The 136,436-nt window shown below is 43.3% G+C and overlaps 3 protein-coding genes across 6 annotated transcripts in view; all 3 read right to left on the reverse strand.

Annotated features, from left to right (window-relative positions):
* Positions 1 to 4,765: 4,765 nt before the first annotated feature.
* LOC110489696 (COP9 signalosome complex subunit 5) lies at positions 4,766 to 10,176 on the reverse strand. Its single transcript, XM_021562464.2, has 8 exons — positions 9,849 to 10,176; positions 9,396 to 9,630; positions 9,088 to 9,216; positions 8,565 to 8,630; positions 8,096 to 8,181; positions 7,553 to 7,664; positions 6,469 to 6,617; positions 4,766 to 5,700 (listed from the first exon to the last, which is right to left on the reverse strand). The coding sequence occupies exons 1-8, from the start codon at positions 9,983 to 9,985 to the stop codon at positions 5,610 to 5,612; spliced, it is 1,005 nt and encodes a 334-aa protein (XP_021418139.1). The 5' UTR covers positions 9,986 to 10,176; the 3' UTR covers positions 4,766 to 5,609.
* A 14,431-nt stretch (positions 10,177 to 24,607) lies between these two features.
* LOC110490929 (brefeldin A-inhibited guanine nucleotide-exchange protein 1) lies at positions 24,608 to 121,654 on the reverse strand. 4 transcript variants are annotated; one of them, XM_036943871.1, is made up of 39 exons: positions 121,292 to 121,654; positions 84,807 to 84,837; positions 80,525 to 80,678; positions 80,170 to 80,316; positions 79,048 to 79,227; positions 78,372 to 78,425; positions 75,356 to 75,770; positions 70,599 to 70,715; positions 69,994 to 70,220; positions 69,317 to 69,450; positions 60,987 to 61,221; positions 60,113 to 60,212; positions 59,872 to 60,011; positions 59,657 to 59,765; positions 57,030 to 57,231; positions 46,470 to 46,581; positions 45,414 to 45,619; positions 44,964 to 45,048; positions 44,602 to 44,767; positions 42,683 to 42,963; positions 42,315 to 42,473; positions 41,859 to 42,003; positions 41,605 to 41,692; positions 41,424 to 41,464; positions 41,125 to 41,294; positions 40,374 to 40,525; positions 39,243 to 39,415; positions 35,698 to 35,858; positions 34,924 to 35,054; positions 34,693 to 34,822; positions 34,354 to 34,489; positions 33,995 to 34,133; positions 33,624 to 33,696; positions 33,341 to 33,494; positions 33,008 to 33,147; positions 32,548 to 32,719; positions 29,549 to 29,687; positions 25,376 to 25,493; positions 24,608 to 25,228 (listed from the first exon to the last, which is right to left on the reverse strand). In XM_036943871.1, exons 1-39 carry the CDS (start codon positions 121,413 to 121,415, stop codon positions 25,016 to 25,018), a joined length of 5,853 nt encoding a protein of 1,950 aa, XP_036799766.1. In that variant the 5' UTR covers positions 121,416 to 121,654; the 3' UTR covers positions 24,608 to 25,015. The 4 variants fall into 4 exon arrangements, with proteins under 4 accessions (XP_036799766.1, XP_036799765.1, XP_036799768.1 ...); XM_036943870.1 differs by having other exon boundaries at positions 41,605 to 41,695; XM_036943873.1 differs by lacking the exon at positions 78,372 to 78,425 and having other exon boundaries at positions 121,292 to 121,652.
* Positions 121,655 to 125,012: 3,358 nt separating this feature from the next.
* LOC110490931 (carboxypeptidase A6-like) overlaps positions 125,013 to 136,436 on the reverse strand; it is a 40,954-nt gene continuing 29,530 nt past the window's right edge. The window contains exons 6-11 of the mRNA XM_036943874.1: positions 136,406 to 136,436; positions 131,653 to 131,763; positions 131,214 to 131,304; positions 127,855 to 128,057; positions 127,666 to 127,750; positions 125,013 to 127,480 (exon numbers count right to left, since the gene is read on the reverse strand). The exon at positions 136,406 to 136,436 is cut by the window's right edge and continues 74 nt beyond it. Coding sequence (XP_036799769.1) covers positions 127,251 to 127,480; positions 127,666 to 127,750; positions 127,855 to 128,057; positions 131,214 to 131,304; positions 131,653 to 131,763; positions 136,406 to 136,436 — 751 coding nt within the window. The 3' untranslated portion in view covers positions 125,013 to 127,250. The remainder of the gene's footprint in view (positions 127,481 to 127,665; positions 127,751 to 127,854; positions 128,058 to 131,213; positions 131,305 to 131,652; positions 131,764 to 136,405) is intronic.

Raw genomic sequence — 136,436 nt, forward strand, 5'->3', positions numbered from 1 at the left:
TAGCTGGCCTATATTCATTTTGGTAACTGTAGTATCGTACTTACAATGTCCACTATGTACTTATTAGAAGTTCAGGTGAGTGAGTTTCTTGAGGTACTGTGGGAGGGAGTAGCTTCTCTTGTCTTTCAAATGGTAGCTGGATTTGGAAATCAGATCCATGGTGAGGCGGACCATGATGGCTCGTCACAGACCCTGCCTCAGAGTGGATGCTTTTCAGCTTCAGCCAAGCGTTCACAGAACAACCACCAGAAATGTCTGAAAAAGGGAAGTTAATAAGCTAGCTGTAAAGAGTAAAGCCAAAGGAAAATAAATGTCATTGGAGTCTTTCCACAAAAAAGTAACTATATGACAGATTCAAAAATATATTACCTCAATGAAATATTTTAGACTTTAAGAGCTCATTAAAGTAAAGAGGGATATAAATAGGCCTAAATGAAACCTATTCCCCAAGCATGCCATCTATTCCCCAAGCATGCCATCTATTCCCCAAGCATGCCACCTATTCCCCAAGCATGCCACCTATTCCCCAAGCATGCCATCTGTTTCCCAAGCATGCCATCTATTCCCCAAGCATGCCACCTATTCCCCAAGCATGCCATCTGTTTCCCAAGCATGCCATCTATTCACCAAGCATGCCATCTATTCCCTAAGCATGCCATCTATTCCCTAAGCATGCCATCTATTCACCAAGCATGCCACCTATTCCCCAAGCATGCCACCTATTCCCCAAGCATGCCACCTATTCCCCAAGCATGCCACCTATTCCCCAAGCATGCCATCTGTTTCCCAAGCATGCCATCTATTCCCCAAGCATGCCATCTATTCCCCAAGCAGGCCATCTATTCCCCAAGCATGCCATCTGTTTCACAAGCATGTCATCTGTTTCCCAAGCATGCCATCTATTCCCCAAGCATGCCACCTGTTTCACAAGCATGCCATCTGTTTCACAAGCATGCCATCTATTCCCCAAGCATGCCATCTGTTTCCCAAGCATGCCATCTATTCCCCAAGCATGCCATCTGTTTCCCAAGCATGCCATCTATTCCCCAAGCATGCCATCTATTCCCCAAGCATGCCATCTATTCCCCAAGCATGCCATCTGTTTCCCAAGCATGCCATCTGTTTCCCAAGCATGCCATCTATTCCCCAAGCAGGCCATATGTTTCCCAAGCAGGCCATCTATTATTAAAGCAGGCCGCCTACTCCACAGGCAGGCCATATATTTCCAATCAAGCCATATATTCCCCAAAAAGGCCACATATCCCCCAAGCAGGCCATATATCCCTTAAGCATGGCGTCTATTCCCCACGCAGGCAATATATTCCCCAAGTAAGCCATCTATTCCCCGAGCAGGCCATCTATTCCCCAAGCAGGCCATCTATTCCCCAAGCAGGCCATCTATACCCCGAGCAGGTCATCTATGCCCGAGCAGGCCATCTATTCCCCGAGCAGGCCATCTATGCACCAATCAGGCCGTCTGTGCCCCAATCAGGCCATCTATTCCCTGCTGACACCCCAGAGGTTTGTTTATTAGCTAGACCCTGACACCAGATCTAAATATGCATGTGATTTTCTCTCTCTCAATGAAGACATCGAGAAGTATAGATGTCCTTCTCTGCTCACCAGTCACTATCCCTCATGAGCAAGGCTTTATTCCTTTTGCACTTCTGCCTCAGTTTCAGTATGCACACACTTCTGTTGAGAGAAAAACACACGCACGCACACACACAGATCAGTGTAACAACAAGTATTTTCTAAACTTGATCTCAGGGCACGAGCCGAGGCAGAGTTGACATGAATGGAGGGCCTTCGATCGATTGAGATCTCCCGTGGGCAGCAACAAGATCAGTGTAGCCCTCGGGACTCGACAGACAGCAGTTAATCATGTGCAAAACTGACACTAGCAGCAGTTAACTTACAGGATAAATTCAAGGCCACATTCATTCACATATTTTCTGTAGCAACTACTAACGTTAGCTAGCAATGCAAGCTAGCTAAACGTTAGGATGTCAACAAAGCTGTCAGCGCTAGCCATCAAAAAAGAAACTTGCAAAGTAAATACAAATCTAGCTATCTCTATAGTATATGTACGTGTCCTCCTCGTAAAATGACGATAAAGAGCCTAAAGACGCGGGGTGAGATGAATTAATTCACACTCGTGTGGTCTGTGGATAGCCTTGTTGGAATGATTGCCATGGGGACAACGCGCCAAAGCTGCGTAAAGTACTTCTTCTTTATGTTTTTATGGCATACCACAACTAATTTGCCGACCAGTGATCAAATATATCCTTTCCTATGCAAGAAAAATATGAAACGGAAATGTTACTTTCCTTCTATTATCTTGAGTAGGCTAATTAACAACCATAGATTTCGTTGTGTTTTTCGGGCACGAGCTGTTTACACTTTATGTCTATGGTTTACACAAGTGTCAATCAAATTGTGTACCGCGTGCAGTTGAAGTCGGAAAGATAAATTGATATTCTGCTCATTACTAATTACAATGGTTGCCTGTATTCATGCATTTCATTCTTGCCAACGCTCTGTTTTATTTAACTACGGGCGGCAGGTTGTAGTGGTAGTGGTTAGAGCGTTGGACTAGTAACCGGAAGGTTGCAAGTTCAAATCCCTGAGCTGACAAGGTACAAATCTGTCGTTCTGCCCCTGAACAGGCAGTTCAGTTCCTAGGCCGTCATTGAAAATAAGAATTTGTTCTTAACTGACTTGCCTAGTTAAATAAAGGTGAAATATATATATATTTCCGACTATGACAGTTGATGTCATAGTCGGACTGTGTACAGGCAATGTAAAAAATATAGTACATTTCAGTTCAATGTGGACCCAAAAGTAAAATGATCTAGAACATACGTAGGAATTCACAAAGGAAGTGGTAGAAAATAATTGGCTGTGCAGCATGCAGGTAAAACAAAACATTTCCTTTACATTGTTACATTTTCTGTGAAACATAATTGAATGTAATGACTGCATCAATAGGTTGAATCAATTATTTAAATGATCACAATCAAATGTTTTTTTGTTAATTTAGGTAAAATCCTCTCAGAATTAATCACAGTTTGAGTATATCGCTGTTTTTGCCATTGGTATCTAGATTTGAATAAATGTGTATATTTGCATCCAAAATATTTGTGAATTGGATCGCTTTTCACACTTTATTGCCTTGTCACATCCTCATGAAAAACATATTTTGGGCCAGACTTTCCTGGCTGAGTAAATTGAAAAATATTGGATAAATATAAAGAAAGCCAGAATGAAACAAGCTAAATTCCTTTCAGCACTTTTCCTTTCTTCAGAAATAGTCTAAAACTTCCATTCCAACACCATGAATCATGTGGTCTTTTATGTACCTTTCTAATGATCAGCTACTTGTGTGGTATTGTAGACCTCTGAAATAAAAACTGTTTTTCCTTTCCGTTGGTGGAATGTAAAATATTTTATGTCCATGATTATTTTCAATGAGGTCAAAGGTTAAATAAAGATCAAATAGTGTGGAACATCTCAGACAGGCACACACACACGCAAACAGTAAACAGATCCTGCAGCTATCCCCGAGGCCTGTAGACTATAGTGCCTGCAGACATGTATATGACGTAACCCGACACCATGTTTATTAGTTTCTCCTCTTCTCTCCAGCCAAGATCACATTGCTTCCAGTAATAATGCGTATAACGCGCCAGGCAGGCTGGGGTCGCAGTGCGATTGGCTCAGCGAGTCTCAGCAGTGACCCATGCATTGTTATATAATGTCAAGGCCCGGGCTTCCTGCAACAGAGTGACTAGCCTCCACTTATGCATGCAGAGCACTTGGCAGGGAGGAAATGTAGCGCTATAGGCCCTTCTTTCCCCCACATAGCTCCACTCTAGGGCAATGAGTGAGTTCCAACCCCCTTCATTATAGCCTACACCATGCTTGTTGAGCATATACTGAGATCCAAAGTAAACAATATCCTTGGACTTCTGCAGGGTAATTTGTTCCGCAGGGCCTATAGGTGCCCAGTAGTAAATAGCTATTCATCATACGCCTTATCAATCCTCTGTTCTCAGAACTTCAGTTAGGCCAATTTTTTTTTAAATCACCCCTGTTTATTATTGTAATGTATTTTCGATGAACTCACCAAATGAGGTGCAATTCCACTGTTTCATAGATAATACAAAACATATTAAGTGTACGCTAATTAAAATAAATGTTAATTCAATAACATATTAGCAAATGCATTGAATGCTTGGTTGTCGGTCGGCCTTCATTGGAATTCACATTTACTTGTTTCCACTGTAAACGAAGCATCTGAATGTTCATCTGGTGACGACCATAAGAATGACATGTACGGAACACTGGTCTTATATTTAAAGGATAATTTACAAATCTTGCATTAGGTAAAACTACTATGACAGCACGTTCCATATACTTGTTGAGCATCTAGCCATAACAGTATAGAGCTATAACAGTTACAGTATACAGTTACAGTACTGCACTTAAAACTACAGAGCATTCCATGTGAGGGTAAAGCCAAATTGTTTCCTGTTGTTAATTCCAAAAACTCAAATTACATTTAACATAATTCAATAAGTTTCCTCTTTCTAAAACACTTTAGGATACACACTTCACCCATTATAATAACATAAAAAGAAAATCATTACAAGAAATGATGCCAAAGCTCATGTACATGAGGAAATGCAGACCCATTCAAAGTGCATCAAATATGGTTCCACGCCTCTGCAATGTTGCATCAAAAATATACATTCCACCATTATAATACTACAAGAAAAAGAATTCTGACATTAAACGGTGCCAGGGCTGCAGTGTGTAAGGAAAAGCAGACTCTGTGTCTGCTTCGATGTAGACGGGTTGGGTGAATAGACTGCAGTGTGCACGGCTCCTGTTTCTGTGCTGCATCATTGCCGCGGCTCGACTTGACGACTTGACAATCCTGAAGGATTGTGTACTACAGAGAGACAACCTGCACCGAAAGCCACTCCGCAGAGACTTCTCGACCATGCCAGCCAGTGTTTACGTTTGAGCCAATGCAGCGGCTTGAGTTTGTTGTTCCATAATGTAATGATATGACTGGCCAGAGTTGAAATGACTGGCTGACTGGTTGTAGGTTTTGTTATGGAGTAATATACCATGGTCTTTGTTAAAGTGTTAAGTCATGCTGTGAGGGTGTGTGTGTGTAGTCTACTCTAGCCAATACCTAACAGCCATGGGACATGGAAATGTCACAGTGCTATGTCATGTTGAACCCAAAGGAGAATACCTTTCAAAAGTCTGCAAGCATTCAAAAATAAGAAAATACATGAACTAAAGTTGGAAGCAATTCAGTCAAAACAATATGGTTCACCAACCTCAGGAATTATTCAATGAAAATGGTGATACTTCAAGTCAAAGAAGGAAAACTAACGTAGATACATTTTAACAACACTATTTATTCATACACTTATGTGGACATAAGTTGAGATCAATCACTCACACTAAAGAATAGCTGAAGATAAAACCAATAAACTTTCCTCAGATAATAATTGAAAGATCATCCTGCTAACCAGAATCTAAATAGTAATACACACACGAGGGGTGACTCCACTTGGACTGTTTCGGGCTTAGATGGCAGACGTGTTGATTTGATTGAAGAGCTTATGCTTGATGACTTGAGACATCAGACCATGGATCGCCTCAATTGTCGTCTTGCAGCTAGAATAGCCAGAAAAAAAAGAGGAAAGTTCAGTTTCGCTCTGGACATGAAGAGGTGATACGGACGTCCTATCCATCAACAGACAGGTCAGATAAACAAACAGATAGGTGTTGCATTCACGGGAGAAAAACTCAATAAACCACAACCATTGTATAAATAATAAGCAGACCTTGAATAGGTAGGTAGGACAACTCTACCTGCTAAAACAAGTAACTAAGTATTCCCATTGCATCTATACACAAATAATATGTGATCAAAATGGTTACAAAACATAGTAACAATACAGATATTCTATAACTTAGAGTAGTACATAGCGTAGGCCTAAGCAGACCAGAGATTTCCATTTTCCATTGATCGTGTTCATCAGAAAGGCAAAAATGTTCCCAGATCACTATTCCTACTCTGAGAAGCTTTGTGAATAAGGACCAATGATTCTATTATGGGGTAGGAATAATTTGTTTCTCTGTGTCAGTTGAATATTTAAATGGTGTGTTTAACAGCGACTCAAATTGGTTTACAGTTGTCAATAATATCAGTAAAAATCTTTATTGTAACAGTACATAGGGCATTATCAACAATCCAATCCAGTCTGTCAATGCTGCAAAACATGAACAAACATACAGTGTGATATTTGGTGCCATGCCAATTTTAGAGATCAATGCATTAAATAATTCACTAAATAAGCTCTAGGCCTGGAAGCCAAATAAATGCAGAATAAACAAGATCTAAATTAGATAGATAACAGGAGTGGAGGAGCGTTGCTGTACCTGTCTCGTGTTGCTTTGGCCAGTTTGTCCTCGGACTTCCTGTCGTGTGTGTCCAGGCCCAGCATGAAGCTTCCTCTTCCAAGCTGAGCCTCTGACTGCTCCAGTTTCTCAGACAAGTCAAACACCTGGCCCGTGGTGTACTCTGAATTCTGGGGAGGACACACGCATGGATTATGTACCAATATGTTATATTGTCATGTACCATGATCAGACGAAAGCATATCCGCGTATTGTGATTAAGTTAATCAAAGTATGTGGAAGCAGTAGCCTATATACCCATGTGTGGGCTTTCTTTCATTCATTCTTTCTTTACACACACACACACACACACACACACAATGTTCATGCACAATTTCACCACCACCCTATTTTCTTCACCACTACTGAGACATTCTATTAAACAGTTACAATATGTTGAACTTGTTAATGGATTAAATGGCTTGTGAAGTCGCGGTGAAAGGGGTTCGGTGAAAAGGTTTGCCTAAGGTGAGGCCTTGTGTTCCATGGAGCAGGTAATTAGGAGACAATGATAGGGAGCCAGACTGTGGTGACAGTGTAGTGACTGACAAAGCCCTTCGCCAATGGACCAGTCAACTCCTGACAACTAGTCAATCCATCTTCATCCAGAATGACCAGAGTCCACTGTTTGGATAGTCTGCTGCCTTTAGAGACTGTTTAGCATCCACAATGGGAATTCACTGGGGGCTTTCAATCTCTAGAAAGTATTGGCAACAAGGGAGATGATCCACGGTGAACCACAGCAGCATCTATATCACCACATCTCCAACACATAGATATTTTGTTTAAAGATTAACATGGTGGCCTCAGTCATATTAATTAACCTATGCTTGTAAATCTGTACAAGTGACCTTTTGGAAAATAGAAGATCCCCCCCGGGCCATATAAAATGATTATAATAATGGTATAAATAAAGAAAGGGATTGTCATTAATATGTAAGAATCACACACCATATATTTTGGCTGCTACTTGACTCGGCATAGTATGGTTACATATCTATTTGTAAACAAAAGGGTTTCACAAATGTAGCATTGCTTGATTTAGAGTTAAATTCAAAACCCTTACCGTCAGAAGACTTGAAGAGCTCAGAGTGTTGACCCAGTATTTATTCCAGAGGAGCTCCAGTAATTTTCGATCCAGGGAAGACTTGAAATAAGTCACCTCCAAGGCATAATACCTAAACAAACAAAACCCCATGGCACTTAGTGAATAAATAAACAATGTAAATTAAATTAAGAAAATACTACATTTTTATTTAATAATGATAATAATCCCCAGTTTACAATTGCGTCATTCATCCCCCTCGTCTCCCCTGTAACTATTCCCCGGGTCGTTGCTGCAAATGAGAATGTGTTCTCAGTCAACTTACTTGGTAAAATATCGGATAAATAAAAAACAAGAATAAATACAATTATTTACCACAGCATTATTAAGGGATTATTACATCATAATGACTTGAATTTGTGTTATAGGCTACATCAACCCTAAAATAAATAAATAAAATATATATATATGAAGTATCTTGTCAAGTTTACTTAGACAATTTGCAAGATGATACTAAATATTATATGTTTGCCTCAAGTATAAACGTCCAAGATGAAAACTCACTGTTTGCAGTGCACGCCGAAGTCTTCGATCTTGTTCAGGGGAATGGTCTGATATTCAGAGGGTCCCTCATCAGGAGGTTTGTAACCCTGAAAAACAACACAAACACACAATTATTAGACTCATGATATCTGAAAATGTATATTTAATGAGAGGAAATGTAGTCTTAAAATATTTGCACAGTTCGATAGTGAGAGACAGCCAACTACTAATTAACTACTAATAAACACATTTTACAAAATGAATAATTAACTAAATGTTGACAATGAATCATAATAGTATTACTTATAGATACAACAAAATCTTTAAAATAAATATTCCAATTGGCATGCTAAATATAGCAAATATATTTATGAGCGATAAATGAGACCAAAATGCTGAATTTGCAGTAATTGTGTTCCTAACTTATCTAATACCACATGTAACACGGATAAACACTGGAATAATGCAAGAAACGCATTTTACTCCTTACCTTGGGGTATGTTCTGAAGGCGCCAAGATTGACTTTCCCTGCAGATATGGTGCGAGTGGGGTCGATCTGGGAGGGAGAGATATACAGTAGAACAGGAAAATGTTTTCAGAGGTCAGACAGTCTCTAGAGACCACTCCAAGCCGGCCACCAGGAGTGATGTTTTCTTCTCAACTACTGCTGCCAGTGTAGTCAAAGAACACACTTAATTATCCTATGCCCTTGGCACTTCAGCCCTGCAAAACCAATCAAGTGTAAATAGCATCTACAGTTACAAAAGCCAAATATGTGCCGTGCTCATGGTGGACTACTACCATACATCATCAACCACTAAAGGGATGCCTAAACCTGATTGCACCCCTCTCAGTTACACATGTATAACCTTGCACCCACAAATTCAAAAGGAAAACCAAAGTACTGTATTTAGGAAGCAGTCTAATAAAAGACAAATGGACATTTTAACATGTGTATTTTGGGGGTATTGCGTTATGAGCTGAAGTTGGGGCAGATCTTTCACTGTACTCACCACCACCGCCACAAAGGGCTCCTGAAACTGCTGGTTGAGCATCTGAGTGCTGACATCTATACCTGACAACCAGCAGCCGTAACCTGGGTGACTGTGGTACCAGCCAATAGCGTTCTCCAGCCGACCAACCTGACAGTTCACAAACGGCAAGGAATCAGTATCAATACAATAAAGAGATAGTGTCCAATATGTAACCATTGTGATAAACCATGACAAGCACAGTTCTCACTAAAATGTCATGTGTTTTGATCCATCCTTTTATGCAACATTAAGGACCAAAATCTCATTCCAAGAGTCAGTCATTTTACCTGTTTGGCATTCTCAATGTAGGCAGCCATGTATTCATAAGCCGCAGCCTGGGCGTTGACCCGCGTCTCTGTGCCCTCCACGGGTAAGGCAAAGCTGTCCATGATGTTCATGGTCTCCCCGTCCACTTTCCCAAGCATCAGACCCATCACCTCGAGGTTGCCCCCGGACCTGGCGTGCATCACCATCTTCAGCAGCGCCAGAGCAGATATCTGGCAGTATTTGAAGTAATGATGACTATAGGACAAAAATAATATTGGTGTGAATTATGTTCAGGGAATTAATATGGCATTCACTAACTAGCTTGCAATGCAGGGAGAATTCCCATTGTTGACATGCTAACTTCAGATAGTAACGTTAGCTAGCTGGTCAAGCCAACACAGCCAAACAAGGAACTAGCAAGCAGTTGCAAATAAAACAAATGACAATCTATAATTTATCAAATATATACTTACTCCTTTGTCCATGGCTTCGCAGCAAGGATTTCCTGTTGTTGTTTTTTGTCATATTTATATATTTCATCTATGCTCTGAACTTCCTGCATACTGTTTTGTAGCTCCCATGTTTTCTGTGCCATGCTACTCCCTGCCATGTTGACAACCTAGTCTCACTACCTCTCTAAAATATAACGTAATACTAGAAAGAAAACTAGTGCGCTATCAAACGTGGAATATTTCAAAAACCTGTAATAATAACATAATCTCAAAGCAGTAGCCCTTGCTCATCCATTCGTTCAGGGAGCCATGACACTGGACTGTACCATGCTATGAGGAAGGGGGACATACACGTTTAAAAAAAATCTAAAATAAAAAGTGACCGTGGGGTTTTTGTTCAGTTAATGAGTATACGCATAAAATCATCGAATTAATTCAGATATGCATGTCCCAAACAAATACACTTATGCTTGTATTCATCAACAGCCACGAAACACCAATTAACGTGATGGTTTAGTCCAAATAACACAGACGATGTGATAGAAATGGTAATACTGACATCTTCTGGGGGAATATGTGAATGCTTTTCACTTATTTCTTATTTTGAAACGAAGTCAGCTAACTTAGCGCTCTGTTACCTGGTAAAATAATGGTAAATAAAATACTATTCCATTTTTTGAAAACTGCTAAATGGCTTGTGATTTAAAGCAGCCACGTTTCTGTTGTCTTCCTCCAGGACAAATGAAGAGATGAGGGAAACAAAGAATACAACCTCTTTCTTAAAGAACAGTCAGGACAACTAAGGAAACCATCTTCAAATGCTTCTCATGTAACAATAGATTATGCATACCTTGGAAATTATGTAGATATTTTTGTGAAAATATCTCTTGACCTATTCAATGTGTGTTTAATGAGTTGAAGATGATTGTCCTGTTCATTGGCTATATTTGACTAAGATCCTACAGCATTTTGCCACATTTTGATAATTTAACACCTCTCTTTCCTAAACTACAGGTGCAGGCCCCAGAGACTGTGAGTCCTGCTGCACTTTATTCCCCCCAGCCATCCCAAAGGCCCAGCATAACATCCAGTTTAACTCCCATCCTGGAGGGATGCTGCCACCCTAACCAACAGGGGGACAGGGACAGAGGGTCAGGCCCCACGAGGGTGGAGGTGCTGGGAGCTCCACAGACTAGAGGAGTCTTTGCAGGGCTGGAAGAGGAGGCCCAGAAGGAGAAGCAGGTGTAGAGAGCAGTACAACTCTGAGGAGGACCTTTCCACAGAGGAGGAGGATGAGGAAGAGGAATTTGAGTTCTTGGAGAGGAGGAGACCCAGAAGACGCCGAGAGCCAGAGTTCACTGGGAGAACACAGAGGATGTTAATCTATCATAGCCCTGACAGGTACTTCTCATGAGAGATTTTCTATCAGCAAATTACCTGCTGCTGTGAAAAATGCATTTAAAAAAAAGGGATGGATTATGCTCATTGTAATCTTCCTGTTTAACATTGTAATTAATTTCTATGGCAGAGCTGTGCAGGAGAGGAGGGAGGTGGAACCCCATGTTGTCCATGAAGAGCACATCAGATCAGAAAGTCCAAGTCGGCAACACCAAAACCCAAAACTGAGCCACTGCAATTAAATGGCCACATTAGCACAGTTGGCCACCACATGTAGAAAACCTCTCTGTATTGATTGTGGAGGGAGACCACAATGGAAAACTGTAATGCACAATATTTGTGTTCAGTCCCTGTCTCGCCGGCTTGTTTATTTATTGCATTACATTGTTGCATTTTATTTTCATACCATGTACAGTACCAGTCAAAAGTTGACACACCTACTCATTCAAGGTTTTTTATTTTTTTACTATTCTACATTGTAGAAGTATAGTGAAGCAATCAAAACTATGAAATAACACATATGGAATAATGTAGTAACCAAAAAAGTGTTAAACAAATTAAAATCTATTTTAGTTTCTTCAAAGCAGCCACCCTTTGCCTTGATGACAGCTTTCCACACTCTTGCCATTCTCTCAACCAGCTTCACCTGGAATGCTTTTCTAACAGTCTTGAAGGAGTTCCCAAATGCTGAGCACTTGTTGGCTGTTTTTCCTTCACTCTGCAGTCCAACTCATCCCAAACCATCTCAATTTGGTTGAGGTTGGTGATTGTGGAGGCCAGGTCATCTGATGCAGCACTCCATCACTCTCCTTGATCAAGGTGTGGAGGTGTGGTGGGTCATTGTTCTGTTGAAAAACAAATGATAGTCCCAATAAGCGCAAACCAGATGGGATGGCGTATTGCTGCAGAATGCTGTGCTAGCCATGCTGGTTAAGTGTGCCTTGAATTCTAAATAAATCACAGACAGTTTCACCAGCAAAGCACCATCACACCTCCTCCATGCTTCACGGTGAGATCCACACATGCGGAGATCATCCATTAACCTACTCTGCGTCTCACAAAGACACAGTGGTTGGAACCACAAATATCAAATTTGGACTCATCAGACCAAAGGACAGATTTCCACCAATTTAATGTCCATTGCTCGTATTTCTTGGCCTAAGTAAGTCTCTTATTTTATTTGGTGTCCTTTGGTAGTGGTTTCTTTGCAGAAATTCGACCATGAAGGCCTGATTCACGCAGTCTCCTCTGAACAGTTGATGTTGAGATGTGTCTGTTACTTTGGCTGCAATTTCTGAGGCTGGCAACTCTAATGAATTTACCATCTGCAGCAGAGGTAACGCTGGGTCTTCCTTTCTTGTGGTGGTCCTCCTGAGAGCCAGTTTCATCATAGCGCTTGATGGTTTTTGCGACTGCACTTGAAGAAACGTTCAAAGTTCTTCAAATTTTCCGCATTGACTGTCCTTCATGTCTTAAAGTAATAATGGACTGTCGTTTGCTTATCGTCTTTGCTTATTTGAGCTGTTCTTGCCATAATATGGATTTCTGTATACCCCCCTAACTTGTCTGTATACCACCCCTACCGAGTGGCGCAGTGGTCTAAGGCACTGCATCTCAATGCATGAGGCGCCACTACAGTCCCTCGTTCTAATCCAGGCTGTATCACATCCGGCCGTGATTAAGAATCCCATAGGGAGGTGCAAAATTGGCCCGGGCATTGTCCAGGTTTGGCCGGGTTAGGCCGTCATTGTAAATAAGAATTTGTTCTTAACTGACTTGCCTAGTTAAATACAGGTTAAATAACATAACTGATTGGCTCAAACGCATTAAGAAAGAAAGAAATTCCACAAATTAACTTTTACAAGGCACACCTGTTAACTGAAATGCATTCCATGTGACTATCTCATGAAGCTGGTTGAGAGAATTCCAAGAGTGTGCAAAGCTGTCATCAAGGCAAAGGGTGGCTACTTTGAAGAATCTAAAAGACAGACACTCACTTCAATTCCATCATTGGAGCTGCATTTATCTGACAGGCAATGTGATGGATCTTTATTCTTTAGTTTCTGGGTCACTGGGTAGAGAGAAGACTGCAGTCAGACACTGGGATCTGTTATGGTAGTGTGTGATGTGAGGTGCTGGTGATGGTGATGGTGCAGGCTAACTTGGATGTAGCTACAAGGAATATTGGTTAAACTGTGTGTTTTATGAGGTGATTCATTGATTAGGTGAACTGAACTGCAGATGTTTACCTAGGTACTGTCTGTCTGTGTAACAGTTCTCCAGTCTTGTGATGCCTGTGGCCATGAAGACCGCCGGGAGATCCAGGTCTGATTCAGCCAACAAGGAAGGACAAGGCCGAGTTTGTACCCGGACTCATCATCAACAATGGGCATCAAGGGGCCCGGTGGGTGTCCTTAGCACAGGACTTGCATATCTTTCCACTTTGTCTAGAGACCTGCACACAAGTTATCCATTCACACCAATTAATCACACAACTCATTGCTAAGTAGCACAGATTTTTTAGTTTTGAGTTGTTTAAAGAACCAGAAGAGGGCACCCTAAGCAAGCATTGAAAGCTGTGTGTAGGCTATACACCGAGCATACCAAACATTAAGAACACCCTCCTAATATTGAGTTGCAACCCCCCTTTGCCCTCAGAACAGCCTGCATCTCAAAGGCACTGTTGTCTTGCCCATTCTCCCTCTGAATGGCACACACACAATCCAGGTCTCAATTGTCTCAAGGCTTAAAAATCCTTCTTTGGATTTAACAAGTGACATCAATAAGGGATCATACAGTGCCTTGCGAAAGTATTCGGCCCCCTTGAACTTTGCGACCTTTTGCCACATTTCAGGCTTCAAACATAAAGATATAAAACTGTATTTTTTTGTGAAGAATCAACAACAAGTGGGACACAATCATGAAGTGGAACGACATTTATTGGATATTTCAAACTTTTTTAACAAATGAAAAACTGAAAAATTGGGAGTGCAAAATTATTCAGCCCCTTTACTTTCAGTGCAGCAAACTCTCTCCAGAAGTTCAGTGAGGATCTCTGAATGATCCAATGTTGACCTAAATGACTAATGATGATAAATACAATCCACCTGTGTGTAATCAAGTCTCCGTATAAATGCACCTGCACTGTGATAGTCTCAGAGGTCCGTTAAAAGCGCAGAGAGCATCATGAAGAACAAGGAACACACCAGGCAGGTCCGAGATACTGTTGTGAAGAAGTTTAAAGCCGGATTTCGATACAAAAAGATTCCCAAGCTTTAAACATCCCAAGGAGCACTGTGCAAGCGATAATATTGAAATGGAAGGAGTATCAGACCACTGCAAATCTACCAAGACTTGGCCGTCCCTCTAAACTTTCAGCTCATACAAGGAGAAGACTGATCAGAGATGCAGCCAAGAGGCCCATGATCACTCTGGATGAACTGCAGAGATCTACAGCTGAGGTGGGAGACTCTGTCTATAGGACAACAATCAGTCGTATATTGCACAAATATGGCCTTTATGGAAGAGTGGCAAGAAGAAAGCCATTTCTTAAAGATATCCATAAAAAGTGTTGTTTAAAGTTTGCCACAAGCCACCTGGGAGACACACCAAACATGTGGAAGAAGGTGCTCTGGTCAGATGAAACCAAAATGGAACTTTTTGGCAACAATGCAAAACGTTATGTTTGGCGTAAAAGCAACACAGCTGAACACACCATCCCCACTGTCAAACATGGTGGTGGCAGCATCATGGTTTGGGCCTGCTTTTCTTCAGCAGGGACAGGGAAGATGGTTAAAATTGATGGGAAGATGGATGGAGCCAAATACAGGACCATTCTGGAAGAAAACCTGATGGAGTCTGCAAAAGACCTGAGACTGGGACGGAGATTTGTCTTCCAACAAGCTAATGATCCAAAACATAAAGCAAAATCTACAATGGAATGGTTCAAAAATAAACATATCCAGGTGTTAGAATGGCCAAGTCAAAGTCCAGACCTGAATCCAATCGAGAATCTGTGGAAAGAACTGAAAACTGCTGTTCACAAATGCTCTCCATCCAACCTCACTGAGCTCGAGCTGTTTTGCAAGGAGGAATGGGAAAACATTTCAGTCTCTCGATGTGCAAAACTGATAGAGACATACCCCAAGCGACTTGCAGCTGTAATCGCAGCAAAAGGTGGCGCTACAAAGTATTAACTTAAGGGGGCTGAATAATTTTGCACGCCCAATTTTTCAGTTTTTGATTTGTTAAAAAAGATTGAAATATCCAATAAATGTCGTTCCACTTCATGATTGTGTCCCACTTGTTGTTGATTCTTCACAAAAAAAATACAGTTTTATATCTTTATGTTTGAAGCCTGAAATGTGGCAAAAGGTCTAAAAGTTCAAGGGGGCCGAATACTTTCGCAAGGCACTGTAGCTGTCACCTGGATTCACCTGGTCAGTCTATGTCATGGAAAGAGCAGGTGTTCTTAATGTTTTGTACTCTGTGTATGTCTCTCACAACTATTGATATTGTGATGATAGGGTTACCCATAATGTTTCATGTCTTTCTTCAGAGGAGCCAATCAGCATGTTGTAGCTCTCCCTGGGGCTGGGCTGGGCTGGGTGTTGGAGCGATAGGACAGAGGCCAACGCAGTCCAAGGAGAGCGTGTTGAACTACCAGGAAGCCCTGAGACAACAGGTAGGCTAGACATTGAAACATGTATTACATTTTTGTTTAAACTAGGAAAACCCCATTGACATAAACAATCTCACAGGACTGTAAATGCTTTCAGGACATTATAATACAATGAGACGTGTATGTGTGAAATACTCAGCTGGTCTCCAGCCAACCACACCTTTTATACACCATAAATCACTCACACCTGTTGGCAGGGAGAGGGACTCATTTTGTCCCCAGCTGTGGAATGGAGGTGGGGTAAGTGTGATAGAGAGATGTGATAGCCGTACTCTCATTAGCGTGATAAAAGTCTGCCCTTCTCTCGTCCTTACCTCAGCTCACTGACTTTCTCGCTATCTCTCCCCCTCCTCTCTCTTAAGAGAGTGAAGGATAAACCATGAAATATTGATTGAATTCCATCTCCAGTTTGTTAGTCATCACAGTATTATGTGTACCAATAACTGCATATTTGGGAAAGAATGCATCAGTTTTCTTCCCCTGTTTCAAACTACTTTGCTTTGTTGTGCACTACTGAACACGCCCCTGGCTCCCAGGCTGTTATCTGAAGAAGGATAAGTTAAGTGTAAGGAGACACATTGAGATGCTAACATTGCTATCTAGCTGTGTTTCTCTCTGCTGATTCCAGAGGAACAGGAAACCAATGACTCAGATTAGTGACAGACTGCAATATTTTGACGGGAAGAGATCAGGCGAGAGCGAAGTCAGCACTTTTCCAAGGTAAAAGGAATAACTGCAGGAATACCACAAGGGCAACATAAAAAGGCCTTTCATGTCATACATACTGTAGAGCTCAGCTTGAATATTTTGCAATAGATTCAAGTTTTCAACCATCCGTTGTTCGAGATGTGAAATAGAGAGGTAGGCGTAACTTTCAGGTCAGAGGATATTTCTAAAGTTAAGCTACAGGAGCTTTGGAAAAGTGAACATTCTTTCAAATAAAATGAGCTTTAATGGTCAGTAGCTAATGGCACCTTTCCATCCCTGGGTGCAGATCCAGAAAAGAAAGGAGTGATAAAGACAGGAGAGGAGGAAGAGGGATTGCTACGATGCCAAGATCGAGGCAGAAATGAAGGCCTATGACCCTTGGGGAAGGGGGAGGAGGGGCCCTTCTCGGAGATGACAGGGGAAACCTCATCAGTACACCATTGTTGATTTACTCCATAGTCATTAGTCCTCTTTAGTTACTCTCTCTGTTCACTTTATAGTGACTGTAAAACCAAAATGATAACTTCTCTGAATTTGACTATGACACCTTTGGTTTCAGTCACTTTGTTAAGTCTAAACCTCCAGGTTATTTCTCTGTCAACATCTCTGGCCCTGGTATGAAGAGGCATTGTAGCTGAATCTGTGAGTCACCACTGCGTTGAAAGTGTCTCTGTAGCTGATGACGATGCCTCCAGGTGATCTGAACAGAATGCACAGGACCAACGAGGAGGAGTACGTGAACCCAGAGTCCAGGGACAGGTGGCAGCCACAGGGCTCTGTAGGCAGGAGTGGAGGACCTAACCCCAGGCAGGAGGACTGGGTACCGCCTACCCAGAGAGTAATAGGTAGCCCAACTCTCACAACCACTCAGTAAAGGTCTGAGTTTTCACTTTACTTTGTGTGTGTGTGCATTGATAAGTCACCCCTCTCATCCGTCCCTGCTGGTTTTTCCTTGGCCCAGCTCTCCCAGTTTGCCCGAGGCAACGTGTTCAGTGATCAGGACACTCCACAGCAGCTCCAGGAGCAGGACACGTTCAGGCAGAGGTGTAACATGTTCACTATACACGGGATACTGTAAAATATGACTTGGTGTTGTATTGAGCCATCTGAATGTAAGTTGGACTCTCTCCTTTATGCAGAGCCAGAAGGATCCTTCCCCTCCTAACCCAGACTTGCAGAAGAGACTGGGCAAGCAGCTCCTCACTCCCAGACCTCTCTCTGCTGTCAGCCAGCTCTCCTCTAGGCCCAGGCACTTGACTGTGTCGAACATCCACAGGCCCAGGCGCTATAGCTTTATTCTGACTCCGCTTTCATCCCTGGAACTATACACTCACTGTCGGTGTACGGTTGTGAACTTAACATGCATATTTTATAGTGGCGACTGTGGCGTGTTTTGAGGTGTTGGATCATGTTCCATACTGTTGTGCTGTGCCCAGGCGTAGAGGGCACCCCTATGGGGACATGTTTGAGATGGCACGCCACCCAACACCGGAGTAGCTGCTGCAGCTGTTCACGTCAACATGCAGAACACCAGGGAGTTCAACCAACTCAAATATAGAGGTATGACAATGACAGTCTTTATGCTATTAAAAACAAGAAACTGTTTTAAGTGAGAAGTAGGCATCAGCCTGAAGGAAATTCACATGAGCATCATAATGCCTATTACACCGATGCTCGACCAAGGTTTTACAGCACACAGCTTTGAGGTCCAGACCCCGGACATTAATAACTGGACATTAATCTTCTCCCTCCATTCTTCTCATTCTCTTATTAATGCCCTCGCCCAGATCAAATATAGAGATGAATTGACACCACCATCCCATGCATTTAAAGGCCTATACCCAATTTATGAGTCCCTCTTTTCATATTTTTCTAGAAGAATAACTATGATCCATTCCTGTTCAGTTTGGCCAGATGTGCAGCCCTCATCAAGCCCCTCTGTCTCCTCTCCTCTTTGCCATGGCATTACTCTGATGAGGTCATGGGGCGACTCATCATTAAAGCCATCCATCAGTAACGGACAGTTTGGCAACGTAAACACAGGGCTGAAACTAAGGAAATTGACTTTGAATGGATTCCCAGTACTGAGTTTATGTTGGGGTCCAGAGAACACTTCCGACACGCAAACATACAAAAACGGGGTTAGAAAAGTGGGAGATATAGAAGCCATATGTACAACAACAGTTGGGTGTGAGTACACTGTAGGGTGAAGACAACACTGTATGCCTGTGTGTTGAGTACACTACAGTGAGCGGACACACATTGCTTTTGCCTGTGAGCAGATCGTCTCTTGCTTCCATTATTATAGCTCACCAGAGGCCTACCTCTTCCTCTCCCTTGCGGAGGATGGGACAAGGCATGAGAAGTCTTGTCCTCTCTGCTTGTCTATGTTCCTCCTAGTCCATCTGTAGCTCAGTGTTTAGACTGCAGAGTAGCTGAGTCACCATGGCACCATGCTCAGTCAGTATGGAGGGGAGGGGTTGACAATAGGATTAGGTCTAGATGCTCTTCACCCCCATATAAGGTCAGTGTCGATTATCAATTTCATCTTGGCCACAGCTGAACTAGTCCTGTAAGTGCACATCACTCCCCCCTGGCTTAGCCTCTCATCATAATGAGCACTGTCCAGAGAGTCCCTCTGATTGGCTGGTGTGGGAGGAAATCCACTATGATAGGCTAATCTGGGCCCATCTGTACCTCTAATGGCAACATTAGAGCTGTATCAGTACACATGACTACCGCAGCACTCACTGCCTGACATCTGTGTCATGGTGAGGATGTGGTAATCCTGGATGCAGGGACTGAGTTGTGTGTTACAGACAGCACATCTCATCTCCCCCCCCTGTGGCAAACACAGTCTGGACATCCAGCAGGCTCTGCTCAGGGAGCAACAACGCAAGATCAGGATCATGAGGAGTCAGGTCAGACACACACTGTCTAACTCATCTAACTTGGTTTTTATAGGTGTCTGACGGTCTGTGTTGATCCTCTCAGAGTGAGAAAACAATCTGAGACCACCAAATAGTCTCTTTATTGGAGTCAGAGAGTGCTGTTATTGGTGAGCCTGCTGGTCAAACAGCCTGCTGGTCAAACAGCCTCAACACGACTTGAGTCAGTGACAGAAAAACTGTCCCCCTGAGGATATGCTTACTGGAAGGAATGAATAGTAATACATTATTACACTGAGGTGAATATGGGACACACACACACACACACACACTAGACTGCAGCCAACTGAGGGGAGGGAGGGCCATTGGGCACCCTCTGGGTGCCTGCCAGTGCCAACATGACATAGGCCAAGCCATGGCGCCCACACAGCTGGTAGCAGTCCTGACAGAGCAGAAAGTCTGTGCCAGCTGCAGGGTGGTAGTAGCATGGCCTTGGTCCGGCTGAAGGGGGAGGGAGGATAGCAGGCAGGGAATGTGTATCTGAGAGTCTACTGCACAATGCAGAAAACACTTTTTAATGATATTACTGAAGAATAACATGAGAAGATTGGATAAAATATAAACATAATATACCTCCAATATTGCTATGCCTTAGTATTTTAGTACGGCGTAGCATTTTTATTAGTTAAGGTTGCCTGTTAGGTGATGTAATGTAAATGTGTTACAGTGTTACGTCCCCAGACGTAAGCAGGGTCCCCGTCCCAAGGGCCAGGGCAGCCCAGGTTGACCTGAGGTCCAGACAGCCCTCAGCCCGGGAGAGGAGAAGGCCTGCCAGAAGGAGAGACTTTGAGGATGAGAAGGGCCTGTTGCTTCAGTTGAGTCATCATCACATAATTACAGTGCCACTTCAACAGTCCATTAATGTCCTCAATCTGAGAAGGGCCTTGGGGAAACCTGTCTGATAATACACAACAGTCCCTCTTTTTTTAGGCATTACAATGTCTTACAGGATTTCTGAAAAACAATGGCCAATACACATTTTCTCTGTAGTCTGTACTAACTCGTTCTGCTGTACTGACAGATGTTTCCATGCTGTGGCCCAGAACATGGTGACTGCTGGTTGTCAGAGGGATGACAAGGGCCAACCGGATGCCCAGTCTCTGTTCTCTGTGACAAGCCTGTACGTGGAGGGGACCGCACGTACAGGCTTGTGATAGAATGACGAGGTTGGATGTAAGGTCTCAAAGCACCACAAACTGCAACTTATTCAATGCTGCAACTCAATATAGGCATTTTGATAGAATGTCATGAGAAATGCAAATGTAGGTATCTAAGTTAGGATTGGGCCATGAGGTGTCTGTCTGTTTGAATGACGTCTCTCTGGTCTCCAGGGGGGCTGTCAGCCGATGAAGGGGATGACCTCTCACTGCGGTCCACCCCGTACTACCCGGTCAGGCGTGTGTCCATGGAGACTGTTGCCACAGAGCGCTGGCTACGGCCCGGCACGTCAGACACGCTGAAATTGTTAACCGGACAGAAACCGGTTACCCACATCCTGGATGGGGAGTGGGATGGGCCCTCCACCTAACATGGAGGACCCCTTTCATCTACACATAGGATCCCATTCCCTTCACAGCTTACTACTTTTGACTAGAGTTTGAGGTCTATGTTTTATATGCAGTCGATCCCCAATACAAATGACAAAATTAACATGGTCTATTTCTGTGTCTGCATCAGGAGAGCAAAAACATCCATATTTGTGTTTTTATGCAGAAAAACATTGAATGTTGCTTATGCATGTGTGAATTGTTTAATCAGCCACCAGGGCAGATGTCAAATGGAGATGAGGTAGTAGCAGAGATATTTCAGTCTCTGTGTACAACAGCTCCATGTAGTGAGTAGGAGCAGGGCAGCGTCAGAGAGCGGGGAAAATCTAGATTGTAGACTTCTTGCGTCCTCTCTGTTTGCCTCCTTCAAAAGAGAAGGTTCGAGGGGCGGGACCTCTGGCTTTCTCATCCAATGGGTTTTGAGAAGGAGACAGGATGTGAGGAGTGTGCAATTGAGATGGTCCAAGTATGATTGGATAAGTGTGCAGCTAGTACACAGTGAAGAATTACTGTCCCTGAGCTGCATCCCTCTCACTGCTGTGTGATATGGCTACAGCTGCAGGACTACGGTATGGAAGAAATATAGGCTCTGGTCTGCTGATGGAAGTAACTATGGTAACCTTTTGACTGGTTTGGTCTGCTGGTGTAAGCAACTATGGTAACCTTTTGAATGTACTTTTGCAGAATTAATATGTATTTAAAACATGTATCTGGTGTTGAAATGTTTGTATGTAGCAAGAACATGTGTGTTAATATACAGTATAGAAAGATTTGGGGTAAAAAATAAATAATGTTTTTATAAACTTGTCTTTGTCCAGACTGGTCCTTGGTACTCAATCCTTTCCTCTTAAGACAGACTCATATTGTCCAATCAAATGGTCAAACAAATCAAGTTCAAAAACTTTATTGACCTATAACCTGATTAGAATGTCGGATGATGACCAGTTTTGTACAGGAAGTTGTACAGAAGTCTTTTTTCAACATAGAAAACTTTACATTTCTGTACCATATACATTTTGTTTTCTACATCCGTGAGCAAGGAATACATCCAATCCACACACCATCCAGAAGTCTTCTTTTAAAGCACAGCTAACATTCTTCATTTACCCTTCACATACAGCATGTCCCCAAACCAAAGAAAATTAAATATATTATGAATTGATTCTAATTTGTACACACTGAAAACTAACTTGAAACATAAACATACCTGTGACTCAGAAGCAGCTCACATCAGGGGCCTATTCAGAAGCATTGCAGATAGAGCAGATAGTTTCTTTCACTACATGGAAGAAAATCATATCTACACAATACATTTCTAGCTGAGCGTTGTGTAAAGTTGCAAACTCCTGAACAGGCCCATAGTTGCTCTTTTTCCTCCCAGTTTTAGGAAGAGCCCAGTTATCGACTATCAGTTAAAAAGCCTCAGAACATATCAATTGAATATTTTAACCCTTCGCGTTCTGTCGTGTCGCCATTCAATTACAAATCTCATATAGGACAATCTGCAGGAGGTTGTCCAGTAAATAAATTATCACAAAAGTCAAAATCTCCAGTGTATTCAATAATGAGATCAGGGCCTAGATTCAATCAGATCAGCATTAACCCGGCAATAGCAGACACCCGCATAGCAGATGTTTGGTGGTGTCTGAGGTGGAACTGCGTTGGAGACCTCAAATCGGTGAGCAGCTGCTCTTACGATCATTGCCACACCCGCCCCACTCGCGTTAGTTAACAACGAGAAAGTGTACGCTAGATAGAAATCATCAAACTAAATCATGAGGATTTCTATCAGCCTAATGGAGGTGTAGATCACATCTCACGTTCCAACTTGTAAACAAGGCTGCATGGCATTTGGGATTTGTGTTAACGCGACTCCGTGCAGCCATCGGCAATGTCCGCATTAGATATAATGCCAGGAGTCACTTATGCAGTTCCACCTCCGACACCGTCAATACAACCGCTATGCGGATGTCAGCTAAAACGGATCTGATTGAATCGAGCCCCAAGTGCAGCAAAATCCTGTGAAAAAAAAATAAACAAAACACAGAAATAAAATCTAGTGTTATCAGATTATATTACAAAGCGGCTTTTCTGTACTTGTTTTTTTCATCCACGAGGTGATTGCCGCTCAGCCATCAGTGGTGCAGCCAGGAAAAGATCAGAATTATCGTTGAGTAACAAATGTCACATTTCATATCACTGAATATTCGTCAGTTGCATTGCATGATGTACGTGTAGCCATTTCATTCTCTAGAATCGCTTTTAAGGATACAGTAATGTCAAGAAGCAAACCCGTTTTAAATATATTTTGACTCTGAGTGATAGTTATTCTGCAGTCGTTAGAGAATCAGATCTTCATGTACAAGGCCAAGCCATTCATCCATGATATGAGGGGCTTCGGGTATAAGTAGCCCATAGGATCTAGGATCAGTTTGACCTCCCAATATTATAACCTTATCCATAAGGGGGAATGCAAAAACTGGCCTTAGAGCAGTATCTAGGGGCAACTTCAACCTCCTCTGATACACTACATGGCCAAAAGTATGTGCATTCGACTATTTCAGCCACAGCTGTTGCTGACAGGTGTATAAAATCAAGCACGCAGCCATGCAATCTCCACAAACAAACATTGGTAGTAGAATGGCCTTACTGAAGAGCTCAGTGACTTTCAACGTGGCACCATCATAGGATGACACCTTTCCAACAAGTCAGTTCGTCAAATTTCTGCCCTGCTAGAGCTGCCCCGGTCAACTGTAAGTGCTGTTATTGTAAAGTGGAAACCTCTAGAAGCAACAATGGAACAGCCGCGAAGTGGTAGGCCACACAAGCTCACAGAACAGGACCGCCGAGTGCTGAAGCGCGCAGAGCATTAAATCGTGTGGCCTCTGTTGCAACACTACCGAGTTCCAAACTGCCTTTGGAAACAACGTCAGCACAAGAACTGTTCATCGGGAGCTTCATGAAATACCTAAGATCACCATGAGCAATGCCAAGTATCAGCTGGAATGGTGTAAAGCTCACCTCCATTGGACTCTGGAGCAGTGGAAACGTGTTCTCTGGAGTGACGAATTACCCTTCATCATCTTGCAGTCCGAAGGAGGAATCTGGGTTTGGTGGATGCCAGGAGAACGCTACCTGTCCCAGAGCAGGGTCTAGGGCTTTTTCATGGTTTGGGCCCCTTAGTTCCAGTGAAGGGAAAATCTTAACGTTACAGCGTACAATGACATTCTAGATGATTCTGTTGCAACAGTTTGGGGAAGGCCCTTTCCTGCTAAAGCATGACAATGCCCCTGTGCACAAAGTGAGGTCCATACAGAAATGGTTTGTCGAGATCGTTGTGGAAGAACTTGACTGGCCTGACCTCAACCCCATCAAACACCTTAAGGATGAATTGGAATGCTGACTGCGAGTCAGGCCTAGTCACCCAATATCAGTGCCCAACCTCACCAATGCTCTTGTGGCTGAATGGAAGCAAGTCTCCACAACAATGTTCCAAAATCTAGTGGAAAGTATTCCCAGAAGAGTGGAGGCTGTTATAGCAGCAAAGGGGGGACCAACTCCATATAAATGCCCATGATTTTGGAATGACATGTTAGACGAGCACTTGTCCACATACTTTTAGCCATGTAGTGTGTATGGGAGTTGGCATTTTCTGTCACATGACAGTCAGGTTCACAGTAGAGACACCTTGGAGTTTCCTGTACCATTAGTTGTGGATTCTGGGTAACTGCCAAATCCAGAAGGGTGAAGTCTGGTCAGATGCACCCTTCATAGTACCCTGGGGGATGGGAGACCATAGTCCTAAAGGGTTGGTAGACAAACCCAAGGCAAGAGGGGAGGAGGACTTCCAGAACTCCAGGCTTCCCTAGTCAGAGGTCTCGCAGCCAGCCCGCTACACGTGCACCATCACTGGGCTTCCTCTCCAGCCACCTCCCCCCTCTCCACCTCAACTTCCAGCTCTGGTTCTGGTTCTGCAGGTGGTCCAGGCAGCTGGGCGATCTGGAACACGATGCCGATGCGTAGGTAGAACTTCCGTAGCACGGTCCGCAGTTCTGGGATTAGATCAACCTGCATGATCTCACACAGCAGAGGGTAGTACCTGGACGCATGGGCCTTGAACTGTGGAAAGAGAGAGAGACATAAAACATCTCCCTACAGATGAATCCCCATTCAAAGACAGGGTTAGGTCTTCTTGAACATATCGCTGACAATGACTTGACCAAATCAGTGGCCTGTCTGAATGTTGTTAATGGTTGACATCCTTACCCTGTCGTCACTGATCTTCAGGACCTTGGTGAGGAAGAGGAGCAGCAGGTTGGTCCAGGCTTCTCTGTGGCTCTCTGATGTTAGAGTCAGGAAGTAGGCTACTGCCTCACTGCACACACTAGAGGGAAAGATCTTGATAGACTCATTGAGCTTATGAAAACTGTTCAGCGACACAGAATTAAGATGTGATTCACAAATTATTTAGCAGCAAGACTAAATTCACAGCCAACATGAAATTATTTGACTCCACACCAGCTACAAGGAGAGGAGCAGCTGTGACCTCTGACCTCTAACCCTCACCCTTTCCTCAAACAGAACCTCCATCTCTCCCTCCCGTCCCATCATCTCCTCCCTTCTTCACAGCCCCCTTACAATCCATGAGCTAATCACCTCCGAAATCTGCTTAGCCCTCGTAAGCACCTTGCTGGGAATCAACTCTGCATGTCGGCTGTCCTCTCTCCTCTACAATGCCATGCTATACTAGTGTGGTGTGTGTGCTGGCCTCCCTCCTCTACCATGCCATGCTATACTAGTGTGGTGTGTGTGCTGTCCTCTCTCCTCAACCATGCCATGCTATACTAGTGTGGTGTGTGTGTGCTGTCCTCTCTCCTCTACAATGCCATGCTATACTAGTGTGGTGTGTGTGCTGTCCTCTCTCCTCTACCATGCCATGCTATACTAGTGTGGTGTGTGTGCTGTCCTCTCTCCTCTACAATGCCATGCTATACTAGTGTGGTGTGTGTGCTGGCCTCCCTCCTCTACCATGCCATGCTATACTAGTGTGGTGTGTGTGCTGTCCTCTCTCCTCAACCATGCCATGCTATACTAGTGTGGTGTGTGTGTGCTGTCCTCTCTCCTCTACAATGCCATGCTATACTAGTGTGGTGTGTGTGCTGTCCTCTCTCCTCTACCATGTCATGCTATACTAGTGTGGTGTGTGTGCTGTCCTCTCTCCTCTACCATGCCATGCTATACTAGTGTGGTGTGTGTGCTGTCCTCTCTCCTCTACCGTGCCATGCTATACTAATGTGGTGTGTGTGCTGTCCTCTCTCCTCTACCGTGCCATGCTATACTAGTGTGGTGTGTGTGTGCTGTCCTCTCTCCTCTACCGTGCCATGCTATACTAGTGTGGTGTGTGCTGTCCTCTCTCCTCTACCATGCCATGCTATACTAGTGTGGTGTGTGTGCTGTCCTCTCTCCTCTACCGTGCCATGCTATACTAGTGTGGTGTGTGTGCTGTCCTCTCTCCTCTACCATGCCATGCTATACTAGTGTGGTGTGTGTGCTGTCCTCTCTCCTCTATCATGCTATACTAGTGTGGTGTGTGTGTGCTGTCCTCTCTCCTCTACCATGCCATGCTATACTAGTGTGGTGTGTGCGCACGCATGTTTGTGATAGTCCAGTCCGTGAGCTCTCACTCTCTCTCTCTTACACATGAACGGACATATCAGACTGACAACCTAAGAGTTTCCTGCTAATACAGATACTGGCTTCAATACAAAGACGAGACGATAGCTACTATGTGATACTGCAATAGAAAGACAAAGCGATGACAACTGACTGAGTAATAACAGCAACACAGAGTCTGTGGATGTACAGACCTACTATACCCAGTATCCAGTGTAGTTGTTTCAGATATGTCACATTTAGACGAGTGCTCTGAATGACTGGAGAGAGTGAGAGTCATCGACGGAAGATACAACGACATCAACACAATCTGAATCAATCATTCTCTCTCAGGACCAATTTCTTTTGATTCCCCTCCTGCTGTGGCGGATATTGATGTTTTGCCTCGGCTACTGTGACTTCTCTATTCCCTAGATGATGTAAACAGAAGTGTGAATGTCTCAGTCCCTCAGACAGCTGCGGTCAGGGTCAGGACAGAGCACAGCTGTCGAGATGTCTCCCCCTCCCCCCAGTCAATCCTGTTTCCCCTGTGATTACATGGACTGATCAATGCCCTCCCTCTCCCAGCAGCCCTTCATAAATAGCAGGCGTCTGACATGGCCTTGATTCCCCCTCTTCATGAAAAATAATGAAAGTTGTTAATGCTGTTAGATGGTGTAGATAGCTGCCTGCCTGGTTCTTAGTAATACTCCAGACATCCAATTTGTAAGATTTAAATAAAAGTCATCATGTTTGCCGGAGTTCTACCCACGATAAAGCAGCAAATTAGTTATTAAATATTTATGTAAATTAAAGCACATTCTGGGCATACTTCAGACATGTGAAAATAATGCCCCCCATATGACTGCCATTACACACAGCCTAATGAAGGAGGTTTACGAATGCGGTGAGAGGATGATTAGAGATGGTGGAGGAACGGTGAAAGGCTCATTAATGAGAGGATGATTAGGGATGGTGGAGGAACAGTGAAAGGCTCATTAATGAGAGGATGATTAGGGATGGTGGAGGAACGGTGAAAGGCTCGTTAGTGAGAGGATGATTAGGGATGGTCGAGGAACGGTGAAAGGCTCGTTAGTGAGAGGATGATTAGGGATGGTGGAGGAACGGTGAAAGGCTCGTTAGTGAGAGGATGATTAGGGATGCTGGATGAATGGTGAAAGGCTCGTTAGTGAGAGGATGATTAGGGATGGTGGAGGAATGGTGAAAGGCTCGTTAGTGAGAGGATGATTAGGGATGGTGGAGGAACAGTGAAAGGCTCGTTAGTGAGAGGATGATTAGGGATGGTCGAGGAACGGTGAAAGGCTCGTTAGTGAGAGGATGATTAGGGATGGTATAGGAACTGTGAAAGGCTCGTTAGTGAGAGGATGATTAGGGATGGTGGATGAATGGTGAAAGGCTCGTTAGTGAGAGGATGATTATGGATGGTGGAGGAATGGTGAAAGGCTCGTTAGTGAGAGGATGATTAGGGATGGTGGAGGAATGGTGAAAGGCTCGTTAGTGAGAGGATGATTAGGGATGGTGGAGGAATGGTGAAAGGCTCGTTAGTGAGAGGATGATTAGGGATGGTGGAGGAACGGTTAAAGGCTCATTAGTGAGAGGATGATTAGGGATGGTCGAGGAATGGTGAAAGGCTCATTAGTGAGAGGATGATTAGGGATGGTGGAGGAACGGTGAAAGGCTCGTTAGTGAGAGGATGATTAGGGATGGTGGAGGAACGGTGAAAGGCTCGTTAGTGAGAGGATGATTAGGGATGGTGGAGGAACGGTGAAAGGCTCGTTAGTGAGAGGATGATTAGGGATGGTCGAGGAATGGGGAAAGGCTCGTTAGTGAGAGGATGATTAGGGATGGTCGAGGAACGGAGAAAGGCTCGTTAGTGAGAGGATGATTAGGGATGGTCGAGGAACGGTGAAAGGCTCGTTAGTAGGGGGAAAAGGAGCAGAACAACAACGGGAAGCAGTAGAACAGAGCTGCACAGCCTCCCGAGTGGTGCAGTGATCTAAGGCACTGCATCGCAGTGCTAGCAGTGCCACTAGAGATCCTGGTTCGAGTCCAGGCTCTGTCAGAGCCGGCCACGACCGGGAGACCCAAGGGGGCGGCACACAATTGGCCAACGTCGTCCGGGTTAGGGGAGGGTTTGGCCTGCAGGGATGTTCTTGTCCCATCACGCTCTAGCGACTCCTGTGGCGGGCCAGACGTATGCACGCTGACACGGTTGCCAGGTGTACGGCGTTTTCTCCGACACATTGGTGCGGCTGGGTTAAGCGGGCATTGTGTCAAGAAGCAATGCGGCTTGGCTGGGTTGTCTTTCGGAGGACGCACGGCTCTCGACCTCTGATCATGTGCAGCGATGAGACAAGACTCTAACTACCAATTGGATACCACAAAATTGGGGAGAAAAAGGGGTAAAAGTTTAAAAAATGTAAATAACAGAGCTGCACATGATCATTAAGGAGATCATGTTACTCTGCTCACTTAAAGAATGTTGTTTTCAGTGAAATTAAGTGTAATCTGAAACTCTAATGACTTTCTATTCCCAGGTTGAGACAAAGGGACACAAAGCCAGGTGGAGATTAGCTGGAGATATCAGTGTTTGGTGTGAGTTAGGAGTTATTGAGGTTTACACTGGCAGTAGTCAAACTAGCTATTCAAAGCAGCAGTGAAGCAATTCCTGAGTTACCTTCAGTAAATCTGGTATATGACCAAGTGTATTGTTTGACAGCCTCCATACAGTGATATAGTAGTGGGGGCGTGGCGGTCCTTCCTTACTTAAGCAGCTGTCTCTGGACTTCCTCCCAGGCAGTCTGACGGCTGTCATCAGAGTACATCCGGAACAGGATCCTTAGGCCACACGCCAGACTGCTGGTCTCCTGCTTCAGCAGATTGGGCTTTGACTTCCCTTTAAAACCTGGAACAGACAGACCGAGAGAGAACGGTTGCTGTCTGTTACAGCCATTGAGGCGCGTCAACACTAGGGACGATAAACAGGGCATTGTTCCAATTGTTCAGAGAGTTGCATTTGGCTCCAGGACAGATATACCGTGCTTCCTGAGGAATCTTAAGATTCAGAAAATCACTCTCCTACTTCATGTAATTCTTGGGAGTTTCCTCGAGTGGTGCACTGCAGGGCCACGTAAAGACTATTCTCAGGTACACTGTACAGTGCATTCAGAAAGAATTCAAACCCCTTTACTTTTTCCACATGGTGATGTTTTTTTTTATTCCTTCATCAATCTACACACAATACCCCATAATAACAAAGTGAAAACAGGTTTTTAGAAATCTTGGCACATTTATTACAAATAAAAAACAGAAGTACCGTATTCACATAAATATTCAGACCCTTTTCTATGAGACTCAAAATTGATCTCAGGTGCATCCTGGGCCAAAAGGCCCTTAACTTCTTTGGGATAGGGGGCAGCATTTTCACTTTTGGATGAATAACGCGCCCAGAGTAAACTGCCTCCTACTCAGTCCCAGATGCTAATATATGCATAGTATTATTAGTATTGGATAGAAAACACTCTGAAGTTTCTAAAACTGTTTGAATGATGTATGTGAGTATAACAGAACTCATATGGCATGCAAAAACCGGAGAAAAAATCCAAACAGAAAGTGGGAAATCTGAGGTTTGTAGTTTTTGAACTCAGCCCCTATCAAATACAGTGAGATATGGGTCATCTTTCACTTCCTAAGGCTTCCACTACATGTCAACAGTCTTTAGAACATTGTTTCAGGCTTCTACTGTGAAGGGGGGCCGAATGAGAGCTGATTGAGTCAGAGGTATGGCAGCAGCCTCAATCTCGGTCATGCGCGTTCACATGAGAGGTATCTCCGGTTCCTTTGATTTTCTACAGACAATGGAATTCTCCGGTTGGAACATTATTGAACATTTATGATAAAAACATCCTAAAGATTGATTCTATACTTAGTTTGACAAGTTTCTACGACCTGTAATATAACTTTTTAAACTTTTCGTTCGAAGTTCGGCTGGACCTGAACTCGCGTTTGGATTTGTTTACCAAACGCCCTAACAAAAGAAGTTATTTGGACATAAATTATGGACATTATCGAGCAAATCAAACATTTGTGGAACTGGGATTCCTGGGAGTGCATTCTAATGAAGATCATCAAAGGTAAGTGAATATTTAGAATGATATTTCTGACTAATGTTGACTGCGCAACATGGCCGATATTTCCTTTGGCTGGTTTGGGCTCTGAGCGCCGTACTCAGAATATGCTTCTTCCGTAAAGTTTTTTTGAAATCTGACACATTGGTTGCATTAAGGAGAAGTGTATCTAAAGTTTCATGCATAACACTTGCATAATATTCATCAACATTTATAATGAGTATTTCTGTGAATTGATGTGGCTCTCTGCAAAATCACAGCATGTTTTTGAACTACTTATAACACACCAATGTAAAATGAGATTTTGGGATATAAATATGCACTTTATCGAACAAAACATACATGTATTGTGTAACACGAAGTCCTATGAGTGTCATCTGATGAAGATCATCAAAGGTTAGTGATTAATTTTTATCTCTATTTGTGCTTTTTGTGACTCCTCTCTTTGGCTCGAAAAATGGCTGGGTTTGTCTGTGACTTGGTGGTGACCTAACATAATCGTTGTGGAGCTTTTGCTGTAAAGCATTTTTTTAAATCAGACACTGTGGCTGGATTAACGAGAATTGTATCTTTAAAATGGTGCCTAATACTTGTATGTTTGAGAAATTAGATTTATGAGATTTCTGTTGATTTGTATTTGGCGCCCTGCAATTTCATTGGCTGTTGGCGAGGGGTTCCACAAGCGGAACGGGGTTCTGCTAGCGGAACCCAAGTCCTAGACAGGGTAAAGAACTCAGATCATGAGAAACAAGATTCTCTGGTTTGATGAAACCAAGATTGAATTTTTTGGCCTGAATGCCAAGCGTCACGTCTGGAGGAAACCTCGCACCATCCCTACGGTGAAGAATGGTGGTGGCAGCATCATGCTGTGGGGATGTTTTTCAGCGGCAGGAACTGGGTGATTAGTCAGGATCTAGGGAAAGATGAATGGAGCGAAGTACAGAAAGATTATTGATGAAAACCTGCTCCAGAGCGTTCAGGACCTCAGACTAGGGTGAGACAACGACCCCAAGCACAAAGCCAAGAAAACAAATGAGTTGCTTCAGGACAAGTATCTGAATGTCCTTGAGTGGGCTAGCTAGAGCCCGGACTTGAACCCGATCGAAGATCTCTGGAGAGACCTGAAAATAGCTGTGCAGCGATGCTCTCCATCCAATCTGACAGTGTTTGAGAGGATATACAGCAATGAATGGGAGAAACTCCAGAAATACAGGTGAGCCAAGCTTATAGAATCATACCCAAGAAGACTCAAGGCTGTAATCGCTGCCAAAGATGCTTCAACAAAGTGCTGAGTAAAGAGTCTGAATACTTATGTAAATGTGATATTTCAGTTTATTTTATTTTTTATACATTTGCAAACATGTCTAATAACCTGTTTTTGCTTTGTCATTATGGGGTATTGTGTGTATATTGATGAAGAAAAAAAGTATTTAATCAATTTTAGAATAAGGCTGAAACATAACAAAATGTGGAAAAGTAAAGGGGTCTGAATACTTTCTGAATGCACTGCATGTTCACTGCATGTTCACTGCATGTGCACTGCCTGTGCTCTGCATGTGTACTGCCTGTACTCTGCATGTGTACTGCCTGTGTACTGCATGTGCACTGCATGTGCTCTGGTGCAGGGCAGTGACCCACCTGCCTTCCATAGAGTGGTCCTCTGCTCGTTGCTAGAGTTGAAGGCCTTGGCGAAGCGGTGGGACTCCAACAGGCAGTCCAGCAACTTAAACAGCTGTTCTGAGGTCAGGTAGCGGTACATTCCTTGGTCCTGAGTCTCGACACGGACGTCTGCCGCGTCCAGAGCATCTCTCTGGACAGGACAAACACAAGCTTCAGAGAACTTTCCCAGAACATTCACACAACCAAACACAAACAGAGCCTTCCCATATCACTGCTATGTATGACAAATACTTCCCTCCTTCCCTGACATTCACTAGAAGAACATACAGTATAGACATTTCACATGTTCAAGGATCAGGACAGTCCATACAGCCAAGCTTTTGAACACACATTTTTTTGCAAGGAATGTGTCCTTCCACCAAGTCCCGAAACAGTGATACCTCTCATCCTCCACGTAGGGGTGGGAGTGAGACGTTACCTGCGCAGCAGCCAGGTTCTCAGCATCCTCCTTCCTGCTGGTTGCAGGGAAGAAGACCATGTTGTCTATGGTCTGGATCAGCTCCAACTGCACTACACACTTAATGAGCAAGCCTGAGAATAACCTCTGCTCCTGGATCTCTGTGGAACACACACACACACACACACACACACACACACACACACACACACACACACACACACACACACACACACACACACACACACACACACACACACACACACACACACACACACACACACACACACACACACACACGATGAGCATAGGGTTGAAAAACACTCCAGTGGTAGGTGAAAAAGAGACACTAACTTGTTGGAGTCCGGGTTCTGGGGCTGTCCTCACACATGCCTGCGCTGTACTGACTCTGCCGCCGGGTCACCATGGCAATCCTCTCCGCACTGTTGATGGAATGCTGGTCCTCGGAACGGGACTGGATGTCCACTGACTTCTGGGAAATTGAATCCTGAGGGCACATGGGGAGAAGTTATTTTGTCTGGATTGTACTGGGTCATGTTGTTGTACAGTCTAATCTGGCATAAGAGATAGACCAGCTACAGACTTAATGAAACCTACAGCTCAGCTTGAAACATACCAGCTGTTTGTCTGATACATCCTGTGGTGTCATGGGATCTCCCTCTGCTCCTGCTAGTCTCCATGTCAACAGTCTGAGAGGGCAGAGAGGAACAATACGGGACAGGACAGTGTTACTCTACTTATACAGTGTCATATTGCAGTACCATACACACAGACAGTCAGGTATCCCACTCTATCAAGTAAACAACGACAAAAGCCAGTAAAAGATCATGTCCATTTAATACCTCTCCTCCATTCCTAGAGGACTTTATACGACTGTCTCAGTGTGCTCCATGTTTACATCACTAAGTTCAGCAATAACAAATCATCACAGACAATATTCCCAGCTGAATCTCAGCGATATGAATAAAGTCTGCATCAGCAGCTTACGCGTGTGGGATGGTGGTCTTGAAGATGTCCAGCATGCAGTTACAGGTCTTGTCCCAGATCTCCGGAGTAAACTTCTCTCCATTCAGGATGACCACGTTCTCCAGACAGTTGGTGCCTGACCGAGCCAACTGCTCATTATCTAGGCCGAGAGAGAGAGAGGAGAAAAGAAGTGAGGGAAAGAGAAAGACAATTCATGTGGAGAGCAGGAGACCGGGAGAAGAGAGAGAAGAAAGAGTGGCATGTGGATTGAAAAGAAGAGGAACTATGCATAAGAAAGAGGGGATGAGCGTGATTGAGGACGGTGTACTCAGTATAAGTCTACGACTGTAGGTGTTTGTAGCGCTGCCCTCGGTCCTCACCTTGCTGAACACACCAGTACAGTTGGGACAGGATGTCATCCAGCAGAACGTCACTGAGAGTCTCAAAGTACTGCGTGAACACGTCAGAGATGGCGTAAAGTGCGTGGTTACAGGTCGTCGTCATCCACTCTGCTTTCTGGAAGACACAAACAACACAGAAGGGTTACCAGGGTTACACCAGTTCAAGTCATTGTAGCAGCCAAGAGGACAATCGTCCAGTTGGTACTGGATACTAGTTGTGGAACCAATGATGTACTGTAACTATGGAAATAGGTGTTGGTTACACTGGAGATAAAGCTGGGTCTTTGGTGAATGGGTATTTGGGATGTGGAGACTTGCCTCAGTTTGCTGCTCAGGCAGCTTCATGTTGTCAAATATCCTGAAGACGATCCTGAACAGATCCTGCCACCAGTGCTTCTCAAAGGTGTGTCCATAGGTCTTCATCACCTCAAACATCACCGTCAGACCCCTGACACACACATACTTCTTATAATACACCCTTACCATCAGTTGACTTCCACCTCTAAAATATTCCCATCTATGATGACACAGGACTGAAACTCTTCTCACCTGGTCCTGACGTCCAGTTTGCACCTGTTGATGATGCAGGACAGCTCAAAGAGGATGGGGAACCACCCCCTCACCCACACCCGGTCCTCTGGGACTACATTCATGTCATCGCTGGTGTAGTCTTTGAATGCCTGCCAGAGAGAAAACAGCATAGTTTACACCATTTCCTGAGAGTTGATACACACACACGGACACGCACACGCAGACATACACACACACACACACAGACACGCACATGTGGACACACACACACACACACACAGACACACACACACACACACACACACACACACACACTAACTCTATAAAGGTCTCTAAGCCGTATTTACTGTTCACTGCAGGCACACACGCGCACACACACACACACACACACACAACTAATCCCCTCCTCTCCTCTTGTCCACCCCCACACAAACAAACAGAAAGCAGGCAGTGTGGCTGGAGAGTGTCTGCATAGAGAAGAGACCTTGGAGAAAAGCACTGGCAGATAGAAAACATCACTGGTGCTAACATGGGACATTTTCATTATATATAAATAAATCATTTGGGATATGCTGTTATCCAGAGCGACTCACATTGTTTATCTGATGATTAACAAGAAAATGATGAAACCTTTAGGTGGGTCACAGTACAAAATGTTTTGGAGACCAGTCATGGTCTACCACGAACAACTATGGGCAATACCATTTGATGTTCAGAAATGACTGATATGGGTTCAGCTCTTATCTATGAGACCTGATAATAAACTAAGTCCAGGAATTGTTTGTAACTGACCTGGGGCCTGTCAGAGACGTATTTGGCGCAGTGGCGAATGAGACGGATGGCCTCCATGCTGGTGTCGGGGAAGGAGGCGTTGCAGGCAAACTCAGACAGACACTTGACTGCATCCTGGAAGGAGTCTATGGTGGCTGGGAAGTGCTTCTCAAATACATTCACTGAGAGAAGAATAGAAGAAGAAGAAGAGGAGGAGAAGAGAAGGAGTGAATAGAAGAGAAGAAGAAGAAGAGGAGAAAAGAGAAGAGAAGTGGATAAGGAGCAAAGAAGCGAAGAAGAAAAGAAGAGAAGGAGAACAGTGAAAAACGATGACAGGAGTTAACTTATCTGTTTATCAGAATAATATTACATGGCCCTGTCATCAAAAACACTAACATACAGTGCCTTGCGAAAGTATTCGGCCCCCTTGAACTTTGCGACCTTTTGCCACATTTCAGGCTTCAAACATAAAGATATAAAACTGTATTTTTTTGTGAAGAATCAACAACAAGTGGGACACAATCATGAAGTGGAACGGCATTTATTGGATATTTCAAACTTTTTTAACAAATCAAAAACTGAAAAATTGGACGTGCAAAATTATTCAGCCCCTTTACTTTCAGTGCAGCAAACTCTCTCCAGAAGTTCAGTGAGGATCTCTGAATGATCCAATGCTGACCTAAATGACTAATGATGATAAATACAATCCACCTGTGTGTAATCAAGTCTCCGTATAAATGCACCTGCACTGTGATAGTCTCAGAGGTCCGTTAAAAGCGCAGAGAGCATCATGAAGAACAAGGAACACACCAGGCAGGTCCGAGATACTGTTGTGAAGAAGTTTAAAGCCGGATTTGGATACAAAAAGATTTCCCAAGCTTTAAACATCCCAAGGAGCACTATGCAAGCGATAATATTGAAATGGAAGGAGTATCAGACCACTGCAAATCTACCAAGACCTGGCCGTCCCTCTAAACTTTCAGCTCATACAAGGAGAAGACTGATCAGAGATGCAGCCAAGAGGCCCATGATCACTCTGGATGAACTGCAGAGATCTACAGCTGATGTGGGAGACTCTGTCCATAGGACAACAATCAGTCATATATTGCACAAATCTGGCCTTTATGGAAGAGTGGCAAGAAGAAAGCCATTTCTTAAAGATATCCATAAAAAGTGTCGTTTAAAGTTTGCCACAAGCCACCTGGGAGACACACCAAACATGTGGAAGAAGGTGCTCTGGTCAGATGAAACCAAAATTGAACTTTTTGGCAACAATGCAAAACGTTATGTTTGGTGTAAAAGCAACACAGCTGAACACACCATCCCCACTGTCAAACATGGTGGTGGCAGCATCATGGTTTGGGCCTGCTTTTCTTCAGCAGGGACAGGGAAGATGGTTAAAATTGATGGGAAGATGGATGGAGCCAAATACAGTACCATTCTGGACGAAAACCTGATGGAGTCTGCAAAAGACCTGAGACTGGGACGGAGATTTGTCTTCCAACAAGACAATGATCCAAAACATAAAGCAAAATCTACAATGGAATGGTTCAAAAATAAACATATCCAGGTGTTAGAATGGCCAAGTCAAAGTCCAGACCTGAATCCAATCGAGAATCTGTGGAAAGAACTGAAAACTGCTGTTCACAAATGCTCTCCATCCAACCTCACTGAGCTCGAGCTGTTTTGCAAGGAGGAATGGGAAAAAAATTCAGTCTCTCGATGTGCAAAACTGATAGAGACATACCCCAAGCGACTTACAGCTGTAATCGCAGCAAAAGGTGGCGCTACAAAGTATTAACTTAAGGGGGCTGAATAATTTTGCACGCCCAATTTTTCAGTTTTTGATTTGTTAAAAAAGTTTGAAATATCCAATAAATGTCGTTCCACTTCATGATTGTGTCCCACTTGTTGTTGATTCATCACAAAAAAATACAGTTTTATATCTTTATGTTGGAAGCCTGAAATGTGGCAAAAGGTCTAAAAGTTCAAGGGGGCCGAATACTTTCGCAAGGCACTGTAAACCTCAAATTGAGGATTACTGAAACAATCATATTGAAATCTAAGCAGTAATATACAGTGCCTTCGGAAAATATTCAGAACCCTTGACTTTTTCACATTTTGTTAAGTTACACATTTATTCTAAAACTGATTAAAATGTTTTTTTTTCCCTCAGAAATCTACACAATCTACATTTTTTTTTACATGTATTAGAAATTAAAAACTGAAATACCTTATTTACTTAAGTATTCAGACCCTTTGCTATGAGAATCGAAATTGATCTCAGGTGCATCCTGTTTCCAATGATCATCCTTGAGATGTTTCTACAACTTGGAGTCCACCAGTGGTAAATTCAATTGATTGGAACATGATATGGAAAGGCACACACCTGTCTATATAAGGTCCCACAGTTGACAGTGCCTATCAGAGTAAAAACCAAGCCATGAGGTCGAAGGAATTGTCCGTAGAGCTCCAAGACATGATTGTGTCGAAGGCACAGATATGGGGAAGGGTACCAAGAAATGTCTGCAGCATTGACGGTCCCCAAGAACACAGTGGCCTCCATCATTCTTAAATGGAAAAAGTTTGGAACCACCAAGACTCTTCCTAGAGCTGGCCGCCCAGCCTAACTGAGCAATCGGGGGAAAAAGCATAAGACAGCCCGCTTGGAGTTTGCCAAAAGGCACCTAAAGAGTCTCAGATCATGAGATACAAGATTCTCTGGTCTGACGAAACCAAGGTTGAACTCTTTGGCCTGAATGCCAAGCGTCACATCTGGAGGAAACCTCGCACCATCCCTACGGTGAAGAATGGTGGTGGCAGCATCATGCTGAGGGGATGTTTTTCATTGGCAGAGGCTGGGAGACCAGTCAGGATCGAGGCAAAGATGAACAGAGCAAAGTACAGAGATATCCTTGATTAAAACGTGCTCCAGAACGCTCAGGACCTCAGACTGCAGCGAAGGTTCACTTTCCAATGGGACAACGACCCTAAGCACACAGCCAAGACAGCACAGGAGTGGCTTAGGGACAAGTCTCTGAATGTCCTTGAGTGGCCCAGCCATAGCCCGGACTTGAACCCGATCTAACATCTCTGGAGAGACCTGAAAATAGCTGTGCAGCGACGCTCTCCATCCAATCTGACAGAGCTTGAGAGGATATACAGCAATGAATGGGAGAAACTCCACAAATACAGGTGAGCCAAGCTTTTAGCATCATACCCAAGAAGACTCGAGGCTGTAATCGCTGCCAAAGATGCTTCAACAAAGTACTGAGTAAAGGGTCTGAATACTTATGTAAATGTAATATTTCAGTTTCTTTATTTGTAATAAATTACCAAAATTAAAAATAAAATAAAAATGTGCTTTGTCATTATGGAGTATTGCTGTAACGTAACAAAATGTGGAAAAAGTATAGAGGTCTGAATACTTTTCGAATTCACTGTATATTAAATATAGGTATAAAAATAAAATCTTAAAAGATAGACAATAATAGAGATCAGATAATGAAGGTCAGTTCTTAGCCCGAAAGATGGTTGTCTCTGAAGCGTGTGTCTCAGTAACTCACTGCTGATGTGGCCCGTCGTCTGGAAGGCTAGCTCTACGATGCTCTCATCCTGGTCCGAGGCAGCCAGGTGGAACACTGAGAAGATGTTCTTCCAGCCCGACCGGATGTTCCCCGCCTGTGAGTTGACCATCTGGGCTATACAGCGCACCACCATGTCCCTGATCGTTGGAGATCTGGAGGAGCAGGAGGAGGACGTTTGGGTTATTCACCTACTGTATGTGAAAGTTGCTTATTGGACTATGAGGAGGATGATCAATAGTGCAGTAGAAATGAAAGTACAAGTACCCCTGCTACAGCCTTTATTTAGGCAGTCTGATTATTCCCTTTCGATTGTTGTGACATGATGGGTTCCAACGGCGACTGTTGTCATAGCAAATCATTTTTTCTGTGCTTTGATTAAGGAGAAAGGACCAGCCTCTGCACAAAAGTACTCTCACACACATATTACACACACACAGGCTGAGTCTAATGAACATACAGCACCGTGGGGGCGTCCATGGCTTTACGTGGCTCCCTGCCATTTCCTCTGAGCTGTAACAGTGGGTGGATTTGGGCCTGGTAGTTCTCCTTCACATCAATGAAAACAGCTTTCAACTGTGAGACTCGGAGCCCTCCAAATTTAAGCAACTGTATCTGTGTCACTACAGAATCTGAGAAAAGATTCACAGCTTCTACTCAGTTGTCTTAGAGTCAGTTGCCAGAGTGCTTTTCTGGTGCACAAGCCAAAACCGAGAAATATTCTATAAAATCCTTATCTTGCTCTCTGGGTTAGTTCTGAGTGTGCCAGTTTTATCCTCCTCAGAGAGCTTGGGTGACTGTGGGAGTTTGACACAGTGCAGTGACTCAGTACAGGGAGACTGGCTGGCTGCAGCGCTAAGAGAGACAGGCACTGGAATGGGAACCACAGAGGTGCAACTCAACACAGACCTTGTAAGGCCAGACTACTATAGCCAAGTGCCTACACAACTAGGGAGTGTGTACATATACCAGCAGACACACGCCTAAGCAAGCAAACACAACCGCAAGCTCATTCAACGCAAGTAGGCAGCACACACAAACAAACAGTCACACGATACAATCAGGAATAACGTTTACAATCAGGAATAACGTTTACCGCAACATCCTATTTACCTGTTCTTTTTCATGATGTGCTCGAAAGGCCTCAGAAAGTCCTTCTGGAATCTGAAGTTTGCCAGCTCTCCCTTCTCCAGAAACTTCATGGACAGCTGCCGGAGAGAATCCACTGCAAAGATAGCTACATCCTCATTGGGGTTACATCCAACCTGAACAGGGAGGCAGACACAGTGTTTTAACATCTCTACCCCACTCTCTAACATTTACCATCCCCTGTAACATGTATAATCTCTGTCCATCTGTAATATTTAGTAGCCAATCTCTACCTCTGTAGCATTTTAACACTTACACCCCCCTCCCCTGCAGCACTCAGGAAGACTAAGGCTAAATAAAGCCCTTAGATATGATTCTTAGGCCCCGTGCTGTCAAAAATGTGATATTCCTGTTTTATATATCTTTTCACACAGAGGTTAGAATAATACTGTGAAATTGTGAACATTCTGATAATGTATTTTTAGTGTAAGAGCTGTGTAATGGAAAACAATCAGAGTAAGGTACTTAATTATCACCCAGAAATTATTTAATATTGAGATAAAAATGGTTGCATTGGACCTTTAAGCCAGGTGTTCCTGAGGGCAGTGTTACAAAGACTAATTAACACCTAGGTAATCAGGTGTGTGGACTCTCTAGCCAACAACAACATGAATCAATCAATTAATGCAAATAAATACAAAATAAAAACAGACGTCCCTGACAACCAGAGTTTCCACAACCCCTGTTAAAGTGAAATAAATCCCAAGATGTCCACCTTGTTGAAGTGGTCTCCAATGACCTCCCAGATCCTGGACCACTGCAGTCTGATACGTCCCATGTTGTAGTAGGAGATCTCCACTATCTTCTGCAGGCTGAACATGCGGGGGTGTGTGGGCGAGGCCAGCTCATCCATAGACACAGCACACAACCAGCGCACAAAGTCCACTGAGAACACAGAGAAACCAGTGTTAGTCAACCATCAGGAGAGCCATGGTACAACGCCAATACATCCACATCAGATAAGCATGTGATCAAATACTGTAATTGAATTCAGTTTGGATTTAGAACACTCACCAATTGCATTACCATCCAGTCTGGTAGAACCTGTGAATATTCTGCAAGAACAAGACCATGGTCACATCTACATGACATATACAGTACATTCATTCACATGATAGAACAGTGGCAGAGCTAAGACCCCAAACCAGTCAGTGGTAATAGAGCAGGATCTATAAGAGACTGCTGCAGTAAATACCTGTCCACAGCCACCACCACACTCTGGGAGCTGGTCTCTCCTATGGACTCCTGGATACTGAGGATCTGCTTCCGGTCTACTGTCCCACCTGCTGTGGACCACAGCACAGTCAGTCACATCTCCAGCATCAAGCATCATACCAAGCATCTCCAGAGTCAAACATGTTGTATAGTCAAGCCCATCACCGGCTTGTTAACGACAGTTTATTTAACCAGTTTATAACCAGAACATGTTTTAAAGGGATAAGCACTGACCCAGGCCCAGGTATTCATCGTTGCTCTGCTCCTTGGTGCTGCTGATGAAGCCCTCTTTCCCCCGAACCGTCCCTGAGATGTACCTGGCCTTCACCCCCGTCCCAATCAGCTGGGCCAGCTCCAACTGACTGATACACTTCATTATCTGTAGGACGGGGGAGGGAGGTGGGAGCATACAGTCATCCATACATTCAATAAGGCTGCATTTACACAGGCGTCAAAAGAGCTGATGTGATTGGTCAAAAGACTGATTGTGTAAAGCCAGCCTTAGTTAGGATTGTTTTTGCACATATCTATTCATTAGTCTTAATTAGTTGAGATAGAAACATATTTTTCACATTGATTGCATCAAAATAAAGAAAAATGGAGACAAAAGGAAGCAATATAGCTTATGACAGCAATACTGATACTATAGTGGCTAACACTGATTACTAGACGTTGGCAGTATGTCCAGACCTCGTGCCAGGAGTTGCCCAGGTAGTTTCCGTCTGTGTGGGCGACGGTGATGAGAGTCTTGATGGTGTCGATATTCTTCTGCTTCATCTCAGTGATGCCAGAGCTGGCTGTGAGCAGGGTGAACCGTGCCAGGGCCTGGATGTACGCATCCCGCTCAAGCTGTGTGTGTGTGTGTGTGTGTGTGTGTGTGTGTGTGAGAGAGAGAGACCATATTCAGTACTGCAGTACTATCTCCATTAAGTTTTGGAGCATGCTATCTTTGGAAAATACACCATTTCACCTTTTGATTCATAGCCCCTCATCCCTTTCATTTAACTCATATTAATCCTCAGTGAACACATGCAGTGTTAGCGTGCTAGATAAACTACCTGTATGGTGAAGATGCAGGCTATCCGGATGGCAAAGCGTATTCCCTCCAGACAGAGAAAAGCCACCTCAGTGTCGTCACAGTCCTGGAGGCCCACACTGAAGGCTGCTAGGAACGGGGTCCAGGCCAGCTTGAACATGGGTCTGACGTGCTCCAGGTGTGTGGCGCTGGTGAAGGGAGCCTGGACGTGACTGACAGCCTCCATCAGGGCCTTGGCTGTCTTAGCCATCTGCTCCATCTCTACGTTATACAGTAGCCGCCGCTGCTTCTCACTGGCCACACCTGATCCAGAAACAGAAGTAAAGTCATAGCATGAACAAACCCACTCTGCTTCTCACTGGCCACACCTGATCCAGAAACAGAAGTAAAGTCATAGCATGAACAAACACACTCTGCTTCTCACTGGCCACACCTGATCCAGAAACAGAAGTAAAGTCATAGCATGAACAAACCCACTCTGCTTCTCACTGGCCACACCTGATCCAGAAACAGAAGTAAAGTCATAGCATGAACAAACCCACTCTGCTTCTCACTGGCCACACCTGATCCAGAAACAGAAGTAAAGTCATAGCATGAACAAACACACTCTGCTTCTCACTGGCCACACCTGATCCAGAAACAGAAGTAAAGTCATAGCATGAACAAACACACTCTGCTTCTCACTGGCCACACCTGATCCAGAAACAGAAGTAAAGTCATAGCATGAACAAACACACTCTGCTTCTCACTGGCCACACCTGATCCAGGATCCGATACAATGCTTCCTACATGTTGTGTTTTCAGACGAGTGCAGATTATAAAGTAGTATACGAGAGGAAGCCACCTGCACAAACACGACAAATATACATCTCCAACTGAAGAAGAACCATTCCCCACTGAACAACAGACACTATATCCAGCTGAAGAAGAACCATTCCCCACTGAACAACAGACACTATATCCAGCTGAAGAAGAACCATTCCCCACTGAACAACAGACACTATCTCCAACTGAAGAAGAACCATTCCCCACTGAACAGACACTATCTCCAACTGAAGAAGAACCATTCCCCACTGAACAACAGACACTATCTCCAACTGAAGAAGAACCATTCCCCACTGAACAGACACTATCTCCAACTGAAGAAGAACCATTCCCCACTGAACAACAGACACTATCTCCAACTGAAGAAGAACCATTCCCCACTGAACAGACACTATCTCCAGCTGAAGAAGAACCATTCCCCACTGAACAACAGACACTATCTCCAGCTGAAGAAGAACCATTCCCCACTGAACAACAGACACTATCTCCAACTGAAGAAGAACCATTCCCCACTGAACAGACACTATCTCCAACTGAAGAAGAACCATTCCCCACTGAACAACAGACACTATCTCCAACTGAAGAAGAACCATTCCCCACTGAACAACAGACACTATCTCCAGCTGAAGAAGAACCATTCCCCACTGAACAACAGACACTATCTCCAACTGAAGAAGAACCATTCCCCACTGAACAACAGACACTATCTCCAACTGAAGAAGAACCATTCCCCACTGAACAACAGACACTATCTCCAACTGAAGAGGAAACTTTCCCCACTGAACAACAGACACTACCTCCAACTGAAGAGGAAACTTTCCCCGTTGAACAACAGACACTATTCTCAAACTTTTCCACTGATCAGTAACTCAATCTAATCAAACTACATCTCAATCCCATTTATATCTCTTTGATTGTGATGAGAATTCTATGATCCCCACAAAGATATCAGATGAAATGACTCGTCAGTTAAATATAAAGCTGATCATTTGCAAAGATTCATTACGCCTCAAAATAGGCGTTTCATGTCTTAAACAAAGTCATCTCTGACACGCTCAATTTCAGTCTGTAATGACATTGTTGTGCTAGCAAACACAGAGGAACTGAGATACTCACTGTGCTTGTTGGATTTCAGAGTCATTTCCTTGGTCCCCTTCATAGCGATCTTCTTCCCTGCGATCTCGTCGTAGATGGCCGACAGATACTCCTCCGGTAGATCCTTGCTGTCGTTGATCCCTCTGTTCATCTTGATGTATTGTTCTTTAGTCATCTTGTTCTTAACCTTTGAAAAGTAAAATATTAGATTTGTTACCCTGTCTGTCTGCCTGCCTACTCTGTCTGTCCACTGTTGTCTGTCTGAAATAGCTAGCATTGACTTTCCCCATGTGCCACTGCTGAAGGTCTTCTGTTGAAGCTAAGTGCAGCTCAGGTGATTGTTTCTCTCAGTTCATCTTTTCAAAAACAGGCTGTTGTCTTACCTGCGGACTATGAAGGTCTGTTGTCAACATAATGATTGAGTAGGCAAGGACGTACGCAGTGTCTGCACTTGCAAACTCAGTTTGCCTGAAGAAAGAGATAGAGAGGAGCGGAGAGAGAAGATAAACATAACAGAGATTAAACAAGTGTATGACCGGTTGTGCTAGACAAGTAGAATTAGACTAGTATTTCTACTCTGAATTGTTCATTTATCCCATCCTGTCATTTCTTGATTTCTTGTTTAGTTTATTTGCCTATTTCTATTTTATTTGCGAGACACCTGCAACTCTATCCAACCAATAAACTTTGATTTGATTAAGATTTAATAAAAGATTCAAAACAGAGAGCAATCTGATTGTTGCCATTCAATGTACTTGACATCACAAATGAAGTCTTCTTCTAAGTCTAAGATTCCACAATGCCCAGGGCAGGCCACACCACTCCACACTCACCCCTGGTTGCATTCTAGATATCTCGCAGCGAATTTCTCCATGAGCCTGTCGATCTTCTGAGCCTCTCCCGGGAGACGGAAGCCCTCGAGGAATGTTCTGAGAGCGTAGACAAAGTCTTTGCCCTGGAAGTCCATCTGGTCCACATAGGCATACATGACCTCTTTATTGAAGCGATCATTGTCCCCCAGGAACTCACCCACCTGAGTCTGAGAGGAAGGAAGAGAGAGAGAGAGAGGAAGAGAGAGGGAGAGTGAGAGAGAGGGATGAAAAGAGAGGGACAGAAGGGGATAGAGATGGGCCGAGAGAGGCAATGATGTTGAATTCAATCAATAGATAATGATTTTTTCCTAATGCATGTGCTTCTCATTGGAAGTCAATTAACACATATTGTCCTGACTATTAACTTCAGAGACACAGCACACGGAGAGGAAAGGACTTTGTTTTCAGTAAACAGGAGTATTGATGTGTTAAATACATGTTTCAGTCAGTCACTCCTCTGTGCTCTATTCTCCCCGCTCTGTCAGACTCTCTGGCTGTCTGTTTGAGGGCCTCTTGTTCCAAAGCAGATGTTATGAACACTCTTTAATGCAGATTACCACCACACCGAGCCCCCCTCGAGGCCAGCCAATCAACCGGGAGAGTGCTTCACTCGTTAAAATAAACATTGAAGTGCGCTCGGGATGTGGGAATTGTATTGGAGTGGGAGGGTAATGTTGGAGGTTCAACATTAGGAGATAAGTGCCTTAATGTTTCTATGGGATGGATATGTTCTCCTTTGGGCCTGCAGCTGTGTGGAGGCCGGGTGAGAGAGCCAAATCCGTGAACCGAGAGTTTAATGAGCTAGAGTGGGTATTTGTGTATTTGCTATTCGGATCTCTATTAGCTGCTCCGATCAACCACTCTACTCTACAATCGACAGGTCAGCAGGTACAAGGTTGACAGAGGGAAGAGCTGAATGAGGTAGAGTGGGTATTTGTTTATTTGGACCTGCATAAGTTCAATGAAATGCAGTTCACTGAAGTAGATTGGGTAAACAGATTTAAGAGGGTTCTGTACCGAGTCCAGCCTCTCCTCCTGGTGCAGGAACTGAGCGAGGTCCTCCGGGGTGGTTCCCAGCATACCTTGCTCCTGGAGGTACTGGATGCCCCTCTTTGGTTTCTTGTTGAACCTGACCACAGAACAGAGAACAGGGTCATGTCTAGGGATACAGATTTTGTCAAATTGACATCAAAAGTTACATTTTCTTTGATTTTCGCTAACCCAAACCTGAACCCTTTTCATAACCTTAACCTAATTATCCTAACCTGCTATGTAAGGTCTCCTAAATATGTTTAGTAAGGTGGAGGAGGAGGTGTCTCTCCAGAGCCAGTGTATAATGTATATTTTGTCCTAATTACAGTAATGAATTCATTAGTAATTGGCTAATTAATCAATGGCATTAATTGATAAATTAAGTGCCAGGGAGGAATGAAAACTATCAGGACAACATCCCTCATTAAAAGGACTGGCATTGTGCAACCCTGGGTGTGAATATATTCAGCTGTCTATACAGTACAAGGTGAATATATTCAGCTGTCTATACAGTACAAGGTGAATATATTCAGCTGTCTATACAGTACAAGGTGAATATATTCAGCTGTCTATACAGTACAAGGTGAATATATTCAGCTGTCTATACAGTACAAGGTGAATATATTCAGGTATTCAGTACAAGGTGAATATATTCAGCTGTCTCTACAGTACAAGGTGAATATATTCAGGTATACAGTACAAGGTGAATATATTCAGCTGTCTATACAGTACAAGGTGAATATATTCAGCTGTCTATACAGTACAAGGTGAATATATTCAGCTGTCTATACAGTACAAGGTGAATATATTCAGCTGTCTATACAGTACAAGGTGAATATATTCAGCTGTCTATACAGTACAAGGTGAATATATTCAGCTGTCTATACAGTACAAGGTGAATATATTCAGCTGTCTATACAGTACAAGGTGAATATATTCAGCTGTCTATACAGTACAAGGTGAATATATTCAGCTGTCTATACAGTACAAGGTGAATATATTCAGCTGTCTATACAGTACAAGGTGAATATATTCAGCTGTCTATACAGTACAAGGTGAATATATTCAGCTGTCTATACAGTACAAGGTGAATATATTCAGCTGTCTATACAGTACAAGGTGAATATATTCAGCTGTCTATACAGTACAAGGTGAATATATTCAGCTGTCTATACAGTACAAGGTGAATATATTCAGCTGTCTATACAGTACAAGGTGAATATATTCAGCTGTCTATACAGTACAAGGTGAATATATTCAGCTGTCTATACAGTACAAGGTGAATATATTCAGCTGTCTATACAGTACAAGGTGAATATATCCAGCTGTCTATACAGTACAAGGTGAATATATTCAGCTGTCTATACAGTACAAGGTGAATATATTCAGCTGTCTATACAGTACAAGGTGAATATATCCAGCTGTCTATACAGTACAAGGTGAATATATTCAGCTGTCTATACAGTACAAGGTGAATATATCCAGCTGTCTATACAGTACAAGGTGAATATATTCAGCTGTCTCTACAGTACAAGGTGAATATATTCAGCTGTCTATACAGTACAAGGTGAATATATCCAGCTGTCTATACAGTACAAGATTAATATATTCAGCTGTCTATACAGTACAAGGTGAATATATTCAGCTGTCTATACAGTACAAGGTGAATATATTCAGGTATTCAGTACAAGGTGAATATATTCAGGTATTCAGTACAAGGTGAATATATTCAGGTATACAGTACCAGGTGAATATATTCAGCTGTCTATACAGTACAAGGTGAATATATTCAGCTGTCTATACAGTACAAGGTGAATATATTCAGGTATTCAGTACAAGGTGAATATATTCAGGTATACAGTACCAGGTGAATATATTCAGCTGTCTATACAGTACAAGGTGAATATATTCAGCTGTCTATACAGTACAAGGTGAATATATCCAGCTGTCTATACAGTACAAGATTAATATATTCAGCTGTCTATACAGTACAAGGTGAATATATTCAGCTGTCTATACAGTACAAGGTGAATATATTCAGGTATTCAGTACAAGGTGAATATATTCAGGTATTCAGTACAAGGTGAATATATTCAGCTGTCTATACAGTACAAGGTGAATATATTCAGGTATTCAGTACAAGGTGAATATATTCAGGTATTCAGTACAAGGTGAATATATTCAGGTATACAGTACCAGGTGAATATATTCAGCTGTCTATACAGTACAAGGTGAATATATTCAGCTGTCTATACAGTACAAGGTGAATATATTCAGCTGTCTATACAGTACAAGGTGAATATATTCAGCTGTCTATACAGTACAAGGTGAATATATTCAGGTATACAGTACAAGGTGAATATATTCAGCTGTCTATACAGTACCAGGTGAATATATTCAGGTATTCAGTTACAAGGTGAATATATTCAGCTGTCTATACAGTACAAGGTGAATATATTCAGGTATTCAGTTACAAGGTGAATATATTCAGCTGTCTATACAGTACAAGGTGAATATATTCAGCTGTCTATACAGTACAAGGTGAATATATTCAGCTGTCTATACAGTACATGGTGAATATATTCAGCTGTCTCTACAGTACAAGGTGAATATATTCAGGTATTCAGTTACAAGGTGAATATATTCAGCTGTATATACAGTACATGGTGAATATATTCAGCTGTTTATACAGTACAAGGTGAATATATTCAGCTGTCTATACAGTACATGGTGAATATATTCAGCTGTCTCTACAGTACAAGGTGAATATATTCAGGTATTCAGTTACAAGGTGAATATATTCAGCTGTATATACAGTACATGGTGAATATATTCAGCTGTTTATACAGTACAAGGTGAATATATTCAGCTGTCTATACAGTACAAGGTGAATATATTCAGCTGTCTATACAGTACAAGGTGAATATATTCAGCTGTCTATACAGTACATGGTGAATATATTCAGCTGTCTCTACAGTACAAGGTGAATATATTCAGGTATTCAGTTACAAGGTGAATATATTCAGCTGTATATACAGTACATGGTGAATATATTCAGCTGTATATACAGTACAAGGTGAATATATTCAGCTGTCTATACAGTACATGGTGAATATATTCAGCTGTCTCTACAGTACAAGGTGAATATATTCAGGTATTCAGTTACAAGGTGAATATATTCAGCTGTCTATACAGTACAAGATTAATATATTCAGCTGTCTCTACAGTACAAGATTAATATATTCAGCTGTCTATACAGTACAAGGTGAATATATTCAGCTGTCTCTACAGTACAAGGTGAATATATTCAGCTGTCTATACAGTACAAGGTGAATATATTCAGCTGTCTATACAGTACAAGGTGAATATATTCAGGTATTCAGTACAAGGTGAATATATTCAGCTGTCTATACAGTACAAGGTGAATATATTCAGGTATACAGTACAAGGTGAATATATTCAGGTATACAGTACAAGGTGAATATATTCAGCTGTATATACAGTACATGGTGAATATATTCAGCTGTCTATACAGTACAAGGTGAATATATTCAGGTATTCAGTTACAAGGTGAATATATTCAGCTGTATATACAGTACATGGTGAATATATTCAGCTGTCTATACAGGATAAGGTGAATATATATTCAGGTATACAGTACAAGGTGAATATATTCAGGTATTCAGTTACAAGGTGAATATATTCAGCTGTATATACAGTACATGGTGAATATATTCAGCTGTTTATACAGGATAAGTTGAATATATATTCAGGTATACAGTACAAGGTGAATATATTCAGGTATTCAGTACAAGGTGAATATATTCAGCTGTCTATACAGTACAAGGTGAATATATTCAGGTATTCAGTACAAGGTGAATATATTCAGCTGTCTATACAGTACAAGGTGAATATATTCAGCTGTCTATACAGTACAAGGTGAATATATTCAGCTGTCTATACAGTACAAGGTGAATATATTCAGCTGTCTATACAGTACAAGGTGAATATATTCAGCTGTCTATACAGTACAAGGTGAATATATTCAGGTATACAGTACAAGGTGAATATATTCAGCTGTATATACAGTACAAGGTGAATATATTCAGCTGTCTATACAGTACAAGGTGAATATATTCAGCTGTCTATACAGTACAAGGTGAATATATTCAGCTGTCTATACAGTACAAGATTAATATATTCAGCTGTCTATACAGTACAAGGTGAATATATTCAGGTATACAGTACAAGGTGAATATATTCAGCTGTATATACAGTACAAGGTGAATATATTCAGCTGTTTATAAAGTACAAGGTGAATATATTCAGCTGTCTATACAGTACAAGGTGAATATATTCAGGTATACAGTACAAGGTGAATATATTCAGCTGTCTATACAGTACAAGGTGAATATATTCAGCTGTCTATACAGTACAAGGTGAATATATTCAGCTGTATATACAGTACCAGGTGAATATATTCAGCTGTCTATACAGTACAAGGTGAATATATTCAGCTGTCTCTACAGTACAAGGTGAATATATTCAGCTGTCTAAACAGTACAAGGTGAATATATTCAGCTGTCTATACAGTACAAGGTGAATATATTCAGCTGTCTATACAGTACAAGATTAATATATTCAGCTGTCTATACAGTACAAGGTGAATATATTCAGGTATACAGTACAAGGTGAATATATTCAGCTGTCTATACAGTACAAGGTGAATATATTCAGCTGTCTATACAGTACAAGGTGAATATATTCAGGTATACAGTACAAGGTGAATATATTCAGGTATACAGTACAAAGTTAATATATTCAGGTATACAGTACAAAGTGAATATATTCAGGTATACAGTACAAGGTGAATATATTCAGGTATTCAGTACAAGATTAATATATTCAGCTGTCTATACAGTACAAGGTGAATATATTCAGGTATTCAGTACAAGGTGAATATATTCAGGTATACAGTACAAGGTGAATATATTCAGCTGTCTTTACAGTACAAGGTGAATATATTCAGCTGTCTATACAGTACAAGGTGAATATATATTCAGCTGTCTATACAGTACAAGGTGAATATATTCAGGTATTCAGTACAAGGTGAATATATTCAGGTATACAGTACAAGGTGAATATATTCAGCTGTCTATACAGTACAAGGTGAATATATTCAGGTATTCAGTACAAGGTGAATATATTCAGGTATACAGTACAAGGTGAATATATTCAGGTATACAGTACATGGTGAATATATTCAGCTGTCTATACAGTACAAGGTGAATATATTCAGGTATACAGTACAAGGTGAATATATTCAGCTGTCTATACAGTACAATATGAATATATTCAGCTGTCTATACAGTACAAGGTGAATATATTCAGGTATTCAGTACAAGGTGAATATATTCAGGTATTCAGTACAAGATTAATATATTCAGCTGTCTATACAGTACAAGGTGAATATATTCAGGTATTCAGTACAAGGTGAATATATTCAGGTATACAGTACAAGGTGAATATATTCAGCTGTCTTTACAGTACAAGGTGAATATATTCAGCTGTCTATACAGTACAAGGTGAATATATATTCAGCTGTCTATACAGTACAAGGTGAATATATTCAGGTATTCAGTACAAGGTGAATATATTCAGGTATACAGTACAAGGTGAATATATCCAGCTGTCTATACAGTACAAGGTGAATATATCCAGCTGTCTATACAGTACAAGGTGAATATATTCAGGTATACAGTACAAGGTGAATATATTCAGGTATACAGTATAAAGTGAATATATTCAGCTGTCTATACAGTACAAGGTGAATATATTCAGCTGTCTATACAGTACAAGGTGAAAATATTCAGGTATACAGTACAAGGTGAATATATTCAGCTGTCTATACAGTACAAGGTGAATATATTCAGCTGTCTATACAGTACAAGGTGAATATATTCAGCTGTCTATACAGTGCAAGGTGAATATATTCAGCTGTCTATACAGTACAAGATTAATATATTCAGCTGTCTATACAGTACAAGGTGAATATATTCAGCTGTCTATACAGTACAAGGTGAATATATTCAGCTGTCTATACAGTACAAGGTGAATATATTCAGGTATACAGTATAAAGTGAATATATTCAGCTGTCTATACAGTACAAGATTAATATATTCAGCTGTCTATACAGTACAAGGTGAATATATTCAGCTGTCTATACAGTACAAGGTGAATATATTCAGCTGTCTATACAGTACAAGGTGAATATATTCAGCTGTCTATACAGTACAAGATTAATATATTCAGCTGTCTATACAGTACAAGGTGAATATATTCAGCTGTCTATACAGTACAAGATTAATATATTCAGCTGTCTATACAGTACAAGGTGAATATATTCAGCTGTCTATACAGTACAAGGTGAATATATTCAGCTGTCTATACAGTACAAGGTGAATATATTCAGCTGTCTATACAGTACAAGGTGAATATATTCAGCTGTCTATACAGTACAAGGTGAATATATTCAGCTGTCTATACAGTACAAGGTGAATATATTCAGCTGTCTATACAGTACAAGGTGAATATATTCAGGTATACAGTACAAGGTGAATATATTCAGCTGTCTCTACAGTACAAGGTGAATATATTCAGCTGTCTCTACAGTACAAGGTGAATATATTCAGCTGTCTATACAGTACAAGGTGAATATATTCAGCTGTCTATACAGTACAAGGTGAATATATTCAGCTGTCTCTACAGTACAAGGTGAATATATTCAGCTGTCTATACAGTACAAGATTAATATATTCAGCTGTCTATACAGTACAAGGTGAATATATTCAGGTATACAGTACAAGGTGAATATATTCAGCTGTTTATAAAGTACAAGGTGAATATATTCAGCTGTCTATACAGTACAAGGTGAATATATTCAGGTATACAGTTACAAGGTGAATATATTCAGCTGTCTATACAGTACAAGGTGAATATATTCAGCTGTCTATACAGTACAAGGTGAATATATTCAGCTGTCTCTACAGTACAAGGTGAATATATTCAGGTATACAGTACAAGGTGAATATATTCAGCTGTCTATACAGTACAAGATTAATATATTCAGCTGTCTATACAGTACAATATGAATATATTCAGCTGTATATACAGTACATGGTGAATATATTCAGCTGTTTATACAGGATAAGTTGAATATATATTCAGGTATACAGTACAAGGTGAATATATTCAGCTGTCTATACAGTACAATATGAATATATTCAGCTGTATATACAGTACATGGTGAATATATTCAGCTGTTTATACAGGATAAGTTGAATATATATTCAGGTATACAGTACAAGGTGAATATATTCAGGTATACAGTACAAGGTGAATATATTCAGGTATACAGTATAAAGTGAATATATTCAGCTGTCTATACAGTACAAGGTGAATATATTCAGCTGTCTATACAGTACAAGGTGAATATATTCAGGTATACAGTACAAGGTGAATATATTCAGCTGTCTATACAGTACAAGGTGAATATATTCAGGTATACAGTACAAGGTGAATATATTCAGCTGTCTATACAGTACAAGGTGAATATATTCAGCTGTCTCTACAGTACAAGGTGAATATATTCAGCTGTCTATACAGTACAAGGTGAATATATTCAGCTGTCTATACAGTACCAGGTGAATATATTCAGCTGTCTATACAGTACAAGATTAATATATTCAGCTGTCTATACAGTACAAGGTGAATATATTCAGCTGTCTATACAGTACAAGGTGAATATATTCAGCTGTCTATACAGTACAAGGTGAATATATTCAGCTGTCTATACAGTACAAGGTGAATATATTCAGCTGTCTATACAGTACAAGGTGAATATATTCAGGTATACAGTATAAAGTGAATATATTCAGCTGTCTATACAGTACAAGGTGAATATATTCAGCTGTCTCTACAGTACAAGGTGAATATATTCAGCTGTCTCTACAGTACAAGGTGAATATATTCAGCTGTCTCTACAGTACAAGGTGAATATATTCAGCTGTCTATACAGTACAAGATTAATATATTCAGCTGTCTATACAGTACAAGGTGAATATATTCAGGTATACAGTTACAAGGTGAATATATTCAGCTGTCTATACAGTACAAGGTGAATATATTCAGCTGTCTATACAGTACAAGATTAATATATTCAGCTGTCTATACAGTACAAGGTGAATATATTCAGGTATACAGTTACAAGGTGAATATATTCAGCTGTCTATACAGTACAAGATTAATATATTCAGCTGTCTATACAGTACAAGGTGAATATATTCAGGTATACAGTACAAAGTGAATATATTCAGGTATACAGTACAAGGTGAATATATTCAGTTATACAGTACAAGGTGAATATATTCAGGTATACCGTACCAGGTGAATATATTCAGGTATACAGTACAAGGTGAATATATTCAGCTGTCTATACAGTACAAGGTGAATATATTCAGGTATACAGTACAAGGTGAATATATTCAGCTGTCTATACAGTACAAGGTGAATATATTCAGGTATTCAGTACAAGGTGAATATATTCAGGTATACAGTACATGGTGAATATATTCAGCTGTCTATACAGTACAAGATTAATATATATATTCAGGTATTCAGTACATGGTGAATATAATCAGCTGTCTATACAGTTTCATATTAATATATATTCAGGTATTCAGTACAAGGTGAATATATTCAGGTATACAGTACAAGGTGAATATATTCAGGTATACAGTACAAGGTGAATACATTCAGGTATACAGTACAAGGTGAATATATTCAGGTATACAGTACAAGGTGAATATACTCAGGTATACAGTACAAAGTGAATATATTCAGGTATACAGTACAAGGTGAATATATTCAGGTATACAGTACAAGGTGAATATATTCAGGTATACAGTACAAAGTTAATATATTCAGGTATACAGTACAAAGTGAATATATTCAGGTATACAGTACCAGGTGAATATATTCAGCTGTCTATACAGGATAAGGTGAATATATTCAGGTATACAGTACAAGGTGCATATATTCAGCTGTCTATACAGTGCAAGATGAATATATATTCAGGTATACAGTACAAGGTGAATATATTCAGGTATACAGTACAAGGTGCATATATTCAGCTGTCTATACAGTGCAAGATGAATATATATTCAGGTATTCAGTACAAGGTGAATATATTCAGGTATACAGTACCAGGTGAATATATTCAGGTATGCAGTACATGGTGAATATATTCAGCTGTCTATACAGTGCAAGATTAATATATATTCAGGTATTCAGTACAAGGTGAATATATTCAGGTATACAGTACAAGGTGAATATATTCAGGTATGCAGTACATGGTGAATATATTCAGCTGTCTATACAGTGCAAGATGAATATATATTCAGGTATTCAGTACAAGGTGAATATATTCAGGTATACAGTACAAGGTGAATATATTCAGGTATACAGTACAAGGTGAATATATTCAGCTGTTTATACAGGATAAGTTGAATATATATTCAGGTATACAGTACAAGGTGAATATATTCAGGTATACAGTACAAGGTGAATATATTCAGGTATACAGTACAAAGTTAATATATTCAGCTGTTTATAAAGTACAAGGTGAATATATTCAGGTATACAGTACAAGGTGAATATATTCAGCTGTTTATAAAGTACAAGGTGAATATATTCAGCTGTCTATACAGTACAAGGTGAATATATTCAGGTATTCAGTACAAGGTGAATATATTCAGGTATACAGTACAAGGTGAATATATTCAGGTATACAGTACATGGTGAATATATTCAGCTGTCTATACAGTACAAGGTGAATATATTCAGCTGTCTATACAGTACAAGGTGAATATATTCAGCTGTCTATACAGTACAAGGTGAATATATTCAGGTATTCAGTACAAGGTGAATATATTCAGGTATACAGTACAAGGTGAATATATTCAGCTGTTTATAAAGTACAAGGTGAATATATTCAGGTATACAGTACAAGGTGAATATATTCAGGTATACAGTACAAGGTGAATATATTCAGCTGTTTATAAAGTACAAGGTGAATATATTCAGCTGTCTATACAGTACAAGGTGAATATATTCAGGTATTCAGTACAAGGTGAATATATTCAGGTATACAGTACAAGGTGAATATATTCAGGTATACAGTACATGGTGAATATATTCAGCTGTCTATACAGTACAATATGAATATATTCAGCTGTATATACAGTACATGGTGAATATATTCAGCTGTCTATACAGGATAAGGTGAATATATATTCAGGTATACAGTACATGGTGAATATATTCAGGTATACAGTACAAGGTGAATATATTCAGCTGTTTATACAGTACAAGATTAATATTTTCAGCTGTCTATACAGTACAAGGTGAATATATTCAGCTGTCTATACAGCACAAGGTGAATATATATTCAGGTATACAGTATAAGCAGCACTAGTCTGGCTTACAGGTCAATGCCCTGCTCGATGATCTCCTTCTGTTGTTTGAGAACCTCAAACTGCTCGGGGTTGTCTGTCCCTGACATCTGTGTACTATAGCTCCCGATGCCAGACGAGGCTGTGGAGTCCAGCGAGTTGATGCTTCCGTATTGGTTGATGGTCTCCGGGGCCTTCGTCTCATTGGTCTCCTGCTCCGAGGGCTTCTCCTGACCTGGGGACGGAGGGAGAAGAACATTGAACAATCAATGGTCTGAGAGAGATTAGCAAACACTGTAGTTGGTGTTAGGATCCCAACGCAATCAGCAATGTCTGAAGGAGACGACACCTGCGAGGGTAAAAAAAAAACACGCCCTGTTAAGAACTCTTTTTATTTTTTTAAATATTTTTTTATATATATATTGACACTAAAAGTTTTATAACATACTGTATATTCAATTTCCTTTTTTAGTCATTATGGGTGTTCAGCCTATAGTTTATAGATCTGGGTCTCTGGGGACTTCGCTAATAGTGGGAGGGACTCTGCACTGCTGAGAGAAAGACAACGTGATGAACCTGAGGCCTTGTCTGGTGGTATATTGTCTGCTGTGGAGAGCCTGACCGTATCATACACACACATTAAAAAGGTTTGTGATTTAATAAACCAGGCAGCAGTTGAAGCAACATGGAGGTAGCGCAGGGTATTGTGTACGGTCTGAGGGGACAGGACAGAGCAGAGCAGCCTAACAGGTCTGATGCTACTGTTGTGTGGGTGAATCAGGTCCATGGTGGTTGCATACCTGGCTGTAACAGACATTGTAAGGGATCTTATTACCCATCGGAAAACTCTGTAAAACATTCAGGACACCATCAGGGTAATGTGAGCTGGCAGTGTGCTTCATTTAATCAACAGCTTCAGAGAGCAGACACAGGGTGGGGGAGGAGGGTGGCACAGCCAGGGTAGGGGGAGGAGGGTGCCACAGCCAGGGTAGGGGGAGGAGGGTGGCACAGTCAGGGTGGGGGGAGGAGGGTGGCACAGCCAGGGTAGGGGGAGGAGGGTGGCACAGCCAGGATAGGGGGAGGAGGGTGGCACAGCCAGGGTAGGGGGAGGAGGGTGGCACAGCCAGGGTAGGTAGCAAAGCTCTCATAGAAACATGTGTGGGAAAAAATGGTTAGAATAACAACTTATTCGAGTCAGATGTAGCTATTTCAAATGTACATAGAGCTGTGCTCCAAATCTATCCAGAATCTACAGTGTTCTAAGGCAAATAACAGAAGACTGCAAATGAAAGGAAGACAAGGTGTCTAACACCCACAGTACTACACACAGTCAGCGTAGCCCCCTCCACCCTCTAGTCTAGGCCCAATGACTCCTACTGTTGCTACAGCAACCAGTCTATCAAACACTCCACAACTTTGTACCGTTACCTGCTCTTCCTGTGATGTCAGATCAGTACAACCAGAGAACAAAGAGATAGACCAGAATTAAGAGAAAGTAGAGAGTAGAGCAGTATTATCTATGTAAGGATGTAAAACATATTTTTAGAACAACAAATGATATGCATTAGCTGAGCTATCTACATGGAAAATAGCATAATGAGGATACACTTTCACGGACTCAGAAAAACACATTTTGTTTGAAGTAACCTAAAAGCGTAACAATACGTTTTTAGCAGCCAATACGTCATCATTTTTAGACTCAAATTTGTCTACTTGTCTTCAGCATCGTCACTAAATGAGTTGGCACTAGCTGTACTTTGGCATAGTGACGTCCCCTCTAGCAGTGGTTGTTTGTGAATTCAGCTGCCTTCCGTGCCTTGGTAGAGTTAGCTCTCTGAGTGCCAGAAGGTAGCCTGAGGCTAGCGCTGTGTATCCTCTCTGAGGGGATATGTGGAGATATCTGGCAATGCTCTCAGAGCCTCAACTTTCCTGCCTTCGTTAAATCCCTCTTTCCTTGCTTCCATTAAAGCCCTCCTTTCCCCCTTGGTTAGCGCCCTCTATTCTCCTTTAACAGGAATGATTCCCCTCACCTCACTCTGAAGAAAGGGGTCTAGTCCAGGAGCCCTGACAGGGGCTCCGTCTGTCGCACCAGGGCTTTTCCTCATCAGCAGGCTCAGGGTATCGAGTTAGCCTCCCCTGCTCTGGTCTATTAGCCTGGGTACATTATTGAATTAGCCTTTCCTTTCAGGGTCTGTATAAGCTGTAGGCTACTGATGAATGCTAATCGCTAATCTCAGGGACTATGCTACAGCTGTACTGATGAATACCACTCTTCCCTCTAACCCCAGTTAACCTGAGGCTGGTTTGACTGAGAATAAAGCCCTGGCATAGCTTGGCCCTTTTGCCCGTAGCCTGAAAGATTCCACTATACATATGTTAAACAAACAGACAAGCGCGTCACCATTTCTGATGTGGAGCATACGATGCCAGAGCGATGTAGATATCTCAACTATACTCCAGGTACTGGGGTACTGGACTCTACACATCCAAACCCTTTCCTCTTTCTGGTGACCACAAAGGAGCAGGCACAACGGTGCACTTGAAGAATTGCTAAACAGTTTTCCTCAGGACCTAAATCAAACACCCAGTGGCACATCAGTCCCCATCAGCCTCAGTGTAACTATGTGACTAAAGTCACTGTAGTTTGGTCAGTATCTTACCAAGGCTGGTCTGGGAGTTGGGGTTGACATACTGGTCCTTACTCCACTCCACCATACACTTCAAAATGGACACCAGACACTCCAGGCCTTTCTTCCTCAGGGTCAACTCCTGGCGGGAATAGAGAAATGTTACCGCAACGTTATGACAACTGTAAAGCAATATACTGTACATTTACCCAATACAGAGAAAGACAGTGGCCATTGGTCAGTCTTACCTGGAGTGGTGTTGTGCCGAGCTCGTGGCCTGCCCGGCCCTGTGCGATCTTCGACAGGTCATTCACCAGCCTCTCAAAGATATTAGCAGCATTCAAGTCACAATCATAATTCACATATATATCCACCACACCCTGGGCATCTGGGGGAGGAGAGAGATGAGGGACAGTTGGTACTTGACTTGTAATAGGGATTGATGCGCTGTGCCACAGATAGCATTTCAAATTCACACCACACACTCACCTGCACATATTCTGGTTAGGGTCTGTATAACCATCCATTTATGGTCGTAGGAGCTTGTTGACGTCTCCAGAATATACAGGAAAATCTCCTTGAAGAACACCTGCACAGTGAAACAAACCATGACAGTTAAAGCTGAGGGAAACAAATAAGGGTAGCAAGAAGAGGTCAAGATGAAAAAATAATTTTGTATCTTCATTAACAGAACTATCCACTGTAACAAATCCATAAACACATACATCTCACTGCAAACTGAAAGCTCAACTATGAAATCATAACATCTCAACGAACAACATCCGTCTTCAGAAAAGACTGTTGGCCACAAACAGTGGCAAGCAGATTAAGTCATCAACTTCAGGATGAGGAAATATTACAGCCAGACCACTGTGGAAGTGGACTATTAATCAGAGGCAACAGCTAACAGGTAATACTGAAACACACTGAGGCAGAACTACATTACTGTGCCATGTAATAAACTTCATCTCCCATGAATTACCTTTGTCAAGAGCCTGCTGTATTGAGAAATGTCAGTAGGTCAATATTTGAGAGGTATGACAGATTTACAACATTGGAAGCGGGAACAGGAGAGATTGGCAAATAGGGGCATGAGCCAGCTATTCAGGAACAGAACAGTGTCTTGACCTGCATATTTCTAGGTTTTCAAGTAGGACAACAGAAGGTGAGGGGGACTAGACGGAGAGAAAGTGTGGAGGAATATGAAGGAATAAAGGGTTTATGTGACTGAGACAGGAAGGGAAATCCTATTTGAAGATAATAGCTTGTCAGGTAGCTTGGTTTGCACAGACACTTTCTGGAACAAAAAACTAAATCAGCAGCTAACCCATTTGCGACAGAGGAACAACCAAAAGTCAGGTACCTCGATCTGCATCTTGAGGTGGGTCTTGAAGTGGGAGAGGAGAGTGAGGAAGATGGAGAGCGAGAGCTCAAAGACTTCAGGGACAGAGGAGACACCGTTCTTAGACAGTGCCACACACAGGTACTGCTTGATGGCGTTGATGAACATCTCGTTGGTCTTGAAGATGGGCCCAGCATTCTGCAGTATGGACAGGAGCAGCTGGAGGGACAGCACCTTGGAGCGCAGCTCGTGGGACCTGGGAGGAAAGAGACAGGGGCGTTGAGTCAAACTTATAACATTCAAGTGCAACAGGAGTTGGATTTCAGTGTTTCCCCTATATTCATAAATCTTTGCTGGCCTTTTTAATTATTTTTTGGAGAGACACACTTTTAAAGGGATAGTGTGAGATTTTGGCAATTAAGCACTTTTTTCTACTTAGCCAGAATAACTCATGGATACCATTTTTATGTCTGAGTACAGTCGTGGCCAAACGTTTTGAGAATGACACAAATATTAATTTTCACAAAGTCTGCTGCCTCAGTTTGTATGATGACAATTTGCATATATTCCAGAATGTTATGAAGAGTGATCAGATGAATTGCAATTAAATTGCAAAGTCCGTCTTTGCCATGCAAATGAACTGAATCCCCCCCCCAAAAAATTCCACTGCATTTCAGCCCTGCCACAAAAGGACCAGCTGACATCATGTCAGTGATTCTCTCGTTAACACAGGTGTGAGTGTTGATGAGGACAAGGCTGGAGATCACTCTGTCATGCTGATTGAGTTTGAATAACAGACTGAAAGCTTCAAAAAGGAGGGTGGTGCTTGGAATCATTGTTTTTCCTCTGTCAACCATGGTTACCTGCAAGGTGACGTGCCGTCATCATTGCTTTGAACAAAAAGGGCTTCACAGGCAAGGATATTTTTTATTTAATTGTACCTTTATTTTAATAGGCAAGTCAGTTAAGAACAAATTCTTATTTTCAATGACGGCCTAGGAACTGCCTGTTCAGGGGCAGAACGACAGATCTGTACCTTGTCAGCTCGGGGATTCAAACTTGCAACCTTTCGGTTACTAGTCCAACGCTCTAACCACTAGGCTACCCTGCCGCCAGTAAAATGTAACCTAAATCAACCATTTATCGGATCATCAAGAACTTCAAGGAGAGCGGTTCAATTATTGTGAAGAAGGCTTCAGGGCACCCAAGAAAGTCCAGCAAGTGCCAGGACCGTCTCCTAAAGTTGATTCAGCTGCGGGATCGGGGCACCACCAGCACAGTTCTTGCTCAGGAATGGCAGTAGGCAGGTGTGAGTGCATCTGCACGCACAGTGAGGCGAAGACTTTTGGAGGATGGCCTGGTGTCAAGAAGGGCAGCAAAGAAGCCACTTCTCTCCAGGAAAAACATCAGGGACAGACTGATATTCTGCTAAAGGTACAGGGGTTGGACTGCTGAGGCCTGGGGAAAAGTTGTTTTCTCTGATGAAGGGAGTGGGCTCACTCACAATTCTGCCTAAGAACACAGCCATGAATAAAGAATAGTCCCAACACATCCTCCGAGAGTAACTTCTCCCAACCATCCGGGAACAGTTTGGTGACAAACAATGCCTTTTACAGCATGATGGAGCATCTTGCCATAAGGCAAAAGTGATAACTAAGTGGCTCAGGGAACAAAACATCGATATTTTGGGTCCATGGCCAGGAAACTCCCCAGACCTTAATCCCATTGAGAACTTGTGTTCAATCTTCTAGAGGCGGGTGGACAAACAAAAACCAACAAATTCTGACAAACTCCAAGCATGGATTATGCAAGAATGGGCTGCCATCAGCCAATAATACTTCCAAAAATAGATCAACACAATTCATACAGAAACTATCTGTTACACTGTAGTTAGATCAATGATCATAATAGAACATTATAGCATTTTGTCCATACGGTCTCAATCTAGTCCGACCCATATTTCTGAACAGCTATATGATGGAGAAGTAGGAACCCAACATATTTTTTTGTCATCTTATTTGCTCTGACTGGCTTCCTCTCTGTAATGTTCCCTAGCCCTCCTCCACAGACAGACTGATATTAAATGTAGCATACAGAAATATGGAACTGCTTCTCTGACTCACAGAAATATGGCCTGATTCTCCCCAGGCGCATGGAGCGCAGAGGAAACCTGACACAACTTTATCATTTCAGCTTGGCCTGGAAAGGGGAAGCGTGTGCAACCAAAATGCAAATTTTCAGTACAATAACAAATCAACAATTTGAACAAAACAATCTAATAACTGAGCCATGAACAACAAGACCGATGACCTAGGGTTTTGAATGTTTGAGGTGTCTTTATGTGCTAACCATAAATCAGGTGTGTGTGTGTGTTGTTCATAGTCAGTGATTGAACTGAGCATGCCATGCAGCCTTGGGGTATGAAACCATTTCACTGTTGACTCACTTTAGGCCATATCCCACTGCATTGTTCTTAGCCCTGGGCAAAGACTGGCCCCGGACAAAGACTGGCCCCGGACAAAGACTGGCCCCGGACAAAGACTGGCCCCGGACAAAGACTGGCCCCGGGCTAAGACTGGCCCCGGGCTAAGACTGGCCCCGGGCTAAGACTGGCCCCGGGCTAAGACTGGCCCCGGGCTAAGACTGGCCCCGGGCTAAGACTGGCCTCGGGCTAAGACTGGCCCCGGGCTAAGACTGGCCCCGGGCTAAGACTGGCCCCGGGCTAAGACTGGCCCCGGGCTAGATTATCCTGCATTCACGCAAGCATGTGTTAACCCTGGGCTAAGCTTTAGCCCTGGGCTGAGGTTTCACACTTGTATTCCAAAGCCTTGGGCTTACGGACAAACACACATGCTACCAGTGGTGCAAAAAGTACTCAACTGTCATACTTGAGTAAAAGTAAAGATACCTTAATAGAAAATATAAATAGTAAAGTACAGAAACTTTTGACATGTGATATCGCCCCTGTACAGCAAATGCTGTGCACTGAAGAGACATCAACCTTTCTGATCCAAAGCAAAGTCATGCAACAATATTATTATCATGGATAGCTATATACAATTATAAACCGGGTGGTTCGAGCCCTGAAAGCTGACTGGCTGAAAGCCGTTGTATATCAGACCGTATACCATGGATATGACCCCAATTTTTTTTTACTAGTCTAATTATGTTGGTAACCAGTTTATAATAGCAACAAGGCCTCTGGGGTGTGTGGTATATGGCCAATATACCATGGCTGAGGGCTGTATCCAGGCACTGTATCCAGGCGTTGCGTCTAGCATAAGAACAGCCCTTAGCCGTGGTATATTTAAGGGATAATCAATGAGGGGCTATGCGTCCTATGGAAAATAATGAACGATGTGGAAGGTGTGTTCTACGACCCGCTAGAGGAGTTCTACTCCACTAGAGCATCCATCTATGGAACACATCTTCCACTCCATAGCAACCAATGTTCTTGCACAGATGAAAGTACTTTGTTTTTTTGTCAGGTTTTGGCCCTCAGATAGGAGGATGAAATAGTATAAATGTACTTATTAAAATACCATACAGAACTCATCACAGGCATCAAAAGCAAATGCAAATTTTGTGAAAGTGCAGCTTTTGTGATTGGACAGAGAAATTCTATGCATTGTTCTGGACCCCATTTCACAATTGCTATTTTGGCACCATGTTTCTGAGGCTAGCCCTGAAAAGTCAGCGCTAACCCTGCTAGCAAGACCAGCTAGCCCTGGGATAAGGTTGGTGCTTGCCCACTTTAGAATACATGAACAATCGCTTAGCCCAGAGCTAAAGAGGGGGCTAAGGTGCAGTGTGACATCGCCTTTGGTCTGCTTCCTTAAAGTGAATTTAAGGTAACAAAAATAGCAAGGCAAATACACAAAACTTGAATCCTTTATTAACTAATTACAACAGCAGGATTCAATACTGATTTAGTCTTTCTAATCAATAATAAGACTGAGTTCAAAGCATCTGTTGTGATATGTACAGCTGATCTCCAGATAAAGCAGGTCTCCTGTGTGTCATCCTCCTGTGTGTCATCCCGGATATCTTTCAAAGAAAGGCTAAATCTGCACCCTAGTAGCTCCGATGCAATAATGAATTTACCAACGTTTAGACAGCAAGCTGTCTTTATCAGGGTTATCACCTGGGCCAGTCATGGAGTAAATCTCTGTGGATGAAAAGGCCTTCTGTCTGACAGACACTTAGCACAGCCCTGCCTGTGATGACACCGCCTTCCTCTCAGTCCCGTCTGACAACAGCCCGTGATCAACAGGGTTCCATTCCACCATTGTCTGGATGGAACGTCTCTCTTGTGCTCTGAGACAGAATCCCGACAACACCATCAGAACAGAGCAGAGTGTTAGTCCACAAAGCTCATGGGAAGAATGATAGAGATGGGAGACTGAAACAGTCAGAATTGAGTTACCATATAGAAACCAGATTCAGGAAATCCTGTTATGTAAACACAGCTATCAGATTCAGCAAATCAAATGCCTCTTTGAATGCAACAAGCTCAGCAAAACATACTGTAGAAAACCCAAATGTGATCTCACTTGTAGGGAGGCAAAATCAGATTACACACACACATATAGTTGAAGTTGGAAGTTTACATACTTTGGTTACATATACTCCAACCAAGTGTATGTTCATCTCTAGGAGACAGAACAAGTCTCCTTCCTGAGCAGTATGCCGGCTGCGTGGTCCCATGGTGTTTATACTTGCGTACTATTGTTTGTACAGATGAACGTGGTACCTTCAGGCATTTGGAAATTGCTCCCAAGTATGAACCAGACTTGTGGAGGTCACAATTTTTTTTCTGAGGGCTTGGCTGATTTCTTTTGATTTTCCCATGATGTCAAGCAAAGAGGCATTATCTACCAAGAGAATTCTCTTCGATTATAATCACAGCCGCATATATTCCCCCCCCAAGCAGACACATCGATGGCCCTGAACAAACTTTATTTGACTCTATGTAAACTGGAAACCACATATCCTGAGGCTGCATTCATTGTAGCTGGGGATTTTATACAAGGCTAATCTGAAAACAAGACTCCCTAAATTCTATCATCATATCGATTGTGCTACCAGGGCTGGTAAAACCCTGGATCATTGTTACTCTAACTACCGTGAAGCATATAAGGCCCTCCCCCGCCCTCCTTTCGGAAAAGCTGACCACGACTCCATTTTGTTGCTCCCTGCTTATAGACAGAGACTAAAACAGGAAGCTCCCGCGCTCAGGTCTGTTCAACGCTGGTACGACCAATCTGATTCTAAGCTTCAAGATTGCTTCGATCACGTGGACTGGGATATGTTCCACATTGCGTCAAACAACAACATTGATGAATACGCTGATTCGGTGAGCGAGTTTATTAGCAAGTGCATCGGCGATGTCGTACCCACAGCAACTATTAAAACATTCCCAAACCAGAAACCGTGGATTGATGGCAGCATTCACGTGAAACTGAAAGCACAAACCACTGCTTTTAACCAGGGCAAGGTGACCAGAAACATGATTGAATACAAGCAGTGTAGCTATTCCCGCCGCAAGGCAATCAAACAAGCTAAGCGGCAGTATAGAGACAAAGTAGAGTCGCAATTCAACGGCTCAGACACAAGAGGTATGTGGCAGGGTCTACAGTCAACCACGGATTACAAAAAGAAAACCAGCCCCATCGCGGACCAGGATGTCTTGCTTCCAGACAGACTAAACAACTTCTTTGCTCTCTTTGAGGACAATACAGTGCCACGGACACGGCCCGCTACCAAAACATGCGGACTCTCCTTCACTGCAGCCGACATGAGTAAAACATTTAAACGTGTTAACCCTCGCAAGGCTGCAGGCCCAGACGGCATCCCCAACCGCGTCCTCAGAGCATGCGCAGACCAGCTGGCTGGTGTGTTTACGGACATATTCAATCAATCCTTATCCCAGTCTGCTGTTCCCACATGCTTCAAGAGGGCCACCATTGTTCCTGTTCCCAAGAAAGCTAAGGTAACGGAGCTAAACGACTACCGCCCCGTAGCACTCACTTCTGTCATCATGAAGTGCTTTGAGAGACTAGTCAAGGACCATATCACCTCCACCCTACCTGACACCCTAGACCCACTCCAATTTGCTTTCCGCCCCAATAGGTCCACAGACGACGCAATCACAACCACACTGCACACTGCCCTAACCCATCTGGACAAGAGGAATACCTATATGAGAATGCTGTTCATCAACTACAGCTCAGCATTTAACACCATAGTACCCTACAAACTCGTCATCAAGTTAGAGACCCTGGGTCTCGACCCCGCCCTGTGCAACTGGGTACTGGACTTCCTAACAGGACACCCCCAGGTGGTGAGGGTAGGTAACAACATCTCCACCCCGCTGATCCTCAACACTGGGGCCCCACAAGGGTGCGTTCTGAGCCCTCTCCTGTACTCCCTGTTCACCCACAACTGCGTGGCCATGCACGCCTCCAACTCAATCATCAAGTTTGCAGACGACACTACAGTGGTAGGCTTGATTACCAACAACGACGAGACGGCCTTCGGAGTGTGGTGTCAGGAAAATAACCTCACACTCAACGTCAAAAAAACAAAGGAGATGATTGTGGACTTCAGGAAACAGCAGAGGGAGCAACCCCTATCCACATTGACGGGACAGTAGTGGGGAGGGTAGTAAGTTTTAAGTTCCTCGGCGTACACATCACGGACAAACTGAATTGGTCCACCCACACAGACAGCGTGGTGAAGAAGGCGCAGCAGCCTCTTCAACCTCAGGAGGCTGAAGAAATTCGGCTTGTCACAATCGAGAGCATCCTGTCGGGCTGTATCACCGCCTGGTACGGCAACTGCACCGCCCACAACCATAAGGTTCTCGAGAGGGTAGTGAGATCTGCACAACGCATCACCGGGGGTAAACTACCTGCCCTCCAGGACACCTACACCACCCAATGTCACAGGAAGGCCATAAAGATCATCAAGGACAACAACCACCCGAGCCACTGCCTGTTCACCCGCTATCATCCAGAATGCGAGGTCAGTACAGGTGCATCAAAGCGGGGACCGAGAGACTGAAAAACAGCTTCTTTCTCAAGGCCATCAGACTGTTAAACAGCCATCACTAACATTGAGTGGCTGCTGCCAACATACTGACTCAACTCCAGCAACTTTAATATTGGAAAGATTGATGTAGAAAATGTATCACTAGCCCCTTTAAACAATGCCAATATAATGTTTACATACCCTTCATTACTCATCTCATATGTATATACTGTACTCGATACCATCTACTGCATCTTGCCACCTTTATGTAATACATGTGTCACTAGCCACTTTAAACAATGCCACTTTTATATGTTTACATACCCTACATTACTCATCTCATATGTATATACTGTACTCGATACCATCTACTGCATCTTGCCTATGCCGTTCTGTACCATCACTCATTCATATATCTATGTACATATTCTTTATCCCTTTACACTTGTGTGTATAAGGTAGTAGTTTTGGAATTGTTAGTTAGATTACACGTTGGTTATTACTACAATGTCGGAACTAAAAGCACAACCATTTCGCTACACTCGCATTAACATCTCCTTAACCATGTGTATGTGACAATTTTTGTTGTTGATTTGATTGATTTTGATTTGATTTGAGGTTGAAGGAAGGCCTTGAAATACATCCACAGGTACCTCCAATTGACTCAAATTATGTCAATTAGCCTATCAGAAGCTTCTAAAGCCATGACATCATTTTCTGAAATTTTCCAAGCTGTTTAAAAGCACAGTCAACTTAGTGTATGTCAACTTCTGACCCACTGAAATTGTGATGCAGTGAATTATAAGTGAAATAATCTGTCTGTAAAACATTGTTGGAAAAATGACTTGTGTCATTGCCAAAGTAGATGTCCTAACCGACTTGCCAAAACTATAGTTTGTTAACAAGAAATTTGTGGAGTGGTTTAAAAACAACTTTTAATGACTCCAACCTAAGTGTATGTAAACCTCCAACTTCAACTGTATATATATATAGATATAGATATATAGATGTAGATATATTATGTTTAGAAGAGGGAGAAGAAACAGGAAGAGGAAGGCTGTTTAACTGCAGGAGCACAAGAAGTGATCCAGAACCAATAAATCAGCTGAGTGATGCTTCATACAAACACACACACAAACCGTCACAACACTCCCCACTAATAATAACTAGGCTACACTCCACGAGGCATGACTCAACTAAGGAACACACTCCAGAAATAAACCTGTAATATGCTACTAAGGCACTATAGCTACTGTTCCTCTATTCAATTATCTTAAACAAAACCATCATAGGCGTTCGGATACAAGAACTCATCTTACTTTGGGTCTGGGGGACCATCTGACAGAGGCTTCATGGACAGCTTGCAGAGCGATCTAAACACTAGGAAGGCATCCTTCTGGAGAATGTGGGAGAACTTAGCACCTGGTACTGGGCCTGTGGTCGCTCCCAACTCCTAATGCAGAAACACAAACAGATGATCAACATCAAAAACTTTTAATCAAGGCTCAAGAGTAAATTATCATTACTTGTGATCAAAAATGTATTTTCCACTTGACACAAAGACTTTGAAATAAAATAGTTCTTATTAGCAGATCTGTTCAACCTTGATCATGTAAGACTGTAATCATAGATAATTACATCCAGTGCTCAGACTTACTTATAATAACCTGAGAAGCTGAAAAGAGAGGAGATGTTAGAGTATCTATTAATCATGTTGGAATCAACCCCGACTGGCAGACAGACACTTTGATCTGCAGTAGCACAGAGATTGAATAGCCCCTCCCCTCATGGACTCACTTTAATTCCTCATGTTACCAATGACTTTCCAATTTCCTTTTTACAAATTGATAAACACCTTAAACGCAATAAAAAAAACGCAATAACAGTTTTATTCTTCTGCTAAAACAGACAGACTGACAGACACCCAGGCTAGCACAAAACTACTTTGTTGAGCGGAGTGTGTAACCAAGGTGACAGTCAGGTCAGTCCCGCTCACCTGTGTATCATTAGAGGAGACAGACAGCCTGTCATCGGGCAGCGACGGAGGGAAGCTGGCAGAGATGGGCGTGCCGGGGATTCCATTGGCGTGGACGTTCTCGCTGTCCCCCTCGTCTTCTACCATCTCTGTGATCGCTGTTGCCTTGGTGATGACCTCATTGATGACCTTAGCAGGTTCCGTGACCTCTGTGGGCAGCTCGGTCTCACCAGCGGACTCCATGGCATCTGAACACATATGACCAGGTTTCAGGCACTGCCCTTTGGAGTGGTTTAGTATGCAGGGGTCAAAATAGCACTGAGACACACAACTCTCGCTCTCTCTAGGTAGGACAAAAAAGCTAACACATAGTAACGTCTAAACTCTAGACTTCAACAAATTTTCATTCGAAAATGATTAGTATCAGAAAAACTCCTCCACCCCTGGGTGCATGTTTTGTTTTTTGCCCTAGAAATACACAGCTGATTCAAATAACAAACTTATCATCACGTTTTGATGATTTGAATCATCTGTGTACTGCAGGGCTCAGGACTGAGTTGGGGAAAACCCTGAGTTAACTGACCGCAGACAGAAATCTTATTTCAGATCCAGAGAGTGACTCTTACCTCCAACAACAGTGTTGACGACCTCTTGTAGGATGCTCTGGACGATCTCCTGGGGTTTCTCCTCATAGTTAGGCTCCTCCCCCTCCTCTACTGCTTCCTGATCATGCTGAGCGGCACCTTGAACACAGGACAAGTACAACTTTAGTCAAAGTACATTCAAAAAGCACCTCAATAAACTTTAAACTGGCAGAATGAGTAACGAACGCGTTTTCTCAGAGAGGCATTACCCTTTGACTTCAAAGTTGACAAGATAAACAGTCGTCACTGGCATCAGCTATCACATCTTCACTGAATGAATTGAGCATGGGTGTGTGTGTGTGTGTGTGTGTGTGTAATTTGCTAACAAAATGATTACTGAATCTTTGGCTGCATCTCCACTCACTGGGTGCCAAACTCTTCTATCCTCTCTCCCATTCAATCACTAATGAAAGGTTTTATGAAGGTTATTTTCTTTAAACTACTTCATTAATGTCTAAAGAGAAAGATGTCTCATCAAATGCTTATTTAACACACACTAAATATTCTACCAATATTGAGTACATGAAAATCTCAAGTTTGAGGCTTTGTTACTGTCTAAAGCAGCCAAGATACCAGTCTAGAACAATACCCTGGATGTGTCTATGATCAATACACTTCCATCCACTATGGTACAAAGTACTGCGTGAGAATGAGAGTCCGTGTGAACTTCAACCTGACTGCCGATATGAGTATGATATGATATGATTGTGTGTGACACACTGTGTCCTTGTCTATCTGTATGTGGTTCACCAAGTACTTCTCAGATAGAGTTGGGTGTGTCAAATCGGAGGGCCTGTTGTCCTGACCTCTGGCAGTCTCTATGGGGGTACCACTGGGTTCAATTCTCGGGCCGACTTATCTCTGTACATATCAATGATGTCGCTCTTGCTGCTGGTGATTCTCTGATCCACCTCTATGCAGACGACACCATTCTGTATACATCTGGCCCTTTGGACACTGTTAACTAACCTCCAAACAAGCTTCAATGCCTTACAACACTTCTTCCGTGGCCTCAAACTGCTCTTAAACGCTAGTAAAACTAAATGCATGCTTTTCGACTGATCACTGCCCGCACCCGCCCGCCCATCCAGCATCACTACTCTGGATGGTTTTGACTTAGAATATGTGGACAACTACAAATACCTAGGTGTCTGGTTAGACTGTAAACTCTCCTTCCAGACTCATATTAAACATCTCCAATCCAAAATTAAATCTAGAATCGGCTTCCTATTTCGCAACAAAGCCTCCTTGACTCATGCTGCCAAACATACCCTCGTAAACCTGACTATCCTACCAATCCTCGACTTCGGCGATGTCATTTAAAAAATAGCCTTCAACACTCTACTCAGCAAACTGGATGCAGTCTATCACAGTGCTATCCGTTTTGTCACCATATACCACCCACCACTGCGACCTGTATGCTCTCGTTGGCTGGCCCCCGCTACATATTAGTCGCCAGACCCACTGGCTAGTCTTTGCTAGGTAAAGCTCTGTCTTATCTCAGCTCACTGGTCACGATAACAACACCCACCGGTAGCACGCGCTCCAGCAGGCATATTTCACTGGTCATCCCCAAAGCTAACAACTCATTTAGCCGCCTTTCTTCTGCCAATGACTGGAACGAATTGCAAAAATCACTGAAGTTGGAGACTTATATCTCCCTCACTAACTTTAAGCATCAGCTATCTGAGCAGCTTACCAATCACTGCAGCTGTACACAGCCCACCTGTAAATAGCCCACCCAATCTACCTAACTCATCCCCATATTGTCTTTATTTACTTTGTTCTTTTGCACACCATTATTTCTACTTGCACATCATCATCTGCACATCTATCACTCCAGTGTTAATTTGCTAAATTGTACTTACTCACTACTATGGTCTATTTATTTCCTTACCTCACGCCATTTGCACACACTATATATAGATTTTTTTTCCTTCTATTGTGTTATTGACTGTACATTTGTTTATTCCATGTGTAACTCTGTGTTGTTGTTTGTGTCGCACTGCTTTGCTTTATCTTGGCCAGGTCGCAGTTGTAAATGAGAACTTGTTCTCAACTGGCCTACCTGGTTTAATAAAGGTGAAATAAAATAAATAAATAAAAAATGTCTGCTCTAAGATGAAGCTCACTCTGTGATGCTGCTCTGGCCTGGCAGGTTGAGGGGAGTAACGGATTACATGTAATCATTTACAAGTAAGGGATTACAAAAACTGGCAATTGTAATCGTTACATAACAAGCTAAAATACTGTATTTAGATTACAGATACTTTTGAAAAACTAGATGATTACTTCGAGGATTACTTTTAAAAAGGATGTTTGCAAAAATAAATGTTTGGCACTTCTCTATTTACTGAATGACATTCAAATCAGCATTGAAAAAAGGCAGAAGTTTAAGTTTGTTCCACCTGAGCGAGTCTGAACACAAGTCAGAGACCACTATGATGATACACCAAATGTGTTTGTTGGATCGAGGGAAAAGAGCAAGAATTTCTTGATGTCTATAGTACTCTCTCTGGTATGCAATCTGGTTTCCACTCAGGTTATGGATATGTCACTGCAACCTTAAAGGTCCTCAATGATGTCACCATTGCCCTTCATTCTAAGCAATGTTGTGCTGCTATTTTTATTGACTTGGCCAAAGCTTTTGATATGGTAGACCATTCCATGCTTGTGGACCAAGTATTGGTGTCTCTGAGGGGTCTTTGGCCTGGTTTGCTAACTACCTCTCTCAAAGAGTGCAGTGTGTAAAGTCAGAAAATCTGCTGTCTCAGCCACTGCCTGTCACCAAGGGAGCACCCCAAGGCTCAATCATAGGCCCCACGCTCTTCTTAATTTACATGAACAACATACATCAACAACATAGCAGTAGGAAGCTCTCTCATCCATTTATATGCAGATGATACTGTCTTATATTCAGCTTGCCCCTCCCCGGAATTTGTGTTAAATGCTCTACAACAAAGCTTTCTTAGTGTCCAACAAGCTTTCTCTGCCCTTAATCTTGTTCTGAACACCTCCAAAACAAAGGCCATGTGGTTTGGTAAGAAGAACGCCCCTCTTCCCACAGGTGTAATGACTACTTCTGAGGGTTTAGAAGTCACCTCTTACAAGTACTTGGGAGTATGGCTAGATTGTACACTGTCCATCGCTTAGCACATATCAAAGCTGCAGGCTAAAGTTAAATCTAGACTTGGATTCCTCTATCATAAATCGCCCCCTCTTTCACCCCAGCTGCCAAACTAACCCTGATTCAGATGACCATCCTACCCATGCTATATTATGGAGACATAATTTATAGATCAGCAGGCAAGGGTGCTCTCGAGCGGCTAGATGTTCTTTACCATTTGGTCATCAGATTTGCCAACAATGCTCCTTACAGGACACATCACTGCACTCTATACTCCTCTGTAAACTGGTCATCTCTGTATACCCGTCTCAAGACCCACGGGTTGATGCTTATTTATAAAACCATCTTAGGCCTCACTTCCCCCTATCTGAGATATCTACTGCAGCCCTCATCATCCACATACAACACCCGTTCTGCCAGTCACATTCTGTTAAAGGTCCCCAAAGCACACACATCCCTGGATCACTCGTCTTTTCAGCTCGCTGCAGCTAGCGACTGGAACGAGCTGCAACAAACACTCAAACTGGACAGTTTTATGTCAATCTCTTCATTCAAAGACTCAATCATGGACACTCTTACAGTTCTCTCTCTGACAGTTGTGGCTGCTTTGCGTGATGCATTGTTGTCTCTACCTTCTTGCCCTTTGTGCTGTTGTCTGTGCCCAATAATTTTTATACCATGTTTTGTGCTGCTACCATGTTGTTGTCATGTTGTGATGCTACCATGCTGTGTTGTCATATGTTGCTGCCTTGTTATGTTGTTGTCTTAGGTCTCTCTTTATGTAGTGTTGTGTTGTCTCTTGTCGTGATGTGTGTTTTGTCCTGTATTTATATGTTATTGATATATTATATATATATATTTTTTTAAACATTTTGCCTTTATGTAGGCCGTCATTGTAAATAATAATTTGTTCTTAACTGACTTGCCTAGTTAAATAAAGGTTAAATAATAAATAAATAAATGTAGCTATTTGTGCTATACGGATTGTGGTTGTTGTGGATGACAGTTCACAAATCTAAATGTGTATTTAAACCCAATAATGGTTGAATTCAAGAAGTTTAAGCTGCCTATCAATCATTGTTTTTGAAACCAGTGGACAGCCAGTGAAAAATGTGCTCTAGCAACAACTGCATAGTGCGGATCCCAGCCTATGGAATAAAAGTAGGGGTTTTATTACTCAATCTAATTCATGCTGATAAAAATATACATCCATGGACCTAATGGACACATGCTCAAACTCACACACTTTTGATTGCCCCTTTAAGTATCTGTAGTTGCTGCATCCATTTGATAAATTCTATATATTAATGTAAAGATATAATTTAAGCATATTATATGTAGTGGAAAGCAATTGGTTAGAAGAAGCCCATACAACCAACCCATAAAGTAAAATTTAACATCTATATATGGCCAGCTATGTAAACTTTAACATTGATTTATCCTGCAATAGATGTTGTTCAATTGGTAACATACTTTCAGATTACTTAAAAATGTTACTTAATATAATCAGATTACGTTACTGAGTTTTGGTAATCCAAAAATGAATGAAACGATTACAATTTCGGACAGGTAACTAGTAACTGTAATGGATTACAATTAGAAAGTAACCTACCCAACCCTGTGGGCTGGTCTGCCTCTGTCTGGTGGTTCTCTGCTGTGCTGAACTCAGAGCCATTCTCTGGGTTCGTGCTCTCATAAACCGCCCCCGGTTCCCCCTGCAATGCCTGCTCCTCCTCTGTGGCCCCCTGGTTCTCCTCCGTGGCCCCCTGGCCCTCTTGGGGGTCCCCTGCCCCAGCCGTGCTGCCCTTAGGGGCCGGGGCAGGTGTAGATGTGGAGGGAGTGGAGGGGGTGGAGGTGGGCGTGGGTGTAGAGGGGGTGGTGGGGCCGTTGGCCTCCCGAGGAAGGCCCTTGGCTGTGGGATAGGTGTGCTGCTGGAGCTGGGGCGAGTCCTGTTCCTGTTCCTGTTGCTGGGTGACTGGGGAGTGCTGCCGGTGCTTCTCCCTCTCCATCTGCTTGGCCTCCTGGAGCTAGGGAGGGGAAGGGGATGGGACACAGACACACATCCAAAGACCAAGACAGAGTATAACCCAGCGTAGCCACATACAACCACACACACACAGACAAAGCCAAATTCACACACACACACAGTCGCACACACAGAGAAATGTGTTAACATAATGTACACAAACTCATTAAATCAAATACAAGCCTGAACAAGTGCTCAAATGTTCCCTAAGGTTGTTCCGACCCCAAAGCCATTGTCAGATCAGGAAGCAACAAATGACAGCTTCGGAATCACAGTTTTCCAGGCGGAGACAGCAGGACACTGAGAATCTGCAAGGCTATTTTAACATCAGGACTGTCGAAAATGTGTTTATGAATGAGCAGTCATACGGTAGGACATGCTGTCAAAACAAGTATGAGCCAAAGCATCCCTTCATGCTTATATAAACTGGGCCATTTCAGTGCAGAGAAGGAGGCAAAGTATTTTTGGTCTAAAATGCATTCATACTGCATGTTCTCCTGGTTGATGTATCACTGATGTTGATGTGTGTGTACGCTCATTTGAACCTATAAATATACACATCATAAACATTTCTGTTATAGTATACAGTGGCACGAGAATACACAATTCTAAGAAAATAATGTATTTCACTGAAAAATCTTAATTCTTTCAACCAAGCTATCAATCAGGCTGCATGTGTAGTAGGGGTGCTGCATGTTTAGTAGGGGTGCTGCATGTGTAGTAGGGGTACTGCATGTGTAGTAGGGGTACTGCATGTGTAGTAGGGGTACTGCATGTGTAGTAGGGGTACTGCATGTGCAGTGGGAATGCTGCATGTGTAGTAGGGGTGCTGCATGTGTAGTAGGGGTACTGCATGTGTAGTAGGGGTGCTGCATGTGTAGTAGGGGTACTGCATGTTTAGTAGGGGTACTGCATGTGTAGTAGGGGTGCTGCATGTGTAGGTGTGGTACGTGTGTAGTAGGCGTGCTGCATGTGTAGTAGGGGTACTGCATGTGTAGTAGGGGTGCTGCATGTGTAGGTGTGGTACGTGTGTAGTAGGTGTGCTGCATGTGTAGTAGGGGTACTGCATGTGTAGTAGGGGTGCTGCATGTGTAGTAGGGTTAATGCATGTGTACTAGGTGTGCTGCATGTGTAGTAGGTGTGCTGCATGTGTAGTAGGGGTGCAGCATTTGTAGTAGGGGTACTGCATGCGTAGTAGGGGTACTGCATGTGTAGTAGGGGTACTGCATGTGTAGTAGGGGTACTGCATGTGTAGTAGGGGTACTGCATGTGTAGTAGGGGTACTGCATGTGTAGTAGGGATACTGCATGTGTAGTAGGGGTACTGCATGTGTAGTAGGGGTACTGCATGTGTAGTAGGGGTACTGCATGTGTAGTAGGGGTACTGCATGTGTAGTAGGGGTACTGCATGTGTAGTAGGTGTGATGCACAAATCATGTTAAAATAACTGAAAAACTAAGCCACCTGATGATGAACACATGATTCAGAGGAAAGACACCGGTTAGGAATGGAAAGCAAATACCCATATGAATGTGAATGATACACCTTCTCTAACACCAGGCTATAGACATTTCCCCTATTCCTATCCAGCCAACATGGGGCATTTTTAGGTTATTAACGTAAGAGAATTTGCTCTCAACCACTTTCCTGGCTAAAGAAAGGTTAAATAAAGAAAGAAAATTAGTAGAGGTTGTGCTGGCATTGACAAACCCAGCCAGCCGTTTTTAGTATGCAGCTCACAGACTCCAGGTGGGAGAGAGACTCCTCATATCAGACATGGCAGAGTCATGTAGCACCATTATCTCTGTGGCAGCTAGACGCTAGACACACACACACACACACACACACACACACAGAGAAATGGAGGTGCCTCTCCATTTGTTTACCTGAAAGGCTGCTCTCAAACTGTCTTGCTCTAAAAGCCATTGTGTCAACACTACTGCTCTCTCTACTATAATGATGACATTACATTTACATTAAATTCTATCAACTCTCAAATTCAATGATACGATGCTCTATTTAAAAGGGATGAATGAAACTATCAACATCGAATTACTAGGATGGTAAAAACCCTAGACAAACGCAGTGAGATGCAGAACCAGGGGAGAGGTAGAGCACATGAAGCTGATTACAGAAATGTCACCTCAGATTCTGCCAGCTATATTAACCCACTGAGCCCTGCAATGAAAACACCACACAATACGCTCCATATCACTTCTGAGGATGGGACGTGTGTGTCTCTATTTCTTAATCAAGAGGGTTAAGCCCAAACACACACAATGCAAACAGAAAACCAGTTGAAAGGCTCTGTCGCCTGGTATGAGCACACACACACACACACACACACACACACACAACTACACAGGCGAGTGAATACAATCTAAAATGGAAATCGGTGCTGAAGAAAAGATAATGATTTGCAGGCAACAGAACTGAAGCCACAGCAAGCACAGCGCAACCACAATGCACATCTGCCCCATAGCTGGAACAGAGGAGGAGAAAGAGATAGATAGATAGATGGATGGATAGATGGACGGAAGGAGCCGAATGAGCACAGTTCAGAGTTCAGATCATGCAAGTCAAGGCAGTCCTGTTGGCTTTACCTGGCGGTCACGTTTTCTGGAAGCCAGAGACCAAGATATCTTGTGATTTGTAAGCTATGTGTCCGTAGGGGGGAGAAGTGTCAATCGGAAAATAAAAAGATGATATTAGAGAAAGATGATTAGAGCAAAGCTTCACACCTTACTTGAACCTCTGGTCAGAAAGTGGATGTTATACTGTCATCAGCATGATGGAAGTTAGAAAAAGTCAGTCAGGTTATATCAACTTAGATTGGTTATGTAGCTGTCAAGCTAGCCATGTTTAGCCTAACTGTAGCCTGACACATAAACCCTTACGCCACCTTATTCATCTTCTATGTCATGATTATGACCGCGTAACCCATGCTTTAGGACGGAATTATTTATATATTTTTCTCTCTGCATTGTTGGGAAGGGCCCGTAAGTAAGCATTTCACTGTTAGTGTTTACCAAGCATATGTGACAAAACATATTTTGATTTGAAGTGCTCAAATAAAGAGTTACCCTCTCTTTCCCTCTGTGTGTGTCTGTCTCTTCCCTTTCCCCTCAGTACAGTATCTCTATCAGTCTGTAGCCCTGTTTCAATATCCACACTAACACACCACTTCAAATGAAGCCATCTATTTGACATCATGCATTCTAAGTGCTTTTGTTAGTGTGGACACTGGGACCTTAGCATGCGTCTCAGAGCGGGACTTACTGCCTGGTTCTCCATGCGGGCGAAGATGACGTTGAGCATCTGAGTGAGTGTGGCCTTGGCTGTGGTCTGGTTGATGAGGTTCTTGCTGGCTAGGTAGATGTTGTAGCAGGTCCTGACCGCCTGCAGCACCGTGCCCTCGTGAATCTCTATGTGCTGTGAGGTCACCGCCGTCAACAGGGCCTGGTGGGGGGTGGGGGGCGGGTGAGAGGGAAAGAAGGGGAGAGGGAGAAAGATTCATTCATTCATAGTTTATCACGGTCTTTCATGGCTACTCATAGCATAAATGATTTGTGTGAAAGGCACGATGAATAGATTACAAACAGAGCTACAGTCCTCTGCATCTCACATCTCTGACCCCCTCCTCCCAGCAGGAACAACACAAACACAGCTATACTGGGCCGAGCTGAGCTGAGCCAAGATGCGCTGAGCTGAGCCAAACTGAGCTGACAGCAGATTAAGGATAGAGGCTGAGATTTGGGCTGGTGTTTCACAGCAAGGAGTACTGTACTAGGAAAGAACACTGCTCCTGCAAGACATCAGGCCCTCTGACTCACAGCACTTACTGTCAGTCATCACTTCTTAGCAGTCTTAATATGACCCTTCTCACAGCAGGAAAGTCATCTTGCAGCAACAGGAAATGTGAATTATTATGTAGACTAAAATGAATGGATATTTGATACATTTTTTGCTAAGGCAAATCAATTTTGAAACTTTAAATTGGAAATTACAAACTTTAGAATACTTGTTAAACCTTGAATACACTACAATTTTCATTTCCTGCTATGCAGGAAATTCTCTGTGACAACATAGTGATCAAATTAAGATAGTAGATCTGTACACCTCCCTCAACCACTGCTAAGTGCACTTCTCGTCATCCATCACTACTTAGTGCATTAACCTCAGTGTACTTCTCTCATCCACTGCTTAGTGCACTTCCCTTAACCACTACCCTTCTGTCTACAGGTGAACGTAACACACAGACAGACTCACTATACAGATATATAACACTATTCATGATTCTAATCCCCATGCAGGAAAGCACAGAAACCAACAATAGCAGGACACAGTATCCAAAACACACCCAGTTCCCAGCAGAGAGACCATAGAACTGCAGTAGCCGACCTTAATGATCTGTAGCTGCACCCCCTCATCTGTCTGTGGTCCCTGGAAGCAGCCGCAGATGGTCTCGATGATCCTGTCAATGAGCTTCTTGCCCGGGGCTGCGCTGTCTGGACCGCTGCCTGTCAGGTGGCCGTACGCTATCAGCTTCTACAAGACACACCCAAAACACACAGAGGAAGACAGTCAGAAAAACACAACTCTTGAATCCTATTCAGAAACACCCCATATACACATGAACTGTACTATGTATGAACGAAGCAATAAAGACATATCATTAATGGAGGAGAACCGCCAATGAATAGAACCTGTAGCATAGACAAACAGGGGTCACGTCCTGACCTCCTCTGCCACTGACCTGTAAACAGTCTAGTGATGTGATGACGATGCGGGGACATTTGGACTGACATGCCAACTCAAACGGCAGGAAGTACTTGTCGGCCTCGACAAAGCTGGTCTTTGATTTGATTGGCGGAAGAGTGCTAGAATCTGATTTGCTGTCTGGAGGAGGACTGGAGAGAAGAGACCAAGGGAAAAGCAAACCAAGATCATACAACCTAGTCTGTCCTCTACTCAAAGCATGATAAAAATATAACCTAGATTTAAACCAACATTTATTCTAGCATGCACAGACTACTAACAGTGTACTGTTTACGTATTTATACATGTGCTGTATGCAGCTCAATTTAATTCACTGTAAGCAGCTAACTTTTACAAAGAAACACAACTGCAAAGTATGAGAGATCCATGGTGTCATACACTTGATAATAATGCTCTCAGCTCCGACTCTGTTGACTGTCTTTATGCTGTCAAAAGCCTTTGTGGACAAAATTGCATCCTTGTGACTGTTGCTAAGGAATAAAACCAAGGAAAAAGCCATATTTGTAAGTGTTGTCTGTCTTTATGGATGCCAGATCTAAACCAGGGGTCCTTGGCTGTGGGCTAAAATATTATACATCTAAACCAGGGGTTCATGGCTATGGGCTAAAATATTATACATCTAAACCAGGGATCCTTGGCTGTGGGCTAAAATATTATACATCTAAACCAGGGATCCTTGGCTGTGGGCTAAAATATTACACATCTAAACCAGGGGTCCTTGGCTGTGGGCTAAAATATTATACATCTAAACCAGGGGTCCTTGGCTGTGGGCTAAAATATTATACATCTAAACCAGGGATCCTTGGCTGTGGGCTAAAATATTACACATCTAAACCAGGGGTCCTTGGCTGTGGGCTAAAATATTATACATCTAAACCAGGGGTCCTTGGCTGTGGGCTAAAATATTACACATCTAAACCAGGGGTCCTTGGCTGTTTATTTATGTTTTAAACTAGGCAAGACCAAACCCTCTCCTAACCCGGACGCCGCTGGGCCAATTGTGCGCCGCCCTATGGGACTCCCGAACACGGCCAGTTGTGATACAGCCCGGGAACGAACCAGGGTCTGTTGTGACGCCTCTAGCATTGAGATGCAGTGCCTTAGACCCCTGCGTCATTCGGGAGGCTGAGGGCTAAAATATTATAGATCTAAACCAGGTGTCCTTGGCTGTGGGCTAAAATATTATTCAGCAGAACAACCACACCCAGACTGCACTGAGCTCTGATCCTAGGATGGAGGACATGAGAGAAGAGAGAGGGGGAGAGAGAGAAGGGAAGGGCTGTGTTTGTCTTGGCAGAGAGAAAGGGATGACTTCAGGTTCTTTAGAGGGATAACCTCGCAGAGTGCAGTGGTACACGAGAGAGAGAGCAGGAGAGAAAGAGTGAGAGAAAGAGTGCGGGAGAGAACGAGAAAGTGAGAGCGAGAGAGTGGGAGAGAGAGAAAGAGGTGGATAAGGAAGAGAAGAGAAAGCATACAGAATTCTGAAAGATGATATGATAAGCATGATTGAGTATTTCAAATATAACAACCAATAAAGCCTCCAGACGTTGTTTTGAATGGTAATGTCCATTCTACTTATGCTAATTCTACGCATGGGTCTGAGTCATGAGTCCCTGAGATCCTCCCTGTTCAGCATGCGTTCTCCCCTCTAATAAGCAACATACAGGATTTACCTGATCATGTTCATAATTTACATAAATGTAGGTTTAGCCAGACGAGAGAAAGCTAACAATATATTTAGCGTACAAAAGATCCTTGGGGATTAGTGATGTTAGGAGTGTTTCTTATTACTTTTCTGAAACCTGGAGGGCAGGGCACCTTAGTGAAAGGTTAGGTGTCTGTATATGGACTCCCTGCATCCCTCCTCCTCCCCCACCAAAAATGAGCCCATTTGGGCAAGTCATCTGTGGGAGAAAGCTTAGATACAGTGTCTGTACGATCCAGTGAATCGGCCCTCCCACCTAACCCACCTCCCTCTTCCCACCCCCTCAGCCCACCTCTCCCTACGCACCCCCTCATCCTCGCTCCTCTAGCCACCCCCTCAGCCCACCTCTCCCTACCAACCCCCCAGCTTAGCTCCTCTAGCCACCCCCTCAGCCCACCTCTCCCTACCCACCCCCCAGCTTAGCTCCTCTACCCACCCCCTCAGCCTAGCTCCTCTAGCCACCCCCTCAGCCCACCTCTCCCTACCCACCCCCTCAGCCTCGCTCCTCTAGCCACCCCCTCAGCCGACCTCTCCCTACCCACCCTCTCAGCCTAGCTCCTCTAGCCACCCCCTCAGCCCACCTCTCCCTACCCACCCCCTCAGCCTAGCTCCTCTACCCACCCCCTCAGCCTAGCTCCTCTACCCACCCCTTCAGCCTAGCTCCTCTAGCCACCCCCTCAGCCCACCTCTCCCTACCCACCCCCCAGCTTAGCTCCTCTACCCACCCCCTCAGCCTAGCTCCTCTAGCCACCCCCTCAGCCCACCTCTCCCTACCCACCCCCCAGCTTAGCTCCTCTACCCACCCCCTCAGCCTAGCTCCTCTAGCCACCCCCTCAGCCCACCTCTCCCTACCCACCCCCTCAGCCTAGCTCCTCTAGCCACCCCCTCAGCCCACCTCTCCCTACCCACCCCCTCAGCCTAGCTCCTCTACCCACCCCCTCAGCCTAGCTCCCCTACCCACCCCCTCAGCCTAGCTCCTCTACCCACCCCCCAGCTTAGCTCCTCTACCCACCCCCCAGCTTAGCTCCTCTACCCACACCCTCAGCTTAGCTCCTCTACCCACACCCTCAGCTTAGCTCCTCTACCCACACCCTCAGCCTAGCTCCTCTAGCCACCCCCTCAGCCCAGCTCCTCTAGCCACCCCCTCAGCCCACCTCTCCCTACCCACCCCCTCAGCCTAGCTCCTCTAGCCACCCCCTCAGCTTAGCTCCTCTAGCCACCCCCTCAGCCTAGCTCCTCTAGACACCCCCTCAGCCTAGCTCCTCTAGACACCCCCTCAGCCTAGCTCCTCTAGACACCCCCTCAGCCTAGCTCCTCTAGACACCCCCTCAGCCTAGCTCCTCTAGACACCCCCTCAGCCTATCTCCTCTACCCACCCCCCAGCTTAGCTCCTCTACCCACCCCCTCAGCCCACCTCTCCTTACCCACCCCCAGCCTAGCTCCCCTAGCCGACCCCAGGGGTCTCATTTTGGCAGAGCTAGCCTAGCTGGAACATTGTGACACCCCCTCAGCCTAGCTCCTCTAGACACCCCCTCAGCCTATCTCCTCTACCCACCCCCCAGCTTAGCTCCTCTAGCCACCCCCTCAGCCCACCTCTCCCTACCCACCCCCTCAGCCTAGCTCCTCTAGCCACCCCCTCAGCCTAGCTCCTCTAGACACCCCCTCAGCCTAGCTCCTCTAGACACCCCCTCAGCCTAGCTCCTCTAGACACCCCCTCAGCCTAGCTCCTGTAGACACCCCCTCAGCCTAGCTCCTCTAGACACCCCCTCAGCCTATCTCCTCTACCCACCCCCCAGCTTAGCTCCTCTACCCACCCCCTCAGCCCACCTCTCCTTACCCACCCCCAGCCTAGCTCCCCTAGCCAACCCCAGGGGTCTCATTTTGGCAGAGCTAGCCTAGCTGGAACATTGTGATCCAGCCCTGATCATCCAGTTCTGTTGTGGGTCTCTCGAGGGGGAGAGATACAGAGATAAGAAGGGAAATGGAGGGAGAGAAAGAGGAGGAGGAAAGGACTGGTACTCATGGTACATTTCATTCCTCAGACCCAGTTACCGGGCAGAAAAGCTCCACAAACACACCCAGGTGAAAGCCAGCTTTTCTTTCTTTCCATTTCTCCCTCTCCCTCTCTAACACACACACACACACACACACACACACACACACACACACACACACACACACACACACACACACACACACACACACACACACACACACACACACACACACACACACACACACACACACACACACACACACACACACACACACACACACACACACAGGTTAGAGCCGGGCACTAGACAGGGGTCCATGAAAAAAGCCATTAATGACAGGGAGAAGGGCTTTTAGAAGTAGACCAGCTGGAGAGACAAATAAACACACTGGAGGACACACACACACACACACACACTTTATACTCAAGGGCACGCTAAGGCGAGGTTTGCTTTCAAAACAAGCGTTCAAATGTACAAGAACTGTACAGGCAGAGACATTCAGTAAATCACGTAAATTAACCTGGATGTTTTCCTGAACAGAATTAAAACAAACGTACCTTAATTTTTCAGAATCTTCCTTTATTTCCTCTGAAACAAGAGATAGAAAGAGAGGGAGGGAGAAACCGTTAGAAACATTGAGGTAACAGTCAAAGGGGAGGGTAAATTCTGCTGTATTTTACTAAACAAATAACATCATTGGGAATAGCAGATAGCAGGCACTGACAGCAGTAATGAATAGTGATGTAGGGAGCCTGCTTATTAATGAATAGTGATGTAGGGAGCCTCCTTATTAATGAATAGTGATGTAGGGAGCCTGCTTATTAATGAATAGTGATGTAGGGAGCCTGCTTATTAATGAATAGTGATGTAGGGAGCCTGCTTATTAATGAATAGTGATGTAGGGAGCCTCCTTATTAATGAATAGTGAGGTAGGGAGCCTGCTTATTAATGAATAGTGATGTAGGGAGCCTGCTTATTAATGAATAGTGATGTAGGGAGCCTGCTTATTAATGAATAGTGATGTAGGGAGCCTCCTTATTAATGAATAGTGAGGTAGGGAGCCTGCTTATTAATGAATAGTGAGGTAGGGAGCCTGCTTATTAATGAATAGTGATGTAGGGAGCCTGCTTATTAATGAATAGTGATGTAGGGAGCCTGCTTATTAATGAATAGTGATGTAGGGAGCCTGCTTATTAATGAATAGTGATGTAGGGAGCCTGCTTATTAATGAATAGTGAGGTAGGGAGCCTGCTTATTAATGAATAGTGAGGTAGGGAGCCTGCTTATTAATGAATAGTGAGGTAGGGAGCCTGCTTATTAATGAATAGTGATGTAGGGAGCCTGCTTATTAATGAATAGTGATGTAGGGAGCCTGCTTATTAATGAATAGTGATGTAGGGAGCCTGCTTATTAATGAATAGTGATGTAGGGAGCCTGCTTATTAATGAATAGTGATGTAGGGAGCCTGCTTATTAATGAATAGTGATGTAGGGAGCCTGCTTATTAATGAATAGTGATGTAGGGAGCCTGCTTATTAATGAATAGTGAGGTAGGGAGCCTGCTTATTAATGAATAGTGAGGTAGGGAGCCTGCTTATTAATGAATAGTGAGGTAGGGAGCCTGCTTATTAATGAATAGTGAGGTAGGGAGCCTGCTTATTAATGAATAGTGATGTAGGGAGCCTGCTTATTAATGAATAGTGATGTAGGGAGCCTGCTTATTAATGAATAGTGAGGTAGGGAGCCTGCTTATTAATGAATAGTGATGTAGGGAGCCTGCGTATTAATGAATAGTGAGGTAGGGAGCCTGCTTATTAATGAATAGTGAGGTAGGGAGCCTGCTTATTAATGAATAGTGATGTAGGGAGCCTGCTTATTAATGAATAGTGATGTAGGGAGCCTGCTTATTAATGAATAGTGATGTAGGGAGCCTGCTTATTAATGAATAGTGAGGTAGGGAGCCTGCTTATTAATGAATAGTGATGTAGGGAGCCTGCGTATTAATGAATAGTGAGGTAGGGAGCCTGCTTATTAATGAATAGTGAGGTAGGGAGCCTGCTTATTAATGAATAGTGATGTAGGGAGCCTGCTTATTAATGAATAGTGATGTAGGGAGCCTGCTTATTAATGAATAGTGAGGTAGGGAGCCTGCTTATTAATGAATAGTGATGTAGGGAGTCTGCGTATTAATGAATAGTGAGGTAGGGAGTCTGCGTATTAATGAATAGTGATGTAGGGAGCCTGCTTATTAATGAATAGTGATGTAGGGAGCCTGCTTATTAATGAACAGTGAGGTAGGGAGCCTGCTTATTAATGAATAGTGATGTAGGGAGCCTCCGTATTAATGAATAGTGAGGTAGGGAGCCTGCTTATTAATGAATAGTGAGGTAGGGAGCCTCCTTATTAATGAATAGTGAGGTAGGGAGCCTGCTTATTAATGAAGTGAGGTAGAGAGCCTGCTTATTAATGAATAGTGAGGTAGAGAGCCTGCTTATTAATGAATAGTGCATTTAGCTGATTATCTAGCTTCTCTCTCGTCCACGGCTCCTTGTAAATGTCTGGGGAGTCACAGTGAAGTGTTGATTAATTCTGTATGTGGGACACACCAGGATGTGGATAAGAACCTCTTAAGACAGCAGGTAGCCTAGCGGTTAAGAGCGTTGGGATACACACACTTGCGTGTGCATGCAAACAAACTCATTAAGAAGTTGGCCTGAAATGAGTATGTGAGTGTGTTTTACAATACACCCTCTTGTGTTTTGGTGTTGGGTAGACATTCCACACTCCAACACACCCAGTCATTGTGACAGTCCTAGACATGCCCTCACCGAGAGGAGACTGGGTGTTGTGCCACTGTGCTGTGGCACAATTCACTCTGCTATGCACTGAGTGAATGTGGATTTTAGCTCTCTCAACACTGACTCAGGGGGAGTCTAGGAAGTGCTTAAAACATACAGTATAGCAACACTCACCAGAGCCCTCCAAAGAAAACTACCCTCTTATTATTAACAAAGGCCACTAAAATAGTGACAGCTCAATTATTGATATTGCTTACGAGGCTAATTTTTGATTCAAAATCTACTTGAGGGTCAAGTTAGTGTGCTACAGTACATGCCATTTAATCAGGTGTGGTTTCAGGGCCACTTTACAGTCTAGTACGAGCAGAATAAAACAAGCCGATTACAAGGGCTTTTTAATCACACGCAGAGTCATTAAATCATTATTCACAGTTATTAAATCATTATTTATATTTCCTTTTAAAATCAACTCTTCTACCCCATTTACATTCGGGAAAGTATTCAGACCCCTTGATTTTCTCTAACTATTGTTACGTTACAGCCATATTGTAAAATGTATTAAATAAACACTGTTTCCTCAGCAATCTACACACCATATCCCATCATGGCAAAGTGAAAACAGATTTCTAAAAATGTTTCCAAAAAATAAAAATAATAAAATACTTAATTTACATAAGTATTCAGACCCTTTGCTATGAGACTCGAAATTGAGCTCAGGTGCATCCTGTTTCCATTGATTATCCTTCAGATGTCTCTACAACTTGAATGGAGTCCACCCGTGATTCAATTGATTGGACATGATTTGGAAAGACACACACCGGTCTATATAAGATCACACAGTTGACAGTGCCTATCAGAGTAAAAACCAAGCCATGAGGTTAAAGGAATTGTCCGTAGAGCTCAGAGACAGGATTGTGTTGAGGCACAGATCTGAGGAAGGGTACCAAAAAATGTCTGCAGCATTGAAGGTCCCCAAGAACACAGTGGCCTCCATTCTTAAATGGAAGAAGTTTGGAACCCTCAAGACTCTTCCTAGAGCTGGCCACCTGACCAAACTGAGCAATCAGGGGAGAAGGGCCTTGGTCAGGGAGGTGACCAAGAACCCAATGGTCACTCTGACAGAACTCCAGAGTTCCTCTGTGGAGATGGGAGAACCTTCCAGAAGGACAACCATCTCTGCAGCACTCCACCAATCAGGTCTTTATGGTAGAGTGGCCAGACAGAAGCCACTCCTCAGTAAAAGGCACATGACAGCCCAATTGGAGTATGCCAAAAAGCACCTAAAGACACAGACCATGGGAAACAAGATTCTCTGGTCTGATGAAACCAAGATTGAACTCTTTGGCCTGAATGCCAAGTGTCACATCTGGAGGAAACCTTACACCATGCCTACGGTGAAGCATGGTAGAGGCAGCATCATGCTGTGGGGCTGTTTATCAGCAGCAGGGACTGGGAGACTTGTCAGGATCGAGCCAAAGATGAACGGAGCAAAGTAAAGAGAGATCCTTGATGAAACCTGCTCTAAAGTTCTCAGGATCTCAGACTGGTGTGATGTTTCACCTTCCAACAGGACAACGACCCTAAGCCCACAGCAAAGACAAGGCAGGAGTGGCTTCGGGACAAGTATCTGAATGTCCTTGACTGGCCCAGCCAGAGCCCGGTATTGAACCCGATCGAACATCTATTGAGAGACCTGAAAATATCTGTGCAGCAATGCTCCCCATCCAACCTGACAGAGCTTGAGAGGATCCCAAATACAGATGTGCCAAGCTTGTAGCGTCATACCCAAGAAGACTCAAGGATGTAATCACTGCCAAAAGTGTTCAACGAGGGACTGAGTAAAGGGTCTGAACACTTATGTAAATGTGATATTTCATTTTTTATTGTTATTTATTTTTGCTAAAATTTCTAAAAACCTGTTTTGTCATTATGGGATATTGTATGTAGATTAATGAGTAACATTTTCTTTAAATCAATTTTAGAATTAGGCTGTAACATAACGTAGAAAAAGTCAAGGGGTCTGAATACTATCCAAAAGGCACTGTATATGAACAAGCATATAGGCTAGAGCATGGCTCTATGAATCTTCTTTGTGTCCCTGTAGAACAGATCTGAAAACACCAGTCTGTCTGTACAGAGGGCTGCTGCCTTGATCTGCACTGATCTGAAGACATGTCAGGTGACACCAGTCTGTCTGTATAGAGGGCTGCTGCCTTGATCTGCACTGATCTGAAGACATGTCAGGTGACACCAGTCTGTCTGTATAGAGGGCTGCTGCCTTGATCTGCACTGATCTGAAGACATGTCAGGTGACACCAGTCTGTCTGTATAGAGGGATCTTGATCTGCTTCATAGGTCTGCTCTCTGTGTTGTTCTTTCTCTCCCACTTCTATCTGTCTCTATGACTGGCTATTCTGTGTGTGTGTACTCACGCATGTGTATGTGCATGTGTCTGCCTATGTGTTTGTGCCTATGTGTGTACGTGCCTGCGTGCACATGTGTGGTTTTAGTCTACAGGGGCTGTAAAGCTCCAGTGAGGCAGTTTTAGTCTACAAGGCTGTAAAGCTCCAGTGAGGCAGTTTTAGTCTACAGGGGCTGTAAATATCCAGTGAGGCAGTTTTAGTCTACGGGGGCTGTAAATATCCAGTGAGGCAGTTTTAGTCTACAGGGGCTGTAAATATCCAGTGAGACAGTTTTAGTCTACGGGGGCTGTAAAGCTCCAGTGAGGCAGTTTTAGTCTACGGGGGCTGTAAATATCCAGTGAGGCAGTTTTAGTCTACGGCGGCTGTAAATATCCAGTGAGGCAGTTTTAGTCTACAGGGGCTGTAAATATCCAGTGAGGCAGTTTTAGTCCACGGGGGCTGTAAATATCCAGTGAGGCAGTTTTAGTCTACGGGGGCTGTAAATATCCAGTGAGGCAGTTTTAGTCTACGGGCGCTGTAAATATCCAGTGAGGCAGTTTTAGTCTACAGGGGCTGTAAATATCCAGTGAGGCAGTTTTAGTCTACAGGGGCTGTAAATATCCAGTGAGGCAGTTTTAGTCTACAGGGGCTGTAAATATCCAGTGAGGCAGTTTTAGTCTACGGGGGCTGTAAATATCCGGTGAGGCAGTTTTAGTCTACGGGGGCTGTAAATATCCAGTGAGGCAGTTTTAGTCTACAGGGGCTGTAAATATCCAGTGAGGCAGTTTTAGTCTACAGGGGCTGTAAATATCCAGTGAGGCAGTTTTAGTCTACAGGGGCTGTAAAGCTCCAGTGAGGCAGTTTTAGTCTACAGGGGCTGTAAATATCCAGTGAGGCAGTTTTAGTCTACAGGGGCTGTAAATATCCAGTGAGGCAGTTTTAGTCTACAGGGGCTGTAAAGCTCCAGTGAGGCAGGTTTAGTCTACAGGGGCTGTAAATATCCAGTGAGGCAGTTTTAGTCTACGGGGCTGTAAAGCTCCAGTGAGGCAGTTTTAGTCTACAGGGGCTGTAAAGCTCCAGTGAGGCACTTTTAGTCTACAGGGGCTGTAAAGCTCCAGTGAGGCAGTTTTAGTCTACGGGGGCTGTGAACATCCAGTGACATACAGTACCAGTCAAAAGTTTGGACACACCTACTCATTCAAGGGTTTTTCTTTATTTTGACTATTTTCTACATTGTAGAATAATAGTGAAGACATCAACACTATGAAATAATACATATGGAATCATGTAGTAACCAAAAAAGTGTTAAACAAATCAAACTATATTTTATATTTGAGATTCTTCAAAGTAGCCACCCTTTGCCTTGATGGCAGCTTTGCACACAAAGCCTTCCCTATCTCATCTTGGAATATCCAAGTCCTGAGGTCATCTGCCTTCGGCCTAAAGAGCAGGAATCGTGACTTCACCAAAGAAATCAGAAATACAGACATTGTCATCCTACAAGAAACATGGTTTAGAAGAGGAGATGGACCCACTGGATATTCTCTAGGTTACAGAGAACTGGTAGTCCCATCCACCAAACTACCAGGTGTGAAACAGGGAAGAGACTCAGGGAGAATTGGTATAGAGTAGACCTAACGCAATCTTTTAAATTAATCAAAAACAGGAACATTTTATATTTGACTAGAAATTCAAAAGGAAATGATCTCAACAGAAAACAACTCAAACGTTATCATGTGTGCTACCTATATCCCCCCACTAGAATCCCCATACTTTAATGAAGATCGATTTCCCCTTCCAGGATGGAGAAGCGAACACTTCCAGGCCCACGAACATGTACTAGTCTGTGGCGACCTAAATGCCAGAACTAGACGAGAACTCCTGCAGCTCTGTCGCACGCTGGGAATGTATATAGTCAATGGTAGGCTTTGAGGGGACTCCTACGGTAGGTACACCTATTGCTCATCTCTTGGCAGTAGTACTGTAGACTACTTTGTCACTGATCTCAACCCAGAGTCTCTCAGAGCGTTCACAGTCAGCCCACTAACACCCCTATTAGATCACAGCAAAATTACAGTCTAACTGAACAGAGCAATACTCAATCATGACGCATCAAAGCCAAAGGAACTGAATAATATTAAGAACTGCTATAGATGGAAGGAAAGTAGTGTGGGAACCTACCAAAAAACTTAGGCAACAACAAAGTCAATCCCTTTTAGACAACTTCCTGTACAAAATCTTTCACTGTAATAGTGAAGGGGTAAACTTGGCAGTAGAAAACCTAAACAGTATATTTGACCTCTCAGCTTTCCTATCAAATTTAAACATTTCAAGCAGACAACCTAAGAAAATTAACAACAATGACAAATATTTTGATGAAGAATGTAAAAACCTAAAAGAAATTGAGAAACTTATAAAAAAAAAAATATAGAGACCCAGAAAACCTGAGCTTACGTCTTCACTATGGTGAATCACAAAAACAATTAGAGGTTGACCGATTAATCGGCATTGCAGATTAATTAGGGCCGATTTCAAGTTTTCATAACAATCTGTAATCTGCATTTTTGGACGCCGATTAAAGACTTTGCACTCCACGAGGAGACTGCATGGCAGGCTGACCACCTGTTATGCGAGTGCAGCAAGGAGCCAAGGTAAGTTGCTAGCTATAAAAAAACAAAACAATCAATCTTAACATAATTACTAGTTAACTACACATGGTTGATGATATTGCTATTATCTAGCTTGTCCTGTGTGGTATATAATCAATGCGGTGCCTGTTAATTTATCATCGAATCACAGCCTACTTCGCCAAACGGGTGATGATTTAACAAGCGCATTCGCGAAAAAAGCACTGTCGCAGCAATGTGTACCTAACCATAAACATCAATGCCTTTCTTAAAATCAATACACAAGTATATTTTTGTAAACCTGCATATTTAGTTAATATTGCCTGCTAACATGAATTTCTTTAAACTAGAAAAATTGTGTCACTTCTCTTGCGTTTTGTGCAACAGAGTCGGGGTATATGCAGCAGTTTGGGCTGCCTGGCTCGTTACGAACATTTCTGTCACAACTTCCGCCGAAGTCAGTCCCTCTCCTTGTTCGGGCGGCGTTCGGCGGTCGACGTCACCGGCGTTCTAGCCATCGCCGATCCACTTTTAATTTTCCATTTGTTTTGTCTTACACACCTGCTTTCAATTCCCCAATGACTTGTTCATTATTTAACCCTCTGTTCCCCACGTTTGTTTGTTAGTAATTGTTTATTGTATTGCGGTCCGTATTTGTGGCCTTGTATTATTACGACGTGTATTGTTATATTATTTGAGTAAAATTGCTTTCATTACATCTGCTGTCCTGCGCCTGACTCATCTCACCAGCTTCACACAGACACATTACAATTTCTTCCTAACAAAGACCGTAATTAATTTGCCAGACTTTTACATAATTATGACATAACATTGAAGGTTGTGCAATGTAACAGCAATATTTAGACTTTTTTAGATTTAGACGGTTCTGTATTTCACTGAAAGAATAAACGTTTTGTTTTCGAAATGGTAGTTTCCTGATTTGACCATATTAATGACCTAAAGCTCGTATTTCTGTGTGTTTATTATATTATAATTAAGTCTATGATTTGATAGCAGTCTGACTGAGCGGTTGTAGGCAGCAGCAGGCTCGTAAGCATTCAATCAAACAGCACTTTCCTGCGTTTGCCAGCAGCTCTTCGCTGTGCTTCAAGCATTGCGCTGTTTATGACTTCAAGCCTATCAACTCCCGAGATAAGGCTGGCAATACTACAGTGCCTATAAGAACTTCCAATAGTCAACGGTATATGAGATACAAATGGTATGGAGATAAATAGTCCTATAACTCCTGTAATAACTACAACCTAAAACTTCTTAACTGGGAATATTAAATACTCATGTTAAAAGGAACCACCAGCTTTCATATGTTCTCATCTTATGAGAAAGGAACTTAAACGTTAGCTTTTTTTACATGGCACATATTGCACTTTTACTTTCTTCTCCAGCACTGTGTTTTTGCATTATTTAAACCAAATCGAACATGTTTCATTATTTATTTGAGACTAAATTGATTTTATTAATGCACAGTTGAAGTTTACATGCACCAGAAGTTTACATACACCGTAGCCAAAAACATTTAAACTTAGTTTTTCACAATTCCTGACATTTAATCCTAGTAAAGAACCCTGTTGTAGGTCAGTCACCACTTTATTTTAAGAATGTGAAATGTCAAAATAATAGTAGAGGGAATGATTTATTTCAGCTTTTATTTCTTTCATCACATTCCCAGTGGGTCAGAAGTTTACATACACTCAATTAGTATTTGGTAGCATTGCCTTTAAATTGTTTAACTTGGGTCAAACGTTTTTGGTAGCCTTCCACAAGCTTCCCACAATAAGTTGGGTGAATTTTGGCCCATTCCTCCTGACAGAGCTGGTGTAACTGAGTCCGGTTTGTAGGCCTCCTTGCTCGCACACGCCTTTTCAGTTCTGCCCATAAATGTTCTACAGGATTGAGGTCAGGGCTTTATGATGGCCACTCCAATACCTTGACGTTGTTGTCCTTAAGCCATTTTGCCACAACTTTGGAAGTATGCTTGGGGTCATTGTCCATTTGGAAGACCCATTTGTGACCAAGCTTTAACTTCCTGACTGATGTCTTGAGATGTTGCTTCAATATATCCACATAATTTTCCTCCCTCATTATGCCATCTGTTTTGTGAAGTGCACCAGTCCCTCTTGCAGCAAAGCACACGCACAACATGATGCTGCCAGCCCCGTGCTTCACGGTTGGGATGGTGTTCTTCAGGCTTGCAAGCCCCGTTTTCCTCCAAATATAATGATGGACATAATGGCCAAACAGTTATTTTTTTGTTTCATCAGACCAGAGGACATTTCTCCAAAAAGTACGATCTTTGTCCGCATGTGCAGTTGCAAACCATAGTTTGGCTTTTTATTGGCGGTTTTGGAGCAGTGGCTTCTTCCGTGCTGAGCGGTCTTTTATGTTGATATAGAACTTGTTTTACTGTGGATATAGATCATTTGTACCTGTTTCCTCCAGCATCTTCACAAGGTCCTTTGCTGTTGTTCTGGGATTGATTTGCACTTTTTGCACCGAAGTACGTTCATCTCTAGGAGACAGAACACGTCTCCTTCCTGAGCGGTATGACGGCTGCGTGGTCCCATGGTGTTTATACTTGCGTACAATTTTTTGTACAGATGAACGTGGTACCTTCAGGCGTTTGGAAATTGCTCCCAAGTATGAACCAGACTTGTGGAGGTCTACAATTTTTGTTCTGGGGTCTTGGCTGATTTCTTTTGATTTTCCCATGATGTCAAGCAAAGAGGCACTGAGTTTGAAGGTAGGCATTGAAATACATCCACAGGTACACCTCCAATTGACTCAGCTTCTAAAGCCATGACATCAATTTCTGGAATTATCCAAGCTGTTTAAAGGCACAGTCAACTTAGTGTATGTAAACTTCTGACCCACTGGAATTGTGATACAGTGAATTATAAGTTAAATAATCTGTCTGTAAACAATTGTTGGATAAATTAGTTATGTTGTGCACAAAGTAGATGTCCTAACCAACTTGCCAAAACTATAGTTTGTTAACAAGAAATTTGTGGAGTGGTTGAAAAATGAGTTTTAATGATTCCAACCTAAGTGTTTGTAAACTTCCAACTTCAACTGTATGTTTATTAATTTTCCCTTTTGTACTTTAACTATATTGCATGTTGGGAAGGGGTGAAGGAGAGCGAGAGACAGAGAGAGAGAGGGAGTGTGAGGGGGGAGAAGGGGTGAAGGAGAGCAAGAGAGGGTGTGAGGGGGAGAAGGGGTGAAGGAGAGCGAGAGAGAGAGTGTGAGAGGGAGAAGGGGTGAAGGAGAGCGAGAGAGAGAGTGTGAGAGGGAGAAGGGGTGAAGGAGAGCGAGAGAGAGAGAGTGTGAGAGGGAGAAGGGGTGAAGGAGAGCGAGAGAGAGAGTGTGAGGGGGGAGAAGGGGTGAAGGAGAGCGAGAGAGAGAGTGTTAGGGGGGAGAAGGGGTGAAGGAGAGCGAGAGAGAGAGTGTGAGGGGGGAGAAGGGGTGAAGGAGAGCGAGAGAGAGAGTGTTAGGGGGGAGAAGGGGTGAAGGAGAGCGAGAGAGAGAGTGTGAGAGGGAGAAGGGGTGAAGGAGAGCGAGAGAGAGAGAAAGAGTTCCATAACGTTCTGTTCAAGAGCAGCTGAACTCGTAACACATTCTTGTGTGGATCAAGACAAGCTGACGTCCATATATCTGACCTCTGCACCTCACTGAATAGCCCATAACCTGCTAGAGCCTGACACATACATATTTCATATGGACAAGCCTACAAATTTGTTCCGCCTCAAAACATATTACCCGCAGCCATCCAATCCCACAAACCTAGATGCATTCTTTCCTTGGCTAGATCCCAAACACAAACAGAGAGCAGGGCAGTATTATTTCAAACCAGTGTTTCTCATTCAAGTGTGCACATTTTGGTTCCAGCCCAGCACTTACACCCCCAGGAATGGATTGCACAGTCACCACCCATAGCAACATCAGAACACAGGTGTCTGCTGAAAGACCTTTGTAATATAGCAGTGTTAACTCAGTCCTGGCTGGGAGAGTTGTGAAGATGAAACCGAGGCTCTGTGCTACTGTGACTGTTCAGACAACATGTCCACTGCATAGCTTTTTACTGTTTCATAAAGTCTGATTCAAATAGAAGAGTGTAAGGAGCCATAAGAACGTAGTGATATTAATTCAATAGGTATACTACAGCCCTGTATTGGCTAATCTCTTGGGCATACTTCGGTCCTGTATTGGCTAATCTCTTGGGCATACTTCGGCACTGTATTGGCTAATCTCTTGGGCATACTTCGGCCCTGTATTGGCTAATCTCTTGGGCATACTTCGGCCCTGTATTGGCTAATCTCTTAGGCATACTTCGGCCCTGTATTGGCTAATCTCTTAGGCATACTTCGGCCTGTATTGGCTAATCTTTTAGGCATACTTCGGCCCTGTATTGGCTAATCTCTTAGGCATACTTCGGCTCTTTATTGGCTAATCTCTTAGGCATATATTGAGTTGTTAAAACCAAGGCACACAGAAAGTGTTAGATTGGAACGTTGGGGTATGTTATTTACACTGTGAGCTACATCAGGTAATTAGTTGAATGTGTAGGTAGTGTTTATGAATAATTGTCACCAGTTGTGTTGAGTGCTGAAACCATGGCAACGCTAAGAGTTAACCAGTGCCCTTAGTGAGACAGATAGACAGAGTAATATCCTGGATGCCCCAGGAAGATTTTAATGATGTGAAACTGGATCCCCAATTTGGTGTCTATCCCTCCCAAATAACACCATTCAACTGAGACACACACACACACACACACACACACACACACACACACACACACACACACACACACACACACACACACACACACACACACACACACACACACACACACACACACACACACGCATCTATTATTCATTTAAATCCCATTTTCACCAAGTGAACCATGATAGCACTTTTGTCTCCCAATGCTGTTAAGAATACAGTCAATGTTATGTGACTAACTTCACCTCTTGTTGCCCGTCTCTCTGCCCTATAATTTACCATCTCTTCCACAAGTCACCGAGTCCCAACATTCACCAAGTAGCACTATAAACAACACATTAGAAGTCAAAATTATCAAATTCATCCTGTACTGTCTGTGTTCTGGTCTGCTGTAGTAGTTCTGCTGAGAGCTGGCCTTGACAGGCCTTGTGTTAAGTGTGTTTGGGTGTTCTGGGTTTGAGTCTAATCAAAGGGCATGAACAACACTGACTAGCATGCTTCCCCACCAGTAGCCTCTCAATCACACATGACAATGCTGATGCCCATCTGAGTGAGTGCTTAATGTAATTGAAGAATCCATAACTCTAGACTCTAACCACTTCTGGGAAAATTAGAACCCACTAAACAAACCACAACACGAAGAGTTATCTATTCAAAACTGAGAATTATGGATAAATCACTTCTCTAATATTTTTTGGTTCTATAACAAAGAACAAACAGCAAAAACATATACATGATCAAATACAAATCTAACAATCAACTATTAAAGACTACCAGAACCCACTGGATTCTCCAATTAAATTGAAAAAAAGGCCTATGGTGCTGATGGTATCCTAAATGAAATTATAAAATATACAGACCACAAATTCCAATTGGCTATACTTAAACTCTTTAACATCATCCTCAGCTCTGGCATCTTCCCCAATATTTAGAACCAAGGACTGATCACCCCAATAACTACCATACGTTATGAGTCAACAGCAACCTTGGGACAATCCTCTGCATTATCATTAACAGCAGACTCGTACATTTCCTCAGTGAAAACAATGTACTGAGCAAATTTCAAATCGGCTTTTTATCAAATTACCGCATATGACAGACCACGTATTCACCCTGCACACCCTAATTGACAAACAAACAAACCAAAACAAAGACAAAGTCTTCTCATGCTTTGTTTATTTAAAAAAAAGTGGTTTGACTCAATTTGGCATGAGGGTCTGCTATACAAATTCAAAAGAGACTAGGTCACATTTAATTTTTTTAAATCCTGTTATTTCCAGATGGGAATAAAAATATAAACGTTATAAACTTTGCACTAGTGTAAACCAATCCCTTTAGTAAACTTTAAAATGTCAGCCCAGGCCCCCAGCCCTGCATCTCTACTCTTTCCATGCTATCTAAGTATGTGTGAGGTTTGGCTGTGTAGCCGCGTTGTCCCCCATGTCCTAGAACAGCCATCCGCATATACAGAATGCCAGTGTGAAGGGGGTTGATAACTCCCTGACCCCCCTGGACTCCAGTCTCACTGCCTAGCTGCACTAGAAGGAAGGTGATTGCATGAGAGAGGGCAATAGGAGATTTATTCATACCAAAAACACAGGAACATACACCCACAATGACAAAATCAGACACAGATACAGACAGACACACAAATACAAGGCTAACAGAAACGCATTCACACACAAGTCATGTACTTCCCATCTGAAAACTGATACTACTCACCTACACAACACCAATGGAGAAACAGAACACTTCCTGAAATTCGTAAACAACATCCAACCCACCAGTCTCCACTGACACATCATATTCTTTAGGTAAAGGTAATGCCCTGGCCAGAGCCCAGCTAACAGCTACTGTGCTACCGGCCAGATCCTCATTCTGCTAAGGATAGTGGATTTGTTTACATTGAATTACGAGTAGGCCAACCAGCAAACCCTCCATTTCTCTCTCTGATCGACCACAACAACACAAACACTGAAACATGGATGAGAAGGTGACAGAGAGGTTGCTCTGCTCAGTAAAGTAACCCTACTTCCCCCGACCTGAAAGTACAACCACTTCATAAACAAACTGTTCCAGACGCTATGTTCATACTGTACCTTCTGTCCTTCTGTTGAAAGAAACGCTGGATCTGAGCCCATGACAGAAGCACCTCAGTACAGACCACTATGATGCAACCCACAGCAATTGGAGTACAGTCAGCACACATCAAGAACACAGAAACGCTGTCAGACAGCTGTGAGACTAACATGACTGTGCGTACGACAGAGACAGACACACAGAGACAGACAGCGAGCGAGAAAAATACATGAAATTAGTTATAGAACCCACTGCCCTTTATGGTTGTGAGGTCTGGGGTCCGCTCACCAACCAAGAATTCACAAAATGGGACAAACACCAAATTGAGACACTGCATGCAGAATTCTGCAAAAATATCCTCTGTTTACAACGTAAAACACCAAATAACGCATTCAGAGAAAGAATTATGCCGATACCCGCTAATTATCATAATCCAGAAAAGAGCCATTAAATTCTACAACCACCTAAAAGGAAGAGATTCCCAAACCTTACATAACAAAGCCAACACCTACAGAGAGATGAACATAGAGAAAAGTCCCCTAAGCACGCTGGTCCTGGGGCTCTGTTCACAAACACAGACTCCACAGAGCCCCAGGACAGCAACACAATTAGACCTAACCAAATCATGAGAAAACAAAAAGATAATTACTTGACACATTGGAAAGAATTAACAAAAAAAACAGAGCAAACTAGAATGCTATTTGGCCCTAAACAGAGAGTATACAGTGGCAGAATACCTGACCACTGTGACTGACTCAAACTTAAGGAAAGCTTTGACTATGTACAGACTCAGTGAGTGTAACAGTATAACTTTAGACCGTCCCCTCGCCCATACCCGGGCGCGAACCAGGGACCCTCTGCACACATCAACAACAGTCACCCACGAAGCATCGTTACCCATCGCTCCACAAAAGCCGCGGCTTTTGCAGAGCAAGGGGAACTACTACTTCAAGGTCTCAGAGCAAGTGACGTCACCGATTGAAACGCTATTTAGCGCGCACCACCGCTAACTAAGCTAGCCGTTTCACATCCGTTACATGAGCATAGCCTTGCTATTGAGAAAGGTTGCCGTAGGCAGACCTGGCTCTCAAGAGAAGACAGGCTATGTGCACACTGCCGACAAAATGAGGTGGAAACTGAGCTGCACTTCCTAACCTCCTGCCAAATGTATGACCATATTAGAGACACATATTTCCCTCAGATTACACAGATCCACAAAGAATTCAAAAACAAACCCAATTTTGATAAACTCCCATATGTACTGGGTGAAATACCACACTGTGCCATCACAGCAGCAAGATACGTGACCTGTTGCCACAAGAAAAGGGCAACTAATGAAGAACAAACACCTTTGTTAATACAACCCATATTTATGTTTATTTATTTTCCATTTTGTACTTTTAACTACTTGCACATCGTTACAACATAATATGACATTTGAAATGTCTTTATTCTTTTGGAACTTCTGTGAGTGAAATGTTTACTGTAAATTTTGTATTGTTTATTTCACATTGGTTTATTATCTATTTCACTTGCTTTGGCAATGTAAACATGTTTCCCATGCCAATAAAGCCCTTGAATTGAAATTGAATTAAGAAGAGAGAGAGAAAGAAAGAGAGGAGAGAGTGAGTGAGTGAGTGAGTGAGTGAGTGAGTGAGTGAGTGAGTGAGTGAGTGAGAGAGTGAGAGAGTGTGAGAGTGTGAGAGTGTGAGAGAGAGAGTGAGAGAGAGAGTGAGAGAGTGAGAGATGTATGCCCAGAGAATCACAACAAGCCTTCCTCAGATGACAGGCTCGTCACTTCACTGAGACTCAGAACTATGGGATGGCTTCTTGATAATACTGGATTGGATGTTTGATACAACAACTGCCCGACAATAGGGGGCTGGCCAGTGGCCACTGAGACAGACTAAGAAACAAAACCTGCTCCAAACTGAAAGCTGCTCCCTTCTAATGATTACCAAAGACTGCTGATTCACAAGAAACTCAGGCAAAAACAAAGACAAAGTCCTCATCAATCCTCCTTTCGTCAATGGGTATTAAATGCCCTTAGTATTGGGAGGTTTATCTGGGAGCAAGCACACACACACTAGGGATGCACAATATAAAATCGGTGAACATATTGGAATCGGAAGATATTAGCTAAAAATGCCAACATCGCCATCGGCCCGATGTCTTGTTTAACGTCGATGTGCAAAACCGATGTCAAAGCTAACATGCATACAGTGGGGCATGAGAGTGTGAGAGTGTGAGAGAGAGAGTGAGAGAGAGAGTGAGAGAGTGAGAGATGTATGCCCAGAGAATCACAACAAGCCTTCCTCAGATGACAGGCTCGTCACTTCACTGAGACTCAGAACTATGGGATGGCTTCTTGATAATACTGGATTGGATGTTTGATACAACAACTGCCCGACAATAGGGGGCTGGCCAGTGGCCACTGAGACAGACTAAGAAACAAAACCTGCTCCAAACTGAAAGCTGCTCCCTTCTAATGATTACCAAAGACTGCTGATTCACAAGAAACTCAGGCAAAAACAAAGACAAAGTCCTCATCAATCCTCCTTTCGTCAATGGGTATTAAATGCCCTTAGTATTGGGAGGTTTATCTGGGAGCAAGCACACACACACTAGGGATGCACAATATAAAATCGGTGAACATATTGGAATCGGAAGATATTAGCTAAAAATGCCAACATCGCCATCGGCCCGATGTCTTGTTTAACGTCGATGTGCAAAACCGATGTCAAAGTTAACATGCATACAGTGGGGCAAAAAAGTATTTAGTCAACCACCAATTGTGTAAGTTCTCCCACTTAAAAAGATGAGAGAGGCCTGTAAATTTCATCATAGGTACACTTCAACTATGACAGATAAAATGAGAAAAGAAATCCAGAAAATCACATTGTAGGATTTTTAATGAATTTATTTGCATATTATGGTGGAAAATAAGTATTTGGTCACTTAGAAACAAGCAAGATTTCTGGCTCTCACAGACCTGTAACTTATTCTTTAAGAGGCTCCTCTGTCCTCCACTCGTTACCTGTATTAATGGAACCTCAAACAGTCACACTCTAAACTCCACTATGGCCAAGACCAAAGAGCTGTCAAAGGACACCAGAAACAAAATTGTAGACCTGCACCAGGCTGGGAAGACTGAATCTGCAATAGGTAAGCAGCTTGGTTTGAAGAAATCAACTGTGGGAGCAATTATTAGGAAATGGAAGATATACAAGACCACTGATAATCTCCCTCGATCTGGGGCTCCACGCAAGATCTCACCCCGTGGGGTCAAAATGATCACAAGAACGGTGAGCAAAAATCCCAGAACCACACGGGGGGACCTAGTGAATGACCTGCAGAGAGCTGGGACCAAAGTAACAAAGCCTACCATCAGTAACACACTACGCCGCCAGGGACTCAAATCCTGCAGTGCCAGACGTGTCCCCCTGCTTAAGCCAGTACATGTCCAGGCCAGTCTGAAGTTTGCTAGAGAGCATTTGGATGATCCAGAAGAAGCTTGGGAGAACATCATTTGGTCAGATGAAACCAAAATATAACTTTTTGGTAAAAACTCAACTCGTTGTGTTTGGAGGACAAAGAATGCTGAGTTGCATCCAAAGAACACCATACCTACTGTGAAGCATGGGGGGTGGAAACATCATGCTTTGGGGCTGTTTTTCTGCAAAGGGACCAGGACGACTGATCCGTGTAAAGGAAAGAATGAATGGGGCCATGTATCGTGAGATTTTGAGTGAAAACCTCCTTCCATCAGCAAGGGCATTGAAGATGAAACGGGGCTGGGTCTTTCAGCATGACAATGATCCCAAACACACCGCCCGGGCAACGAAGGAGTGGCTTCGTAAGAAGCATTTCAAGGTCCTGGAGTGGCCTAGCCAGTCTCCAGATCTCAACCCCATAGAAAATCTTTGGAGGGAGTTGAAAGTCAGTGTTGCCCAGCAACAGCCCCAAAACATCACTGCTCTAGAGGAGATCTGCATGGAGGAATGGGCCAAAATACCAGCACCATTGTGTGAAAACCTTGTGAAGACTTACAAAAAACAGTTGACCTCTGTCATTGCCAACAAAGGGTATATAACAAAGTATTGAGATAAGTATTTGGTCAATAACAAAAGTTTATTTTCCACCATATTTTGCAAATAAATGTATAAAAAATCATATTTTCTGGATTTTTTTTCCTCATTTTGTCTGTCATAGTTGAAGTGTACCTATGATGAAAATTACAGGCCTCTCTCATCTTTTTAAGTGGGAGAACATCCACAATTGGTGGCTGACTAAATATTTTTCTGCCCCACTGTACCTATATAAAAAAAAAAAAAATGTTGATTTTATAAAACAACATTCCAACCTCGTTTAGCATGAGCTATTCAATTAGGGCATAATTCTACTACTTGTATTCATTTGCATCACTGTCAATGACATATTTTATTTTCAAGGCTAACCGCAAAGTCCACTATCGTGGCTAATCCTTATTATGGCTAGCTTCACATAGATGGGTCCGACCACCATTAATCAAATAAGGTTATTTAAGATGATGACACCTAGCTATATAGTTAGCTAGCTAACTATAGCTACTGAAACAGATGTCGTTTTGCTATGTTTTTGGGGAAGAACACTAATAGGATCCGTGAGCTAGTTGGCGAGACAACTTCACCAGCATCATAGCATACGTATCAATGAATCATTGTGACATGAAATACGAGTGATAGTGTACTCCATGTGTAATGACTAGGTAAAAAATGGATGAATGCGTTCAAATATTATGTGACGTGCAGTCATATTCAGCTCCTGATTGGTCAACAAGCTTATTACACACATCAAATAGTGTTATTTGACATGTATCTTTTTTGACACACAAAGTCCCAAACGCCATTCCATAGAAATCCTGGTTGAGAATGAAACGACAGAACAAATGAACAACGAAACAGCACAGCAAGTAAGTGAAAGAAATAGGTTTTGATGACATTTTACTGGTAATGGGGACATACGTAAATGCCAACAAAATAACTTTTTGGTCAGTGTGGTGTGTGTAACCTTTATTTAACTAGGCAATTCTTATTTACAATGACGGCCTAACCCGGCCAAACCCGGCCGACGCTGGGCCAATTGTGCGCCGCCGTATGCGACTCGCAATCACAGCTGGATGTGATACAACCTGGATTCGAACCAGGGACTGTAGTGACACCTCTTGCACTGAGATGCAGTGCCTTAACACACACACACATGGATGCAGCGGTCTAATTATTTCACTGTACTAGAATGCTTAAAAGGTCGCTAAAATCAGTATCACTATTGATTTTTTTTGGCAAGGAAAATATCGGATATCGGTCTCGGACAAAAATGTCATATCGGTGCATCACTAACACGCACACACACACTTTTTACAGATGAGCGGCACAGTTTGATGATGCGTACAGGATGGTAAACAGTGATGCCACGGCTGGAAGGCTGACTACTTCACCTGGACAAAGACTCCTGCTGACTCAAGCGGTTTGATCAATACTACTAATTCAATAAGCACCCCCTGCTCTGGCAGAGATGCACACACACTGCAGAGCGTCGCATTAGGAAGAGAGGAAAGACTAAGAGTACAATAACAATCTCATTCAGCAGCCACTGCTGTGCTATGGCTTCCTCATGGTGAGCGACTAGGAGTACAATAACAATAACAACCTAGCCTCATTCAGCAGCCACCGCCGTGCTCATAGCTTCCTCACGGTGAGCGTACATGATAAGAAGTCACTAGGGGAGTGGGACTGAAAGGTGAGGGGAGTTTTCAGTGCGACATGTTTTACCTTCTCTGTGAGGAGCTGCTCTGCAGAAAGGCCTTGTGTAAGATCAGAGGGAAGAGAGGGGGAAGACGGCAGGAGGAGAGGGGGAAGACGGCAGGAGGAGAGGGGGAAGACGGCAGGAGGAGAGGGGGAAGACGGCAGGAGGAGAGGGGGAAGACGGCAGGAGGAGAGGGGGAAGACGGCAGGAGGAGAGGGGGAAGACGGCAGGAGGAGAGGGGGAAGACGGCAGGAGGAGAGGGGGAAGACGGCAGGAGGAGAGGGGGAAGACGGCAGGAGGGAAGATTGCAGGAGGAGAAGGGGAAGACGGCAGGAGGGAAGACAGCAGGAGGAGAGGGGGAAGACGGCAGGAGGAGAGGGGAAGACGGCAGGAGGAGAGGGGGAAGACGGCAGGAGGAGAAGAGGAAGACGGCAAGAGGAGAAGGGGAAGACGGCAGGAGGAGAAGGGGAAGACGGCAGGAGGAGAGGGGGAAGACGGCAGGAGAAGAGGGGGAAGACGGCAGGAGAAGAGGGGGAAGACGGCAGGAGGGAAGATTGCAGGAGGAGAAGGGGAAGACGACAGGAGGAGAGGGGGAAGATGGCAGGAGGAGAGGGGGAAGATGGCAGGAGGAGAGGGGGAAGACGGCAGGAGGAGAGGGGGAAGGAAGGAAATTGTTCAATGGTCAGACACCATAGACAGATCAGGACACAGAAATACTGCAGACTGTTTTCTCATGCTCTACGTGTCACACACACACACACAGTGTGGGTCAATCTCATTCTCAGGTTCGGTCACCTGAGCTGTGTGGGTCAATCTCATTCTCAGGTTCGGTCACCTGAGCTGTGTGGGTGAGCATCCCGTCTCCTGCCGTCAGTGGCATTTCCACATCAAAGGCATTCCACCCATCTGAATCTAGCATGGATCCAATACCGATTGAAACGCCTTAGACACGGCACCCCTGTGTGTGTGTGTGTGTGTGTGGTTCTGTCTCGGGGGAAGTGTGTGAGATTTGAAATGTTCCTTTCTTTTTAGACACGACATCTCAGCCACAATGTAGCACAACAGCCTTGGGCTGCTGAGACACAGTCAGCCACACGCTTTGTTATCAAGGGAAGATATTACATTTCAAATGCCACCGATTTTCAAGATGAGAGTCCCTTCAATTATCCTGGACTGCCTGTGTGCATCTCTTTCTATGTGGCCTACTTTCTTAAAGAAATCAGAAAGGCAGTGGTGAGGTTATCAACATGCAGACCAGTCTCTCTCAGTTGCTCTCACACCATGAAGATTAACATTAGGACCAGGGTTGATTAATCTGATCCAGGGTATGTGTGTAGGTGGCAACCTCCAATTCAATCTCTCTCCAGAGCATTGGTAAACAGGGGGCAGCTGTTGCTGCCATAGCAAGCCAGGGGAAAATCTGCCCATATGGGATTTCCACTATGCTGGGTGGAAGGAAAGGTTGCACTGCAGTAATTACATTTGGAGAGGAGAGGAGTGGAGAGGAAGAAGGAAACACTGGCTGCCAGAGGTTGTCTGGACAACCTGGTGTGTGTGTGGGCCCATTGGACCGCGGACTCCAGCCTGCCTACTCACCCAGACCTGAAGCCCCTGTCTAATCATGCTGGGAATCACTACACTGACTGAAGCTTGATTTCTGCTCCACCAGGGAATGCTTATTAATCACACAGTTATTGGGGTCTTTCTTTTACAAGAATCCATGTGAAATATTTATGCAATGTAAATACAGATTGGTGAATCTGCAATATTCCCCCCAAATTCAGTGCATTGCAATTTACTCTAGTGGTGTCGATTTATTGTACTGGACTACATATGATATACACGTTTACAGTTGAAGTCGGAGGTTTACATACACTTCGGTTGGAGTCATTAAAATTTGTTTTTCAACCACTCCACAAATTTCTTGTTAACAAACTATAGTTTTGGCAAGTTGGTTAGGACATCTACTTTGTGCACGCCACAAGTCATTTTCCCAACAATTATTTACAGACAGATAATTTCACTTATAATTCACTGTATCACAATTCCAGTGGGTCAGAAGTTTACATACACTAAGTTGACTGTGCCTTTAAACAGCTTGGAAAATTCCAGAAAATGATGTCATGGCTTTAGAAGATTCTGATAGGCTAATTGACATCATTTGAGTCAATTGGAGGTGTACCTGTGGATGTATTTCAAGGCCTACCTTCAACCTCAGTGCCTCTTTGCTTGACATCATGGGAAATGAAAATAAATTAGCCAAGACCTCAGAACAAAAATTGTAGACCTCCACAAGTCTGGTTCATCCTTGGGAGCAATTTCCAAATGCCTGAAGGTACCACGTTCATCTGTACAAACAATAGTATGCAAGTATAAACACCATGGGACCACGCAGCCGTCCAACAGCTCAGGAAGGAGACGCGTTCTGTCTCCTAGAGATGAACGTACTTTGGTTCGAAAAGTGCAAATCAATCCCAGAACAGCAGCAAAGGACCTTGTGAAGATACTGGAGGAAACCGGTACAAAAGTAAAACGAGTCCTATATCGAGATAACTTGAACGGCTGCTCAGCAAGGAAGACGTCACTGTGCCAAAACTGCCATAAAAAAGCCAGACTATGGTTTGCAACTGCACATGGGGACAAAGATCGTACTTTTTGGAGAAATGGTCTCTGGTCTGATGAAACAAAAATAGAACTGTTTGGTCATAATGACCACCGTTATGTTTAGAGGAAAAAGGAGATGCTTGCAAGCCGAAGAATACCATCCCAACCGTGAAGCACGGGGCTGGCAGCATCATGTTGTGGTGGTGCTTCTCCTGCATGAGGGACTGGTGCACTTCACAAAATAGATGGCATCACGAAGGAGGGAAATTACGTGGATATGTTGAAGCAACATCTCAAGACATCAGTCAGGAAGTTAAAGCTTGGTCGCAAATGGGTCTTCCAAATGGACAATGACCCCAAGCATACTTCCAAAGTTGTGGCAAAATAGCTTAAGGACAACAAAGTCAAGGTATTGGAGTGGCCATCACAAAGCCCTGACCTCAATCCTATAGAACATTTGTGGGCAGAACTGAAAAAGCTTGTGCGAGCAAGGAGGCCTACAAACCTGACTCAGTTACACCTGCAACTTCTGACCCACTGGGAACATGATGAAAGAAATAAAAGCTCAAAAAAATCACTCTACTATTATTCTGACATTTCACATTCTTAAAATAAAGTGGTGATCCTAACTGAACTAAGACAATTAATTTTTAAGGGATTAAATGTTAGGAATTGAAAAACTGAGTTTAAATGTATTTGGCTAAGGTGTATGTAAACTTCCGACTTCAACTGTACACTACACATATTATATACAAGTACGTATATGTATATATATATATATGTATATGTATATGTATATGTATATATATATATATATATATATATATATATATATATATATATATATATATATATATATATATATATATATATATATATATATATATACATATACACACACAGACACACACAATATATACAGAGGGGAGAACAAGTATTTGATACACTGCCGATTTTGCAGGTTTTCCCACTTACAAAGCATGTAGAGGTCTGTAATTTTTATCATAGGTACACTTCAACTGTGAGAGGCGGAATCTAAAACAAAAATCCAGAAAATCACATTTGTATGATTTTTAAGTAATTAATTTGCATTTAAATTGCAAGACATAAGTATTTGATCACCTACCAACCAGTAAGAATTCCGGCTCTCACAGACCTGTTAGTTTTTCTTTAAGAAGCTCTCCTGTTCTCCACTCATTACCTGTATTAACTGCACCTGTTTGAACTCGTTACCTGTATAAAAGACACCTGTCCACACACTCAATCAAACAGACTCCAACCTCTCCACAATGGCCAAGACCAGAGAGCTGTGTAAGCACATCAGGGATAAAATTGTAGACCTACACAAGGCTGGGATGGGCTACAGGACAATAGGCAAGCAGCTTGGTGAGAAGGCAACAACTGTTGGCGCAATTATTAGAAAATGGAAGAAGTTCAAGATGACGGTCAATCACCCTCGGTCTGGGGCTCCATGCAAGATCTCACCTCATGGGGCATCAATGATCATGAGGAAGGTGAGGGATCAGCCCAGAACTACACGACAGGACCTGGTCAATGACCTGAAGAGAGCTGGGACCACAGTCTCAAAGAAAACCATTACTAACACACTACGCCGTCATGGATTAAAATCCTGCAGCGCACGCAAGGTCCCCCTGCTCAAGCCGACGCATGTCCAGGCCCATCTGAAGTTTGCCAATGATCATCTGGATGATCCAGAGGAGGAATGGGACAAGGTCATGTGGTCTGATGTGACAAAAATAGAGCTTTTTGGTCTAAACTCCACTCGCCGTGTTTAGAGGAAAAAGAAGGATGAGTACAACCCCAAGAACACCGTCCCAACCGTGAAGCATGGAGGTGGAAACATCATTCTTTGGGGATGCTTTTCTGCAAAGGGGATAGGACTCCATCCATCCTCCCCGTATTGAGGGGAGGATGGATGGGGCCATATATCGCGAGATCTTGGCCAACAACCTCCTTCCCTCAGTAAGAGCATTGAAGATGGGTCGTGGCTGGGTCTTCCAGCGTGACAATGACCCGAAACACACAGCCAGGGCAACTAAGGAGTAGCTCCGCAAGAAGCATCTCAAGGTCCTGGAGTGGCCTAGCCAGTCTCCAGACCTGAACCCAATAGAACATCTTTGGAGGGAGCTGAAAGTCCATATTGCCCAGCGACAGCCCCGAAACCTGAAGGATCTGGAGAAGGTCTGTATGGAGGAGTGGGCCAAAATCCCTGCTGCAGTGTGTGCTAACCTGGTCAAGAACTACAGGAAACATATGATCTCTGTAATTGCAAACAAAGGTTTCTGTACCAAATATTAAGTTCTGCTTTTCTGATGTATCAAATACTTATGTCTTGCAATAAAATGCAAATTAATTACTTAAAAATCATACAATGTGATTTTCTGGATTTTTGTTTTAGATTCCGTCTCTCACAGTTGAAGTGTACCTATGATAAAAATTACAGACCTCTACATGCTTTGTAAGTAGGAAAACCTGCAAAATCGGCAGTGTATCAAATACTTGTTCTCCCCACTGTACAAACACAAACACACAGAGTAGTAGATCAGCTGGAAACAGTTTGATGCTAGAAACAACAAACATGTTGACTGAGAGAAAGAGTAGCTCTTGTAGCATAGCCCTGACATCATGCAGATGCAATGCTATTAAGAAATCCACCATTCAATAACACCAGCCACGGTAATATCCTACCCTCCCCACATTCTGAGGCATGGACTGTGGAGATGAATAGCTAGGCAATGGTGTGTGTGGGGCCCTCCCTCCCTCCTCCCTGTACACAGCACACTCTCCCATGAAGACTCATTCTGCCAAAGTGCCCTCCCTCATCAACCCTGCACTCCTTCAACCTGCTGACCATGGGGCCCAGGCTGGCATGGCATCCCTCTCTCTCTTTCTCAATCCTTGTTTTCTCTATCTCCCTCTCTCCCTGTCTCAATCAATCAGTCCCTCCCTCCCTGATGCTCCTCTCTGTCCATCTCTTCAGTCAGGGTGATGTATGGTAACTCGCTAGCTTTGTATTAGCCCGCCTCAGATGCACACAGTTGGCAGGACCTGCTAAATTTGTGTGTCGTAAATCTTCCTACACCCTATAAGGTGGAGGAAGAGGAGGAGAATATTACCTCCGTTCCTCTCAGCTGTTTGTTAGCTGGTCAAATAAAATGTATTCATCTCCTGTCCTTAGATTGAATGAGCCGTTAGCATGGATCACTGATGTATTATGGATGTTTGGGGTATCAGTGTAACAAAATATATTGGCTTGTGCGATAGAGAAAACCCCCACATTGAGGTACAGTATTAGTACAGCTTATTTTGCTCTTAACTTGGTTCTTTCTAGAGAAAAGTGTTAGTTCATGTAATTTTCAGGTCCGGTTTGGGCTGTATGAGAGTGAATTTCTCCCTGCTGACGGTGTGTGTAGCAGTGAACCTGCTGGTTTAGAGCTGAGCTGAGCTAAGCTGCCTGTTTGCACACAGCCTGGTGGAGCCGAGACAGGAGGGCACCATGGGGTCTGCTCTCAAACTACTAGTCTGTCTGCCTGTGGCAAAATTCAAGGAATATTCATCTATTTCCTGCCTATATCAACAGTTAGAAACCAATAGAAAAAGAGAGCTCCTGTCCTCAGTCTCCTCTCCTCTCCCCTCTTTTCTCCTCTCTCCTCCCCTGATCTTCTCCTCAGTCTCCCCTCCCCTCCCCCCCCATCCCCTTCTCTCCTCTCCCCTTTCCTCTACTCATTCTCCTCTAGCCCAGGACCCAGCTTATGCTCCTCACTGATGGAGAGCCAGCGAGCAAACCAAATTAAACTCACCACATTCACACTAAACAATAATACCCTGCAGCAAGCCAGGCTTGGCCAGACTCCATTACCCAACACACACACACACACAGGCCCACACTTATGTCCGTGTGTTCCAAGTTTTGAACAATTTACTCTATCCTTATTTTAAATTGCAGCAAAAAAAATAATGGCGCACACACAGACACACCGATCTGTCCATTTCCTGAGAAACAGCCTGAGGAGAGCAAATCTATTGCTGTGAATATTTCCAGAAGTCTCAACGTAATGGGAACATAAGAGATGGCTGAAGGCTGCTGTCTCCTCACTCATTTGCTCTCTTTCATCCACAGTGATGCTCTGGCAGCTCTAGCACCGGCTCTCTGGTGTCTCAGCTTCACACAGCTAGGTTTTCTAAATCTGTCTGGCTAGGCGTAAACCACTTGGTTATTGAATTTCTGTTCCTTAATGTTGGGAATATGATGAAAAATATCCTAGTTACTAATTGAATACATAGCCTTAGCCTATGAACCACCATGCAGTATTTGATGGTGCTAACTAAGTAGAATTCACAATAATAGATTGCTGAAAGCTAATAGGAATAATTTGATCACTTAGGCTAAATACTTGTTACTCTAAACCCCATAGCTTTTATCCACTTAATTACTCCTTCATGACATATTGAAGCTAACAGAAAGTATCCCAATGAGGATCTGGTATAGTTGGTATAACCAGTTGTAGGCCTATGTATCATTTGTGCACTATGGAGCAACTCTCTACCCCTTTGTTTTGAGCGAGAGCGAGACTGCAGTGTTTACTGGTCAATAGGGAGTCACATTAAAAAGCTTAACAAATTGGACCCATTATTGGGAGAGCATGTGTTCAGTGAGCCTAATGAGCAGAAGTGTACTGCTCCCAGTGGATGGTACCCCTAATGACGACGTGGCCGTCACAGTGCCCATATTTATGTCAACACCGTACGACTTCTATACTACAGAGTGTTTAAACGTAGGCCCATAGACCTATACTTCCTGTCAATGTACAATAGGTTAGATGTCTTTTCAGTGGTGTTCTTTGCTATCTAAGACTTGTGGCCTTGGTAAAGTGCCTTGTGTCATAATGAGTCATGTCCAGTTATTTCTTGAACGCAACCTGAGACAATCAGCCCACTTTATATTTGGTTTAAACTTAAATCTTACAGTCTGGCAAAAACATCCCACTTTGATGAAGACGTATCCCCACATTGGCAGATGGTCCAGTTAAAACAGCTCTGTCCTGAAAGCCTGCTTCACCACATTCGATACACACAGATCGTTGTAAGCTCTTAGACTCAGTGCATGAATTATGCATCGCAATACCCCACACTTGTTTAGAACAACCTTTTGAGTAAAAGTAAAGGAAACACACTGTTATTTTGCCATTTCGAAAAATACCAAGTCATTGGACGAATGATGATTTTGTTAGAATGCGTCTGAGCCACCTGGAAAGCTGAAATTGATAAAAGGAATGAGTTTGCCACAGTCTAAGCATAATGTTATCTTCAAAATAAAACGCTTTAGAATCTCACTCAGGATTCAGATATCATCCGTGAGATTCCATTGACTGACTGAGGACCACATACAGCTGTACCCACCATGTGTGGTTGTGTTTGGCAAAACTAATGACTACAGTAAGTGGGACAATAATGGGCCATAACAGCTGTTTAAAAAAACGTCTCAAAAGGCCCCTTAATAAGGAGTTCTGTTCTGTTATCAGAACCTATAAACTATCACAAAGAAAGAAAGTCACACACTCCATGTATAAACTCCCACCAATTAAATGGGTATTTACCAACGCTTCGGCATCACTGTGCCTTCCTCAGGGTTATCAGAGCACGCATTGTTCCTGAAAAGTACACAATATATTCTGCTCATACTTGCCCAGCAAATGTTTTTCTCCAAGAGGAAGAAACATAGTTATCTCCATCCACAATCAGGAGGAAAACAGTTTACCATAGTAGGTGCTCCATGACTTTGTTCGTGTCAACCTTACTTTTGGGGAAGGTTAATAAACAGCATATTACAGCATATTACAATTTAATTTCAAGCCTCTTTTCTGCATCAACTGAAATTAATGAGGTCTACTATGGGTCAGTCCACATTGTTTAATTTAAAACGGCATTTGTAGTTACTGTGCAAGTTACAGTAGATACAGTCTTGATTCAGTAACATTAAAACAGCATTCTAGGCTTTTACCTGTACAGTACAGAATATCCAGCCAGTGTACATGAGGGAAACAATGGGAGCTCTGTCTCTAGTGCATAAATGGCATACTCTCAAAGGGCAAACAACGTAGTACCAAACAGTACTGTCCCCCAAGCTGACCAAGCTACAATAATTAAACTAGCAAACAACGTAGTACCAAACAGTACTGTCCCCCAAGCTGACCAAGCTACAATAATTAAACTAGCAAACAACGTAGTACCAAACAGTACTGTCCCCCAAGCTGACCAAGCTACAATAATTAAACTAGCAAACAACGTAGTACCAAACAGTACTGTCCCCCAAGCTGACCAAGCTACAATAATTAAACTAGCAAACAACGTAGTACCAAACAGTACTGTCCCCCAAGCTGACCAAGCTACAATAATTGAACTAGCAAACAACAAACGTTTTGATTGTAGTGCCTGACACATCAGGTGACTGGCGGTGACTTATCCTAGATATGACCAATTACATTAGATCTAGACCCCGTGGTATAATATATACTGTGGACCGACTGCTACATTCCCACAGCAGGCCCGTGTGTGTGTGTGTGTGTGTGTGTGTGTGTGTGTGTGTGTGTGTGTGTGTGTGTGTGTGTGTGTGTGTGTGTTAGAGAGGGAGAGAGAGAAATGGAAAGAAAGAAAAGCTGGCTTTCACCTGGGTGGGTGTGTGTGTGTGTGTGTGTGTGTGTGTGTGTGTGTGTGTGTGTGTGTGTGTGTGTGTGTGTGTGTGTACTGAATGTATTCACAGGCTGCTGTGAGAGCAGAAGACTGTGGAATAAGAGAAATGTGTTTCGACCCTACTGGACTCTGTGACCGTTGGAAAAGCCCTGACATCGTTGCAGCTGGTCACTCCCTCCCTCTATCCTGATAACTTGTGATACACATTGGTTACCTTTAAAAAAAATGTATTTAACCTTTATTTAACTAGGGAAGTCAGTTAAGAACAAATTCTTATTTACAATGGACGGCCTACCCTGGCCAGAACTGGGCAATGCTGGGCCAATTTTGCGCAGCCCTAAGGGACTTCCAATCACGGCCATTTGTGAAACAGTCTGGAATCGAACCAGGGTCTGTAGTGACGCCTCTAGCACTGAGATGCAGTGCCTTAGACCGCTGCGTCACTCGGGAGCCCACTTGGAAGTCAGTCCAGCGTTAGTAAACGATTTAATCATCATGAATGAAATTAATCATAACCTCATTCTCGGAATAGGTGGGCAGCGCCAGGCGCCCGCCCCCTACTCTGTGGTCCAAGATGAATGTATTCCTGCTTCCGTCACTGTTCTGCCTCTTTGTGACAATGTGAGAACCCAAGCTGCTACAGGATGTTTTCCTGAACAAGAGCAAAAGTCCACAGTGAAAGTGAGAACATACTCGATCTGACAACTTAGTTTTTCAATAGAACAAATGTCATGTATTGGATAGTGTTACAAGGAAGATCACAAACCTACAAGAAGAGGGCTGAATATCAACAACACATGCAACATCCTTGAACAACACTAGAGATTAGAGGTCGACCGATTAATCGGAATGGCCGATTAATTAGGGACGATTTCAAGTTCTCATAACAATTGGAAATCTGTATTTTTGGGCGTCGATTTAAAAAACAAACATTTTCAATGATGGCCTAGGAACGGTGGGTTAACTGCGTCGTTCAGGGGCAGAACGACAGAATTTCACCTTGTCAGCTCGGGGATTCCAATCTTGCAACCTTACAGTTAACTAGTCCAACGCAATAACAACCTGCCTCTCTCTCGTTGCACTCCACAAGGAGACTGCCTGTTACGCAAATGCAGTAAGCCAAGGTAAGTTGCTAGCTAGCATTAAACTCATCTTATAAAAAAAAAATCAATCATAAATCACTAGTTAACTACACATGGTTGATGATATTACTAGATATTAGCGGTGGTAGGCAGTAGCAGGCGCGTAAACATTCATTCAAACTGTACTTTAATGCGTTTTGCTAGCAGCTCTTCATTGTGCGTCAAGCATTGCTCCGTTTATGACTTCAAGCCTATCAACTCCCGAGATGAGGCTGGTGTAACCGAAGTGAAATGGCTAGCTAGTTAGCGCGCACTAATAGCGTTTCAAATGTCACTCGCTCTGAGCCTTCTAGTAGTTGTTCCCCTTGCTCTGCATGGGTAACGCTGCTTCGAGGGTGGCAGTTGTCGTTGTGTTCCTGGTTCGAGTCGTTGTGTTCCTGGTTCGAGCCCAGGGAGGAGCGAGGAGAGGGACGGAAGCTATACTGTTACACTGGCAATACTAAAGTGCATATAAGAACATCCAATAGTCAAAGGTTAATGAAATACAAATGGTACAGAGGGAAATAGTCCTATAATAACTACAACTTAAAACTTCTTACCTGGGAATATTGAAGACTCATGTTAAAAGGAACCACCAGCTTTCATATGTTCTCATGTTCTGAGCAAGGAACTGAAACGTTAGCTTTCTTACATGGCACATATTGCACTTTTACTTTCTTCTCTTACACTTAGTTTTTGCATTATTTAAAACAAATTGAACATGTTTCATTTTTTACTTGAGTCTAAATTGATTTTATTGATGTATTATATTAAGTTAAAATAAGTGTTCATTCAGTATTGTTGTAATTGTCATTATTACAAATAAATGTAAAAATAATCAGCCGATTAAATCGGTATTGGCTTTTTTGGTCCTCCAATAATCGGTATCGGCGTTGAAAAATCATAATCAGTCGACCTCTACTAGAGATGATACAACATCCTTGGTCAAAGTGACAAAAATAACTACAGTATTATTAGATTGATGACGTGTCTCCACTCTTAGAAAAAAAGGTGCCATCTAGAACCTGAAATGATTCTTTGGCTGTCCCTCATAGTAGAACCCTTTGAAGAACCCTTTTTGGTTCCAGGTAGAACCCTTTTGGGATCCTTTTAGGGGTAGTGGCTTGGGGGTAGGGGACTAGGAGTAGTGGGTAGTGGGTAGGGGACTAGGGGTAGGGGACTAGGGGTAGTGGGTAGGGGACTAGGGGTAGTGGGTAAGGGACTAGGGGTAGTGGACTAAGGGTAGTGGGTAGGTGACTAGGGGTAGTGGGTAGGGGCCTAGGGGTAGTGGGTAGGTGCTAGGGGTAGTGGGTAAGGTGCTAGGGGTAGTGGGTAGGTGCTAGGGGTAGTGGGTAGGTGACTAGGGGTAGTGGGTAGGTGCTAGGGGTAGTGGGTAAGGTGCTAGGGGTAGTGGGTAGGTGCTAGGGGTAGTGGGTAGGTGACTAGGGGTAGTGGGTAGGTGACTAGGGGTAGTGGGTAGTGGGTAGGGGACTAGGGGTAGGGGACTAGGGGTAGTGGGTAGGGGACTAGGGGTAGTGGGTAGGGGACTAGGGGTAGTGGGTAGGTGACTAGGGGTAGTGGGTAGGTGCTAGGGGTAGTGGGTAGGTGCTAGGGGTAGTGGGTAGGTGCTAGGGGTAGTGGGTAAGGTGCTAGGGGTAGTGGGTAGGTGCTAGGGGTAGTGGGTAGGTGACTAGGGGTAGTGGGTAGGTGACTAGGGGTAGTGGGTAGGTGACATGGGGTAGAGGGTAGGTGACATGGGGTAGTGGGTAGGTGACTAGGGGTAGTGGGTAGGTGACTAGGGGTAGTGGGTAGCGGACTAGGGGTAGTGGGTAGCGGACTAGGGGTAGTGGGTAGGGGACTAGGGGTAGTGGGTAGGGGACTAGGGGTAGTGGGTAGGTCACTAGGGGTAGTGGGTAGGGGACTAGGGGTAGTGGATAGGGGACTAGGGGTAGTAGGTAGGGAGCGAGGGGTAGTTGGTAGGGGACTCGAGGTAATGGGTAGGCATGTGGGGTAGCTGGTAGTGGATAGGGGACTTAGGGGTTGTCTTGGAAGGATTACAAGGTGTCCCAAAGAGGAGGACGGTGAGGACTAAATGTATCCCAATCAGAGGGACTGTCAGTGAGTAGTGCCTCAAGGTAAGAGGGAAGATTGCGTAAGTCTCTGAGTATACTGGGTGACCCAGTTGTTTAGACAGGCAGTGGTTACTGAGTTTCTCAGTGTCTTTGGATGAGTGGCAATCACACTCTACATCCACACCTCCAATAAGTACAAGATCCAAGCCTTTGAATAAAATCACAGCTGGTTATCATGAAAAATACTAATTCAGGTACAAGAAGAAAGAAAATCACCTTTAGAATCGTGCCTAATAAGGATGGCATCCTGTAGTTTCTGCCACGACATTGTATGGGTGTTTTTTCATATTGATAATAGGTATGAGGAAGCATTATGTTAAACTCACTGCTCTTAAAACACCCACACTGTGATGCTCTGACTAATCTGGGCTATTCAGTTTATGAATGCAGAGGGAGCTTCATTCCTACTATAGACTCTCTGCCGATCTAGGATAATCTCACAACACAAACCCAGGAAGTACATAGCCTAATGCTAACATAAACACAGTAGCCTATGTAACACAATGGGGAAAAACTACAGAAATGTGTAATCAAATATTTCTACATCAAAAGAGTACGTTTTACTGAACATGCTAACATGTAGCCACTCAATTGTGTTACTAACAGTGTAATAACATAATAGCATTGCGTATTGGCTCGGCCCACCCCTCCTGCGCAGTGACTGAGTGACTCATTGCAAGCCAACAGAAAAGGTCTGCGGGCAGCTGAGCAAAAATGGAGGAAAACTACTCTAAACTTCCATAGGACCTATTTATTATTCTTCCACTCCTCTCTACTTTCTCTTCCTCTGTATCCTTTGAAAAGAAGGTTGATGACATCCACTCCTCATTCACTCAGCCTATTGAGTCCACTGAGTGTGCTGCCTCTGACCAACACTCTCGCTACCTTACCTCTCTCATTGATCTTCTTGACCCTAACCAGTCAGGCTTCAAGACAGGTCACTCAACCGAGACTGCTCTCCTGTGTGTGACGGAGGCGCTCAGTACTGCCAAAGCTGACTCTCTCTCCCCTGTTCTCATCCTCCTAGATCTGCCTTTGACACCGTGAACCATCAGATCCTCCTCTCCACCCTCTCAGGGCTGGGCGTCTGAGGCCCCTCCTACCAGGTGACATGGAGAGGATCTGTATCTGCACCACATGCTCTCACTACTGGTGTTCCCCAGGGCTCGGTTCTAGACCCTCTCCTCTCCTCTCAAGTCACTCGGCTACGTCATATCCTGACATGGTCTCTCCTATCATTGCTATGCGGATGACACTCAACTACTTATCTCCTTCCCACCACCCAGGTGGCGACACACATCTCTGCGTGCCTGGCAGATATCTCAGCTTGGATGTCGGCCCACCACTTCAAGCTCCACCTCAACAAGACGGAGCTTGTCTTCCTCCCGGGGAAGGCCTGTCCGCTCCAAGGCCTCTCCACACGGTTGACAACTCCACTGTGTCCCCCTTCCGGAGTGCAAAGAACCTTGCTCACGGCAAGACCCTCTCAATCTCTGCAAACATCAAAGCAGTGACGCGCTCCTGCAGGTTCATGCTCTACAACATCTGTAGAGTACAACCCTACCTCACACAGGAAGCAGTGCAGGTCCTAATCCAGGCACTTGTCATCTCTCGTCTGGACTACTGCAACTCTCTGTTGGCTGGGTTTCCCTCTTGTGCCATCAAACCCCTGCAACCTATCCAGAATGCTGCAGCCCACCTGGTTTTCAACCTTCCCAAGTTCTCAGATGTCACCCTGCTCTTCCACAGACTCCACTGACTTCCAGTTGGAGCTCGCATCCACTACAAGACCATGGTGCTTACCTACAGAACAGCAAGACGAACTGCCCCTCCCTACCTTCAGGCTCTGTACAAACCCTACACCCTAACCCGAGTACACCTCTGGTCTCTTTGCCCTCCCACTCCTAAGGGAGGGCAGCTCCCACTCATCCCAGTCAAAGCTCTTCTCTGTCCTGGCACCCCAGTGGAGGAACCAGCTTGTTATTTGCTGCATGTGCCGAATACAACAGGTGTAGTAGACCTTACAGTGAAATGCTGAATACATCAGGTGTAGTAGACCTTACAGTGAAATGCTGAATACAACAGGTGTAGTAGACCTTACAGTGAAATGCTGAATACAACAGGTGTAGTGGACCTTACAGTGAAATGATGAATACAACAGGTGTAGTAGACCTTACAGTGAAATGATGAATACAACAGGTGTAGTAGACCTTACAGTGAAATGCTGAATACAACAGGTGTAGTAGACCTTACAGTGAAATGCTGAATACAACAGGTGTAGTAGACCTTACAGTGAAATGCTGAATACAACAGGTGTAGTAGACCTTACAGTGAAATGCTGAATACAACAGGTGTAGTAGACCTTACAGTGAAATGCTGAATACAACAGGTGTAGTAGACCTCACAGTGAAATGATGAATACAACAGGTGTAGTAGACCTTACAGTGAAATGCTGAATACAACAGGTGTAGTAGACCTTACAGTGAAATGCTGAATACAACAGGTGTAGTAGACCTTACAGTGAAATGCTTACTTTACAAGCCCTTAATAAGAGCATCTGCTGAATGACTAAAATGTCAATGTAAAGTAGTAATGTGCATTTGTTATCCCCCAAAACAGTGGAGAGACATGTACAGTAAAATGAAGATAAGCTAGACTCACTGGCTGCTCAACAACAAAGGTGGGCTGTGGGGTCATTGTTTCACCAGCAGTGTCAGATTACTGGAGTAGCAGAACAGAGAGTAACTTGTTCCAAGCCGTTTGCCAACTTGACCAAAAACACATAAATGGACCCGAAATGACTACACAGGGAAAAACAAAACCTGTCCTGACATTTTTCATGACAGATGAAAATTATTAATGTGAAGTTCAGATGGGCCCTTCCTCTTTCTAAATTCAACAAGGCATAGGACCACTGGAAATAGGCTATAGTGTGAAGACGCGTTTCAGCTAAATGCCGCTAAATGCACCTGGTGCGAATGATACATCTGCCACTTTCCCGATGCGCATGTATTTTTGGGGACAACCCAAGACATAAACGCCGATCCGGGTCTCCAAAGACATCACAGTAGCCAACATTCACTGCCAAGCTCGGCTACTTGTTTTTCTTTCAACGCCACTCCCTCTACGGTTTCGACTAGAAGGGATACAGTTTATGTCAGAATTGACTTCGTAGCAGGTTAGGAAAATTTACGTAGCAGGTTAGGATAATTGGGTTAAGGTTAGGAAAAGAGTCAAGATTTGGTAAAATGCAAAACATTTCAACTTTAAACGTCAATTTGACATAAACTGTATCCCGTCAGCCGTGACCCCCCTCTCCAGGCACGCAGGACAGTCTGGGTTTCTAGAGCAGAGTAGACAGACTGTTTCGTATAACCCACACAGACGATCCCATCAGAAAAAAAAAGTTAAAGTAATGTGGCAAAATGATTTGCACATATCAGTCTAACAATTTAAAATCGGGTCTTCTTCTTGCAGGAATAATTGTATAGGCTACGAATTGATGTAGCCTGCAGCCTATGACCTGCAGACAAATGCAGCAGCAATTCCATAATGTTTTATAATTGGAAATAATAACAGTGACAGTTTGCTTTCAGTTAATAGCTAATTATTTATACAGCACGGTATTGTCAGTTGCGTGCGTAATAAACTAGTGTAGCAGTTTGCAACTGTCAAAGGAGGCACACACCCCTGTCATTTGCACCATTTCCGTATCCACACAGTAACTAAGCGATGATTATCCGAGAGCCTATAATGCCACCTCGATAGTTGTATATTCAACAACTATCTACCGTCCTTCACCTGAATAAAACCTAAAATATTGAGCGAAAATACATATCAACTGTAGCTGCATTGTTGCCAATAGATTCTAGAACGACTTTGTTGCGACAATGTAGCCCAAGGAGTCGTATACTTTCGCGAACCTTGGGGCTGGCTACAACGTAGCAGCCGAAAACATAGTAGACAGTATTAACCAGAGATGCATGACGTTGTTAAATCAATTACAAACTAAGACTGTGATCATGTCAGAAATAAAACTTACCGAGTGCCACCTCGCAGGCTTTTCGCAATTGCGAATGGTGAGCCTTTTTAACCTCTTTGTCGGCCAGGATCTTCTCCAAAGCTCTGGTTAAAAACATGTTTTTCGTCTTTTTGCCTTCATACATGGCGCGCCGGAATTGGGGCGAGGAGTAGTACCTGTCCCAAAGGGCAGCAGCCGTTCCAGACCGATGTGTTCTATTCGAGAGGACAGCGGCAGTGGCCCTAACATACAGACATAAATAAAGACAGAAGGTGGGGTAAATCCCTCAGATTGCCATTAGCAACCTGCCTAGCTGCGCCATGTTGGAAGGAAGCGACGTCACGCACGTTAAAAAACGGCCGCAGTGAGGCAGCAGGGTGTGTGTGTGCGTGTACTATAGAAATAATCTACCTGATCATGATTATATTACATTAATTTAAAAAATATTGTGGGAGCAAAGCAATCCCCTTCCTGCCTTTTCAAACTAATGCACATGTAAAATAATGAGATGATGCATAAAACTGGTCACTTTAATAATGTTTACATAGTCAATGCCAGTCCGACATTGCTCGTCGTAATATTTATATATTTCTTAATTCATTTATTTTACTTTTAGATGTGTGTGTATTTTTGTGAATTGTTAGATACTACGGCACTGTTGGAGCTAGGAACACAAGCATTTCGCTACACCCGCAATAACATCTGTCAAATACAGTACCAGTCAAAAATTTGGACACACCTACTCATTCAAGGGGTTTTCTTTATTTTGACTATTTTCTACATTGTAGAATAATAGTGAAGTCATCAAAACTATAAAATAGCACACATGGAATCATTTAGTAACCAAAAGAGTGTTAAACAAATCAAAATCTATTTTATATTTGAGATTCTTCAAAGTAGCCACCCTTTGCCTTGATGACAGCTTTGCACACTCTTGGCATTCTCTCAACCAACTTCACCTGTAATGCTTTTTCAACAGTCTTGAAGGAGCTCCCACATATAATGATTACTTGTTGGGGTCACTCAGTACTTGTTGGGGTCCAACTCATCCCAAACCATCTCAATTGTGTTGAGGTCGGGTGATTGTGGAGGCCAGGTCATTTGATGTAGCACTACATCACTCTTCTTCTTGGTCAAAGAACCACACAAGAAGGCTTTAAATTATCAGAGTCAGGATCAACAAAATATTGAATCTAACAAACTCTACTGTGTTTCTAACTAATTACACTGAGTATAACTAGTGTAATTGATGTGATATTAAATAACTCATTATACTGTGTATAACTAGCGTAATGGATGTGATATTAAATAACTCATTATACTGTGTATAACTAGCGTAATGGATGTGATATTAAACAACTCATTATACTGTGTATAACTAGCATAATGGATGTGATATTGAACAAAATACTAGACCTGTTTGTTCCTTTGTCTGGTACCTGCAATCAATCTGTTTTTCACCCAAGGTAGGGTGATACTGCACTCTTGAAAGTGAGCCATGATGTTGTTCACTTGTAGAAAAACGAAAGGTAACCCAAACTGCAGCGTCAGCAAAGGAAGAGGATCTATGAAAGAGAGTACTTGATTAACACTTGAGGCTAAAAGCCACTAAAGTGCCAGTATTGAAAGATCCTCGTACCATACCATTCTGTGTCTTAGTTCAAACAACATGAAATGTACAGCATATGGTGGTAGCAAAGCATTTTTCTCAATACAGGAACATCCCCTGCCAATTTTGAAGATGAATATCTATCTCTGTGTCTTGGTTGCTTATCCAGAACCATTATTAGTACTTTACACCCAAGTTGGAGGGAGAATCCTGATACATTCTTACCAGTCTCTCACGCTGTCTCACACGGCAGGTAACCTAGTGGTTAGAGCGTTGGACTAGTAACCGGAAGGTTGCAAGATTGAATTCCCGAGCTGACAAGGTAAACATCTGTCATTCTGCCCATAAACAAGGCAGTTAACCCACTGTTCTTAGGCCATCATTGAAAATAAGAATTTGTTCTTAACTGACTTGCCTAGTTAAATAAAGGTAAAATAAACACACGCAGTCGCTTACACCCACACAGGATTGATTGATGTCTAAGAGACAGACAGCACAAGGATCTTTCTTCATTAGTTATTTAGTGTTGTGATCAAGGGAGTTTTGGGTGGCAGGGGGAGAAGAAATTAGAAAAAACCTAACTGTGACCCATCTGGTACCAAGTCATCATTGTCATCCACATCAAATTGTAACAGTAATTGATCCACATTGATCTTTGTCAATTGGGAGAGTGGGCAGCAATCATGATAACTGTTTGCATAAATACGCAATGATTGGACTAAACAGGGTGATATACAGTATGAGTGTGTTGTCGCAGGGCCCAGAAACACGGCACGCCATGTTAGAATGAAATAGGAAATAGCAGACTGCTTCACTGCGTTTGTTACACTACCTACCACACATGATATTACACTCCTCCCACTGGGCAAAAACTGGTTGAATTAAAAACTAGGCCCCTTTTTTCTCAATTTCCACCTGAATGACGTGCCCAACGCAAACTGCCTGCTGCTCAGGTCCTGAAGCCAAGATATGCATATAATTGTTACCATTGGGGAAAAAACACTTTGATGTTTGTATAAATGTTCAAATAAATGTAGGAAAGAGGTCATATTGAAAATGAGCTCCCTGGATGCAATTCCCATGGCTTCCACATGGTGTCAGCAGTCTATGTTCAAGGTTACAGGCTTGTAACTTCAAAAACAAATAAGAAATATCAGTTTAGGTACAGTGACACAGTCTTGGAAATTCGTGTTTACGCGCCATGAAGACAGGACACATCTGCTAAAATCGGTTTCCTATTGAACATACTTCTTTCCGTAAGAAATATTTTAGTTTGATTACATTTTAGGGTATCTAAAGAGTGAATAGAAATTTATTTTGACTTGTTGAAACAAAGTTTTGGGGTAGATTTTCAGATTTCTTTCTCTGCATGTTGAACGAGTGGATTACTCAAATCGATGGTGCCAACTAAATCGACTTTTTGGGACATAAAGAAGGATTTTATCTAACAAAACAACACTACATGTTATAGCTGGGACCCTTTGGATGACAAATCAGAGGAAGATTTTCAAAAAGTAAGTGAATATTTAATCGTTATTTGTGAATGTATGAAACCTGTGCCGGTGGAAAAATATTTTGATGTGGGCGCCGTCCTCAAACAATCGCATGGCAGGTTTTCGCTGTAATATCTACTGTAAATCGGACAACACAGTTAGATTAACAAGAATTTAAGGTTGCAGCCAATATAAGACACATTTGTACCTAAATGTTTAATATCCATAATTTTGACAATTATTTATTTGAATTGCGCGCCCTCCAGTTTCACCAGAAGTTGTCCCGCTAGCGGGATGCCTATTCCTAAGTTAACGTTGTTTCCACATAATTTCAACCCCATAAATCGATGTGATGCATTGAATCCACGTGGAAAACTTATTGAATTTGCAAAAAGTCATCAACATAAGGGCATTTTGTATTTTTTCACCCAACGTTTAACATAAATCCAATAAATGACATGGTGACAATTTTTGTTGATTTCACGTTGCATTCACGTTAGTTGACAACTCAACCAAATGTAAATCAAAACTAGACGTTGAACTGATGTAAAAGTGTCCAGTGGGCTGTTACGTAAAACGATGCTATTGTAATGTTTGTAATGATAGTGATGTCAAAGAAAACATCCACGTGACAACCTCATAAAAAAGAAATAACATGTATTACATTTCAGTAAATGTCCTTTACACTTTCTATCAAAAGTAAACATTTTCCCTTGATAAAAAAAATATAAACTTATCCTTTACAGAATTATAAAAAGCGTTTAAAGTCCATTTCAAGGCACTTTGTTAAAGGGATAGTTCAACCAAAAAACAAAATTACACATGGGTTTACTTACCATGTAAGCAGCCCATGGGCAAGATATGACAGCAATCCATGCTTTGGTTTTGTTTACCTGGATACTGTTTCAAATGATAACTTTTCTGCATTTGTAGAAGAAATCCAATGCAAGCCAATTGTACCTATATAAGCATTTTACGTTAATGTCCAAATGATCCATAAGTAACTTCATTGAGTTACACAATACAGTTTTAGATACATAAAGTGCAAAAATTATAATACAGGTACTGTTGACTTGCATTGAATTTGCATTGGAACAGTGGCCAGCTAAACAAACTAAAGCATGATTTGCTGTCATACGTTGTCCATAGACTGCTTACAGGGCAAGGAAACCCATACGTAATTGTGTAGTTTGTGTGAACTATCCCTTCATTGATACTTTAGGCATCCTTGTTGTTTGTACCATATAAACACATTTTTAGGACCTTGTTCTACCACAATTCATGTAAAATGTCTTTAGAAGACATCTAGAGCAGTTAGCTCAGTGGTTTAGTGGGTGGAACATGCAGGTATACATACGGCTTATGCCCACATATTGCGTTTACTCACTTCTTAATTGCCATGATGCATATCAAAGTAGTGTAGTGGAGGTATATGCCATATCAATTAATAAGGCTGATGGAACAGATTAGAATGTTTAGCTTAAAATGTTCAAAAACGATTATTTCACATTTTAGGCTCAGCAATGTGCACATGGCGGTAGGCCTATGCGGGAAAACACTGTTCTAAAATGTGCACTGCACATGCAAGCAGTTTCAAGGACAGAGATGTAAATATCCTTTAGATATTTTGAAAGAGGGAAGATCTAAAGATGCAACAATAATTGTTATCATTTTTTAAAATTGTTATAATTATTATCATGGGTTGCTAATATGACTTGGACAATGCCTTTGGCTGCTAGACAATGAAAGAAATTTGAAAGAAAACCAGTATAAGTCTTCATAAAATAATTGCCTCCACATTTCTATGGTGGGATTTTGGCAATAAGCTACTTTGAAACATGCCTCATAATATGAGATAAAACATCCTGGTTTCAGACAATGAAGGAGCAGGAAAAATATAGCAATACTAATGATAGGCCTAATCGTCTTCTGGTAGATGGAAATGCTTTCCCAAAAACCTTCTAAATTAAGCATTAACTAGCTACAAAGTAGCCTATGCCTACCTGGCAGAATTATATCAGGATTATTTGCGTCAATCTAGTGGCCATTTGTTTTGCAAACTCAATCTCATGTCCTACAGAAACACAGCTAATCAAACAACAGTGCTTGGTGCCTGCAAATTATAGGGTAACTACACAAAAAACTCTAAATTTCTTAGATTGTTCCCTGACATCAAAAGTGGTCTCCGGATGTGGTTTAAACATTGTTATGGAGTTATAACATTCCATTTTGTTGTTTTTCTATTAAAAAAAACTGCCGTTGGCCAGCCTCATGTATCCATTTCAGTAGTAGGTCTACTATTAGCCTACTTGCACAGTACAGCTTGGGTTGGCCTGACTATGAAAGACCAATATGGGATTTATCATTTTAGGTCATTCAGAGTGTATGTCACTGTTTCTCATAGAATTCACCCGGCGGGCCGTTTGGGACATCTTTGGCAAAAGATAGAATATACCCACTTCTCCAGGCACGACTACACTACTGAGTTAGCTGATGGTGCTCCAGATAGTGAAGCTTTAATGGGTCAAAACTGCAAGTTCAAGAAAAAGACTCTGTGAAATGCAATATCAGTCTCTTGAAAATGGCATTCAAGTGCTTGCGTTCACCGTACACTGTAAACAGTCGAGTTGTTGATAGTACAAGGTGAAGATTTGATGTAATATGACATCTAAATAATTTTACATTTGAAACCAGTTTGAGGGCATTTTTAAGTAGCACTATAGCCTCTAACATACAGACATAAAATGGAGTGGTGACCACTCTTGGGTAAACATCAAGGCTTGCATGATATATGTTGCATTTTCCTTTTTGGCACAATAACCCACCACCCGTAGTTATTCTCTAGCAGATGCAGAGATACTGTAAATGTTTATATATCTCAGAGATATGGATATCTCTCCCTGTCCAGCTGATACATCCCTGTCTCACACTTCTTCAGTAGGCCTGATGAGATGGTCTTCACTGCTCTCATGGTCTCAGTACAGGTGGGGTTGATCAGAGCTTCAGGTAACAGGAAGCCAAAGTAGCCTGTGTCCCGCAGTTCAAAGGCAAAGGCATAAGGGATCCCGTTCCTATAGGCCCAGTCCATGGAGCTGCCTGAGCTGACATCTGTTGGCGTCAGAACAAACACAACAGTTTGGATTCATTGGGAGGGTTTTCCACAGGCAAACGTGTGTGCGGCAGGAATTCTTATCTTTTAACTGAAATATCATGAGCTAGATGTTTTCTGAGTGTTTTGCAGTCTGTTGCTGAAGTAAGTTAACGTCGGGAAGGAGACAGTGTGCATAACTCACACAGCGTGGTGGAGGCGGGTCCATATCTGTACCTCACTCCGTAGGCAGAGTACAGGGCAGTCACTGCATTGTGTGCAGCTGACTCCTGAAGGGGGGAATACATTACATTACAATCATTTATTCAATTCCAATGTGAGTTGCAACAACATTGATTCATTGACTGATTGTGGTCACAGATCTGTCTCTCACCACACAGTTGAAGTTAGGGATGGTGGCGTATTTATAGGAGTAGGGGTAGAGCAACATTTGGGCGTAGGCGTGGATGGAGACGTAGGCCTTGACACGCTTCTTGTGCTTCCGCAGGAACTTGGCCACTGCCTTGACCTCCGGCTCGGACTCAGGGAAGGGTCCGCAGTACGTGTCATCACAGGGGTGAGAGGATGCACCCTCCTCTGACAGGGAGAAACAACAACAGGGCAGGTACTGTTTGTTACTTACTATGGTCATACAGTATTAAGTGCTGTATATACATACAGAGAGGTTATACTAGTTTATACTGGAACTATACCAAGTACTTTATAACAGGGTTTTACTATGGTGTTAGTGTATGTTTCTGTGACCATTTTTTAATACATTTTATGCACAGAAAAGTCTGCTAGATGACAAAATTGTTCATGGTAAATGGGGGGTATAAAACACACCGGGGACATATTTTTAGTCCACACAGCCTGTTGACATTTTGTTCTCAATTCAATATGTTTTAGACATTTCTCTTCTCAAAAAACAGTCTTCTTTCACCTCTCCCTCTTTCATGTTATTTGTATATTCATAGCTACTTTGTGTCATTGATGCCTGTTTTCAATGTGGACGGAGATCTCTTCAGATGGACTACGCTGGCTACATATCTCTCTGTCTCTCTCAGATTATTTTTGCATATTCATGTATTCTAAGCAGAACTAAACCCTCCAACTACAGTACGCATGCCCATTAATTATGTAAATGAGTACTCCAAAAATAAACGTTAGAAGCACAACTTGGCATAACCTGCAGACAGACAAGAAAGAGCATGATCTAAGAGACTTGCCCATGAGCAAAAAGCAGCACCTCAAAACTCTGGGCCAAATTCATATTTGCATATGCAAATCCAACAGGGAATGAGCCATATCTATGTATAATACAAACAGTGTAAATGAACAATTTCCTAAATTAATTAACTGATTAAAATTAGACAGTAAATTACCCCTGGTATCATCCAACCTTGAAAGTCTATGATTGGTCTGCACAAAACACATAGCGGCTTCAGTAAGCCTTAACTTCTTGTGCCTATTGCCTATTCTCATAATTAGGGCCTCGTTCCTGGCTTTAGCGAGGAGCCAGAGTTCTTTTCTGGTCAGCTTTCAAAACTCAGAGCCTTATTTAAAATACAGATGTCTCTGAAGGTTAAATCAACAATACATACTGTAGTTTGGATTATTTGTCATTCCCCTCCCATTCTATGCTACAGTATAATGATCCATCTCAACACCAAGCTGAGGCCTATCATTATCATGTCGTTTTCATAGGTCTTGGCCCCCATAATGAATACTCTGTGTAGACCAAGGCAGGTGTTTTACACAGCGTGTGTTTTAACAACTTGTTCCCACAGGTCCCCAGCCAGTACGCATCTACATACGCCTGGCAATTAGTTATACACAGAGCAAAGAAGGGTTTGTTACCCAGGAAAATGTGAAAGTGGCACAAGGTAAAGGACAAGGCAGTGGATCTTGTACTGTATTCTAGCCTGCCTTTACAGTAGCTGGATAATCTAATGTAGCAGGTTTGACTTAAGGGCCTAGAGTTTTCCTGTTTCTGTCTCGTGGTCAGGAAAAACAGGCCTATAGCCATATCTACTGCTGTCACACCCTGATCTGTTTCACCTGTCCTAGTGATTGTCTCCACCCCCTCCAGGTGTCGCTTATTTTCCCCAGTGTATTTATCCCTGTGTTTCCTGTCTCTCTGTGCCAGTGTATTTATCCCTGTGTTTCCTGTCTCTCTGTGCCAATGTATTTATCCCTGTGTTTCCTGTCTCTCTGTACCAGTGTATTTATCCCTGTGTTTCCTGTCTCTCTGTGCCAGTGTATTTATCCCTGTGTTTCCTGTCTCTCTGTGCCAATGTATTTTTCTCTGTGTTTCCTGTCTCTCTGTACCAGTGTATTTATCCCTGTGTTTCCTGTCTCTCTGTGCCAATGTATTTATCCCTGTGTTTCCTGTCTCTCTGTGCCAATGTATTTATCCCTGTGTTTCCTGTTTCTCTGTGCCAGTGTATTTATCCCTGTGTTTCCTGTTTCTCTGTGCCAGTTCATCTTGTATGTCTTTCAAGTCAATCAGCGTGTTTCCCCATAATCCTGCTATTCTTTTTTTGCTAGTCTTCCCGATTTTGACCCTTGCCTGTTTTTCTGGACTCCGTACCCGCCTGCCTGACCATTCTGCCTGCCCAGACCTCGAGCCTGCCTGCCACTCTGTACCTCCTGGACTCTGAACTGGTTTTGACCTTTTGCCTGTCCACGATCATTCTCTTGCCTACCCTTTGGATTGAATAATACATATCAAAGACTCCTGTGTCTGGATCTGACCTTGTGTTCTTATAGCTGCATTATAGTCTCACGTGTGAGAATATATATATTTTTATTTTACCTTTATTTAACTAGGCAAGTCAGTTAAGAACAAATTCTTATTTTCAATAACAGGGGCAGAACGACAGATTTGTACCTTGTCAGCTCGGGGGCTTGAACTTGAAACCTTCCGGTTACTAGTCCAATGTGTCCCCCCCTATATCTTAAACACCAACCACTCACTGGGTACAGATGCCACTTCAACTTCAATTTTTGATTTGCATTTGGTTGAGAAAAAAAGACAAAATTCCCTTACGTTGGGGACTTTCTGATTACTTTTAGAAATTCCAAACAGTTTTCCACGTTGTTTCAATGTTATCAGATGATAATTTTTTTGTTGAAATTACGTGGAAACAACGTTGATGCAACCAGTTTTTTTTCCAGTGGGCAGTGTCTCATACAGACCTTGGAGATTATCAGTATCACATGCTCTGTCTATCCCCCCCCCTGTCTCCCCCTGACTCCCCCCCTCTCTTCCCCTCTCTCTCTCCCCTCTCTCTCTCCCCTCTCTTTCCCCCTCTCTCTTCCCCCCTTTCTTTCCCCCCTCTTTCCCCTCTCTTTTCCCCCTCTCTTCCCACCTCTCACTCCCCTCTCTTCCCCCTCTCACTCCCCCCTCTCCCCCCAGCTCTTTTCTTGCTGTAATTATCTATTCTTTCTTATTTAAGATTCCAAGTATCACACATAAAACCAGCCTCCCTCCCTGAGTGATGAATAGCAGACACCCACCAGAAGACCCCCCCCCCCCCCCCCCCCTCTCAGCACCACCAAAATCATATCAAACAGGGGGGGGTGCCGTCACCACACAAACATTTAATCCACAGCTTACACTAATTAAGCAGACAGAGCACCAGGAGACATCTCCCAACAGCAGGGGAAGGAAAGCAGGGGGAAGGGAGGACAAACACACACACACACACACACAGACAGACACACTCCAAGGATACATTAAAAACTCACCACACCACTTGACTTTCCAGTTCCTGTTGGCGTCAACACCTCTGCAGTGATACTTGACGTTTTTGGACCGGGTTTTCCTCCAGAAACGATCCTGGTGGGGAAATAATGAACACTGTCACTGACTCAAAGTAGCTATGAATATACTAATAACATGTCACCTTAAATACACATGTTGGGTCAAATGTTAGCTAGGTGAGAGAGAAAGAGAGAGAGCAAGCCAGACAGAGAGGGCGCGAGAGAGAGAGGGGGGGAGAGAGAGAGTGAGAGAGGGGGAGAGGGAGAGAGAGGAGGAGAGGGAAAGAGAGAGAGAGAGGGGGAGAGGGAAAGAGAGAGAGGGAGAGAGAGAGAGGGAGAGAGGGGGAGAGGGAGAAAGAGGAGGAGAGGGAAAGAGAGAGAGAGAGGGGGAGAGGGAAAGAGACACAGAGAGAGTTGTAGCTACTGTAGTCCAGCTGAAGATGTATCCATCCACGTTGAAGACAGGCATGATGTAGAAGTTGAGTTGGTTCATCAGTCGTCTCATCACAGAGTCATGCTGGTAGGAATGCAGAGCCTACAACAACAACAGGCTTATATGAACACGACAGGTAAGTTCACAATGAACCATAGGCTATATCTCTTCTTGCACCTGTTTTATTTCACCAGTTACAATACTTTCTAGTTGGTGAATAATAAATCATGATTAATACTCCTAAGAAGTCTGTAAGTCTGAGGGTGGCAGAGGATCCACCAGTGATATCACACACCTGCGACTGAGCAGTACAACTGCTATAGAGGGCTACTAGAAAACCCTCATCATCCTCATCATCGTTCTACAACTGCACCATCGAGAGCATCCTGACCAGTTGCATCACCGCCTGGTATGGCAACTGCTCGGCATCCGACAGTAAGGCGCTACAGAGGGTAGCGCGTACGACCCAATACATCACCGGGGCCAAGCTTCCTGCCATCCAGGACCTATGTACATGTACTAGGCTGTGTCAGAGGAAGGCCCAAAAAATTGTCAAAGACTCCAGTCAACCAATTCATTGATTGTTCTCTCTGCTACCGCACGGCAAGCTGTACCTGAGCACCAAGTCCAGGTCCAAAAGACTCCTTAATAGCTTCTACCCCCAAGCCATAAGACTCCTGACCAATTCATGAAATGGACTATTTACATTGACCCCCTCCTCCCTTTGTTTTTACACTGCTGCTACTCGCTGTTTGTTATCTTTGCATAGTCACATTACCCCTTCCTATATATGCAAATTACCTTGACCAACCGGTACCCTCTGTATATAGCCTCATTATTGTTACTTAATCCTATTGTTTAAAAAATATATATAATTTAACCAGGTAATTTGACTGAGAACACATTCTCATTTACAGCAACAACCTGGGGAATAGTTACAGGGGAGACGAGGGGGGATGAATGAGCCTATTATAAACTGGGGATGATTAGGTGATCATGATGGTTTGAGGAACAGCTTGGGAATTTAGCCAGGACACCAGGGTTAACACACCTACTCTTACGATAAGGGCCATGGGATCTTTACTGACCACAGAGAGTCAGGACACCTGTTTAACGTCCTATCTGAAAGACAGCACTCTACACAGGGCAATGTCCCAAATCACTGCCCTGGGGTATAGGGATATTTTTTTTTAGACCAGAGGAAAAGGTGCCTCCTACTGGCCCTCCAACACCCTTTCCAGCAGCATCTGGTCTCCCACCCAGGACCAACCCTGCTTCAGAAGCCAGCCAGCAGTGGGATGCAGGTGGTATGCTGCTGGTCTCCCATCCAGGACCAACCCTGCTTCAGAAGCCAGCCAGCAGTGGGATGCAGGGTGGTATGCTGCTGGTCTCCCATCCAGGACCAACCCTGCTTCAGAAGCCAGCCAGCAGTGGGATGCAGGGTGGTATGCTGCTGGTCTCCCATCCAGGACCAACCCTGCTTCAGAAGCCAGCCAGCAGTGGGATGCAGGGTGGTATGCTGCTGGTCTCCCATCCAGGACCAACCCTGCTCCAGAAGCCAGCCAGCAGTGGGATGCAGGGTGGTATGCTGCTGGTCTCCCATCCAGGACCAACCCTGCTTCAGAAGCCAGCCAGTAGTGGGATGCAGGGTGGTATGCTGCTGGTCTCCCATCCAGGACCAACCCTGCTTCAGAAGCCAGCCAGCAGTGGGATGCAAGGTGGTATGCTGCTGGTCCCCCATCCAGGACCAACCCTGCTCCAGAAGCCAGCCAGCAGTGGGATGCAGGGTGGTATGCTGCTGGTCTCCCATCCAGGACCAACCCTGCTTCAGAAGCCAGCCAGCAGTGGGATGCAGGGTGGTATGCTGCTGGTCTCCCATCCAGGACCAACCCTGCTTCAGAAGCCAGCCAGCAGTGGGATGCAGGGTGGTATGCTGCTGGTCTCCCATCCAGGACCAACCCTGCTTCAGAAGCCAGCCAGCAGTGGGATGCAGGGTGGTATGCTGCTGGTCTCCCATCCAGGACCAACCCTGCTTCAGAAGCCAGCCAGCAGTGGGATGCAGGGTGGTATGCTGCTGCATTGTGTTACCTTTATACATTTTTTACTTAAGTATATTTAGCAAATATTTTCTTAACTCTATTTCGTTGGTTAAGGGCTTGTAAGTAAGCATTTCACGGCAAGGTCTACAACTGTTGTTTTTGGCGCATGTGACAAATCCAATTGGATTTGTTTTGATCAGGAGTGTGTTAATGCCTTTTCCCCAGGCAGGTTCCAGTGGAGGATTGGAGAAAGCAGATTGTTGGTGGGGCAATACCTGCTCAGTAATCAGGCTCAGGCCAAGGTTAATCTGACTTTGTAGAGAGATGGAGCTCTGCCCCCCACTGGCCAAAATGAGACATTACTATTATTGACCTAAACAGCACAGTGATCTGCTCCATTATAAAAGTATGTTCTTGTACAAACTCTTGAAGTTTCTCAATACTGTCCTAGTACACACTCATCTGGAGTTGCATAAACCCCCCTGCTAGACATGTACACGGCTTGCTATGATCTAACAATGTTATAGTAAAGCTCTGACATTTCAGGGTGGTTTGGGTTGATTTGCGGGGACTTAATTGTGTGTGACGCATTACTCTCCCTGCTCTCTGTCAAAATGGTTGTAATGGTTCCAAACTGAGAGAGGGTCCAGAGCAAAAGTAGAGAGATGTGTGTATGTGTGCCAGCAGCATGCCACCTTGCATCCAAATGCTGGCTTGCCTCTGAAGATAAGCAGGGTGGGTCCTGGATGGGAGACCAGATGGTGTTGGAGGGTCAGTAGGGGGCACTCTTCTCTCTAGTGTAAGGAGAACCCAGGGCAGTGAAGGGGACATTGCCCTGTGTAAGGTGCCTTCTTTCGGATGGGACGTTAAACGGGTGTCCTGTCTCTCTGTGGTCATTAAAAATGGTACTTATTGTAAGAGTAGGGTTGTTAACCCTGGTGTCCTGGCTAAATTACCAACATGGCCACCTAATCATCCCCCGAATTGGCATATATCACTCCTTACTTCTCCGTGTGGTGAGTGTTCTGGCATAGAAATGGTTGCTGTGCATCACCCAGGTGGATGCTATTATGGAGTTAAGTTTAAGGTTAGAATTAGGGTTGGGTTAGGCTTAGGGGAAATAGGATTTTGAATGGGGATAAATTGACCTACAGCAGCAGAGACAAGCAGCACCAGAGACAGACAGCGGCAGAGACAGGCAGCACCAGAAACAGGCAGCAGCAGAGACAGGCAGCACCAGAGACCAACAGCACCAGAAACAAACAGCACCAGAGACAGACAGCAGCAGAGAGGCAGCACCAGAGAGGGGCAGCACCAGAGACAGACAGCACCAGAGAGGGGCAGCACCAGACAGGCAGCACCAGAGACAGACAGCACCAGAGACCGGCAGCACCAGAGACCGACAGCAGCGGAGACCAACAGCACCAGAAACAGACAGCAGCAGAGACAGGCAGCACCAGAGACAGGCAGCACCAGAGACAGACAGCACCAGAGACAGACAGCACCAGAGACAGACAGCAGCAGAGACAGGCAGCACCAGAGACAGACAGCACCAGAGACAGACAGCAGCGGAGACCGACAGCACCAGAAACAGACAGCAGCAGAGACAGACAGCACCAGAGACAGACAGCACCAGAGACAGACAGCACCAGAGACAGACAGCACCAGAGACAGACAGCAGCAGAGACAGACAGCACCAGAGACAGACAGCACCAGAGACAGGCAGCACCAGAGACAGACAGCACCAGAGACAGGCAGCACCAGAGAGGCAGCACCAGAGACAGACAGCACCAGAGACAGACAGCACCAGAGACAGGCAGCACCAGAGACAGACAGCAGCAGAGACAGACAGCACCAGAGACAGACAGCACCAGAGACAGGCAGCACCAGAGACAGACAGCACCAGAGACAGGCAGCACCAGAGAGGCAGCACCAGAGACAGACAGCACCAGAGACAGACAGCACCAGAGACAGGCAGCACCAGAGACAGACAGCAGCAGAGACAGACAGCACCAGAGACAGACAGCACCAGAGACAGACAGCACCAGAGACAGACAGCAGCAGAGACAGACAGCACCAGAGACAGACAGCACCAGAGACAGACAGCAGCAGAGACAGGCAGCACCAGAGACAGACAGCACCAGAGACAGGCAGCACCAGAGACAGGTAGCACCAGAGACAGACAGCAGCAGGCTGCAGCCTCCCCAGCTATTATTAATATAATAATAATATGTGACAATTAGCAGACGATTTTATTCAAAGTGACTTACAGTCATCCGTGCATACATTTTTACGTATGGGTGGTCCCGGGAATCGAACCCACTATCCTGGCATTGTGAACTTCATGCTTTACCAAATTCGAGGCGTTCAACAACCAAAGTGGTGCTTAGCTTATTTTAGGTTGTGAAACAGCTCACATGTGGACTTATTTGACTGCAGTGCAACACATGATTAAAGGTTAACACTGTGATTTACAGTAAGGAAGTAAGAGGTGCACAACTCCAGGTCTCTAGGACCACAGTCCTGCTGGCTTCTCCTCTTGGCACTTTACTAATCAATGCATGTTGTTGTTGAGCTGGAGAGTCCACACACACCTGGCTCTCCCAGGACGAAATCTCTTATAAGAAAGCAAGGTAGAAAAACAGCAGAGCTGACACTGCTGCCCTAAAGGACTGGAGTTGTCAAGGCAGGACAAAGGAACGTACCTCTTTGACAAACCACTGGCAGAAGGCTGGT

This window comes from Oncorhynchus mykiss, chromosome 15 (genome assembly GCF_013265735.2).
Source record: "Oncorhynchus mykiss isolate Arlee chromosome 15, USDA_OmykA_1.1, whole genome shotgun sequence".
NCBI classification, from domain to species: domain Eukaryota; kingdom Metazoa; phylum Chordata; class Actinopteri; order Salmoniformes; family Salmonidae; genus Oncorhynchus; species Oncorhynchus mykiss.

Bases quoted from the DNA above. Each gene is read 5' to 3' on its own strand.
- LOC110489696 (XM_021562464.2), bottom strand. From the start codon at position 9,985: ATGGCAGGGAGTAGCATGGCACAGAAAACATGGGAGCTACAAAACAGT. The intron at 7,665-8,095 runs GTGAGTTTTCAT...TTGTTTGTTTAG, and splicing joins TTCGGCGTGCACTGCAAACA to GTATTATGCCTTGGAGGTGA. The intron at 6,618-7,552 runs GTAAGGGTTTTG...TGTCCTCCCCAG, and splicing joins GCTCTTCAAGTCTTCTGACG to AATTCAGAGTACACCACGGG.
- LOC110490929 (XM_036943870.1), bottom strand. From the start codon at position 121,415: ATGTATGAAGGCAAAAAGACGAAAAACATGTTTTTAACCAGAGCTTTG. The intron at 75,771-78,371 runs GTAAAGCCAACA...TCCCCTCCCTAG, and splicing joins CCAGAAAACGTGACCGCCAG to CTCCAGGAGGCCAAGCAGAT. The intron at 34,490-34,692 runs GCAAGTCTCCAC...TGTGTCTTCCAG, and splicing joins TGCCTGAGCAGCAAACTGAG to AAAGCAGAGTGGATGACGAC.